Source organism: Anolis carolinensis, chromosome 4, assembly GCF_035594765.1.
Source record: "Anolis carolinensis isolate JA03-04 chromosome 4, rAnoCar3.1.pri, whole genome shotgun sequence".
NCBI lineage: Eukaryota > Metazoa > Chordata > Lepidosauria > Squamata > Dactyloidae > Anolis > Anolis carolinensis.
In genome coordinates, this window is record NC_085844.1 from 17486690 (window position 1) to 17594559 (window position 107870).

The 107870-nt window shown below is 39.6% G+C and overlaps 5 protein-coding genes across 9 annotated transcripts; 3 read left to right on the forward strand and 2 right to left on the reverse strand.

Annotated features, from left to right (window-relative positions):
- Window positions 1-5098: 5098 nt before the first annotated feature.
- ntaq1 (N-terminal glutamine amidase 1) lies at window positions 5099-13355 on the reverse strand. 2 transcript variants are annotated; one of them, XM_008108225.3, is made up of 6 exons: window positions 13108-13351; window positions 10318-10417; window positions 9417-9467; window positions 8590-8738; window positions 7707-7831; window positions 5099-5945 (listed from the first exon to the last, which is right to left on the reverse strand). In XM_008108225.3, exons 1-6 carry the CDS (start codon window positions 13206-13208, stop codon window positions 5824-5826), a joined length of 648 nt encoding a protein of 215 aa, XP_008106432.1. In that variant the 5' UTR covers window positions 13209-13351; the 3' UTR covers window positions 5099-5823. The 2 variants fall into 2 exon arrangements, with proteins under 2 accessions (XP_008106432.1, XP_062836119.1); XM_062980049.1 differs by lacking the exon at window positions 9417-9467 and having other exon boundaries at window positions 13108-13355.
- A 2282-nt stretch (window positions 13356-15637) lies between these two features.
- On the forward strand, window positions 15638-49611 carry atad2 (ATPase family AAA domain containing 2). 2 transcript variants are annotated; one of them, XM_008108228.3, is made up of 28 exons: window positions 15638-15779; window positions 21232-21371; window positions 24587-24636; window positions 24923-25073; window positions 26232-26334; window positions 26536-26626; window positions 27303-27413; window positions 27716-27833; window positions 28137-28247; window positions 28658-28766; window positions 28966-29081; window positions 29584-29758; window positions 29835-29923; window positions 31009-31168; window positions 32894-32984; window positions 34048-34362; window positions 37531-37657; window positions 39493-39679; window positions 41039-41224; window positions 41695-41830; window positions 41921-42117; window positions 43070-43229; window positions 43385-43507; window positions 43728-43880; window positions 45013-45414; window positions 47343-47476; window positions 47767-47895; window positions 48982-49611. In XM_008108228.3, exons 2-28 carry the CDS (start codon window positions 21277-21279, stop codon window positions 49012-49014), a joined length of 3852 nt encoding a protein of 1283 aa, XP_008106435.2. In that variant the 5' UTR covers window positions 15638-15779; window positions 21232-21276; the 3' UTR covers window positions 49015-49611. The 2 variants fall into 2 exon arrangements, with proteins under 2 accessions (XP_008106435.2, XP_008106434.2); XM_008108227.3 differs by lacking the exon at window positions 15638-15779 and adding an exon at window positions 17375-17786.
- Window positions 49612-55480: 5869 nt separating this feature from the next.
- zhx1 (zinc fingers and homeoboxes 1) lies at window positions 55481-74490 on the forward strand. Of its 2 annotated transcripts, XM_003219401.4 has the most exons (3): window positions 55481-55882; window positions 58033-58198; window positions 63408-74490. In XM_003219401.4, the coding sequence occupies exon 3, from the start codon at window positions 63627-63629 to the stop codon at window positions 66213-66215; it is 2589 nt and encodes an 862-aa protein (XP_003219449.1). In that variant the 5' UTR covers window positions 55481-55882; window positions 58033-58198; window positions 63408-63626; the 3' UTR covers window positions 66216-74490. The 2 variants fall into 2 exon arrangements, with proteins under 2 accessions (XP_003219449.1, XP_062836120.1); XM_062980050.1 differs by lacking the exons at window positions 55481-55882; window positions 58033-58198 and adding an exon at window positions 60043-60140.
- Window positions 74491-79243: 4753 nt separating this feature from the next.
- Window positions 79244-90752, forward strand: c4h8orf76 (chromosome 4 C8orf76 homolog). Its single transcript, XM_062980051.1, has 6 exons — window positions 79244-79413; window positions 81096-81191; window positions 83250-83393; window positions 86248-86750; window positions 87472-87604; window positions 89346-90752. The coding sequence occupies exons 1-6, from the start codon at window positions 79255-79257 to the stop codon at window positions 89517-89519; spliced, it is 1209 nt and encodes a 402-aa protein (XP_062836121.1). The 5' UTR covers window positions 79244-79254; the 3' UTR covers window positions 89520-90752.
- A 4606-nt stretch (window positions 90753-95358) lies between these two features.
- Window positions 95359-101773, reverse strand: fam83a (family with sequence similarity 83 member A). 2 transcript variants are annotated; one of them, XM_003228138.4, is made up of 3 exons: window positions 100886-101773; window positions 98048-98215; window positions 95359-95487 (listed from the first exon to the last, which is right to left on the reverse strand). In XM_003228138.4, exons 1-3 carry the CDS (start codon window positions 101354-101356, stop codon window positions 95359-95361), a joined length of 768 nt encoding a protein of 255 aa, XP_003228186.2. In that variant the 5' UTR covers window positions 101357-101773. The 2 variants fall into 2 exon arrangements, 1 of the variants encoding a protein (XP_003228186.2); XR_010005873.1 differs by lacking the exons at window positions 98048-98215; window positions 100886-101773 and adding an exon at window positions 95582-95666 and having other exon boundaries at window positions 95372-95487.
- Between the last annotated feature and the right edge of the window lie 6097 nt (window positions 101774-107870).

Here is a 107870-nt window from a genome sequence, read left to right on the forward strand (position 1 = left end):
GAACCGCTAGTATAGTGGGTATTGGAAGTCCAAAACACCTGGAAGGCCAAAGTTTTCCCTTGCAAACATATTACAAATTATTGCAATATATTACTGTGTTGGTGCCCAACAACCCTGTCTGCTTTTACCATTGCTTATTGTATTCCATGTACAGAAGACTCTCCGTTAATTGGAATTCAAACAACCTAAACTCTCAAGCAACTGGCAAAAAAAAAAATATCAAAGGAATAATACTTTATTGCATATGCATTCACAAACTTGTTTTTGTAATACAGTAAAATTGTGCTGTGTTAAGTTTGACTTTATTTGTCTTAATTTGCTTTTAATTGCTGTATTTTGATATGAATATCAAGTCGATTCAGAATGTAACTTTATGGTATGGTATAATATCCCCGGTGGTGCAGCGAGTTAAATCGCTGAGCTGTTGAACATGCTGACCAAAAGGTTGACGGTTCAAATCCAGGGAGCCAGGTGAGCTCCTGCTGTTAGCTCCAGCTTCTAACAACCTAGTAGTTTGAAAACATGCAAATGTAAGTAGATCAATAGGTACCGCTCCGGCAGGAAGGTAACGGCACTCCATGCAGTCATATGACCTTGGATGTGTCTACGGACAATGCCGGCTCTTCAGCTTAGAAATGGAGATGAGCACCAACCCCCAGAGTCAGACACGACTAGACTTAATGTCAGGAGAAAACATTTACCTTTTAGTATAATATTGGTATAGTATTAGGTCTATTTTTGAAAACAACTCTCAAGCAACCAGAAACTTTATCTGCCATGAGTGCTGGTTAACCGAGAGTACTGTATTGCAGTCATCTTTGTTTGCAACCATTAGAAGAGTAGGAAGCAGAGGCTGGAATGGCATGGTCTGCCAGGAAACCCTCCATAGTTGGAAGTAGCCGAGAGATAACATTAAAGTGGCCTTTGCAGTATTCTTTGCCCCCAGGATCTTCATCTCTTTTGTTATAGGGAAGCTAGGATTAACAGCTGGGGTTACTCTAGAACTATTCTAGAGATGTGAGAAGAACTACTCTAGAGCAGTGGTGCCTAACCTTTGCATCTCCAGATGTGGATGGGCCACCAGAATTGCATACCATCATCCATAATGGCTGGGGCTTCTGGATGCTGAAGTCCAGCGGTATTTAGAGAATCCAGATTTAGGCACCACTGCTCTAAAATATTTGGACTGCATGGCTTTATCCTAAGGATAACACATTTTCACTTCAGGGGCATCATTTACAACATCATCAGGTGCCTACATCAGGCTTGACTATAGCTTTGTCACTGCCTTACAGGAAATAACCACTGTGAATTATGCAGTTGTTCAAGAGCTGTTAGAATGGGGAGGTATATGTTTGGCACAAAGGCCAATGCTGCCCTTTCTCCATCATGTACAGTTACGACAAATATTGTCATATTTTCCTATATCTAATGCCAATGGGCCAGCTCCAGAAGGAAAATTTATTTTCCAAGTCACAAATCTTTCTTTGTCATATTTGTCAACATTCACTATATATATCTGGTTGTATATGTGTATAAAGTGGAAATGTATATGTTTTAAGACAAATGTGGGGTGGCTCGGAGTTGGAAAGTACCCCTTGTTTTGTATTTGAAACATACTTGTGTTTAGTATAATTGTGTGATTGAAAATCCTTCCATATATATTTTGCACATTCTTTTTCTTGCATGTTCAGCCCTTTAAGTTTGACAACTGTTTGGTACAAGCAGTGATGTTAATTTTTTTTAAGAAACCTTTTTGACACTGAACTATAAATAAACTGGTTTGGAAATTTATTTACACTTGTAATAGTATCATGATAATATACTTTATTTATATTCTGCTCTATCTCCCTGAGGGAACTCAGGACAAATTACAGAACACGCATACAGCAAGCATTCAATTCCGTTATACAATGAACAAGGACAGACAGACAATACACAAACAGAGGTAAAGGCATGGGAATTTTTCCCCCTCTTATTTCCGGCATCTTGGAAAGCTGTGCTCTACTCTGGCCACGGTGGGATTCTGTCACTCCATCTTTCATGCCAAGGAGCTTTGTCATCCTTAGACGTCCTCCTGATCAGTGTCCTTAAGTACTCCTTTTATACCTTCCCGCTAGAAGCGGTACCTATTTATCTACTCGCATTTCTGCTTTCGATCTGCTAGGTGAACCAGGAGCTGTAGTTGATGGCGGGTGCTCACCCTGGCCCGGGCTCGAACTGCCGACTTTTCGATCGGCAGGATTTTTCTGCAGCTAGTGGTTTAGTCCACTGTGCTAAGACAGCTGTGCTAAGTTTCAGCACATCCTTGCTTAGATGTGCTGAAACTTTTCATTTGACTTAACAACATCCTAAAGTTGGTTTCAGTTTGTCTCCCCAGTATATGAGGATAACTAATTCTCTTCTCTGTTTCAGACAGTAAGGCTGTTGTTGTTTATTTACATCCCACTTTTTCACTCCACAAAAGCTACTGATGGCTAACTTGTTCCTGAACTATCCAGGTCTCCAACTCCAGAACCAAACTCTTTATGAAGTCCTGTTGTTTATTTATATGCCACTTTTTCACTCTGCAAAGGCTACTGATGGCCAACTTGTTCCTGAACTATCCAGGTCTCTGAGCCCAGAACCAAACCCTCAAGGCTAATTTTGTCTCAATAGCTACACATCCAATATTACTGCAGATCCAAATGGTATCTACCTGAATGGCATGCATATCCACACATCCTCACAAGTTACTACTTAACAAAATAGAATAGTTTTAAGTGCATAGCTATACATTCAGAATCCATAGGTCCCTGACTTAAGCACCATCTGCTTAAAAACCCATCTTTACCACTTCAGTGTAACTACAATTAATGCAGTTCTACACCACTTTAACTGTCATTGCTCAATGCTATGGGGTCATGGGACTTGTAATTATTATAAGGCCTTTAACCCACTCTGGCAAAGAATGCTGATGTGTCACCAAACTACAAATCCCTGGATACCTTAGCATTGAGCCATGCTAATTAACGTGGTGTCTAGCAGCATTAATTCTACAGCTTAGATGTACCCTAAGAGGCACATTTTTGTTACACAGCTCTATAATAAAAAGTCAGGATTTTCTCAGGCCCATTTCCTTGCAAATAAAACATTTCCTTCCCCCACCAAAATAGCTGGCTTGCGTAGTGCTGAATCACAACCCTCAATCTCTGTTTCACCACAAGCCTTGTATTTATAGTCTCTTGTTTTTAACTCCATGAATTCAGGGTTAATACTAGTTTGGAGAGGTGTCTAGACAATTGGGGAGAGGGAGCAGGTTGGATGTAGGGAAGAACATAAAATATTTTGGACTGCAGAACAAGTAGCACTGATGACCTTTTCTTGTGCCTGGGAAAAACAGTTACTTCTGAGCTTTATTTGGAGGTTGTCTTATATATATGTATAATATATATAAAAAGGAAGACCAAAGGAATGTAAGCTAGGACATTTTTACTAAAGCTGATAATGCTGCACCAGGATAAGTTGGTTATTGTGGCAAACTTATCACATGTCTACAGTGCATAGAGCTTTAGACATAAACACTCAACTCACTTTTGTTTTTCCTTTACACCCACGAGTACATTCCCTTATGTTCATCCCAAGGGAAATGTTCTATTTTTAATTTTGTTCTGGTAACTGAGAAGCATTCGACCATATTAAAGGGTATTTTCACATGGCCACAGCGAACCCGAGACAATGCCTCCCAGTGTTGGCTTGTCTCATGAAGATTCCAGCAGAGAAGTGAAGGATGATGATTTTAAAAGATCAGATCATGAGCTGAACATGAGTCAGCAGGGCGATGCAGCTGCAAAAAAAGTGGGCTGCAATTGTTTTCAAGTTGGGAGGCAGGACAGCTTCGCTCTTGTCAGAAGTCATGTGGAGTAAACACTGTGTCCGGTTCTGGATAGCTCCAGGAACAAAATGCTGAACATGGGGCACTCAACTGAACATCTGCAGGGAAAAGCCAGGGCATTAGGAGCACATTTTCAGCAAATGACCTGATCGAAACCATAGAAGACAGTTTGACCCATGAGCAGATTTTTCTTTTAAATAGAATTTAGTTCTCACGAAGAAAACAAAACAGAGAGAAAACAGGGATCATGTGCTTTGGGTTGGATTAAATGAATAGAAAAGTCTAATAATACTAACATGTAAGCAACGTGTGAGCTTAAGATCAAGGATTCCCATTAACCAGAGTGTGCCAGCCATATGGTTTAGATTGAGGAATGCATATGGCCCTTAGGTAAAGGTTTCTCCCTGAGATGAAGTCTAGTCGTGTCCAACTCGGGGGGTTTGTATTCATCTCCATTTCTAAGCTGAAGAGCCAGCGTTGTCCGTAGACACCTCCAAAGTCATGTGGCTGGCATGCCTGCATGGAGCACCATTCCCTTCCCACCAGAGCAGTACCTATTGATCTATTCACATTTGCATGTTTTCGAACTGCTAGGTTGGCAGAAGCTGGGGCTAACAGCGTGAGCTCACCCGCTCCCCAGACATGGACCACCAACCTTTTGTTCAGCAAGTTCAACAGCTCAGCAGTTTAACCCGCTGCACGATTGGGGGCTCCTCTCTACTTCATAAACCGCCTTATATGAATAATTCTAATAACGTCATCATAGGTTAGGAAGACACATGTGTGTTCTCAGTATCTTTTCTGCAGCAAAAACAATTTTTAGGGTAGGAAAAAGGACATGTTCCCTAGCCATATTGGCCAGGGATGATGGAAGTTCTGGTTCAAAATAGCTGGAAGACATTGAGGAAGGTCACCTGATTAATGTGTCATACACATGTCTGTTTCCAAAGGGCTACACTAGGACTGGGGAACTTGAGACACTCCGGAAGTTGTTGGATTGCAACCTCCAGAAACACTTACAATTGCAGCCACCCTAGAAAAGGAAATACCACCAACTCCCTGGAACCCAATTGAAGCAATTTTTTCAGATAAATTTGTACACATAAGTGAAGATTTGTGGGGAAAACTTCTAGAACTTAAATACAAATGTAATACATAATACCATCCCATTATCTTCAAACCAGTTGAACTAGACAGTCCTTCAAATGAAAGACAGAAACGGGATCCCCGCTCTCAATTTTATTTGACTATAGTGAAATGTATTTTTTATGAAGACTAATTATGTCAGTGAACACTTATATAGAAAACTGAACATACAAATATTGTTTCATTTTTGTCCTCTTTTTATGGTAGTGTGCAGCCATCCTGAAAAACTTCGTATAGCCTAGAGGCATTAGCTAGGGAATTTCCCTTGAATTCCAAACAGTTCTGCAAGTGAAGTACAAATCACTCAATAAAACCCCATGAAACAAGAGTTATTTTACTTCACGCAGTGTATGACTTCTGAAATATCAAAGGTGGGAAAAAGGACAAGTTTTGATCTCTTCCTTTTAATACTTTAAAATGTTTTGCTGTTGTTTGCAAACAGACAATTGTAACCTTTTGTGAGACTAGCAAGGGTTCTGGACAGTAACAGCTTAAGACGATGAAACTTGGGGTCATGACTCATGTTACTGAGTTAATCCACCTCTAAAACTCATCTTCTTCACCTATGGTTTTCCACTTCACAGATCATGATTTCTTTTTCCAGCAGGTCAGGATATATCTGAAGTATATAGACTCAGTATAACCATTTTGGCTTGCAATTTTTTTTAAAAAAAGGTTTAATTCATTACATATATTCCTTTTATTTCTCCAAACTAAGAATATTACTTCAGTTACTACTGAATAAACAGAACGGCAGATCTCATAATAAATATCAGTGCCTCCGTCTCAATTATTCCACCATCCTACATGGGATGCTCAAAATCAGTTCTGCCAAAAGACTGCACAAAGTCATGGAGTGAAAAGACGGATCCCCATCCGATATCTGGATTCATACTGATGAAGTTGTCCAGGTTCATCTTGAACTCTTTAAAAAAAGAAAAGAAAGTGAGAGAAAGGCATTAAAGTTAATAGCCCAGGACCTTTTGAGCAATGTAGTTGTCAAAAGATGTGACTCTACCGATAGAACTGCTTCTCTCTGTTGAATTGGAAGGAACAGCTTTTCTTTTTCTTTTGCTGCCAACCTCCACTCCACAATGCAGCCTAAAATCTGTTCTGGAGGACCAGGAAATCCCAAGCAGATTTCTGGGCATCACAGAAGGCTGCAGTAGAGAGTGAGGAGAAGAAAAAAAAAAAGAGCATTATTCCAGAGCCATCTGGAAGTATAATGTTGGATTTGAAGATGGTTTCCTTTCCTGAGGGCCATGGCCTAAAGGCCTGGGAAGCTTTGTTCCACACAAGAGATTTGCCCAGAACAGTTTCAAATAAGTCCAGCCCTTGCTGTGGGCAAAAAGCGCTGATGAAAGGAAATGCAAATCAAATAAGAGATTTAGGCTGAGAAACATGCTTATTGCCTATAGGCACAATGGCTGGCAGCATGTAAACAACTGAGGACCTAGATACTGGAGGGAATGCCTTTCCTGATACATCATTAACTGACCATTAAGGTCTGCTAGGTCACACCCCTGGGGGCCATTTGCCATGGGAAGCAGCAGGAAAAGGCTTTTTACTGTGAAATGCCAGTAATGGAATGTGCCCCATCCTTGGAAGCCCAACTGACCCAAACCCTTGCCCTCATTTTTTTGGCATTAAGTTAAAACCCAGCTGTTCCATCATAGCATCTGAGACCATAGTTTAATTTCTAACAATTTATGAGTTCTTAAATTGTTTTGAAATATCTTAAATGTCTTGAACCATTTCAAGATGTTTTATATTTTTATTTTAAAAGATGTCACATTGAGGAAGGGGCAAGCTTGTTTTCCACTGCTCCGGAGACTAGAACATGGAATAATGGCTTCAAATAGTAGGAAAAGAGATTCATCCTAAACATTAGAAAGAACTTCCCGATGGTAAGAGCTGTTTGGCAGTAGAATACACTACCTCAGAGCTTGATGGAGTCTCTTTCTCTCGAGGCTTTTAAGCAGAGGCTGGATGGCCATCTGCCAGGGGTGCTTTGATTGTGCTTTTCCTGCAAGGCAGGATTATTGGACTGGATGGCCCTTGTGGTCTCTTCCAACTCCGTGATTCTAACTGTATTTTCCAGCAATAATAGATGTATTGAATAAGCAAGAGTTAAGTATTGATTTGCTATACAGCAAATCAGTTTAGTGGGCTTATCCCACGGGGAGATGGTGGCGGGGTATAAATAAAGTTTTATTATTATTATTTTATTATTATTATTTGGATGAGGGGTAGGAACAGCGTTACTGCAAAGACCTTGTTTTAGGCCACTGATTGCACCTCATGTTCAGATTTGCAGATATAAGTCAGCCTACTGATAATTAAACACATAAGATGAATGCATGTAACAGGGTTGCACAGAAAATGAAAGACTTAAATTATTTCTCTTCAGTGAAAGAGACTCTACGTCTTCTGTCTTAACAGATCTTTCAGCATATTGAATGAGATTTCAGTGTCAGACCCACTTGAAGTGTAAATCCACGGAAATGAAGGGAACTCCTTAGGTGTAAAACACACAATTTGAATGAATTTCAATGAGACTATTCTAGTTGGGACTAATAATGGACTAAACTCATTCTCCAATAAACAAAATGTTAAATCTTTGAATCTGTGAACAGAAAGCAAAAGGAGTACTAATTTGGGTGAAATGCTAAATACAGCCACTTACCTGCAGTTTCAATGCACGGGTACAGAGGTGGAGGCTTCAGCCAGTTTCCACTGGCATCCTTCATGTGGGATCGGTCAGAAGCGAACGTCTTCAGAAACACATCAGCTCGAACCAATCTGACTTTTCTAAATAAGTCAAACACTTAAGTGATGGGACTTGCATAGTCCTTGGCAGAAACATCAGGAAGCAGTGGGATGACTCTGCTCCTAGTATTTTCAACTACATCTGAACCAAATATTAAATTGTCATTTAGCATCAGACTCTTCATTGGTCATTCACAATGAATCCACATTAAATATGCGCATTCCATAAATGATATTGCTCCAAATGTCTAAAAGTAGCACAGTAACTAACAACACAGTCCTGTGGATATTTACTTCCTCCCAGATACTTGGCCAAAGGACTATCATCTAACAGGGAATATGTTCAAAGGAACACAACAGGTCTTATTTCTGATATCTGTAGGATTGCATCAAAATTCAGTATTTCTGAAGTAGCTACCCATAACCAAATGGGAAACTGAAGCCTCGTCATAGTCCAACACACAAACCACTACACCATACTGGCCATCATTTAGAACATTCCCCCGCCCCCTGGTGCACTCTTTGTCTTCTAAGAGAATGGCATGTTTCACTTATGCAACTGTGTAAGTACTATTATTGTTATTATTTATCATTTTCAATGTATACAATCAGATCAGTATAAGACTTTTAAAAACTGGAGATGGCAGCTTCCTTGTTGCCAGAGCCTTTGGTGTAATCTGAAATTTCTTTAACTGAAATTTGTGGGTGATTCACAACCCTTGAGCCAGACCCAACACAAAGACAAAACTATGATATAGCAGAAGCTTTGCCATCACAATTTTTGTGATTTCCACCCTCACCTTCGATATCCAGGATTAATAATGCTGTCTGATTTGAACGCCTCTTCAATATAGGTGTCAAAGGGGCAGGGAAAAGGAAGCACAGTGTCAAGGTCATAAATGAAGTTCTGGTCTCCATTAGCCACATGAAGCAAAATCACATGGTAATCCTGTAAAAGGGGAGAGATTGTGCAGTTCTTCAGTATTAGGTCTGTAATGATGTTATAACAATAATCACTGCCTTAGCTATGTACATTTAATTTGTATTCAGATTTTTATATTTGCAAGGGTAGCATGTTGCCCTTGGTTTTAAATGTTGCAATGATTTATGCCCATCCAAATGATTTGAAAATTACTGGGGTGCAACTTTCCTTACATTTGAGTGGATATAATGAAGTGGTGTTTCTAGAAGAACTTTTACACACTCTGGAGGATAAAACTAAATATATATAGTGCAGGCTGAGCAGAGATGAGGAATATTTTACCCTTCAGAAATTTAGGACTGCAGCCCCTATGATCACTTTACTATTGGCTACGCTGGGTAGGGCTTCTGGAGATGAAGCCCAAAACAACCAGAGCACCAAAGACTCTTGTCTTATTATTATAAAGATCACAATGGGAAATTGTAAATGAGTGAAAAATAGATGGAAGGAGGATTGCAGAGTTGCTGGGAGTGCCCAGACCTGCAACACAATTCCCTAAAAATAGTATGTAGCCTGCAGACTGCACAATTCCCAGCCAACTTTAGGCAATAGCTATATTAGCAAAGGATTATCACAAATAAAAGTAACAGGAACAATGAAAGGGATAATATTAAATATAGCAAAGGAAAATGGGGGTTTCCTCACCCAAATCACAGGTTCTTCTCCACACCCTGCCTGCTGCTTCCAAAGTGGCACCTATGTGTTACAAGGAATAAGTGAGCACATTTAAAGATAAGTCTGCACATAAGTGCTTGAATGATTATAAACTAGGTTTACCCATACACTCATACAAAATTATATGCAAAGCTAAACCGTTTCAAAGGAAATTATGTAGCGAGGCTCCAAGGAGCACTGGAATCCCCAACACACAAATGAACTTGTGAGGCACTTTAGAATCTGACCACAGTGTTTAACATGATCTAATTAAGATATCTAAGCAAGCATAATTAATTATGGTTGCAGACTCAAAGGTATGACTTTTGTTTGTTCATTGACACCTTCCTCCAAGGACCTCAAGGCAGCATATATGACTTTACTGACTTTATATCGATAACAATCCCATGAGGCAGGATAGTGAGAAATAATTACTGATCCTTGAGTATCATAACTCAATATGGACTGGAACTCCCATATCCCACTCCATCACTCCAACCACACTATATATATTGTTTCTCCACATGTTGCCAGTTTGTGTATATGTAAAAGCCCTGCTTCTTCATAAAGATCCTGTTATGCAAGACATTTGACCCATAAAATTTCCCCTGGCAGCAAGATAAAGAAATGAGAAAGGTTTCTGGGCATCACAGAGGGAGAGCCTGAGGCTTGCAATCTTACATCCAGTTATCAGGTGATAAGTCACAATGAGACTTACATCTAAGAAATAATGGCCATGATGATGGAAAAATCCTGAGAACTGTAATTCAAAAAAGTAATATTTCCGGGCTTAGGGAAAAAAACTCTATACTACTTTAAAAAACCAGGATCCAGCTTTTGCTTTTGCAAACTTCACATTGTTTTTCAGATTCAGTTCTATACCTCAACTCACCATTCTTCTATCATTAGAAATGAAAACAGCATAAAATTCTTCTAAAGGGTATTGATTCTGCCTCTGGATGTATTCACATAGTTTCCACACATTTTCTTCACTGTAAAACAAAACAGAAACATCACATTCACATTTTAATTCTTCTGGTAATACAAATTTAATAACCAATATGTTCACTTATATCATTTCAAAGAGTTAAAGTCCATTTAAGGATTCTTGCTTATCTCCATTTAAATTTCATTTCCATTTCTAAAAGTTTGGCCCAATCTCTTTTTTAAAAACTCTGTGGGTATATACATGCACTAGCTAGAACCAGGATCGATTTTTCCTAAGACTTATACTTAGTACATACACCATTGATATCAGGTAAGGAAAATATTGTAGGTATGTAGAAGGCCAAGAATCAGCTGTCTCTTCTTACCCCCAACCCTCGTGTTGGCTGAGTTAAATACATGGACACTAGCAGCATGATGTAGTAATTTGAATATTGGGACGAGAACACTGGGAGACCAGGTTTAACCTGGAAACCCATGAAAACCCATTGTCCACTAGCAAGTTGTATTGTCTCAGCCTCACGGGAAGGCAAGGGCAAGTTATCCATGGTACTTAATTAACTGGCATATCCTCTAGTAGTATTTAGATCATGTAATGAATGCTTCCCATGCCACTTCAGAAATGCTCACCATGGAGAAGCACCTAGATAACAGAGGAATGTCAGTCACTTTATTTGAGTAGCCTAAAGCATTACACTGAACATGAGTCAACAGTGTGATGCATCAGTTTAAAAAGCCCATACGATTCTAGGCTGCATCAATAGGAGTATAGTTATCAATAATAATAACAGTAATACTTTATTTTTATACCCCGCCTCCATCTCCCCGAAGGGACTTGGGGCAGCTTACATGGGGCCAAGCCCAGATAAAACAGCAAACCAAAATAAAATGACATACAGACACAAAAATTAAATTAACACTCTAAACATGATGAAATATAAAATGATAATCATAGTAAAAACATGGATTTGGCACCCGAGTAGAGGGGATAAGAACAAACTGGGTAAAGTGCAACAAGTGAATATTGTAAACAAGGTAGTTGATTAAGTGCTACCGTCAATAGGAGACAACTTGGGGTGGGATGGACCGTGTGACTATAATAGAGCATGATAAAGTGCAACAGATGAGGAAATGGTCTTAGATACAAAGTCTATCATGGGGATGGGGAATTCACTCTCCAAAAGCCTGTTGGAAGAGCCAAGTTTTTAGGCTCTTCCTAAATACTGCCAGGGTGGGGGCTTGGCTAATCTCCCTGGGGAGCGAGTTCCAGAGCCGGAGGGGCCAACATGGAGAAGGCCCTCTCCCTTGTCCCCACCAACCATGCTTGTGACAGAGGCCAAAGCAAGAGGAGAGCCTCCCCCGATGAACGAAAGGATCATGCAGGTTCGTAGGAGATACGGTCCTGAAGTTAGGCAGGTCCTGAAGCATTCATGGCTTTGTAAGTGATCACCTGAACCTTGGATTGGACCTGGAAGATGAATAGCAGCCAATGGAGTTTCTTAAACAGGGGGGTTGACCGCTCCCTGTAAAGTTGCTCCAGTGAGTAGTCTGGCTGCTGAATGCTGGACTAGTTGGAGTTTCTGGGCTGTCTTCAAGGGCAGCCTCACGTAGAGTGCATTGCAATAATCCAATCTAGAGGTAACTAGGGCATGACCCACCATGGCCAGATCAGACTTCATGAGGTATGGTTGCAGTTGGCGCACAAGTTTTAGTTGTGCAAAGGCCCTCCCGGCCACCGCTGACACCTGAGCAACAAATGTCAGCGTTGAGTCCAGGAGGACCCCCAAACTGCGGACCTGCGCCTTCAGGAGGAGTGCGATCCCGGCGAGAACAGGTTTATTTTATTTTATTTGCAGTTTTTATATTCCGCCCTTCTCACCTCGAAGGGGACTCAGGGCAGATCACATTATATACATATAGGGCAAAAATTCAATGCCCATAAACACATCGAACCGAGACAGAGACAGACAGACGCAGAGGCAATTTAACCTTCTCCTGAGGGGATGTTCAATTCTGGCCACAGGGGGGAGCAGCTGCTTCATCATCCACTGTGATGGCACTTCCTCATTCCAATGTCATAAATTGGTTAAACTTGCCTCCCCACTTTTATAAGTGGTACCTTATTTCCTACTTGATAGATGCAACTATCTTTCGGGTTGCTAGGTCAGCAACGAGTAGGGGCTATTTTTTATTTTTAATTGACGGGTGCTCACCCTGCCATCTGGAGCCCCCAGATGGCGTAGTGGACTAAGTGACTTGAAGGTTGGGCTGCTGACCTGAAAGCTGCCAGGTTCGAATCCCACCTGGGGAGAGTGTGGATGAGCTCCCTCTATCAGCTCCAGCTCCATGCGGGGACATGAGAGAAGCCTCCCACAAGGATGGTAAAAACATCAAAACATCCGGGCGTCCCCTGGGCAACGTCCTTGCAGACGGCCAATTCTCTCACTCCAGAAGCAACTCCGGTTGCTCCTGACAACAACAAAAAAAAACCCTGCCACGAGCTGGCTTCGAACTCAAGACCTCACGGTCAGAGTGATTTATTGCAGCATGCTGCTCACCAGCCTGCGCCACAGCCCGGCCCCCAATAGGTTGCCACCTAATACCCCAATCGGCCCTACAACTGACCTGGAGGCTGTTTGGAATAGTGGGAGATGAAGTCCAAAACACCTGGAGGGCCCAAATTTGCCCATAACTAGGTTGGAGTAACGAATGGCCCTTCCAAGCCTATGGTTCTTACCAATAGCAGCTGGTGTAGATGCATCCAGGCCGGTCTGGGACTGCAGGCTGGTAGGAGGGCGAGGCTGATGCTGCTCCAAGCCCGAGAGCCTGCTGCTCCATCCGGGAACCCACGGGCCTGGCGAGGGGAGAAGCTTGGGGGGCTCATTTCCCCGGGAAGGAAAGCCGAGGAGGAAGACGGGCCCGAGCCGGCTGCTGCAGCATTCCTGACAGGAACCGGAAGAAGCAGCCTGGCTTGGAAGGCGCTCCCCTCAAGCACAGAAGGAGCGAGCGAGCGCCACAAACAATGCCTTCCCAGGGAAACACGGCCCCGGAGATAGGGTTCCGGGCAACTGTGTTGCTTGAAAGCAAAAACTGACGAAGGATAGATAGGGTTGCTGTGACTTTTCCGGGCTTTATGGCCATGTTCCAGAAGCATTCTTTCCTGACGTTTCGCCTGCACCTATGTCAGGCGTCCTCAAAGGTTGTGAGGTCTGTTGGAAAGTAAGTAGGCAAGTGGTGTTTGAAAAAGAACTTGAAATTTAATGGTGAATAGGGAATTCTTTTTCAAACACCCTATACCTGTGGAAGGTCCAGGGTGGGAGAAAGAACTCTTGTCTTGTCAAAGGCTTTCATGGCCGGGATCACAGGGTTGTTTTATGTTTTCCCGGCTGTATGGCCATCTTTTGACATCTATCGGACAGATAGAAGCTATTTAACCTCACATCTGTTATAGAACTCCAATATGCCGATGACAACATAGTCTGTGTGCACTCAGAAGAAGACCTACAAGCCACTCGCAGAAGCATACGAGAAGCTCGGCCTCTCATTGAACATCGAGAAAACCAAAGTGCTCCTCCAACAGGCACCAGCGAATCCCTCTGCAATGCCAGGAATACAACGTAATGGTGTCACATTAGAAAACGTTGACCATTTCCGCCACCTCTCCACAAAAGTCAACATCGACACTGAAATACAACACCGCCTGAGCTCTGCGAGTGCAGCATTTTTCCGTATGTAGCACAGAGTGTTTGATGACCGGGACATCCGTAGAGATACTAAGATGCTTGTTTATAAAGCCATCGTCCTCCCAACCCTGCTCTACGCCTGCGAAACGTGGACGTCTACAGACGTCACACTCAACTCCTGGAGCGTTTCCATCAGCGTTGCCTCAGAAAAATCCTGCAAATCTCTTGGGAAGACAGGCGGACAAATGTCAGCATGCTTGAGGAAGAAAAGACCACCAGCATTGAAGCGATGCTCCTGCACCATCAACTCCGCTGGACTGGCCACGTTGTCTGAATGCCCGATCACCATCTCCCAAAGCAGCTACTCTACTCCGAACTCAAGAATGGGAAACGTAATGTTGGTGGGCAGGAAAAGAGATTTAAACATGGGCTTAAAGCCAACCTTAAAAACTGTGGCATAGACACAGAGAACTGGGAAGCCTTGGCCCTTGAGTGCTCTAATTGGAGGTCAGCTGTGACCAGCAGTGCTGTGGAGTTCGAAGAGGCACGAACAGAGGGCTTAAGGGAGAAGCGTGCCAAGAGGAAGGCCCGTCAAGCCAACCCTGACCGGGACCGCCTTCCATCTGGAAACCGATGTCCTCACTGCAGTAGAACATGCAGATCAAGAATAGGTCTCTTCAGCCACCTAAGAACCCACCCCCAAGACACCAGAGATGGAGGACAATCCTCCTTGAGCTACGAGGGATCACCTAAGTAAAGTAAGTATGGCCATGTATTCTCTCCTGACGTTTCGCCCACATCTATGGCAGGCATCCTGCTTAGTTTCTCCATACCTCACAACCTCTGAGGATGCCTGCCATAGATATGGGCGAAACGTCAGGAGAGAATACTTTTGGAACATGGCCATACAGCCCGGAAAACATACAATAACCCCAACTCTTGTCTGTTTGAGGCAGGTGTGAATGTTGCAATTGGCCACCATGATTAGCATTGAATAGCCTTTGAACTTTCTTTTTGTGGGACATCCTGCAGCACATTTTGCTCTAATTTTTCAATGAATATCTCAGTGAGTCTCAACCAAGCAAATATAGTTTGTAGCAGCTACAAAAACCTTTAAAATAAGGACGCCACAATTAAACAAGAAGTAATACTTTCAAATGAGGAACACATTTTTTTTCAAATTTTGTTACATAGTGTAAATTTGTTCCTCATCCGCCTCTGCTTGTTAAAATATACATAAATATTGTAAACATTTTATAAATACACATGTTAAAATGTATTTTTTTTATAAAAGGTACATATTAAAATGTATTTTTATATGATACATATTGAAATACACAGAACAGAAATTAAAATAATATGTAATATATATATCTGGGAGTAGCTAGTTTTACTAGCTTTTCTTATTTGCCAAACTACAAATCCAAGTATCCCAAAACACTGAGCCAAGGCAATTAAAGTGGTGTCAAACTGTAATAATTCTATAGTATATGGATGTACCCTGAGAGAGAGAGCATCCTGGGAGTTGTAGTTTGGCAAGGCAGCAGCACTATTTCATCAGACAGGTGAAGCTTTTCTTTGCAAAGATGTTGAGGAAAGTCCCACCTCTTGATGAAGTTGCAAGTATTGCAATGGTCTCCAAAGGGGAAATAACTTCTGGAAGAGAGAGCTGGCTTTCTTTTTGACATTACAGACTGCAACTGCTTTGAAGTACTCCTTGACACAGGTAAATTTATCTGTAAGAATGGCTTTCCATAATAATAATACCTTCAATAATAGCCAGCAACCCAGTAATAACCATCTGGCTTTCCTTTTGGAGACTTTACAAACTCTGCCACTGCTTTGAAGCACGCCTGGACCAAGGTGAAGTTACCTATAACAATGGTTAATAATAATAATAATAATAATAATAATAATAGCCATATTCTTTAAGAAAGGGAATGAGCTCTGCTTAAGGGGTTTTGGGGAAAATGATACCCAATACATTATTTTATTATTTATTTATTTGCTACATTTATATGCCACCCTTCTCACCACGAAGGGGACTCAGAGCGGCTTACAAATTAAATTTACATACAATATTATATTATTAGCATAGTACAATACTGGTAATAAATTACTATATTGTACTGTATCAATATATTGTAATATTATTAGTAATATTACATGTAAAATATAATATATAATTAATATTATTATATCGTATTATTAGTATTATATCGTATTACAATATAATATTATGAATATTATATGTATATACAATATGTTATAATTATTATATATTATTGTGAATATATTTTTATATATTTTTTCAATTTTTTCCTCTGAAATATAGCCCCCAGCACCTAGCAATTGTAGGGGTCTGAAATCTGGGAGGAAGGCAGGGTATAAATCCAATAATTAAATAAAAAACAACAACACACAGAAAACGGGAATTCCGTGCATGAAACAATCAGGGCCAGCTAACACCTTCTAACAAAGGATTCCCACAGGCAGGAAGCAGCCAGGCTTTGAGGCTACAAGGTCATTCAGTGCTAATCAAGTTGGCTATTTGCAACATTCACATTTGCCTCAAACAGACGAGAATTCTTTCTCCCACTCTGGACATCCCACTTGCCTAGTTTCTAACAGACCTCACAACTCCTGAAGATGCCTGCCATAGATACAGGCGAAACATCAGGAGAAAATGCTTCTGGAACATACAGTCCGGAAAACTCACATTAACCCAGTGAGTCCGGCCATGAAAGCCTTCGACAACACAATAAATAAATAGTTTCAAAAATCTGATGCTTTTAGGTTAGCTAGGCCAGGTGTATAGGATTCCTCTAGGAGTGGTAGTCTTTTACCCGTCTTGATGCCTTTTGATATTACTACAACTCATTCGTTGGTTTGGTTTCCTTTTAAAAAAAGCCCTGCTATTCCATCTCGTTTTGAGTTGGGAAATGATGCGCCTGTCGCTTTAAGAGCTTCGTATTTGGACGCCGCTAGGACAAAAATCACCCATGTTTTGTATTGGGAGCAAGGGGAGGGGGAAAAAAGCGCCTGTCGCTTTAAGACTTTTCTATTTGAACGCCGCCTGGACAGAGACAGGGAAACGGCGCGCTGTCTGCGAGCCAATCACAGCGCAGCAAAACATCACTGCCTCTCGAACGCTGCAAGGCGCCAAAAACGAAGAATGGAACTCTCAAACATAATGTCCTTCCGCCAGGGCGGGACTACTTTCCGGACGATAAAAATAGTCCCGCAGTGATTCTACTTTTTAGGCTCATTGATCAAAACGGGGAAGTAGTTTCGTGCCTGGATGGGAAAGGGGACGGTTGAAAGCCGCCTCCTGTGTATATTAGTTATCGCATGAGGGAGAATGAGACGAGGCGCGGAGGGATCTACAGGGAAGACGGTTGGTGATTCGGCCCATCCTGCTCTGTGGCGCCAGAATTCGGAGCTGGCTGACAGAAGGAAGAAGTTGGCGGAGAGTCCGGTTGTGCTTAGTAGCCGCTCCGGCAAAGCCATGGTGATGCTCCGGAGCGGTTCGGGGGGCTCAAGCCGGCCAGAGGCTCACGATGGAGGCGGCGTGGCCACGACCCCGAGAGGCAGGAAGCGCGGCAGGACTCTCTTCGAGGAGATGGAGTCCAGCTCGGAGTTCCTCTCCTTGGAGGTGGCGGAGCGCGGAGAGGGAGACGGAGGGCACTCCGCCGGGAAAGGAGGCCCCGATCACACCCGGGACAGCATGGCGGTGAGTGCGCCTCGAGCCGGGCCTCCAGCACTTTCCCCGTCAGCAATTCGTTCGACCAGGCTTGGGCACACTTGGACCCTCCGGGTGATATGGACTCCAACTCCCACAATCCCCAGCGGATGGGGGGGGGGTGAGGCTGTTGGGGATTGTGGGAGTTGGAGTCCAAAACACTCGGGAGGGTCCAAGTGTGCCCAGGCCTGGATTCTCCAGCCCCTGCAGAAAGACACAGTCCAAACCCTCCTGATAGATAGTCATCTGGTCTCAGCGGAAAGACACAATGGGAACCCTCCTGACAGATGGTCATCTGGTCTCAGCAGAAAGACACAATGCGAACCCTTCTGACAGATAGTCATCTGGTCTTTGCAGAAAGACACCATCCAAACTCTCCTGACAGATGGTCAGCTGTTCTCTGCTGTAAAATACAATCCAAGCCCTCCTGACAGATGTCATCTGGTCTCTGCAGAAAAACACAATCCAAACATTCCTGACATGGCCAGAAAGACACAATCCAAACCCTCCTGACAGATGGTCATTAGATCTCTGCAGAAAGGCAGAATTCAAACCCTCCTGACAGATAGTCATCTGGTCTCAGCAGAAATAAACAGTCCAAGACCTCCTGGCAAGTGGACATCTGGTCTGCAAAAAGACACAGAAAGACATGATCCAAACCCTCCTAACAGATGGTCATTTCATCCCAGCAGAACGACACTTTGAGTCTCCTTTGGGAGAGATAAAGCAGAGTATAAATATAATAAGACGCAATCCAAACCCTCATAACAGATGGTCATCTAGTCTCAGCCAAAAGACACAATCCAGGCCCTCCTGGCAGATGTTTTGATCCATTGCACATCTTCGCATTTGGTGCTTGAGGAGAGTTCTACAAAAAAAGAAAGGGCCTTTAGAGTCTTAACTGTCACCAAAAGCCAAAAGGACTACCTTGAGGCTGTCACAGCTTGGATGTATCCCTGGAAAAGAAGATAATACTCAGAAAAGGCGAAAGCAGTAGGAAAATAGGAAGACCAAACTATAGTGGATTGATTCAGTCAAGGAAGCCATTCTCATGATTGTGCAAGACCTGAACAGGGGAGTTGACGAAAGGGTCTCTCGGAGATCTCTTACTCCCAGGGTAGCCATAAATTGAAGTTGTCTTGATGGCAAATATTTATTAAAACAAATACTCTGCATAAGAGGAATCACACATCCAGCACACTGGAAAAAAGTCACACAAAATGAGTACAAGCAGTCCCCAAGTTACAAACATCTGACTTACAAATGACTCAGTTAAGAACAGGGGTCCAGACCAGGCATAGGCAAACTTGGGTCCTCCAGGTGTTTTGGACGTCAACTCCCACAATATCCGATGTTAGGAATTGGAGCTGAAGTCCAAAACACTCGAAGGGCCCATGTTTGCTCATGCCTTGATCTTCCAGTCTTTGCACAAAGACACAATCCAAATCCTCCAGACATGGCTTGCTTCTGCGGAAAGACACACTCCATATCCCCTCGACAGATGGTCATTTGATCTCAGCAGAAAGATACAGTAGAGTCTCACTTATCCAACATAAACGGACCGGCAGAATGTTGGATAAGCGAATATGTTGGATAATAAGGAGGCATTAAGGAAAAGCCTATTAAACATCAAATTAGGTTATAGTTTTACAAATTAAGCACCAAAACATCATGTTATACAACAAATTTGACAGAAAAAGTAGTTCAATACGCAGTAATGCCATGTAGTAATTACTGTATTTACGAATTTAGCACCAAAATATCATGATGTATTGAAAACATTGACTACCAAAATGCGTTGGATGATCCAGAACGTTGGATAAGTGAATGTTGGATAAGTGAGACTCTACTGTACTTTGAGTTTCCTTCAGGAGATATGAAGTGGGGTGTAAATATGACAATTATAAATAAGACATAATCTAAACCCTCCTGGCAGATGGCCGTCCAGCCTCTGCAGAGACAATCCAAACGTGTTTTTAATGCCCCCCTCCCCCGCTGCTTTAAAAAGCAAGTTAGCAAATCTAGTAACAAACACACCTCCCCCAACCCTGTTACCTGGGAAGACATGGTAACACAATACTCACCTCATGTATCTGGATTTAGCTGTGTTTTCCTGGCTTTTATGTGTGACATTTATGTTTAGAAGCATTTCTGCCACTTTTTTCTGCTAATCCCAGTTTATAAAGTGGAAGTAGAGAAATTGGTTTTTTTCTTTTTTTTTCCACATAGAAAAGTCACATACTTAAAGAAGCTTGTTAGAAATAGGTTACAAACATTGGTAGCTTCCTGTGTGAGCAGTCTTCAAAGGGAGACGCTTATATACAATCTCAAGTGCTCATGAAGTTTGCCTCATCTGCACCTACCATCTCTCCCACAAACCCACTTGTCCAAATTGCTATGTATCAACTTCAGTTTAGTGATCCTATGAAAAAGAGGCCTCCAAGGAATGCATTCATTGTCATATTCAGGACTTGCAAACTCAATGTCATGGCCTTGATTGAATCAATCCACCAATAGTGCAAGTCTTCTTGTTTTCCTATTGCCTTTACAAGTTTTGTAATGAGGCATGCCCTCATGGTACAGCCAAAAGATGAGAGCTTCGTTTTAACCATCTTGGCTTTTATTTCAACAAGACACGGTATCTTTAGATTTATCCTTTAGTATCACATTTCAAATGAGTTGATCTCTTTTGCTGCCAGCTTTTAAAACCCTACATACAAATTAGAAATATGGCATGGGTGATTTTGATTTTATTTATATGTGTGTGTATGTGTATGTATATATAATCATTAATTGTTACTTCAAGGCTTTAGTCTCATTCTGATTGTTTCACTACAGTCCCTATTTTAATTTATAACTGAGCAAAGATACAGAACTTGATGACATCTTCATCTATTTTTCATGTGTGTTAAGTCATCTGTATGCATTATTTTTGTTTTCTTATATTGAACTGTAACCTTGCCTTTCAGTTCTTAACTTCCAACTTTCAACAGTAGTTGTTCCAAGTTTTTGCCATTTCCTGTTAGTATGGGTATCATTGCATATATAAAATTTTAAGGTTTTCACCTCGCAGTTCTTTCTTTGAGTGTAATCTAATTTTCTGTACAATGTTCTCTATATTAACTAAATTGATGGGGCAATAAAATACTCCCTTTTGACCTTGGAGTCTAACAAAATGGACACCATTCTGTTTCCTCCATGTTTTAGCCTGACAATGGCCTCCTGTCTAGAACTTTCCAACCACATGTCCCCATCAAAAATATTTGGATTTCTCCTCATTCCAAAAATAAGAGCTTTCCTTTGCTTGCTTGTTTGCCTCCTCTTTTTGCCCACTCCCTTCACCCATAATACTGGAAAAGATCATAAACAGCAGATCAGTATCATAGCTTCTAAATTGTCAAATACGTGTTTTAATAGTTTTATTTACCTTCTTCAGGAGTTTTCCTCTGACAAAGAATGTGAACATTTTACAAGACACTCTATGAGAAAGAATAGTCAACAGTATTCAGACTCCGGTTTTGACAAAGATGTATCAATGCTAAGTGAGAATGGTATCAATAGGAAACACTTTACAAGGTAATTGTCCCCATTTCTACAATTCATTTGTTAAAACATGGCTTAATGTTCTGCTGTGATAGGACATATTTTCCAACTACAGTAGAGTCTCACTTATCCAACACTCGCTTATCCAACATTCTGGATTATCCAACACATTTTTGTAGTCAATGTTTTCAATACATGGTGATATTTTGGTGCTAAATTCGTAAATACAGTAATTACTATGTAGCATTACTGCGTATTGAACTACTTTTTCTGTCAAATTTGTTGTATAACATGATGTTTTGGTGCTTAATTTGTAAAATCATAACCTATTTTGATGTCTAATAGGCTTCCCCTTAATCTCTCCTTATTAGCCAACATATTCAGTTATCCAACGTTCTGCCGGCCTGTTTATGTTGGATAAGTGAGACTCTACTGTATCAATTATTTCTTTCTACATTTGTATTGTATTTTGCTATATTGTATGGTAAGGTCTTATTAAAATCTCAGAAATGTAACACTAGATGTAGACAGAATTATGGACTTATGTGTCCTCTGGGAAGGAGAAGGTGCAGGTAGCGCTGGCTGCCCCTCATTGGCTTTGAATGCCCTCGTTCTTTGAGATTCTCCAAAGAAGCACTAAAGGGTCCCATTTCCAACACTACCAGATCTTGTGATCTGCTATCTGAACTGTATCTAGCTTCTTATAATCACCTGCAGTTTGAGTGTCAGTGCTTAATGGTTTGGTTAATCCAGACAAAATGGTATAGAACTCCTGTGCAATTAGCTGTATTTCATAACAAAGAAAATCAGCCAATCTTGCAAATGCTGATTTACTACTACTAAATATCTATACCCAAGGTCATGTAAAGGAGTCCTTAATGAAAAAGCTTAAGAAGCTGTAATCTAGATGATGCTTCACAATGAAAATTTATGAAATGTCACAATAACTTACAGGAATGAATTTCCCTTCCTAGGAGTAGATTTCTTTCACTTCCTGTTTTCTGAGCCCTGTTCTTAACTATGAGTCGGATGTTTGTAACTCGGAGACTGCCTGTATTGCTTTTTTAACAAAATGTAGTAGAAGCAGAAATAATATGAAAATAATGAGAATAGCTTCACACATCCCCATAGCATATAGAGAGAAAGGCATTTCAACATATTTCAACATTGTTTTTCTCCAAAACTAACAATAAGCACTTGAGAAATAAAGCAATCATATCAGATTAAGGTTTGCAAAAAATATTTCAGACCTGCTAGAGATAATCCATTTTTTCTCATGGTGTCTTTAATAGTAATCAAATGTATAGACTTTTTTTTGTAAGATGTGGTGATAAATGCTGAGGAAGGCTCATTTACTTTCCTATTTACTGTCAGCTTTGCTCTTCGCACTTACCCAGTACAGAATTCGTGGATTGCAGTAATAGAGGGATATAACCTATTTCAGAGAAATAAATCAAACTGGAAAGTAGTAGTAGTAATTTACACTTGTGAAAAAAAAATCCATTAATTAAATCCTGGAAGCCAAGTTGAGAGCTTTGTATTAAAATTACGGGGAAGAGAAAACAACAGCGATGTCATTGTGGGAGTCTACTACAAATCCCCAAGCCAGACTGGGGGATTTGGATTATGGCTTCCAGGGACAGATGACCATTCATTCAGAAAGTACCAATGGGAGATTTCAACTATTTGGTATATGTTGGAAGTCAAACTCTGCCAATAATGTAAGGTCCAACAAATTTTTTGCTTTGGAGAGTTTCATTATTCAGAAAGTGAAAAAGAGCCAAGAAGGGGTTTAACTATTTTAGATTCGATCCTAACCAGTAGTAATGACCTGGATAATGGATTGGGAGTGGTGGGTTTCTTATTTGGGTGTAACCATGTTCTCTTGGAATGTGTTATACTATGGAAAGGGGCAGACAGGCATAATTCCAGACTTTTAAGAAAGCTTTTGTTTGAGGTGGGGTGGGGGTGGGGGGTGTCCCCATACTACAAGATAGCCAGGATGGAAATTATATTAAATAAATATTCCAGTAAGCTTAGTGAAACAGTGTGATCTTGTGGTCAGGAATACTAGTACTAAAACAGAAGGGTGTTCATAATGAACAGGAAGTTCTTAAATTGAGATATTGAATGCACAATAATGAAGAGGACAAATGGGAGGTATTTAAAGAAACCATGGTGGATATCAAAAGAACTTTCAGCTTGGCTAGGATTTAAAAGATATATGTACAAGAAATAGAAATGAGGAAATCAACAAAGAGAAAATCAAATGAATAGCTGGTGCATGTAATGAGAAAGTCAGAAATGCTAAAGTACAGGCAGTCAACGAGTTTGCTGGAGAGGTCAAAGACAATAAAAAGAATTATGTCTTTGGCAAAAGCAAGAACCAGGGAATGGTAGAGCCACTACCTGAAGAATATGGCAAAATGCTAATAGGAAGCAGAGAAAAAGTAGAATAGCTCAACACTTTCATTTGGGCCTTTTCCAAATAGGAAAACTATGTTCATTAGATGAGGCTGTAGGGAAGACAGCACACAACAGAGAAAGAGATAGTACAACCTCGATATTGTGAATAAATTCAAATCTCCAGGGCCACATGAACTACACCCAAGAATATTAAAAGAACTGACAAAATCAGATTTGCAAACTCTTTCCTCCTGCCTCTCAAACAGTGGATATTTGACTTGGCACACCTGTAGAAGCAGTCTGTTTAGCAGATGGACTGTAAGTATTATGAATTGCGCTGCATCATATTTGGAATAAAGGAATAAAATGAAATATGAGTATTTAAAAAAGCGAAATGGCATGTCACAGTAAAGCAGCTCCCAAAAAATGACAGCTTAAAAGTACCAAAAAGTCAGTATTATAGTTTTAGAAAACAGAAAGGTTTTTATCTGGTCTTGTAGTAATAATAGTATAGGCTCCAGGAAGTTTCCTTTGTGAGAGAATTCACAGGCAGAAAGCTGCCATAAAAAGTCTCGCTCCTTGGCCTTTACTTGCTTTGCTACCAATTACAGTGGCATTAGGAGCCATTCAGACATACATTTTAGTGCACAAGTAGATGGATAATTGGATATGAGTTGCAATGCTCCAACAAAATACTACACGATATAAATTTAGGTATTAAAAACAGCCACTAGCACTTTGAATTGAATCTTTGAGTGATCACAGAAAGCTAATGAAGGTATTTTAAAACAGATGTGACTATAAATCATGTTTGATCTTAAAATGTATTTGCTTCTGTGCAGGCAGTTGGCTAGACTGCAAGCTGATGCAAAGAATGAAGAGTGTGAAGAAAGTAAGTAGTAGATCATCAATATTCTGATTTTCCAAAATGAAATGGATGTAGAAGGATCTAGTGCAGTGGTTCCCAACATTTGGTCCTCCGGGTATTTGGAGTTCAGCTCCCACAGTTCTCAATAGCTGGTAAGATGGCTGGGATTTCTGGAAGTTGAAGTCCAAAATACCTGGAGGACCAAAGATTGGGAACCACTGATCTAGTGGGTCACTACGTTTGTTCACTCTTCTGGTATGGGGGATGGGACCTTAAAAATCAGCATGATTTGATTTTTTTTCAACTCTAGGAAGCGTCACCAGGTCTCTGAAAACTGCAAAGCCCCGCAAGCATGCTGCTGAAGAAAATGGAGATGTTGAAGTCCGTCGTAGTTGTAGAATTAGACAAAGCCGCTATAGTACTATGAATCAATCAGTTTTGTTTGACAAGCTTATTACAAAGTAAGTTTTTTTCTATTTAGAGAAGCATATTGGGAACGAACCACTATAATATGATGTCTGTGTGGTACTTTTGTTAACTTTTGCTTTTCTGTATAGCCCTGGCTGCAGCTTCTGAGTCATTTTGAAGGGCAGTCTCATGAAAAGCACATAGAGTCGTTATAAAAAATGGCCTATAAAATAGTGGTGGTCCAGATTAAAGAAAATGCAGTGTTTCAGATGAGATGATGTAGGATTTGGAGTGTTATTTGTTTAGTTCACCTTTTTCCCTTCATTGTTTTTGACCATTTCTATTAAAATGTGCTGTGCCCTAAGCAGGAAATTTGCAGAAGTTTGGAAGGATCGGTGCTAGAGATGTTTTGTTTTTGCACAATTTGCACCATAATCACGCTCCATTCTTCTGGATCCCGCATTCTTGAAACACTAACACTTCCTGTTATTGTAAGAAAACAAGCAGAAATAACTGGATTATCTGCTTAGTACATTGTGTCAGCATCTCCTAAATACTGGATTTGAAGAACATTGGTCAACCATTCATTGCAATTAGTGCTGCAGCTTACAGAATTAATTCTTCTTCTCCCCATCTTGATAAACTGAGCTTGGGAAAAATTTATTAGTTTTGGTGGAGACACTATGCCTCCTTCCAAATTATTCAGATTTCTGACCCATCCTGATTACCACAGTGAATAATTTGGAAGGAGGCATAGTGTCTCCACCAAAACTAATAAATTTTTGTAGAAATCCCTCTTTCATTGGGGCATATCCCAAATCTACCTGAACTGAATGCGGTTCTGTATTTTTCCATATCTAATTTTCATCCTAGTAGATTGTTCTAGGCACATATTCTGAATATACAAAATAAAGTTCTAGTTGGTGCATGGTTCCTGTTCCATGTACACAAGGCAAAATAGATGTGTATTTACCACTAATGATAAATTACATATAAACAAGGATCTATGTAAAGACCTCTGATCAAAAATGTCTAATATTTCACCATGAGACAATATTTCTGTAAAAGGCTATGCTAATGTGATGCATTCCATACCCTATTACATTTTCACAGACTTAGCACTGTAGCAGGCTGGGTTAACTAATTTTTATTTGATGTTTTTTCTATTTGCTTTAATTGTATTCTATTAAATATTATCTTGCACACTATAGCACTGCTGAAGCTGTGCTTCAAAAAATGGATGACATGAAGAAGATGCGCAGGCGACGAATAATGGGCTTGGAAGACCTTGGGGTGTTCAATGATAGAGAAGAGGTAAGTGATATTATTCTTGCTTGCAAGATTCATCCGGCTTTGAATTATATAGTTATTGGAAGCTTAAATTATGACTACAGTATACGCTTTTGATATTGGGACTAGCCTTAAAGCTTCATTTGTCATGAATTCGTGTTGATGGTCTTACGCCTTTGATGTGTGATGTATAGTTAGTTGAATGACATCTCCTTTCATTTCTAGGAAAGTCTTAATGTATACTCAAGAGGAAAACCAAAAAGAGCAGTCCAAAGGACTGATGAAGAAACCACTGATAACCAGGATGGAAGTGCAGGTTGTTGTAATGGGGTGTTTTAAAAATTATTTTCTATTACAATTGACCCTACACTTTTACAGGAGTTAGCGCTGCAAGACCTGGAGATATCTTAATATACAAACACCCAATGTGCATGCTAGAGGCTCCCTTTCTTGCCAGTAGCCTTGGCTCATACCTCCCTTGTCATCTTAACATCACAATGCTTCCAGCTCGTTCTAAGTCCATACCATGGGGCCTCCATTGCCTTCCTCCATTTACGAATGCTTATGCCTCCTATGATAAGGCAGTTTTTCAGATAGTAGCTTATCCTCCTTGCCTTCCTTGTCTCCATCTCTTCGCTTTTGACAAGATGTTGCTGAAATTTACCAAGGATCGTTCCACCAGTTTTCTGTGTTTGACTTTAAATATATTTAACATGGAAGATATGGGTGGCTGTAAAAAAGGAGCTGAGTACAACCTGTTTGGCATCCATCATTGCTACTTTCTCATTTAATGTAGTGAAACTTCTGAGCATGCCAGTACAGGATTGCAGTGTCATAAAATAATGACAAAAATGTATTACAAGTTTTACTTTAATTAATGTTGTTGCTAGTCTCAAGACTGACAATATTTTAGCATTAAAGTTTGCAGCGTTAGTAAATGTGGTAAGAGATTGTTTTTTTAAAACTAAAGAAAACTGTTCTGTGATCATTAGAATCTTCAGAAGAGGGTGAAGACCAAGAAGATGAGGATGCAGTAGATAATCAAAAGCGCTATGATCTTAGACAACGAAAAACTGTTGTGCACTATCAACCCTCACCGGAAAGTAGGTTCACTCCCCCCCCCCCCCCCAATCATCACCCAGAAGGCATTTCTCCCTGTGAATGTTATACTTGGGACATGTAAATCCTATCATAAATTCTATTTATTTTCCCACTTATACTTTGTCAAGAGATTATGCAAATAATAATCAAAGTAATACATTAACATTATTAAATTTAGAACTAAGTGGATCTGACTAACATTCTGAAATGTTATTTCATGGCAAACAAGATGAATGTTGTCATATGCATTGTCATTTAATGCAATATAAGTGAAGAGGTTCAGTTCGTTTTCTTTTATTAACAGAGCCCAGACTTCAAAGGAAGCCCAAATTATTTTATCCTGAAGCAGCATCTCCAGCAAGACGAAGGTTTTCCTTTAGCCCTACAGGACCAAGGAGCCCTTACTGTAAAAAAATTAACAGGTTTGTGCTCTGTTACTACTCTGGTAGCATCTCTTCTGAGTTACTCAACCAGAAAAAATCACTTATAGCAGAGCTAGGGCTTTAGCCCATGTTTTGGACTATAATCTTCACAATCACATATTTCGCATGCTATTTGGGGTTTCTAGAACTTTCTCAAATGGTGTAGTACTTCTCTTTGATACATTTACCCACCTGCAGTATACCTTCTTTGCTAACATATGGAATGAGTTTTATTTGCTGAAAATTAATTGGGTTTTATTTCTTAGTACAGATGCATATTTATAATATTTATCTCTAAAACAGGCGAAAGCATGCAATACATAATAGTGATTCCACATCGTCATCATCATCCTCTGATGATGAACAGCATTTTGAAAGACGTAAGAAACGAAGTCGGAGCAAAGCATTAAGCAGGTATTCTATCACTGTTGCTCTAAAGTGTCATAATATACATATTTTTATACAAAGACTATAAACTTGAGTGTAATACTCCATTGAATCTAATGTTCACCTCAATTTTCAAAACCCCAAAACGCAAAAAGTAGTTACCATATTACACAAATCTAATGTGCACCCAAATTTTGAGCAATGTAATGTAGTAAAAAAAGGTAAGCATTACATTCAAATAAATATGGTGTTATGTGGCGACTAGATGTTTTCATTTAAGTGATGTTCTGCAATGTTTAAGGTTAAAAGGAGATACTTTTCTAACCTGACGTTGCATCACCTGGTACTGTGCATATTTGTTTGCTAAATTGGAACAAATTGCATTACACAGTTATTAATCATATGTCGCTTTCAACAATTCTCAATTTTTGAATTAGATGCCTTCCACTAAACTTTAGAAAGGATGAGCTTAAAGGAATTCATAAGGATCGAATGAAAATTGGAGCAAGTCTGGCTGATGTTGATCCAATGCAAATAGACTCTTCTGTAAGTGTTTAATATCAGAAGGTATTGAGTATTTTATCACTCCTTAAATTATAAAACTTTCTCCTCAAAACGTTTTGATAATTTGTGTGGAACCAGTGAACTTGTCTGATTCTTGGATACTGCAGCAAACAATTTTGAGTTCACTATCATTTTTTGTTGGTTTTTTTTTTTAATTGCCAACTCTGTTTTCCTATTATAGGTACGATTTGATTGTGTGGGTGGACTCTCTAGCCATATTTCAGCTTTAAAGGAGATGGTGGTTTTTCCACTGCTTTATCCAGAAGTCTTCGAAAGATTCAAAATTCAACCTCCAAGGTAGTATTGAAATAAATGTTTTGTTTCTAGAGTGCCAGTAAACCATAAGTAAATCTGAAACTTGAACCTTTTCAGTATTTTGAGACCTTTTGTACAAGATTACTTTCATGTAGTTAAACATCTGTGTATAAATGCACCTTCTCTTTGAACTGTGCAGTGAGTGAAAGCAGCAGGAAGCCACCGTTGTTTGCAAAATGACCATTTGTGTACTTAGTAGAGCTTGAATCTCCTTCATCCGGAAATCCAAAATGGTCCAAAAGCAAGGTTGAAATTTGTGGGAAGCAAGGCTCGATAGATCTTTGTTCTGTTCCAACAGGACTGTTATGTTATTACTTGTATTATAATTCCTGGGAATTAATTGAACAAGATAGAGAGCAGTGGAAATTGTATTGATGATGATGACGATAGCAATAGTGATCATGATGAAATAGTTGTTGTATGCTGTATTTTAGAGGCTGAAGCAATTTTGTTAAACACAATTTTTCATTCTCAATTCTTTCAGGGGGTGCCTCTTCTATGGGCCACCGGGTACTGGAAAAACTCTTGTTGCCAGAGCACTTGCTAATGAATGCAGTCAGGGTGACAGAAGAATAGCCTTTTTCATGAGAAAAGGTGCTGACTGCCTTAGTAAATGGGTAGGAGAATCTGAACGACAACTCCGTCTGTTATTTGATCAGGTAGTTTGGCTTTCTTTCTTCCTGGGTTATGTTCTGTGTGGTTTTTACCCAGTACTTATTTGAGCTTTCCTTGTAGGCCTATCAGATGCGTCCTTCAATTATATTCTTTGATGAGATTGATGGTCTTGCGCCTGTACGGTCCAGTAGACAAGATCAGATTCATAGGTATGGACTTCATATTTGGCTATATTCTGGCCATTTGATTAATCATAATTTCTGACAGGTAATACAAACATATAAATATTTGAATATATAAAACCCCAAACCCAAGGTGCCCTACAAGATTCAGATAGAGGCAGGAGTGCCTGGCAGTCTTTATTATGGAGTTTTTAATTGATCTTAATATTAACTGGAGTCTATTTTATTAATACCGTAAAAGCTGGTTTTTGCCTCTTGTGTATAACATGTCTTAAATATCATATAGTTTATATTTATTGTGATTTTGTTGTTAAAATTAATATATCTATTACTGTTTTATTTTTGTTTATCATGATTTGCTGATTAGTTGATTGATGAATTTTGTTGTCTTGGTTGGTTGAGTATTATGTATATGGTATTTTTTTTGTTGTAAGCTGAGTCCCTTTGGGGAGAAGGGGCGGGATATAAATAAATTTATTATTATTATTATTATTATTATTATTATTATTATTAATGCAATATTTCTATTATGTCACCCAATTAAGTTTAGCTCATTTTATTAATTTGTGACCAAGTACAGATTTGCAGTTGCTATCCAGTTTAAAACTGGAATGCCTTTGTTACCTTTGTGGTATGGCACTGGAATTCTCCATGACAGCAAGTGTTTTAAATCTGATGATAACACTTTTCAAAAACTGCTATCCTATGGGGAAAGCATTTTTCTGGTATGAAATTCTAATGTGATTCCGTTGATTAGGAATCAGTCCTGAACTACAAATAACCAATTTTCACAGCGGTTTTTGTGTTTACTACTTAAAATATTTTGGTTGTTCAGTTACTGTACAGACTTGGCTTGGAAATTCTGTTACAGTAACTGAAATGCTTTCCGCTATATACTTCATACATTTTATTTATTGATTTATCTCTTCCTCTTTACTGGCCCAGGAAGAAATGAGCCTCAATGTTCTAGAATCAATTTTGGGGGCACTTGATTTATTCATAAAAATATGAATAATGGTCTCTTCTATTTGTGTCCTAGGTTATGCATGAGTTACAGAGTGGGATTCAAATAATAAAATAGATTTTAAAAAAATTATCTTTTTCCCCTTAAGTTCCATTGTATCTACATTGCTTGCACTGATGGATGGCTTAGACAGCAGAGGAGAGATTGTGGTAATTGGAGCTACCAATAGATTGGATTCAATAGATCCTGCCTTGAGAAGGCCTGGACGATTTGACAGAGAATTCCTTTTCACTTTGCCAGATAAAGATGTAAGTAACACAGTTTTGCTTTTGAATTGTTGTTATAACTTATCTAGGATCAATGAGGTATTGTGATTTAACTACTAAAGCATTAAGCGCCCAAGAAAAGGAAATGTTTTTATTTTTATTTTGTGTAATTCCTTTAAAAAATAGACATATAAAAATTAAGAAATGGTAAAACTATATTGAAAATTTTATTGCAGGAGGAATTTTTTTAAGTGTATTAAATAAGCTCTACATATACTAACATTTCAAGAGAAATCATAGCAATACCAAATTTGAAACTATTTTATGATGCAGTTCTTCAACTAGGGAAGTTTGTCCAGAATAACAACTATTGCTTGGATGAAAAAGGTAAAGCGTTAAAAGATGACAAGTATGTTTGTAGATAAAGTTGCTAAAAGAAATGTAAAACTACATAATCCCTTTACTGAGGACTTATAAAATATGGTTCAAATATAAGAAATTACTTTCTCCATCTCCATTACCCCCTTGCCCATTTTTAAAACACTAATTTTTAACACAAATTTATATAATCAATCTAAAGGTTGAGAGGAGAAAGATTTATACAATAAACTACTTATTCTTATTACTATATCCAACTCTTGAAACAATTGAAAAATAAATTAATTGTTCTTGGTGGCAATTGGTACAAATAAACACATCACAGAAAAATATCCAAAACGAAGCCCCCTCCCAAGTGCGCTAACATTATTTGAATTAATTTGCAGTGATAAATCAAAGGACAAGTCTCAAAAATATATCAGTCAATTAAGAAAGTAAAATTTGGATCATTAAATGGATTGAGAATAGTATGGAAATCGGATTTAGAAGTTAAAATAGATGAGAAACAATGGAATTCAATTTGGAAAACCCAAGAATATAAATCAATCAGCACAACTGAGAGAAAATACTCAGAAAATTATGCATAGATGGTACTACTGTCCACTCAGACTACTTAGAATTAATAGAATCTCTAACCTGTTTGAGAAGTTGCAGAAAAATAGGGGATTGGAGCCACATGGGAACATTTTTCCCATGTTAACTCTTTCTGGAGTGAATTTCTCTTTCTAGGGGTAGATTTCTCTCACTTCCTGTTGTCTCACCCCCATTTGTAACTGAGTTTGTAACTGAGTCGAATGTTTGTAACTTAGGGACTACCTGTATATGCAACAAATACAATTAGAATAATGTAGAAGTAATATAATGGGCAGTCTTGTATTTTTATAATGCTTTATAAGTATTGGGGATTGGGAAGTATAGAAATAAAATAATAATAAAAAACCTTGAAAATTAACAAAAAAGAAAAGGAAATGTTTATTTAGTTCAATTTCAGTTTTGCATTCACAATAGCTTGAATGTGCAACATTTGTTTGAACTATAGTATAGATTCAAGATATTTATACATGACAAATTGATGAATAAAATTGGTAACAGTTCACAACCATTCCTTTTCTTTCCAGTTGAAAAACGTTGAAAATGGTTCTGATGTTTTAATACAATGGAAGAAAACTCGTATTAAGAACATGGGGATATACATTTCAGTGTTCTCTTCTTAATATTTCCTGATTCAAAATTTAGTTACTTGTAAATATTGTTAATGTTGAGAGCTATCTGTTGGCCTAACTTTAAAAAGATTGGAATACATTGAATTGAAGATGTATAGATAACAATTTTAAAATCTTGTGGATTTATGTTGTTGTTACTATTAAACTTTAATTCATTTATTTCTAGGCAAGAAAAGAGATCCTTGAGATTCACACACAGGAATGGTCCCCTAAACCATCACAAATGTTTCTTGAAGAGTTAGCTGAAAAATGTGTTGGTAAGGATGGAAAAGTCAAATTAAGAATCTGGAAATGTATCTCTGGTGCAGTATTTTTTATCCATTGGTTGGGAAGCTTAGTCCTGTATACTCTTACTGGAAAAAAATATTGCTGTTTTTCTTTTATAAAGAACAGCTGAATATTATAGTTTGAATTGCTTATAACACAGTAGAAAGTTGGACAGGAAGGAAATCATAGGATTGGGCAAAAGTTCCTATCAGTGCAGAAATAAGTTGTGTGGAAAGAAATATGAATAGCACATACCAGAAAGCAGTCCAGATGGGACTGTGCATGCTCAGTGACCAAGGGACAAAACGGAAAATAATTTTACATTCAAAATGAGCTGAGATACAGAGTACTCCAAGCCATGTTTATTTTTATACTATACTATATGACACAGTACTTCCAAATTTTAGACTTTCGACTGTCCTGTCACTGCCCATTATTTGAAACTCTCTAAATGAGGGATGATAAACCTACAGATTTAATGCAGCCCTGGGGATTTCTTTTTTCATGCTCCAGAGGGTTCCTCCATTGCTGTTTTCTGTGAGCATATATACATTGGGCTGTGTGGAAAATAACTTTCTGGCCCTACAAAGTTGCCCATATTTTCCCTGAATACCTAAGGTGTAGTTCATAGATTTTTCCCAATACTAGGTGCAATATTTTGCTCAATCTTAATGTAAGTACCACAATTCCCAATGTTTCAATCTAGGATTTGTGAGGTCTCTTAGAACGTATTTATTTCTTATAAAATCCCTCTGAAAGGTTTAGTACCAAAGTTTTTAAAGGTTTGGACAAAACTATCTAAATTGCTTGGGAAAGAAGGAACTATCTAAAAGTTTGTTTCAGTGATTTTTCTCACAGTTGAAAAGTGGATGGTATTGTTGAGAGATGAAAAGCATGCTCTGCTGATTGAAATCGTATGAAAAAGTCTGCATATTCAAGTGCATATCTTTGATAGATGCTGTTTCAGATGGGAGGGAACCGTATTGAGTTTTGACATGTTACAGTTGCATGGACTTTAAGTCTTATTCTTATGCCTTTTCTTTTCTCTTTTAGGGTATTGTGGTGCTGACATAAAGTCCATATGTGCTGAAGCAGCTCTGTGTGCCTTGCGTCGGCGTTATCCTCAGATATATACCAGCAGCACCAAGTTGCAGCTGGATATTTCTTCTATTAACATAACAGCTAAGGATTTTGTGATGGCTATGCAGAAGATGATACCTGCTTCTCAGAGAGCGGTGACCTCACCTGGCCAAGCACTTTCCAACATTTCAAAACCATTGCTTGAAAACATACTTCAGAGAATCCTGGCAGGTGTACAGAATGTGTTTCCACATGCAGAACTGGCACAAAACGGAGGGGGCAAATCAGGTATTTGCATATATATTTCTGTCTACTTAAGGAAGATATCTTGAGTTCATCACAAATGTATCTGATCTTAATTTTTTAACATATGTGATACACAATATTGAAGCAACACAGCTGTTTTCTATCCTATTAGACAGTCACTTATTTTTTCTCCCTAATCCTATAAGCCGATAAACCAACATATTATAGAACTTGAGTTGCTTAATCCTAATAAAACAAGCCTAACCAGTTATCTGATGCACAAAATAAGCAACTCTGAAGATTATATATCTGGCTGGAGGATTTTCCCCCTTTCTGATGGGAAATGAGACCAACTATCTATATGTCTGTTACCCAGAAATTATTTTTATTGTGAGTGCCCCAGAACCTGTGTGTTGCTACCCAATATAGCCATTCTGATTAGTTGTAGACTTCTGCTACCAGGCCTGCATGTTAACAAATACACCTATATCAGTGTTCCTATTTACTTGGTTCTGGGAAGGAACAAGTTCAGATATGTTTTGGAAACAATGGTGACTGTGTGGGTCCTATGATGGCTATTACAGAACATTGAGATACAGGAACAGACAGCTGATCTCTTTGGACTGACTCCAGGCACTTAAAACACGCAACCTCTTTCCAGTTTTAGCTTGTTGACTTCCAACTGATTTCCCCCCAAAAGATTACTTTATGATAATTAGAAAAGAGGAGATGGGATAGTAGGCTTTGCTGGGACTCAAAAGTGATTAGCCCAGTCCTGGCTCCTTTTAACTTTTTGTGCCAAATCTTTGCCTCTTTCACAGGTGCTACATAATATTTTTTCATGCTCAAGACAGAATGGAACTAGATATTGGCAGCAGATAGAAGATTAGGAACCTGGGCTGTCGTCAAACAGCTGCAAAAGAATAGTGTAGGCTTGTACTGTAATGAAGAAACAAGATGTGATAGCTATTTTAATTCAAGCTGTTTAACCCATTGCCGTTATCCAAAGCTTTGGATAGCACTCTAGTGGTGTTTGTTTTGGTGTCTGTAACCCTGTTCAGAAGATTTTACCTCATTTTCTGTCCCTGTGATACACTAGAGCAGGGGTCCCCAAACTAAGGCCCGGGGGCCGGATGCGGCCCTCCAAGGTCATTTACCTGGCCCCTGCCCTCAGTTTTATAATATATTTTTATATCAGTTTTAATAATATAATATATTGTATATACATATAATATTGATACTAATATTATGTTACACAATATAATACTAATAATAATACCATATAATAATATTAATTATATGTTATATATTACATATAATATTACAGTATAGTGGTATAGTTCAATATAGTAATATATAATGCTAATATTGTGCTATGCTAATAATATAATATATTTTATGTATATACAGCTGCTCTGAGTCCCCTTCGGAGTGAGAAGGGTGGGATATAAATGCAGTAAATAAATAATTAATTTTAGACTTAGGCTCTGCCAAAGTCTGAAATGACTTGAAGGCACACAACAACAACAATCCTAATTAACTTGACTATCTCATTGGCCAGAAGCAGGCCCACATTTTCCATTGAAATCCTGATAGGTTTATGTTGGTTAAAATTGTTTTCATTTTAAAGTATTGTATTGTTCTTTCATTGTTCGGGCTGTGGCGCAGGCTGGAGAGCAGCTGCAATCAATCACTGCAATGAATCACTCCGACCAGGAGGTCATGAGTTCGAGGCCCATTCGAAGCCTATGTTTGTTTGTCTTTGTTCTATGTTAAAAGGCATTGAATGTTTGCCTATATGTGTAATGTGATCTGCCCTGAGTCCCCTTCGGGGTGAGAAGGGCAGAATATAAATGCTGTAAATAAATTGTTGTTGTTGCTGTTTTGCACTACAACAAATAAGACGTGCAGTGTGCATAGGAATTTGTTCGTTTTTTTTTTTTTCAAATGATAATTCGGCCCCTCAACAGTCTGAAGGATTGTGGACTGACCCTCTGATTCAAAAGTTTGAGGACCCCTGCAGTAGAGTCTCACTTATCCAAAATAAATGGGCCGGCAGAAACTTGGATAAGCGAAAATCTTGGATAATAAGGAGGGATTAAGAAAAAAGCCTATTAAACATAAAATTACATTATGATTTTACAAATTAAGCACCAAAACATCATGTATTATAAGAAATTGACAGAAAAAGCAGTTCAGTACACAGTAATGTTATGTAGCAATTACTGTATTTACTAATTTAGCACCAAAACATTGCAACATTTACTACAAAAACAATGACTACTCAAAGGCCTTGGATAATACAGAACCTTGGATAAGTGAGACTCTACTGTAATTGGGTTTTTTAAAAAATTGGATTGTTGTGGAACAATAATTGCAAAAACAATCTTACATGGTTAAGTGAAAGGTGTTAGAAAAAGAGGAAGACTACATTACAAATGTATTGATTTAATTAAGGGGGTGAGAGAGCCATTTGCTTGCAAGAGTTGATGGGGTATCTTGAAGGTCTCTCATTCACAGGTCTGCCATAAGTATAGTTTGCATTGAAAGTGAATTAACAAGAACAGTAACGTTCCTGACCAGGTGGAAGACAAGCCTTTGCAGAAAGGATGGTCTTGGTCTGGTGTAGGATTCCTTTATATTTCTCATGGCCATTTTCCCCTTTACCCATGGGAATGAAGGAAACAAAACTACTATATAGCATGGCCTTTGATACATTCATTGAAAAAGAAGGGATTGGATCCAATAGTGCTGATTAAATATTCCTGGCCCCTAGCTAATATTACTTTTTTATTTCTTTTACACCTTCATATTCCCTACATAATTTTTGTAAACTAAAGAAAGGTCATTTTAATGTTTAGCTTATGGAATAATTTAACATGTAAAATTAAACATAATTAGTTCCCAAAATTTTGAGGGAAAAGTTTTGATTTGGATTGTCACATGAACTTTTTGTTCTTTCATCAAAAGAATCTTTAATATTTGTATTGACAGTCAATTAGTTTGTGTAGCTCTATACGATGTATGCATACTTTCCTGAACATTTTTAAATTACATCATTTAGTCCACCTCAGAATTGACTGTATTATGGACTAAACTGCATGTCACCAGTTTCCCAACTGGTAAAGAGAATAGAAATGTTCTATTTTTCATGTTTTAGAAGTACATCAATATTGAAATGAAGATAGTGTTTCATTTTATCCTTTAAAGATTTTCCTGGTCATGTCTTGGATGCTGATTTACTATACAGTGATGAAGAAGGACCATCATTATTTGAAACAGGGAATTTGCAGAAAAGTTCTGATAAACAGAAACACACTTTTCTTAATTTTAACAGGTAAGTGATATGTTAAAGATGTAACAAATAAAATAAAGCACCTTCATTTTCATTCATAGAGTGTTTTAGGTTTTAGTCTACAGGCAGTCCCCAAGTTATGAACAAGATAGGTTCTGTAGGTTTGTTCCTAAGTTGAATTTGTATGTAAGTTAGAACAGGTACTTTTTAAAGTGTAACTCCGGTCGTGTGTATGTGTGTGTGTATTTATATATACACACACATACTTTTGATAGTAGAGGGGAGGGTTAACATCCCTATGGTGTTGTTTTTGGTGGGGTTTTTTTTGTTTTGTTTTTTGTTTGTTTGTTTTTCTGTCTGTGCCCCTGTTCAGAAGATTTCACCTCACTTTCTGCTCCTGTGATAATTGGATTTCAAAAAATGTAGTTAATTGTGGAAACAAGGATTAAGCTTCAGTGGGGACATCTTTTCCCCATGATAACTCTCAGGAGTGAGTTTCCCTTCTGAAGGGTAGATTTCTCTCCCTGTTGTCTCACTCCCGTTCTTAACTATAGTTGTTTGTAAGTTGGATGTTTGTAATTTGGGGGCTGCCTGTACTTGTTGATTTTTTTGTATCTCATTTTCCCCTGTGATCAGACTTCAAAATACATCATTTTTTTCTTTGGGAGAATATATGTGCTGTATAGAAATGCATAAACTTAACAGCTCTGTAGTAGAACAGAAGTCTGAAGTGGAAAACCAGTGCATTGGTGGCAAGGTGTCCTCCTAATCTTTGCCCTTCCCGTGCATCAACAACCCTTCCTCTGCCTCTTTCTGTTAGTTGTGGGTGCATGTTTATGAGGGTAAGTTTTTTAGAAGAGAACAAGGAAAAGCTGGAGGGAGACATTTTTTTTTCAGGCAGATTAATTCTTTAAAAGTTAAGAGTTGTAGATGTTTTGCTTAATTTTGTTCAAATATTCTCTTGTCCTAAATTACCATTTGTTCTTTTTGCACAATTTTTCATAGCAGTAGAAACTACTGTATATACTCGAGTATAAGCCTAGTTTTTCAGCCCCTTTTTTAAGACTGAAAAAGCCCCCCTCGGCTTATACTCGGGTGAGGGTCCTGGTTGGCTTATATTTGGGTCAGTTTATACTCGAGAATATATGGTACATTTATTATTTTTCTCTATTATTATTGGTATTATTACATTTATTCTTTTTCTCTATTGTTGCTACTATTACATTTATTTTACTCTATTATTATTACATTTATTATTTCACTCTGATATTATTATTATTATTGCATTTATTATTTTACTCTATTACTTGTATTATTTTCCTGTATTATTTATTTATTATTATTATTATTATTATTACTATAAGTATTATTTTACTCTATTATTAAAAGGATACATAAGAACATTTACACTGAAGAAGATGAGAATGATGATTTAATCAGAGATGGACAGTTTTATCTTAAATTTGAGCTTTATGTAAAGTAAATATTCAAAAACATTTAACCTACTGATGCCTCAATTAATGTAATTTTATTGGTATCTGTTTTTATTTCTGAAATTTACCACTCTTGGCTTATACTGGAGTCAATGTTTCCCCAATTTTTTTGTGGTAAAATTAGATGCCTCGGCTTATATTCGGGTTAGCTTATACTCGAGTATATACAGTATGTTAAAAGTCATGCAAGTGCTTGCTACAATTAACAGTTTATATATCAGATAACATAATACCTATTTATTTCTATTATGATTGTCTTGAGATTCTGCTGAGCATGGGGAGAAGGAGGCTGAAGGTTTGGTACTGACCTTGGAGCAGACACAACAGCAAACTGGGACTAAACTAGGATTATGTTTAACCGGGATGCTAATTTCTTTTTTGTAGAAGTGCCTATGACCAACCAACGTCCTACCGGCCAAGACTCTTAATAGCAGGGGAACCAGGATTTGGACAATCTACTCATTTGGCTCCAGCAGTTATACATACTTTGGAAAAGTTCACTGTGTACACACTAGATCTTTCCATTCTCTTTGGCGTGAGTGCCAAAACACCTGAAGAAACATGTGCACAGGTATTTTAACTTGCTTTGATCTTATTTTGTTAAACGATAATTATATTTCACTTCAGTAGTACACTAAAACACAGGTTGCTATGGCCTTCCATCCAGAGAGATTCACACTTGCTTAGTTTAACAAGGATCTTATGTCATGGTTCTTCAAAAATGTTCTAGTATCATTTTATTTGTACTGCCTACGTGTTGCTGTAAACTATCAATTTGCATTGGATCAAAAGCATGTTTATTTCTGTTGAAGTGGCTGCCAGGAGATAGTGAATGGTTGTTGCTGACATGCCTTCAAGTTATTTCTGATTTATGGCAACCCTATCACAGAGTTTTATTGGCAAGACTTGTTAAGAGGATATTTTCCTTTGTTTTCCTCTGAAGCTGAGGGAGTGTGATCCAGCAGTCTTCCATGGCTGAATGGGGATTCAAACTCTGGTCTCCAGAATTGTAGTCCAGTGCTCAAACTATCTATACTGCACTGGTTCTCAATAAAATATGAGATGACAAATAATATGAATTTAATTCATCTTTATGTTTAAAATGAAACTTTATGGAGACAATAGTTTCATTGTAGTCATGTACTTCTTAAAAATATTGTAGAAGTTATTGTTTGGTGTCTACTGAAATTTTGCCAATAGTGATTTTGTCTTGTTTTGATTGATGAATTGATTGAATGATTGATGGACAGTTTTAGTTCAGTAACTTTTGTTCCTTTGTTCTTGCTTATACAGTAGAGTCTCACTTATCCAACACTCGCTTATCCAACGTTCTGGATTATCCAATGCATATTTGTAATCAATGTTTGCAATATATCATGATATTTTGGTGCTAAATTCGTAAATACAGTAATTACTACGTAGCATTACTGCGTATTGAACTACTTTTTCTGTCAAATTTGTTGTAAAACGTTTTGGTGCTTAATTTGTAAAATCATAACCTAATTTGATGTTTAATAGGCTTTTCCTTAATGCCTCCTTATTATCCAACATATTCGCTTATCCAACGTTTTGCCGGCCCGTTTATGTTGGACAAGTGAGACTCTACTGTATTGTATTTTATCAAGATGCATATTTTCTTAGTTGTTTTAGGGACTTTGTGCAAAAAAGGAAAAATATATCAAGACTAGTAGAACACCTGACTCTAGCGACCGGTGTCCCATCATTTTGTGCAGATAAAAACATCTATATTTGTGCAGCATGTTCCTTGGTAAATCTGAACGGAAAGCCAGGGCTGTTGGCTACTTCTCACAACTGCTAGACAATGTAAAATGCATATTATCATGGAAAGGGGCAGCTTAATGATTGGCAGATGAAGGAAGGTGTCTGCTCCCTGTTTCTGTCATTGTAGATATATTTTTTCTTTTTCTAGTTGATCTGTGAAGCCAAGAGAACAGCACCAAGTATAATATACATCCCAAATGTTCATATTTGGTGGGAGACAATTGGACACATTTTGCAAGCGACATTTACTTCATTGTTACAGAATATTCCATCTTTTGCACCAGTTTTGCTCCTTGCAACATCAGATGTACATCATGCAGCTTTGCCAGCAGAGGTACTTGCTGTTAGTTTTAATAGTATTTTTAAACTCCATAATGCTTTATCCGAAATTGCTGAATTGTTTATCTTGATAATCAAGACTAGCGATGAAGAAGTGTATTTAAAAAACAGTTATAGCTCTTCTCTTCTAAATACACATTCTATTTCTTAAGTATTGGGTAGAAATTATTGCATTGATTTTTTGCAATGTTGCCCTATGTTTCTGTTTATGTTCATTGCTTATCAAAAGAATTACATTGATACATTAACATTTAAAGTACTGTGGCTATAGAATCCATAATGTGATGAAAATTGTCAAATTGAAACTAGCATGATTCATGTTGATCCAGCTTCTTTGTTGAAGCTCTTTTCTATTTGTCAGAGTCATTGTACTGACCATAATCCTGGAGGACCACACTTTTGCTTTTGTTAACACATTTCATTTTGTAGTTATTACTCCTCGGTTACTGTTCATTTTTTTTAAAGGTACAAGACTTATTTGCCAAAGATTATGGAGAAGTTTTTGATGTCTATCCACCTAATGATGAAGAGAGAAGAAAATTCTTTAAGGATTTACTTCTTCACCAGGCTGTTAAACCACCTTCATCAAAAAAGAAAGCAGGTTAGGATGTGCAAGCAAATGTCTGTACAGAGCTTTTGTTTTGTTTTGTTAATTGTAGGGAAGCTGCAAACTCCTAATCTTTGTTTTAAGTTTTGCAGAGTTTAGAAGTTCTGCCAGTAGCACCAGCCCCTGAGCCAAGGCAGTTAACGGAAGAGGAGGTCAAACAACTTGAGGAGCAAGAAGAAGATACATTACGTGAACTCCGGATTTTCTTAAGAAACATTACTCACAGGCTTGCTGTTGACAAACGTTTCAGAGCCTTTACAAAACCAGTCGACTTGCATGAGGTAATAGCCAAAATTTTATTTCACAGAAATAATAAGTTTGCAGTGCATTTAAAACATGTCTTCTGATGCAATAATTGGCTGATTTAGTTGCTTTTCATGTAAACTATATCATTTTGCCTAATGTGGATGCAGTCAACAGGAAAAAGAATGAAATTCAATCTAAAGTGAGTGCTTCATTTCACTGAAATTGAAGTAATTTTTTATGGTAAAATGTGATTGAAATCTGGAAATCAGCATTGCCACTTCTCCTTCTTGCTATTGGATCTGTCATATGGAGCTAACTTGGGATATGTATTTCTTGTCAAAGTTAAACCCTTAAGGCGGCTATGGGTAAATTTTGAGATGCATATCTGCTTTGCAAGAATGTTATTGCTCTCTTCTCTTTATTGCTTTAGCTTTCCTTTTCTCAGGATGGCTGGGAGGACCAATCCACCACAATTGAGTTCAGGCCCCACCTGCCAACCGAACTGGCAGGAGCTCCTGTTCTCTTTCTGTTTGTCTATTAAGCTCCTTCGCCTCTTCCACCAGTTTTTATAACCCTACCTAACCAACCAAGCATGTTTTATTATTTCTCAAACGAGTAAATAAGACAAAGGTAGAATTAGGTTAGGATAACTGATAGTTAAAACAAGATAAGGAAGGAAAATGTACAAATATGTAGAGAGTTGAAATTACAGTTCATCAGAGCACAAAAGAAAGTAAAGAAAAATAATATTCAGATGCCAACCTGCGAGTCACTGATGAGAGAAAAACAAATGACCTTTGAAAAACTTACCTGAGCTCAAGTGATAGTGAGGTAGGTTACAAAAACAAAACTAATAATAGTAAGATGGGAATGGAAAAAGTGCCGAAAAAAAGTTGCTTGCAAAAAAATGTAGCAAAAAAAATAAGGACAGTAACAAGAAAAACTCCATTACGACTGATCTTAAGCTTACTTTTGTTATATTTCTAGGTGCCAGACTATGTTGCAGTTATCAAGCAACCAATGGATCTTTCCACTGTTATTTCAAAAATAGACCTTCACCAATATCTGTCTGCTAAAGAATACCTGAAAGATATTGATCTTATCTGTAGCAATGCATTGGAGTATAATCCAGATAAAGACCCTGGAGGTGAGCATTTACTATACAGTTCTAACACCGAAGTTGGAGAAATAAAAGATAAATTGTTTTGAACAAAACATACTCATTTTTAAATATATGACCACTGCAATAGAGCAGTATAAATATTACTATGAAAATTAGCCTAATTGTTACTGCATGTTTAGATCGCCTTATCAGACACAGAGCGTGTTCTCTCAGAGACACAACCTATGCAATAATTAAAGAAGAAATGGATGAAGAGTTTGAACAACTTTGTGAAGAAATTAAAGAATCTCGTAAAAGGAGAGGTATGTACCATTATAAACCAATTATGTTAATCATTTTTGTAGGGATAGTATTATGCACAAATAAGAATATTTTCATAATATTATCTTATGTGCTTTAAAGTTGACTCTATTTTAACGGCGGCCCTAAAATGATCCCATGATGTGGGTTTCTTATCAAGAGTGCCAGTGTAATCCAGTCATGTTTAGTAAAAGATGCTTATAGCAGTTTTTTGTTTCAAAGGTTGCAGTTCGTCTAAATACGCTCCATCTTACTATTATGTAATGCCAAAGCAGAATAACTCCTTAGAATACAAGAAATTGGATTCTGAGATGAGCGAGAAACTAAGAAACCCCCCAACACCTTTGGATTCTAGTTCTCCTTCTCATCCTAATGGTTAGTGTTGTTTTATTGGTACTGTATTTTATTTCTTGATAAGTTTTTCTGAAGTGGTGTCAAGCTGTATTATTAATCAAAAAGCCAATTAAAATAAGATAGTGGGCTAAGGCAACTGTGCTTTGTATGCAGCCCCCAAGCCTCAGTTTTGCAGTTTCCAAAGTACTTTCCAAATTCTTGAAAAGCCCAGTTTTTCCCTGTAAAAGATAGAATGCTCTTATCCAAAATGGCACCAAATTGCTCACATTAGTTTGCCTTTCCCCTTCATCCAGAACCCTGATGTATTCAATCCCCACAAAGACAGAATTGCAAAAGCAAAAAAAAAAATCCCTGTCCCTCACACATCTGTTTCATAGTTATTGGATTAAATAACAATTCAGGAGTCTGACATTTAAGAATTCTTTATGATCTTTTTGTAGTTCTCTTGACTTCTGCACCTGTGTTGAGCTTTATTTGGAGAGCTTAATAGTTCAGGAAGCTAGAGAGGAATTTGGCAGATGTCCTAAGCCACCCACTGGTCCTGATTGCTCAAGAAGGCAGGGGTTATATTATTTCATTCAACCCGTGACAGATTAGGGAGTGCCCTTGTCTACAGCAGGCAAGCCCAGCTGACTCCCCCCTCCCCTCCCCTCCATTGATTCTGTCTAGTTTTGTGATTTGGCTTTCTCAGTTATTTCTTTTTGCTTAGAGAGCTTGATGCTTGTGACTGGAAAGCATTTTCTGGCTACAAAGTCCTTGTTACCTAGAATACGACTTCTTCCCACAATTGCTCCTCCTAAAATAGAGAATGATCTCCATTTGACATATGATTGCCTTTTGTTTCTTTTGATTGTTGTTTTTATATTTTGCTATATTGTACTTTTCTGGGCATGGCCCCATGTAAGTCGCCCCGAGTCCCCGTTGGGGAGATGGTGGCGGGGTATAAATAAAGTTTTATTATTATTATTATTATAGGCTTTATGCTTTGACCTCAGATTCTTCATACAGTGGGTCCAAGGTTCTTTAAACTGGGGTGCACATACCATGAATTGAATGTTCCCCAGGGATCTGTTGCATTCATCCCAATGTTCTGATATTTCTTGTTTTTAAGTAAAGAAAAACCAAAATAAGTTTGATTTTGCTCTTTATGTAGCATTGTCCAAACGAAAACTGAGAAGAAAGAGACTATGGTGCCAGGGTAACCTAAGTAAAAAAAGGAAGATTTCTCATTTCAATAAAGAGAATAAAGCTCCAAGAGAAGAGCAAGATGAAGCAGAGAGTGATGGGGAAGAATGTCTGGAAAATCACAATTCTAGCATGGAACAAACTGGAGCTGAAGTAATGCAAACTCCAATAGTGGAATCTCAGGTTGTGATTCCAGCGCAGTACAGCAGTGGCTGTGTGGAACCTGGTACAGAAAAAGATAAAGAGCAAGCTGCTGATAGTAGTACTAAGTGTAGATCGGAGAATGGCAATAACAATATTGTATGCTCAGAACAAAGCAAAGGATGTTACAGGAATGCACTGGATCATCCATCAGATAAAGATGCTAATGGTAAGTGGAAAGTCATCTGTTGGCTTATCTGAGTACATGGTTCTCCTTGGTTCTTTCTTTCCTGGACATTCCGGGCATCTTTCTGTAAGTGGTTATAGGATAGATTGCAGCCTTGTAGACAAAATAACTGAAAGGGGACCTTAGAGCAAACCTGATTACCTATCTGTCCTTGCTTTCCAAATCTCTCACATATACTCTACTTTTCTCAATGCAGAAAAACACAAAAAGCTTCCATCAAATTAAGGAAAAGAATTCAGAAAATAAGTACTAGCCAGCAAGAATACCCATTTTTACTCAGATATGGAATTGGGAAAATGCAGGCTGATGATTTACACACCAGTAGGACCTGTGATCAGTAGACCACCCAAAACCGCCTACAAACATTTGGACCAAACCTCAAGGTTTCCTCTTGAGGAGACCTCTTCTCAGGCTCCTGCTTTATCTGCCATTTAATGGCCTAATTCCCTCATTGTCACCTAGTGGCCCAATGTGGCATGGTAGGTAACGGGTAGATTTTAATTATTGTAATTTCAATTAATTTCTCTATTTTTAAAAGAAGAAAATGTCTCTAAGAAGCAAACCCTCAAGGACTTTTTAGTATGCAGGTTAGATTTGAGATGTCTAAATTCCATGTTTTTTGTCATTATGATGCCTCATAACATTTCTTACTGTGGACCAGTAGTTCCCAAATTTTGGTTCTCTCTTTTTTTTAATTTTTATTTTTTTTACTTCAACTTCCAGAAGCCTTAAACAGTTTGACAAACAGCAATTCTGGCAATTCAAGTCCAAATATCTGGAGAAACCAGAATGTGGGACCCACTGCTGTAAATCATTGTATTCCCCGTGTCACCTGGTTTGGGTTTGCGGTCATTCTCGCTTTGGTTTCGTTCCTCTAGATCAGACATGGGCAAACCTTGGCCCTCCAGTTGTTTTGGACTTCAGCCCCCACAATTCGTAACAGCCTACTCAATGTTAGGAACTGTAGGAGTTGAAGTCCAAAATAACTGGAGGGGTAAAGTTTGCCCATGCCTGATATAGATCACATGTGTCAAACTCAAGGCCCGAATCCAGCCCTGCCTGTCATTTTATGTGCCCTCCCCCAGACGCTGGACGAATTCCTTTATTCCTCATCATTAGACATCATGATTAGAGCTGATGGAAGTTGTAATGCAAAAACATCTAAAAGGCAGGCTGTAGCTTGTTCTGTTGAATCAGAATACTGTGGTTTTGATTTAGATACAAGGCTTGCAGATAAGATGCCTGACTTTAAAACACCCTTTAACATTTCCCCAACCTCAGTGCTGTTGGGCTGCAAGTGACGAGAGTTGTCGCTCAATAACATCTGGGGACGCAAACTGGGTAAAAACTAAAAAGCACCGACCACTGAAAAATAGTACTAAAAATAATAGGACCACTGTGTAAAAAAATGATAGTTGACACAGATTCTCCATCCATGGATTCAACAGTGTTGCAGTTTATGCAGATTATAATTCATCAAAGACAAAGTGTCTGCACACCAATGAAAAAAACATAAATTTACTTTTATTTAGCAGAGTCAAAAACTTAAACTTGTGGCATTGCATCAAAAATAAATACTTCACCAAAAACAAAACTCACATAGTCCTTGTATGTATCACATAAACGCAGAGAAGCATGGCTTCTCCAGCTCCTAAGGGAGAGAGCACAGTGTATCCCAAAACACACCCAGTTACACTCCACCAGTTGTGGCCCAAACTTACTGGCCTTAATGAGCACCTGCCTATAATGATCACCAGAATAAGGTGTTTTCCTTAACACATACTCCAATCTTGGTGTTGATGCTTGTAAAACTCACTCAGTTTTCAGTATACCTTTACAAATGGCCCTTTAAAGGCCACTGTAAGGCTGATGTGGCTCTTGATGATCCTGTGTTTGCATCCCTGCTCTAGATGCATGCTTGTTGCGCATGACCCGTGCTCGGCGCTCTCAGGTGGAACAACAGCACCTCATCAGTGTTGAAAGAGCCATGGAGATTCTTACGGAGCAAACGCCTCCCCTCGTTGTGGATCATCAAAAACTTGATGTACGTAGAGTTTCTTTTTTTCTATGCTGGCAAATAAGTAATAAATTCTCCTTTAGACTGAAATAGCATCAGCCTCTGATGGAACTGGTGCCTGTGTTTTAAGCAATCTCTTTTAAATAATATTTTGTGTATGAGTCGATTTCATGCTTTCATTACAACCAGAACAGTGCAGTTCTGTTGCCTGCATTCATTCCCATTTTTGCCTTGTTTTCATTGTTTTCTGTAGTTTATATCTTTTTAGAAAACTTAAAGAAAAACACTGGGTTTTTTAAATTCTTCTTTTCCCCCAGGAATTGCTGGAAATAGTTGTCCAGAAAACCAGAAATTACACTATACTTCAATTGGAAAAACTTTACGCCTTGCTCAGTCAGTGTATTTATCGACATCGCAAAGATTATGACAAAACCGAATTGATACAGGTACAGTATTTTACATAGATGTATTCTAATGAATATTTATACTTGTGTCTTTCACTGTATTATTGCAGACTTAAATTAAAAGTCATTTCAAATGTAAGATGAGATCAAACTGTACAGATCACAAATATATTGGAACATTTGGCTCCACTTTTCATTTTCAGTGGATGCCACAGTAATACATCAAGTCCTGCTTTTCATGTTTCTGGTACTTGGTCTTCATATCAATGTTAGCTTTTGTGTGGCTTCATGTTAATATTAACAAAAAATATCTGAATTATTAAATCTTTATCCATTATAAAGAAGAAATCATAACTTAGAGTCCTGTTACTAAAATCCAGTATTTGCTAGTGAGAGACACTTCTAGAATGTTGTGTCATTTTTACATAGCGGATTGGAGGTTTCTAATTCTATGACAAGTTGATCTTGGCTGGGATTTTCCCCCCTTTGCTAAGCAACAAAATTGAAGGACTCGTGACTGAACCCCCTCATCAATGTCTTTTGGCTTTTCAGCATCATAAAAAATTGGAGAAGGTGCTCCCATTATTTCTAACTATTATAATTGTATATTTATATTACATGTAATATTACTAATAATATTGCAATATAGTGTTATAGTGCAGTATAGTAATATATAATGCTTATATTGTGCTAAGCTAATAATATAATTATTATATGTACATATAACTTGTAAGCCTCCCTGAGTCCCTTTTGGGGAGAGAAAGGCGGGATATAAATGTCGCAAATAAATAAATAAAATAAACCATTGACCTTAGTTGATTATAGTGATAGTCTTTACAATTCTGCCAGTTTTCACATTATATCTGTCTCTCGGCTGACCTTTCCTTAATGTGTATATATACAGTAGTGAGCAACTGTCCAGCAGTTTTAGTTCTCACATTGAATGGAAGCGTAAGGGACCAGTGTGTTCTTCCCACTAGATTACTAAGCCTTTGTCCAACCTGTTTTACTGCAAATTTGCAAATGTCATACCATCAGAAGATAATTGAGTAGGAAGCTATTTAGCAGAAAAGCGTCTTTATTTCCATGCCACTCTTACTTTGTCATGGTGCCTTTTTCTCTTTTCAGGAAATTTCAAGAGAAATTGCAGCCTTTGGTTAGTTCTGCTTATGAAATCTTCTAACTGTTGACGTTCCAGGCAATTAATTTGTAGCCACATGTCTGAATGCAGTAGATTTCAGTAATCAAATGTTCTTTTTTGTATACAACATGGGTGGAAAAGCCATAGCTTTGGAAGCTGGAACTAGAGGTCAGGTGGTCTCACCATTGTGCCTAACTCTCTTAATAGTGTGTGTTTGGATTTTTCCTTCTTTTAAAAATATATCTCTTAGAACTATCTGGTGCTAATGAAAAATAGAATATCCCCAAATGAATTTTAGTTGGGGAATTGACTTCTGAAAATATGTGTACATAGCACCATTTTCCTTTGTAAATTTAATAAAAAATAATAATTTATCCAAAGCAAATCATGTAAATACGTTGAGCCTGTATTTTTTTGAAAATGCATTTGATATCTTAATATTTCAATATTCTCGTTTCCTATATTTTCAGTAGCATTCTGGCTTTTTTATCACTACTCTAATTTTTCTAGTGTTGGTGTAACATATTATCAACTATTCAGTGCTTTCAAATGTTATGTAATATATACTTTGTGTTAAACTGGACAAATGGACAAAATAAAATTTATATACTCTTTAATATTAGTTGAGTAGCAATTATTTTCATTGCTGTTGTTTAGAGCTGCATCAATAGCAGTCTGGTGAACGGAAACACGCTGAAAGTGCATAACAAATGCTAGTGGATCCTACATTTAAGAATGTCAAAAATGCCCATAACTACATTTATATTTTAAGGGATAAACAAAGAGGCTGTAATAAAAGAAGCTGGAAAAGAAAATAAAGAGGACCAGATTTCTAGAGTGTCTGGGTGTCATTCAAACCGCAAGAACAGAGGTTTGGGGTAAGCAGTAGATCAGCAATGGTCCATGATCGCAACAAAGGTTATAAATTATGGGCACAAATGGGTTTTTTTTTATCGTGTCAGAAGCGACTTGAGAACATACTGCAAGTCACTTCTGGTGTGAGAGAATTGGCAGTCTACAGAGACGTTGCCCAGGGGACACCCAGATTTGTTACTGGAGGCTTCTCTCATGTCAAGCTAGAGCTGACAGATGAGCTCACCCCATCTTGCTGATTCGAACCCCCAACCTTCAGGTCAGCAGTTCAGCTGGCACAAGGGTTTAACCCATTGTGCCACCGTGGCAATGATGTTGCTCTGTTGCATATTGGGAGATAAAACCCCTCCCATCACATAGTTTAAGAAGCACAGTTAGAGAATATGCTACACATGAACTGTCTTTAAGTAAAAAAGTTCATTTGGTTAGACAGGAGAGCTAAGGAAATTTCTAAAGGTATGACTGCATTTCGTAGAAAATAGAACTTGCAAATGAAATGAGAATGCCTTCCATGTCATCCAGTGCCCAGGAGGGAGTCTCATTTGATATCAGCCATGGCTTGAGATTCTGGGTTTTAGGCTGCCACTTTTGGACTCTTGCTTGCTGAGAAGTTTCTGTATCTCTGTAGATCTTCAAAAACTTTCTTGATTCAAGGCGTTGGCATGCTGGCTGATATCCAAACTGGATGGGTGGAGATGTCACTGCCTTGGTCTTTTCATTATTGGCTGCTACTTCCCGGCAGATGTCAGGTGGTGCAATACCAGCTAAATAGTATTTCTCCAGTGGGGCATAGACATCCTGTGATAATGCAGCATGTCTCATTGAGAGCCACATCCACTGTTTTAACGTGAGTGTGTTCCACACTCCGATAATCCCATAGCACTGAGCTGTGACAATCGAAGTGTCCAGCACCATTAATTCTATAGGTAAAAGATAAAGGTTTCACCTGATGTTAAGTCCAATCGTGACCGACTGGGGGTTGATGCTCATCTCCATTTCTAAGGTGAAGAACTGGCGTTGTCCATAGACATCTCCAGGTCATGTGGCCAGCATGACTGCATGGAGCGCCGTTACCTTCCCGCCAGAGCAGTACCTATTGATCTACTCGCAATGGCATGTTTTCGAACTGCTAGATTGGCAGAAGCTGGAGCTAACGGCCGCTCCCGCCGCTCCCGGGGTTTGAATCTGGGACCTTTCAGTCTGCAAGTTCAGCAGCTCAGTGCTTTAACACATTTCACCATCAGGGCTCCTATTAATTCTATAATGTACCCTTTATATTTCAGTTCCATTTCTGGAAATGCAGTTGAGGTATCCAAACACCTTAAAGGTACCAGATCCCATCAATCCTTGGAAGCTAAAAAGCAACTTTTATCAAGTTAAAATCGGAAGCAATTTTCCTAAGATGTTTTGAAAGAGGTTGTTGCCCCCTCCCCAAAAAGATAGTAGGCTCGTGCTCAGGGCATGGAAGCCAACCTATACACAGGGTTGGTAAATGGAAATGAAGGCTTTGACCATCTGTGTAGAAAAGGGCGCTTGGCAGTCATTTCTCAAAAAAAGTACACACATCTGCTTACAAGTCTTAAAAGTTTCCTAACCTATAGCATGTTACTTTCTGTCTTGTACAACCCTTAGTGGAATTACAGATACTATTGGACATTGTAAGTGGTACAGGAGGTGGCAGATCGTCTGACCCTGGAAACTAAGCAAGGTAAACTCTACCTTGTATGGAAACCACCAGAGCATACTGGACGGAAAACCACCCAAAGGTTCTATAAGCCATAGGCTGATACCAATTGAGAGACTCCCTCCTGGGCACACAGAAGACTGGGTGACATGGAAGGCACTGAACAACCTGCGCTCTGGCACCACGAGATACAGAGCCAACCTTAAGAAATGGGGCCACAAAGTGAAGTCCATGACATGCGAGTGTGGGGAAGAACAAAGCACAGCCCACTTACTACAATGCAGCCTGAGCCCAGCCACATGGAAAAATTAGTTTTTTGGATTAAATTGCTTGGGCTATACGAAGCAATGTGCCTGCTGGATTCTGGGAGTTGTCGTCCAAAAGGGACTTTTCCAAGCTATATTTAGAAGCTGCCTTACATTACATTTGCCTATTTCTCCATCTCCAGTACTAAAGCAGCCTCCAGAGTCCCATATAGGGGTCTTATATTCAGCAATGGGTGAGTGAACATGGTAGGTCATGGTAGGGATCCAATGTTCTACCCAGGGGTCCTTAAGAGTCCATTTCCATGGGCAAACATTGAAAAACAAAACAAAAAATCCCAAACTAGGGGTGGCCAGAAAAATTGGAAATTTTAAAATATTAAATAGCATTTTTAAAAAGCTCTAAATATCTGAAGGTACCAGAACCTGTCTGATCTTGGAAGCCATGCAAGGTAAGGCTTAGTACAGCAAGCCATCTCTAAGTAAATATGGGAGTTACAAGTATTATCTAGCCATCTGTGCCAAAGAATGCTGGTGCCTCACCAAAGTGCAACTCCCACTATTCCATAGCATTGAGCCCTGGCAAACTGCATTTCAAGAGGTGTCAAACTGCATTTAATCTTGTTTATTTGTTCAGTCACTTCCGACTCTTTGTGACCTCATGGACCAGCCAATGCACATGCTCCCTGTCCGTTGTTGCCACCCCCTAGCTCTTTCAAAGTTAAGCCAGTCATTTAAAAGATACCATCCATCTTGCCCTTGGTCGACCCCTCTTCCTTTTTCCTTCCTTTTTCCTCAGCATAATTATCTTCCTCAAGCTTTCCTGTCTTCTCATTATGTGGCCAAAGTATTTCATCTTTGCCTTTAATATCCTTCCCTCCAGTGAGCAGTCGAGCATTAATTCCTGGAGTATGGACTGGTTGGATCTTCTTGCGGTCCAAGGCACTCAGAATTTTCCTCCAACACCACAGTTCAAAAGTGTTTATCATCCCTCACTCAGCCTTCCTTATGGTCCAGCTCTCACATCCATAGGTTACTACGGTGAATACCATTGCTTTAACTATGCAGATCTTTGTTTTCCAGTGTGATGCCTCTACTCTTCACTATTTTATCAAGATTGGTCATTGCTCTCTTCCCAAGAAGTAAACATCTTCTGATTTCCTGGCTGCAGTCAGAATCTGCAGTAATCTTTGCGCCTAGAAATACAAAATCTATCACTGCCTCTATGTTTTCTCCCTCTATTTGCCAGTTATCAATCAGTCTGGCTACCATAATCTTGGTTTTCTTGATGTTTAAGTACAACCACCTCGGTTATAAGTCTCCTCAGCTCCTCGCTTTCAGCCATCAAAGTGGTATCATCTGCATAGCTAAGTGTGAAGTCTTGGCTCTGCCTTTCATCTCCTTTGCTTCAGTTCCCTCTGTTTAGGTTCCCCAATAGTGTATTAGTTTTTGGGTGGAGCTTTAAAAAAAAAAAACCTAGAAGCCAGCCTTAGTTGGTTTAGTCCATTTACCTGCACAGAGCTTTCTTGCTAGGCCCTCTTTTCTTTCTGCAATAGAGCTATAGAGTTTAGAGGCCTGGATATTGTCTGGAAATCCTAGGCCCTAGCAATCCAAACTGGCATCCTTAGCACTAAACTCTTCATATGCCATCAGTCCCAGTGACAACAGAAGCTTGTGGTCAGCCCTATTTTTACAAAGTAGAAGACCAAGTCCATCGTTTTATATCAGAGGCAAAAGACTTTCAAGGATCCCAGAGAGATGATTGCGAGCAGCAAAATCTCCTTTTGTAATGTATTGTTTTAAGCTATTTTACAGTAGTCCTGGGTGGAGTTAGGCCTTTGTTCTTCCTGTTTTCAGTAAACTCATCTTGGTTAACTTATTTATTTATTTATTTATTTATTTATTTATTTATTTATTATTTACAGTATTTATATTCCACCCTTCTCACCCCGAAGGGGACTCAGGGCGGATCACATTATGTACATATAGGGCAAACATTCAATGCCCATAAACAGATTAAACCAAGACAGAGACAGAGACAACAGACAGACAGACGCAGAGGTAATTTAACCTTCTCCTGAGGGGATGTTCGATTCTGGCCACAGGGGGAAGCAGCTGCTTCATCATCCACTCTGATGGCACTTCCTCACTTCCTCATTCCAATGTTGTAAATTAGTTAAACTTGCCTCCTCACTTTTATAAGTGATACCTTATTCCTACTTGATAAATGCAACTATTTATTTATTTGCAGCATTTATATTCCGCCCTTCTCACCCCGAAGGGGACTAAGGGCGGATCACATTACACATATAGGCAAACATTCAATGCCATTTTAACATAGAACAAAGACAAACAAACATAGGCTCCGAGCCTACTATCTTTCGGGTTGCTAGGTCAGCAACGAAGAGGGGCTATATTTTTAATTGACGGGTGCTCACGCCGCCACGGGCTAGCCTCGAACTCATGACCTCATGGTCTGAGTGATTTATTGCAGCAGCTGTTTACTAGCCTGCGCAACAGCCCGGTCCTAACTTTCATCTAAAGTGCCTTTGTATGTTAAGGGTCTTGATCTTAACAGAAGGTATACAGATAGCCCCCGAGTAAAGCCAGACACTATAGTTTCCCCAAAGGCTCGGGTGCGCCATCACACTAAGGTTGTTAATGTTTCTACCAGCAATTTTAACTCCAGCCTTGGATTACTCTACAGTAAAAAAAATGCGGTCCAAGGCACTCTCAGGATTTTCCTCCAAACCAAAGTTCAAAAGCATCTATCTTCCTTCGCTCAGCCTTCCTTATGGTCCAGCTCTCGCATCCATAGGTTACTATGGGGAATACCATTGCTTTGACTATGCGGACCTTCGTTGCCAGTGTGATATCTCTGCTTTTCAGTATTTTATCGAGGTTGGCCATTGCTATCCTCCCAAGAAGTAGACATCTTTTGGTTTCTTGGCTGCAGTCTGCATCTGCAGTGATCTTCGCACCTAGAATTATAAAGTCTGTCACTGCCATCACTTTACATCAGAGGCAAAAGATTTTCAAGGATCCCAGAGAGATGACTGCGACCAGCAAAATCTCCTTTTGTAATGTATTGTTTTAAGCTATTTTACAATAGTCCTGGGTGGAGTTAGCTCTTTGTTTTTCCTGTTTTCAGTCAATTTGTTTTGGTTAACTTTCATCTTGTCTAAAGTGCCTCTGCATGTTAAGGGTCTTGATCTTAACAGAAGGTATACAGATAGCCCCCAAGTAAAGCCAGACACTGTAGTTTCCCCAAAGGATAAGGTGTGCCATCACACTAAGGTTGTTAATATTTCTTCCAGCAATTTTAACTCCAGCCTTGGATTATTCTACAGTTTAAAAAACCCTAAATCACTGCAATGCTAAACATTTGGAGATGGAAACAAACTTGCATTTGAAGAGGACAGAATTCTGGTTTGGAGGCAGTGAAGTGACCTCAGATTGCTGCCTCCCACTCTCCAGCTTCCTTTCTGGGGAACCTCATAGGAGGAACACCCTCTTTCTCCCCTCCTTCGTTCCTTTTTCTCCCCTTTTTTTGTGTGTGCCTGCAAGGGATCCCATTCCCAATGGCCAGGGTGAAATCTCGCTGGATCCAATCAGGCCCTTGCTTTCTGTTGGCTAAGCAGGGACCTTGAGAGGCAGAGTCTCTCTCCCTTTTGCAGAGAGCTGCTGGGGCTTTGGCTCCTCCCTTCCCTTGTTTCCTTCCTGCTTGTTTCTCTTGTGGGACTGACTGCTGCCTTTGCACACACTCGCACTCTCTCGCTGCTATCTTTCCTCTCCCCCTTTTTTCCTATTTTCATAATAACAACAAAAACAAAGAAGAAATCAGCCTTTGAATGGGGACCTCTCCAGTGCAAGCTGCATTGGGAACGCGGATTGCAGAGCTGGGCTGGTCTTCCAAAAAGTGCCAGTTCAAAGTTCACAAAGCATCACTCCTCCTCCTCCTCCTCTCCCCCAAAAAAGTGCAGTAATTTTTTTTAATGCAAGATGGCGGACTTGTACTGAGCAAGCAGAAGCAGAGGGCTTAAAAGGCAGCCTTTACGCATTGCAAAGGTAGGGGATTTTTAAAAATACATATATTTTTGGCCAAGTGATCTGCAGCGTTAGGAATGGGGCCAGGGATGTGGGAGTCTCTCTCTAGATCTGGAATGTCCATACAGCTTGAAACATGGAGGGGGAAAATAACTGGTGGGAGGGCGAAAAACCCACTAGTATTTTGATTCTTCTTTCCAAGCCATTCATGTTTAGAGCTTCTCCTTTCTGGGAGAGATTGGTGGCACATGGCTGCACCCCAAAAGATTTTTTAAAAGATTGACAAAACTGGGAGAGAAGGGATTTCAGACACCCCAGTTCTGTCTCCCACGAACTCCAGTTTTTGGTTGTTGCTGTTTTGGGGGAAGCAGAGGAAGAGCAACAAAAGGAGGCGACTTGCTTGAAAAGACACATTGAAGCTCTTGCTCCAAATCCAGAGGAAATGCTGGTTGTGATGGGGAGCCAATGTTAAGCATGATTTTTGTGCTTTTTCATCAATGCTTTCTCCAATTCTATTGTTTGTCCTCCTTACAATGATTCAGAAGGAATTGAGAAATGGTGTAATCAAGATGTGACGGTTTAGCCAAAATGTAGGTCCTGTGATGGAAAGAGGACTGAGATGATAAGAGTCTTTACCATCCTCCTCCTTTGGTTCAAACCTGCTCTATAAAGAAACTTACTGCAAAATTATTTTACCTGGCACTAATATAAATACATGGCTGCAAAAAATAAGGAATCCCTTTCCCCCTATTTTTGTTTTTGTATGCACCCAACAAAATGCATGGGAGGGAGTGGCTCACAGGGGGATGGGATTTGTGTGCCTTTTTTCATGGCTGAAGGTAAACTAAGTGACCTGGATTAAATCTGTCACATTCGTGTCCAAAGGCTCTTCCACACAGCCATATAACCAAACATATCAAGGCAGAAAATCCCACAATATCTGCTTTGAACTGGGTTATCTGAGTCCACACTGTCATATATTCAATTTCAAAGCAGAAAATGTGGGGTTTTATTCAGCTTGTGTGGAAGGGGCCAAAGAGAGAGATCCATAGCGGGACTGTAGTTGTGCTGATAGCAATCTTGTAGGGAAAGCATGGGCAAACCTTGGCCCTACAGGTGTTTTGGACATCAACTCCCATATCGGCTGTTAGGAATTGTGGGAGTTGAAGTCCAAAACACCTGGAGGGCCAAAGTTTGCCCATGCCTGTTGTAGAGTTAGGTGAGCCAGAAGGAGACCATTTATGAGCCCAAGCCCATGAAAAGTCATAGCTAAGCCAAGGTTTAAAACCAAGCTTCCCTTTTCCAAATACAACTCTACTACATATTCAAAAGTGCCTTGAAACCATAAAAGAAGTATGGATTCTAGGGACTTCATAAACTTGAACTGTGCCAAGATATTCTCTTTGGGTAGCTGTGTTGTGGTTGCAGAATTGTATATAGACCTGCAAGTGGAATTGGGAGTCCATGGCTTTCAATTTCATTTAGTGAGAGAAGGAGGGATGGCTGCGCAATCCCAAAATTGCGCAACACTGTCCTGCCCACTGCAAACTATCCATTCCCCTTCCCCTATAATGTTTCCATATAAAGGAAACTGCCCATTGTTGGAGAAATAATCTCAACCTCTGATCTTCAGAGTTGTCTTTGACCACAGGTCGATCCAGTGTGGTGTTGTGGTTTGAGCATTGAATGATGATTCTGAAGACCAGGGTTTGAGTCTCTGGTCAACTGTGGAAACAAACTGAGTGATTTTGGGCAAGTCACACTCTCTCAGCCTCAGAGGTAGGTCAAGGCAAACCCCCTCTGAACAAATCTGACCAAGAAAACCCCATGATGGGGTCACCTTATGGTTGCCACAAGTCGGAAATGACTTGAAGACACACAACAAAGTCTACAACGAAGAGCCAGTATATCATAATTCTTTGAATGTTGGGTTTGGAATTTGGAAGTCCAGAGTTTGAATCCCTGCTCAGCCCTAGAAACCCACTTTGTGATCCTGCAGAAATCATACTATTTCATCCTAAGAGGAAGACAAATAACAAACCCTGAACAAATTTTGCCAATATAACCCTGCAGTAGGTTCACCTTATAGTCACCATAAGAAGGACTGATTATATTATATAACAAAGTCAATAATATTTCTAATTAAATGCATATGTACTTTTCTTTTTCAGAATATCCAATGCTTCCATCCTGGTGGGTGTACAGTAGAAGATGAGCCTCCTTCTGTCCGCAGGAAGAGATGGAAATAAAGAACTGGAGTCTCTAAGTAGACATAAAATGAGTGTATAATTGGAGGAGGTCACCGGCCTCTGAAGAAACATCTGGACACTGTGACAGGTAATGTTTGTGCTAGCTACACCTGATGTACTCTCTGATTAGTCTTGCTTTTCCAGGCATTTGCTATATCTCAAACTAACTACAACAATCTCGTCTTTTTTCTCACACAATTCTATCATCATCTCATACTTTCAGAACTTCGTTGACCACATATCTGACCTCTCCTATTATGTCTCTTCCTCAAATTGCTATATAGCTTAAATTTCCTACCGCTTTATCCAATCAGTACAGCCCCTTTCCCTTTAACTAAAGAATTAATATTGTACAGTATGATTTCATATTTCTGAAGCTACGCAGGGTTGGGCTTTGATGGGAAGCTGCCAGGCTCTCAAAGTGGCTTCCCATCAAAAGTTGGATAGGAAAGGCTGTTGCTTGAAATACTGCAGAGCCAGTCAGATTCAATATCACAGGACCAGATGGTCCTCTTGTCTAATTCAGTATAAAGCAGCTACTTGTGTTTTTCTGAGAGTCAAAAGAAGGGTGTAAGACAGTAGACAAAGTGGGACATGGAGGAAGCCCAGTGTGTGGTGGAGGCTCCTTCTTTGGAGGCTTTTAATCAGAGGCTGGATGGCAGTCTGTCCAGGGTGTTTTGAATGCGATTTTCCTGCTTCTTGGCAGGCGGTTGGACTGGATGGCCCATGAGGTCTCTTCCAACTGTATGATTCTATGATTCTATTCTAATGTTTTCACTTAGCGTTAGATTCCTGCAGCAGGTCTGCTGTAAACAATGCAATGAAGCTGTAGCTGGGAAATGATGGAATTCTTCTCTAGTCAGTCTTATTGCAGCTTTTTGACTCCCTGCAATAGTATAAAAGAAGTTGTCTCCAGCATCCCTTACTGAGCATGCATCAGCTGCAAAACAGGGAGAAAAGGGGAAAGCAGAAAATGCGTCCTTCACTAGCCACCCCAGCATGTGAAAAACCACAAAAATGGAAATTATTCAAAAAGGGGACGATGGTGAAAGAGAAAAGTTTGGTGGATCCCATATATAGAAATAGAAGCTGTGTCAAGTGAAATGGTTATCCAATTCAGATCGGTCTACTCTAATAGGCAGGTATCTTTTGGAAGATGTCCAGTGGACATCGTATTTTAGATGAGTTCCTTTTCCTTTCAGAGGTGCTTAGACTCAAAAATTCATTAGCCACAGGCAGTGAAGCAAACCATTGGCTATGATAACAGTTCTGCTTCAATATTAGCTGGAGGATCGTCAATTTGCCTGATTTGAATGTCCCTGTAGATCAGTGGTTCTCAATCTGTGGGTCCCCAGATGTTTTGGCCTGCAACTCCCAGAAATCCTAACAGTTGGTAAACTGGCTGGGATTTCTGGGAAGTGTAGGCCAAAACACTTGGGGACCCACAGGTAGAGAACCACTGCTGTAGATACTAAGGATGGAACCTGGGACCTTTTGCATGGAAACATATGATTTGTCTACATTAATAAATAAATCTGGACTTTCCTCAGATCAGGTGCAGGTTTTGTATACAATGTATGCCAACTTCCGATGAATATCCTGGGTTTTCTGCCATTAACCCAGTTTTCCTCCACTTTAGGCAAAGTTGAGGGATACTCAGAAGTTTCCAGGAAACCTTGGAGTGTCCTGTGGCTTTACTGCCATCTGGACAGCTGGTCTCTGCACCTTTCGTGCTTTGGTGATCATCCCTGTGTCACTACCACTGGAATGACCCTCTGGCTGCAAAGCTTCCCGCAAGTGTTTTGCCATCATGGTTTCATTTGGTGATGTCAGAATGGGGAACCCAGACAACAAGCAAAAAGCCGCAAGATGCTCTGCCCTCTCCTTGCTAGTTATGCAGGTTCCCCATTCTGACATCAGCAGATGCAGTTGGTGATGGCTAAGCTCTCCGTGGCCAGTGGGGAGCAGCAGTGGTGACAAGGGGACAGGCCAGTCTGGAGACATCAGGAAACTGACCCCATATTCAGCAGGTATGAGCTGGATTGAAGGCAGCTGCAGGCCAGACATACCCAGGGTTAACCTTCTCCACATCGATTCAGCCTTAGTCTCTCCATGCCCAGCTTCTGAATATTTTCTAGGTGGATTAGGCAAGTTTTTGTGCACATAGCATACTCCTGAGGTTTAGAAGACAGAGGAGGCTGAGATTTATTGATAACACCCATACTCTTCATGCAGGTGGTCCCATTCCATCTTGCCAATATCCTTCTTGAACTGTGATTCCCAGAACTGGATACAGTCTTCCATGTGAGGTCTGACCAAAGCAAAGTAGAATGGGACTTTGGCCCCTTCTGCACAGCCATATAAAATCCAGATTATTTGCTTTGAACTTGATTATATGGCAGTGTAGACTCATACAATAATGTGGATTATCTGCTTTGATTATCTGGATTATATGGCAGTGTAGAAGGAGACTTTAACTTCCTTCCATCTCAACACTATACTCCTATTGATAAAGCCTAGAATAGGCATGGGCTTTTCTAGCTGCCTCATATTTATTTATTTGTAGGTTTATTTATATCCCACTTTTCCCACATAAAAGGACCTACAGCATCTCCCATCCTACATTAAAACAACATAGATAAAACATTCTGAAATTGAAAAAAGTTAAAAACTATTAGATACAACATACTTTAAAACTTTATAAAATAAAATAATGTAAAATAAACGTTATTTATAGACTTCCCTGTCTCCCCAAGGGGACTTGGCCATTTCCAATATATGGTAAGTATTCAATGCCAACCAGGAAACATACCAGTTAGTGTAATACAATGAATTGTCAGACTTACCCACTGCATTATCAAACCAGTTAAAAACCAAAGTTCTGCTTAAATAGAAAGGTCTTAAAGTTACCTTTAGTAGACAAGGTATACTCAGAGATGGCTTGCAGTCCCTTGATGTCCCCCATCCAAGTCCTGACCAAGCCTTACCTTGTATGGCTTCCAAGATCAGACAGGTTCTGGGACCTTCAGATATTTAGGGTGCCTAAATCTCTCGCAGAGCTTTTTATAATGCTATTTAATATTTTAAATATCTTATTTTTCTGGCCAACTCTGCTTTGGGATTTTTTGTTTTTCAATGTTTGCCCATGGAGATGGGTTCCTAAGGACCCCTGGGTAGAACATGACCTGCCATATTCACTCAACCATTGCTGAATATGAGCATATAAAGTCCCTATATGTAGTACTAGGACTGCATCTCCCACAATTCAGCAGGCACATAGGTTTGTATATCCCAAACAATTTAATCCAAAAAAACTAATTTTTCAAAGTTAGTTCCCCCCCCCCCCCCCCAAAAAAAAAGATTGCCTTGTGGAGGCATGAGCCTTTTAGATTAATATTTAATCTATTAAATTAGTTGTGTGTGTGTGTGTGTAGGTTCTTGACTTGGCCCAAGTACAGACTGGCTCTAGAGTAACAGCCAAAAGTCTTTTGAGCTTGGAGTACTTTTCTTTGGACCACTTCAGATGGAGAGATTGAGTAATAACCACAAAACGCAAACAAGCAAGCAAACTGAAAGGCTTCTTCCTCCCTTTGGCCCAGATCTTAAAACAAAAAGCTGAATTTCATGTGTGCAGCAATACAAAAAGCGTCCTCTGGTGAAACTGACACCACAGCAAACGGTGTCAAGTTGACACAACCTCCTGCAGAATAGAAATCTTTGGCATATTCTGCTAACTAAGGAGAAATTAGGACAACTAGGAGTTTGGCTATGATGCTTGTTTGTTAACCGTTTATTTCATAGAGGACAAATGTCTATGTTTTGTTAGCAATTAATGCTGACCAATAAGTGTGCAGAAGTAAGCCAGAAGTTTTGATTTTCTTGTCCCCTTTTTATTATATGCTTGGCTTGGTTGACCCCAGTGGTTCCAAAACTTGAGTCTCCCAGTATTGTTGCATACCAGCTTCCAGATGGCATATGGAGAAGCCTATGAGTCTATGTAAAATAAGCAATAATACATACTTTTTTGACATGTAAGTTAACGTTTCCATGAGATAAGTTGTTTCTGTGGGAGCCTGTAAGAAATTAGTTAATGTGTGTGTATCAACTGTAAAATAAGGTGCATGAAGCTGATTGGCTGGGCCATGCCCGGGGAGTTGGATGATCCTGGGACTTTTGGATACAGTAGAGTCTCGCTTATCCAACATAAACAGGCCAGCAGAATGTTAGGTAAGCGAAAATGTTGGATAATAAGGAGAGATTAAGGAAAAGCCTATTAAATGTCAAATTACGTTATGATTTTACAAATTAAGCATCAAAACATCATGTTTTATAACAAATCGATAGAAAAAGCAGTTCAATACATGGTAATGTTATGTAGTAATAATTACTGTATTTACAAATCTAGCACCAAAACATCGCAATGTATTTAAAACATTGACTACAAAAACATTGACTACTAAAAGGCAGACTGCGTTGTATAATACAGAACGTTGGACGAGTGAAGGTTGGATAAGTGAGACTCTGCTGTACTTACATTTTCAGGCTTGAGCTATTCAGGTGCTCAGAGCCTTTGCTTCATGAGCTGCTGGAGGGAGATTCTCCACACGGACAGAGAAAGACCCTTTTAAATCTTTCATAAAAGGACATTAAGTGAGTCGATGCCACTGACCACATGATTGCAAATTTGTTGTGAACTACAAAGAGTAAACTACTTGTTCTTTATTGTTCATCTGCGTGGCATATTTTCTTTCTCTGGCAAGGCAATGTGTGGGCTGATTAAATGTGAACTACACATGATTTGCATTTCATTACAGTTTCCAAATACATTTCATTATTACAATTTATGTGGTTGTCCGTATCTCTTTATAAGGGGTTGGCTTAACCTCCGTTTTGCTAGTAGTACTGAATTCCTGTGTTGCGAAATGATGCATGCCCAAAAAGTGTGTCGCCCCCATAAAATGTTTAGAAACCTCTGTACTAGGTCCTCCAACAAGACTGGAGGGAAGTTGACCATACTGGAGGTTCTAGATATTCCCAGATACAACATTTTTAATCAAATCTGCAAAAGTCAAAAACCACAAACGGGCCAGGGGATGGAGGTGCTGCTGTATATTTACTTACCGGTAATAATGAAATAGGTGATGGTGCCACATTACATGAACAGTATACTGAATGTTGAGTGTGGCTCTCACCAGTATGTATGGGGCTGAAATGCTTTTTTCAGTTGAAATGACTGGGAGAAAAATATATTGAAACATCTCTCCCCCCCCCCCCCTTTTCTGTCTTTTAAAATACAGGTGACCGGCGCAGATGTTAAGAAATTATTACTCGTCCTTTCACCCCTTGGACTTCAAGTTACTGTTTTACCTAGTTGCACTATAAAAATGATGCTAACCAGCTAATTGCTGAGAAGTCACCATGCATTGATTTAGCACTCAAAGTCAAGCCCCAGGAAACGCCTGAAAGGGCAGGATCTGCCTCCGTGTTTGCCAGTTTTGTGCTTCCACTGCAGTAGAATGGCAAGTAAGCGGAAATCCACAACGCCTTGCATGGTCCTAGCCAGTGAGCCGGATCCGGACCTAGAAGTGGCGTCTGATGTTGACGAAGGGCCGCCTGTACTCACCCCAGCAGTTAGCATGTCAAGCGACGAGGACTCTCACGAGTGCGTGGACTCGGACAATCAGCAAAACAAAAAAATCGAAGGCGGCTACGAATGCAAATACTGCGCCTTTCAGACTGCAGATCTCAACATGTTTACTTTCCATGTGGATTCTGAGCATCCCAATGTGGTGCTGAGTTCCTCCTACGTCTGTCTCGAATGCAAGTTTGTGACTAAACGGTATGATTCTCTCTCTGAGCATAATGTCAAGTATCACCCCGGAGAGGACAACTTCAAGCTGACTATGGTGAGGCGCAACAACAAGACAATCTTTGAGCAAACGGTGAATGACCTGACGTTTGACGGCAGTTTTGTGCAGGAGGAGAAAGCTGAAGAATTTGAGTGTTTTGAGGGCCCCTTGTCCAGCATCTCAATTAGCAAAACCCCAATCATGAAAATGATGAAAAATAAGAATGAAACCAAACGAATTGCTGTTTTCCACACTGTAGGAGAGGATGGTCCGGTGGAGGAAAAAGATGCTGAAACGGACCCAGAGTGTGAAGAAGTCATTGAAAAACCAGCTACTACGGTCTCAGAGTCCAGTGCAAATACTACTCCGGCTGCAGAAACAATCAGCACAGTTGTAAATCCTACAACTGTTATTCAACCTGCACAAGTGATAACTACTATAGCCTCTCCGCAGAACTCAACCTTAATTTCTAAAGTCCTGATTCCCATAAATAGCATTCCGGCCTACAACACTGCTTTGGATACCAACCCACTGTTGCTTAACACCTACAACAAATTCCCTTACCCGACGGTGTCTGAAATCACGCTTCTAGCAACTCAAGCGAAATATACTGAAGAACAGATCAAGATCTGGTTCTCTGCCCAGCGCCTGAAACATGGGGTGAGCTGGACTCCAGAGGAAGTGGAAGAAGCACGGAGGAAGCAGTTCAATGGCACTGTGCACACTGTCCCTCAGACTATTACGGTTATTCCGGCACACATTTCGGCCGGTGGCAACGGCCTGCCTTCCATTCTGCAGACATGCCAAATTGTTGGCCAGCCAGGCCTAGTGCTTGCGCAAGTTGCAGGCGCTGGGACACTTCCGGTAACCGCCCCAATAGCTTTGACGGTGGCAGGAGTCCCAAACCATGCCCAGTTGCAGAAAGCCCAGGTCCAAGCCACCCAGCCTGTCACTGAAACCAAGCAAGTTGCCGCTGTCCCAGCCCCGCAACTTACCAAATCGGAGGTGGTGGCAGCCAGCGTGGATTCAGTTGGGAGCCGTACAAAGAAGACCAAGGAACAGCTGACAGAGTTGAAGATCAGCTACCTGAAAAGCCACTTTCCTCTTGATTCTGAGATCAATAGGCTCATGAAAATCACAGGCCTGACAAAAGGAGAGATCAAAAAGTGGTTTAGCGATACCAGGTACAACCAGCGGAACTCAAAGCACAACCATTACAATCATCTCAGCAACGATTCTTGTACTATCATCATTGACTCAAGCGATGAAACCAACGAGCCCTCAACAGTGACGCAACCACAGCCCAAACAATTGGGGAATGCCTCTGATTTTAGCCTCCAAAAATTCAAGGAGAAGACAGCCGAACAACTCAAAACACTCCAAGAGAGTTTCCAAAACAACCCTTTCCTGGTTGATGACGAGCTGAACAGGCTACGGTCAGAAACCAAGCTGACTCAGCGGGAGATCGATGCTTGGTTTGCCGAACAGAAGAAATCCAGCGCCTTAGGTGACGAAAGTGAGGAACTGAATGAAGGCAATATGGGGAGCATGAAGGAAGCATCACTTGCAGAGTCATCTGGAGGAGAAGGAGCTGGGTCACAAAGGGCTGGAAAGGGGGTGAAAAAGTCGCCGGAACAGTTACATATGCTCAAAATGTCCTTTATCAAGACTCAGTGGCCATCTGCGGAAGACTATGACAAGCTGGCAGAAGAAACGGGGCTTCCTCGGTCAGAGATTGTTAGTTGGTTTGGAGATACCCGCTACGCCTGGAAAAATGGTGGCTTGAAATGGTACTACTACTACCAAGGGGCCAAGGCAAGTGGTATGAATGGCCAAGGCTATTCCAGGAGGAGAGGGAGAGGAAGACCAAGAGGAAGAGGACGGGGAAGGCCTCGTGGGCGACAGAGGTTTAACAAGCGGATCAAACACTGGGACAGGACGCCCGTCATTAAGTTTAAAACTGGAAAAGCAATCCTTAAGGATTATTATCTGAAACACAAGTTTCTTAACGAACAGGATCTTGATGAGCTGGTTGCCAAATCGCATATGGGATATGAGCAGGTCAGAGAGTGGTTTGGGGAAAAGCAGAGAAGAGCTGAACTAGGTCTGGAGCTTTTTGAGGAAAAGGAGGACGAAGAGGAGGAGGAGGTTCTGGACGAGCAGGAAGATGAAGACGACGACGACGAAGAAACAGACGACAGTGACAATTGGGAACCCCCTCGGCACGTTAGGCGGAAGCTCTCAAAATCAGACTGACATGTAAGTTTTCATAGGTTGTGGGAATGTCATGTTGCTGTGTGGTGCCAAATGACTGGTGCTGACCCTCCAGTTCTAGCGGCCACTTTAGAATTCACTTCGCCCAGAAGGAGGAAACAGATTGCTTGCTTGTGCGGCAAATGCACACTTAAGTTCCTCGGTGAGCAGGGATGGAAAAGCAAGGTCGGGATTTGGAATTACAAACGCCTCCGTTGATTCGGCTCTCCTCCACATTTCTGCTGAAAGGGATGCGTTGCTTAAGAGATGCTGTGTTTAATTGCCTTACGTTTTGATTCCAAAAATCTCTTTTAAGGACGGAGAAGCACAGAGGGGCTTTTTTTTTCCTGGAAATTGTTTTGTTTTCTTCCAAATGCAGAAGGGAAATTTCTGCAAATGAAAAAAAGCACTGGCTATTCTTGTAAAAGTGTGCACCAGCCAAGCATTTAAGAAAAGTTTCAGAGGAAAGCACGATGGGTTGGGATAAAGGATACCAAAGGACAGAATCCATAGAGGGGTGACAATTGCTTGAGTGTGTGAACGAGAGTGCGCGTGTTTAGGAAAATAGAGGTAAGGAATATCTCTGTTAGGCATGGAGCCTGTGTGCTAGGTTTACAGACGTCCTACTGAATGTGTCTCTCTAGCTGTGTCCAAGGGGCTTGGGTCTAAAGTATGTTTTTATATTAAACTTAATGAGTGTATATCAGATGTGAACACTAGACACCATTAATGCAGCCAATACCAAAACTTGTCTTTGATTGTGCAGTTCTCTTGAAATGGTTATGGCAAAAAGGGTTGTTTCCATACGAGAAAGCTTCCCAAATTCCATATAGCCTGTTTCCTTCATTGAAGCAGAAGAGCTGGAAAACACATACACACTCACTGTTTTGAAACAATGCTGGCCAGATCTGTTCACTGCCCTTTCTGGCTGCGGAGGGTCCAAACTCATCAGCTGTAGAACCAGACTCATGTGTCTCTTGTTCTGGGATTGCAGGGCAATGAAATTGAAAGGACCAGAGCTGGTCTTTATGGATCACTGAAAGTAGCAGTGCTACCTGAAGCCAAGTACAGCCCATTAAAAACAGCTTTTTACTTGACCATATCCCAGGGGAATTTTCTATTTCCTAATGGAGAAGTGCCTGAGTGTTAGGAGATGATGCCTTTTGCTTTCTGCCTTGCAAAAGCAAGGATGGAAGCAACTATAAAGTAAAATAAAGGCAAAGGCTGGCTGGGGCTGCCATCCCTTGTGTTGGGATTCTCAACCTGGATTTCAGTAAGGCCTTCAACAAGGTCCCCCATGACCTGGAAAACAAACTAATCAAATGTGGGCTAGACAAAACTACAGTTAGGTGGGTCTGTAATTGGCTAAGCGAATGAACCCAAAGGGTGCTCACCAATACACCTTCTTCATCTTTGAAAGAAGTGACAAGTGGAGTGCCGCAGGGTTCCGTCCTGGGCCCGGTTCTGTTCAACATCTTTATTAATGACTTAGACGAAGGGCTAGATGGCACGATCATCAGGTTTGCAGACGGGACCAAACTGGGAGGGACAGCTAATACTCCAGAAGACAGGAGCAGAATCTAAAACGATCTTAACAGATTATAGAGATGGGCTGAAACTAACAAAATGAAGTTCAACAGGGACAAATGCAAGATACACCACATAGGCAGAAAAGATTGAATGCAAAGATACAAATGCAGTATGTGTGAAAAAGACCTTGGAGTCCTCATGGACAACAAGTTAAACATGAACCAACAATGTGATGCGGCAGCTAAAAAAGCCAATGGGATTTTGGCCTGCATCAGTAGTATAGTGTCTAGATCCAGGGAAGTCATGCTACCTCTCTTTTCTTCCTTGGTCAGACCTTACCTGGAATACTGTGTCCAATTTTGGACATTGCAATTTTAAGGGGAATGTTGACAAGCTAGAATGTGTCCAGAGGAGGGCAACTAAAATGATCAAGGGTCTGGAGAAGCGACTTAAAGAACTAAGCATGTTTAGCCTGCAGAAAAGGCTGAGAGGAAACATGATAGCCATGTATAAAAACACGTTAGGGGAAGTCATAGTGAGGAAGGAGCAAGCTTGTTTTCTGCTGCCCTGCAGACTAGGACGTGGAACAATGGCTTCAAACTACAGGAAAGGAGATTCCACCTGAACATCAGGAAGAACTTACTCACTGTGAGAGCTGTTCAACACTGGAACTCTCTCCCCCAGACTGTGGTGGAGGCTCCTTTGGAAGCTTTTAAGCAGAGGCTGGATGGCCATCTGTCGGGGGTGCTTTGAATGCGATTTCCTGCTTCTTGGCAGTGGGTTGGACTGGGTGGCCCATGAGGTCTATTCCAACTCATTATTCTATGATTCTATGAAATGTCAGCAGAACACTGTGCCAAGGAACCCAAACTTGCCCTATTTTCTGATAGGATGGCCCTCCATATGTTATTGGTTACAGCTCTCCCCATCCTTCCCTATGGGGTAAGGCTGATGGGAGTTGCAGCCCAGTAATATCTGCCACACTTTTCCCACCTTGGTTTAAGTCCAGGCAAGCACATCCGCTAAACCTGACTATGTAACTCTAAAAACAGTGGAAGAGAGTAGGGGCCCTTTCACACAACACAGTTTTAACACTATGATTCCAGTTTGACTGCTATGGTTCCATCCTATGAGAGTCTGGTGTTTGCAACCTGATGGAGTTACTAGAACACTGGTGGAGAAGTCTAAATCCTCCTCCCTGAACGGCAAATCCCAGGATGGAGCAATGGATTTAAAGTGGACTCCTCATGCTAGAATTGTAGTGTACAAAAAGTTATCACATAAGGGTGAATGGGAACAAGAGCACTTCATTAAGTAGCATAAGGCAAAAATGACCACAGTAGGGAAAGCAATGATCTGTCTCATTGGCCAGACTTGTGATTGTGCAGTAGTGCATTGGAGATTTCTTTCTGCTCCCTTCCTTTTCTGGCCACTAGAAAAGTCTATATACAGAAAACTATATTGGCAAACCAATCTCAATCACAAATGCTGATCTCGCAGCATAGGAATTTTGGATTTGATTTATGAACCGAAGAAGGAAGTACGGCAACACATTCATAAAAGTACATTTCCATTTTGGGATGGTAGTGGATGCATTTTTACCAGCGAACCAGTGCTTGAGTTAATAAAAGATCTGAAAAAGTCACCTTTCCTGCTTTTCCAGCTTTGGGTGTTGCAGAGTTATTTTGTGCCATTCAGAGTTGCCTCATTGCCGCCTTTTGCAGTGGTAGCAACTGTCCTTCATGGTGATGGGTTAAGACAATCGATTACTTCTGTAGCATAGTTCAAGCGTTTTTTTCTCTTCCATTCAACTCTTGACCTTACATATCTTTAATTCCATATGCATGCCCAGAAAGAGACACACTTTAATTCATTAAAAAATCAAAAAAGCCAGATTGGTGATTGTATGCTCTGCTCCTTGGTCTGTTAGTAATGTAATATTGGTTCCCTGAAAACCGTGGCCTAAAACCATTTGGCAGAATGAAAACAAAGTTCCTGTTCATTGGGCAGAAGAGGGAATTTCGGCAGGCATTGCTTGTTTCCTGGTTGTGTCTGCTGTAATTCTCTCTTCTACACAACCATTAGAGGCACAAGAACCCTCTCCAGTTTTCAATCTGGCAACCCTATTTGCTAATCACAACTAGCTACACTAATGGTCTTCCAAACTGGTCTAAAGAAGCACGAGTTCTCACAGTAAACTTCCTCGGGTTTTGCTCGTTTTGTTTGTCTTCAGACCCATTTGTTCCATTTATTATGGGGAATGTTTGTAGTGAAATCTTGGCTTTGCAGTAAGGCTCTTTCAGAAGTACACTTCAAACTGGGAGCAAGATTTTCTGAGGTGATCCTTAAGTTTGAAGGACATTTTTTAAAGCAAAAATGCCAATCTATTCCATAAATAGATAAAGAAGTGAAAACTTTTTTTGTTCCAAAATGTCTTTTTTAAAAGTTGAGAGTGGGAATAAAATGTTGCAACTGGTGCTGGAATTGGTCTAAAAATATTCTAGGACACAGAAACACTGCATATACTACATAAATCAATACTGGAACTTTACCAACACACCTGCCTTATATGTATAAGTCATGAATTGAATCAAAGGGGTTTATGTATATGTAAACTACCATTTGACAACTGATCTGGTGGGTGCGATTCACAACTGGATTTAATGTACATACTCGTGTATACGTCTAGATTTTTTATGTCAAAAAAATCACCCTGCAAAAACTGAATTGATTTTTCCATGTGTCAATGTACCATACATACTTGAGTATAAACTGAGTTTTTCAACCCTTTCCAGGGCAGAAAAAGCCCCCCTCTGCTTCTACTCAAGTGAGGGTCCTAGTTGGCTTATACTCAACTATATAGGTAATCAGAGCTGGACAATTTTATCTTAAATTATAGTTTTATGTAAGTATTCAAAAACATTAAACCTACTGATGCCTCAATTAATGTAATTTTATTGCTATCTATTTTTATTTTACAATTTACCAGTAGCTGTTGCATTTCTCACCCTTATCTTATACTCAAGTCAATAAGTTTTCCCAGGTTTTCTGTGGTAAAATTAGGTGCCTCGGCTTGTACTCGAGTACGGTAATACCTGTACTTTAACTCTTATTCCAAAAAAGGAACCATGTGCTGAGAAGGATGACAAAAGGTGAGAACTTATTCCATCCTGGGAGAATCTAAAAGAAACACTGAGCTTTTTCTATGCCTGGATAGGGAAATGGCACTGGTACTTCACTCTTTGAAGAATAACGCTTAGCCCCAAAACTTGCCCCTGGCTTATACATGAGGTTGACTTATATACAAGTATATACAGTAGATCCATGATATGGTTGAATCTAAATCCAGCCTCAGGAATGTCTGCACAATTCAGAGATAGTGTCCTTTTTCTTTTGTTGTAGTAATCATAGTAAATAATTGCATACACAGCAATCGGAGTGAGCTTGGAAAAAATATTGTTCCGGAAACTTAGTCCTATCCATGTTAGTTGGGAATTTCTGGTATTGTAATGCAAAAAATTACATTTTCCAAGCTCTGGCAGCAACCATGGTTCAAACACTGATCAGGCACTATATCTACACTCCATTATGTGTTTCCAGGTTGTGGTTTCTCAGAGGTCTCCTATGTGAAAGTCAGCTAAAGTACAGCTAATATGAATAAAGGTAGGGAGGTATGGGAACATGCAGTTACTAGCTTGGCTATTGGACTCTTATCTATATTCACAAGGGATCTGGTGCTGTATCCGCATTACGTTGTAACAAGCATTCCCATCAGTGGTCAAAATATCATATTGGCCATGGTGATCTGGTGATGAAAGTTATAGATTGACTCAGGCCTCATCTACATTGCCATATAAAATTAAGTTTATCTGCTTTGAACTGGATTATATGGCAGTGTAGACTCATATAATCCACTTCAAAGTGGATAATCTGGATTATTTGGCCTGATAATTTGGATTGTAATGCAGTGTGAATGGGGCCTAGGAAATATTCCCCATTAGCTCATTAAGATCTTAAACAGTAGTTAAGGATTAGAACTGGATAGTTCTGGTTCCTTTGTTTTGCATTTGATGTGAGAAAGCGACAACTACTTTTCCCAATGTCTTTTATGTAGTATTTCATAAGGCCAAGTTCCAGTTTATTAGTGGAAACACCTGATTTCATCATGGGTTTTTTGTTTAATGTCATAAAGCGTTATCTCTGGTTCGTAGCCCATCCATAATGAGCCTTTGCTCATGAAAATGGCACTGTGAAATTCAAAGCAGCAGTAAATACCTAGAACAACATGTAAGATGTAATGCTTCCCTGTTAACAGTGCACCGATACTGCATTCCTGACTTACCAAAAAAAGTATTTTGAAAAACATAACAAATTGGAAAAATGTTTTCCACAGAGGCACCCCAAATTAATATTTTTAAAATATTGAATAAACACTGCTCACAGTGCTTCAAAAACAATGGAGCGTGGTTTATGTTAAAGAAATAGCAAGGAAGCAACTAGCCATAACATAGTGCTTTGGGGAGCAATATTATTTTTTATGTATTACTTCCAAGCTCTGGTGCAATCATAGTGCCATGATGTTTTTGGCAACAAAGGCTGGATCTACACTGCCATATAATCCAATTTCAGAATGGAGATGAACTGCTTCGAACAGGATTATATTTGTCTGTAGTGCCATATTATCCAGTTCAATGCAGTTAATCTGCATGCAGATATGGCAGTTAGATGGGGCCATAAGGTGCAATTGCAATTGTAGAATTAATGCCTTTTGACACCGCTTTCAGTGCCATGGCTCAATTCTAAGGGATGTTTTGCAGTTTGGTGAGCCACCAGCAATCTTTGGCAGAAAAGGCCCTGTAAAACTGTAACTCCCAAGATTCCATATCAGTCAAAGTGGTGTCAGATTGCATTAATTCTACAGTGTAGATGCACTCATTGTAACTAGCATGTAAGAGGAATAGAGGACAACACGTGTCTTGTGGACTGTTTGCATAACACTATGTAACAAAATCTGGAAAGAAAATCTGTTCCTGGTTTGAAAATGTTATTCCTGTTTGATTGTGTGCTACTTACTTTGAAAGTAATTGTTATACTCTAGAAACTTTGTTTTTGTAGTTGCCACAAATTATGTGGAATTGATTGAGACTCAATGAGATATTAATTGAAAAACTATAGCAAAATTTGCTGCAGGGTGTCTTGCAAAACAGTTTTTGCAGTTTAACAAACCTTTTCCATGTTTTTATGATAGAACCAATTAGAAAATGGCATTTATAACCTGGGAACAAAAATCGTGTTGCATAGTATAATAGTTTGAGTTTTGAAAATGTCTATTTTCATTGCGAGTTTCATTTTAAGGAATGCCGCTTTCCTCTTTGTGGTTTTAAAAGAAACACCTGCAAGTATGTCAAATATGTCTATGTGGACCGCTCAAAAAACCCTAAATGGGTTGAAAGGAATCCTTGAAATTCATCTCAGAGTAGAATCAACATGTTTTCTAGCCCATGACTTCCATATTTGTATTCATTTTGACTTGTTAAATATGAACTACAGCACTCATGGCAGTTAAAGTGCTGTCGAACTGCATTAAATTCTACAGTGTGGATGCACCGTTTGATGCCTCTTCAGATGTTTGGTAGGATGCTTCCCTTTCCAGAGATGAAAGCGTTTTGGCTCTTGATTCAACAAAACCTCCTGATAGTAATACTCTTTCTGTTCATTTTTTTTTTTAAAAAGATCCTTGCAAAGCCTTCCTTGGCCTGACAAGACTGTGGGAAATTTGTCTTGGCTTGTATTTGTTTACAGCTCACATAATTGAGTGAAAAAACAATAGCGTTTCAAGCACAAAGTTTTGGGCGTTACGACGAGTCAAGCCACAGGACGTCCAAAGTGGCTTTCGTCCCAAATTCCTGAGAAGACACAACTCCCATCTTCTCCTATTCTCCATGGGAAAAAATTGGGGAGGTAATACAGGGTGAAAGAATTGCACTGAAAAATCACAAAACAAGCTGTATTCCCATTAAACTCCAGCAGCCTTTATTTCCTCCCACAATCCATACAAATAGACACCTTATTTCTCCAAATTTGTATTTGCAATGACTACATTGTACTGTCACGAAACTGATATTATCATGATGCTAGTAAAGATATGAGATAAATATGTAGCAAATTTCTAAACTTGTTTCCTCTGTATATTTATAATTTTGGGTGATGAATCCCATAGTAAGTATAGTTTGTTTGTTTGTTGACAGCGACTGAAATTTATTCTTCCTTTATGGCTTTTCAAAGTGAAATCAAGTTTGGGGAAAACTGGCAAAGGAAAAAGTTCTATAAGCTCTTATTTACTGTGAATAAGGAGGGAAAAGAAGCGAATTGGATATACATAAACCCTCCCAATCCGGACATGCTCTACGAATTGGACTTTGTGCCAAAGTTTTTATTTCTTTTTAAACTACTGCAGTTAGCAGATGCTCTGCACTGTAAATGACACTGGTAAAATGACACTTCAAAAAGTGGGAAGGATACGGATTTTAATACAGAACATTTCTATTCTGCTAGAACTTTGCATTTCTAAAAAATTTATTCAGAATGAGGATCGACGACCGCTAGATTTATTTGCTTGTATCAATACTGTATGTTTTTCAGCCTAAAGATGGGTTTCACAGCCTCCGCTCTTTGATTTGTGAATTAAGCTTAGAGCTTTGAATGACCAACCATTTTACAGAGTAAACGTTCATAGAAAATGAGTAAACACTGGGATATTTCTGTGTCTTTATTTATCAGGAGGCGGAACATGGCACCGGTCTTTGTACAGCTGTGTCAGTGTGCAGAATGTGGTGACATTATTGATTCTGCAAGCATGGAATCATTTTCAGAGCTGATGCAATATTCTTTTAGGACTTTTCTAATTTTTAAGGTTTCTTTTTTGATTACACAGCTATGGGTGCGGATGACGTGATAGTACTAGAAGGAGTGCCATGAATGTAGGAATTGTGGGAGTTGCAGTCCAAAACACCTGGGGAGCTGAAGTTTGCCCATGTTTCCTTTTCCATTCTGAAGGCGAAAACAAACAAATGGGTTCATACGAATGGAAAGCCTTACTTTTTCTCAGTATCCTTTTATGATATGCAGACCTAAAATATGGGGAATCTAGAAATGCCTTTAAGACTGATTGATAATTTAGCATGAATTTTAATGGTTATCACTGTACTTCCTCAGAAGCACCGGTATACAGTGTTCCCTCACTACTTCGCGGTTTGTTTATCGTGGGTTCACTGTTTCGCAATTTTTTGATAAACTCTAAAATAATATTATAAATCATAAAAAATTACAATTTACAGCCTAAGGAAGGGAGGAAGGAGAAGTCGAAGGGAGAGAAAAGGAGCCCAAGTGGCAACGGGAGAAGAAGGAGACGATTTATGAACAAACTCTTGGTTGATAAAGACTTTAAATAGTGTATAACTACTAAAATAATGTATAAATATTAAAATAAATATAGCGTCCCTACTTTGCGAATTTTCACTTATTGCGAGTGGTCCTGGAATGTAACCCCCGCGATAAGTGAGGGAACACTTGTAAAGCTACAGATTTTTATTTATTTATTTATTTTAAAAAAAAACCCAGCAGGGCTGTATTTTTAAAGGCCACCTCTAAATACCCTGAGACCATCAGTTTCCGTCTGATCTTGGGAAATTAAGCAGGGTCAGGCCTGGAAAGTACTTGGAAGGGAATCTGCCAGGTAATGCCAGGTGTTGTAGTCTTTATTCAGAGGTAGGCAATGGCAATCACTTCTTGAATATTCTTGGCTGAAGAAAACCAAGTATGGTATACTGGCTTAAGCACTGGACTAAGATTTTGAAACCAGATAACCACTTCCTTGGCCTCTGCAAAGGCACCCATCTGGGGAAAATCTGGCTCCCATAATAAGCAATGAATTCTAGGCTTAGCTTCAGAGGAAGGAACAGGAAAACCCACCTCTGAGTATTCCTTGCCTGAGAAAACCCTATGAAATGGGGTCGTCATAGGTCGACAGGTGACTTGAAGGCACCCATGCATAGGAGGAATGCCTTTATTGCCAAAGGTAGGTAAATGTTAAAGTTTTCCCCTGACGTTAGGTTGGTGCTCATCTATATTTCTAAGCCGAAGAGCCAGCATTGTCCATAGACACCTCCAAGGTCATGTGGCCAGCATGACTGCATGGAGCACCGTTACCTTCCCGCTGGAGCAGTACCTATTGATCTACTCACATTGGCATGTTTTCGAACTGCTAGGTTGGTAGAAGCTGGGGCTACCAGCGGGAGCTCACCCCTCTCCACGGATTCGAACCGCCAACCTTCTGGCCAGCAAGTTATGTACGCTAAACCCTTATACTAGTGGTTACTTCTGACCAGTTGTACTTGTTGGTTAACTCCTCGACATAGCCACAGAGTTCACCCCAGTTTAAGGTTCTCCCCATGATCTTATAGTACCTTAACTTCCTTCATGTTTACAAGTTTCACTCAGTGCACTTTGCCCAGTCCATTGTATGATTTTATTGCTGTGTTTTATGTGTTTTATAATGATTTTATTTTATGCCTTTTAATTTTGTGTGTTTTTTGTATTTGATACCACTGTATGCTTGTTTTACATCTGTGAGCCACCCCGAGTCCCTCTGGGGAGATGGTGGCGGGGTATAAAAATAAAATTATTATTATTATTATTAAGTTCAGCAGCTCAGCGGTTTAATTCGCTGTGCCACTGGGGGGTCTCAGAGCATCTACACCAGGGGTCCTCAAACCTTTAAAGCAGAGGGCCAGACCACAATCCTTCAGACTGTGGAGGGGCCGAATTATCATTTGGAGGAAAAAAAATGAACAAATTCCTATGCACACTGCACATGTCTTATTTGTAGTGCAAAACAACAACAACAATGAAAGAACAATAAAATATTTAAAAATGAAAACAGTTGTAACCAGCATAAACCTATCAGGATTTCAATGGGAAGTGTGGGCCTGTTACTGGCCAATGAGATAGATAGTCAAGTGAATTAGGATTGTTGTTGTTGTGTGCCTTCAAGTCATTTCAGACTTTGGGCGAGTCTAAGTCTAAAATTATTTATTTATTCATTTACTACATTTATTTCTTACATTTATATCCCGCCCTTCTCACCCCAAAGGGGACTCAGAGCAGCTGTATGTACATACAATATATTATTAGCATAGCACAATATTAGCATTATATATTACTATATTGAACTATACCACTATACTGTAATATTATATGTAATATATAACATATAATTAATATTATTATAGGGTATTATTTTTAATATTATATTGTATAACAATATAAGATTATTATCAATATAATATGTCCATACAATATATTATATTATTAGCATAGCACAATATTAGTATAAGCATTATATATTACTATATTGAACTATACCACTATACTGTAATATTATATGTAATATATAACATATAATTAATATTATTATAGGGTATTATTATTATTAATATTATATTGTAAAACAATATAAGATTATTATCAATATTATATGTCCATACAATATATTATATTATTAGCATAGCACAATATTAGCATAAGCATTATATATTACTATATTGAACTATACCACTATACTGTAATATTATATGTAATATATAACATATAATTAATATTATTATAGGGTATTATTATTATTAATATTATATTTAAAACAATATAAGATTATTATCAATATTATATGTCCATACAATATATTATATTATTAGCATAGCACAATATTAGCATAAGCATTATATATTACTATATTGAACTATACCACTATACTGTAATATTATATGTAATATATAACATATAATTAATATTATTATAGGGTATTATTATTATTAATATTATATTGTAAAACAATATAAGATTATTATCAATATTATATGTCCATACAATATATTATTAAAAATGATTTTAAAATATTATATTATCAAACTGAGGGCGGGGGCCAGGTAAATGACCTTGGAGAGCCGCATCTGGCCCCCGGGCCTTAGTTTGGGGACCCCTGATCTACACTGTACAATTAATGCAGTTTGACGCCACTTTAATTGACTGGGCTCAATATTGTGGGATCATGGGATTTGTAGTTGGGTGGTGCATCAGGACTCTTTGGCACAGAAGGCGCAAGGCCTTGCCAAACTACAACTCCCACGACCCCATAATATTGAACTATTGTAGTCAAAGTGGTAACAAGTTGCATTAATTCTACAGTGATTCAATGCTATGTAAATCCTGGGAGTTATAGTTTCACTATAACGTCTCTGCCTGGTGCCTCCCCAAACTACAACTCCCAGGATTTGATAGCATTGAGCCATGGCACTTCAAGAGGTGTCCAATTGCTTTAGTTGTACAGTGCAGCTGAACCATGTGTCTGTGCATTTCAATAGCAAAAGATGCAACATAGAGTTCGATCAAAATGCAAGCTGCAGACAACCTAAACTTCCGGTTCACATGAAACGCTGCTCTACGTTTGACCGCGATTCTCTATGGGAGCGTTTTCCCTTTTAACATAGAGATACGAATATAAAGTGACAATTCAACGTTACTTTCCGAGTGTATTGTACACTTTATTTGTTTGTTTGTTTGTTTGCTACATTTATATGCCGCCCTTCTCACCCCGAAGGGGACTCAGAGCAGCTTACAAATTAAATTTACATACAATATTATATTATTAGCATAATACAAAACTGGCAATAAATTACTATATTGTACTATATCAATATGTTGTAATATTATTAGTAATATTACATGTAAAATATACTACATAATTAATGTGTTGTCGAAGGCTTTCATGGCCGGGATCACAGGGTTGTTGTATGTCTTTCGGGCTGTGTGGCCATGTTCCAGAAGCATTCTCTCCTGACGTTTCGCCCACATCTATGGCAGGCATCCTAGGATGCCTGCCATAGATGTGGGCGAAACGTCAGGAGAGAATGCTTCTGGAACATGGCCACACAGCCCGAAAGACATACAACAACCCTACATAATTAATATTATTATATTGTACTATTTGTATATCGTATTACAATACAATATTATGAATATTATATGTATATACAATATGTAATAATTATTATATATTAAATAATATTATATATTATAGTGGGCTGGGCTTGGTAACAGAACGTTACGAAAGGGAAAGCTTAGGAAAGTTACTTCGAGGAACTTTCAAAACTACTATTCCCATGATTCTATATATCATTGAACAATGACTGTTTTAAAAAAGTATCAAACTGCATTAATTCTGCAGTCCGATAATAATATAATATAATACAGTTTGATAAACATAATCATTATAATAATATAATATAATATAATATAATATAATATAATATAATATAATATAATATAATATAATATAATATAATATAATATAATATAATATAATATAAAGAAATAGTTTGATAATGATATTAGAGTACATAGAATTAACCCGGAAGTTTGAATCCTTGTGTGAGTCTACAGATTCACAAGAAGTTCTATGTTCATGACTCCAGGAGTGAGTCTTCCAGCCACAATGGAGCTACCTTTGGGCTTCCAATTTGAAGAATCAGTTTTCGAAGGTGGCTGCCGAGAGAAAAAAGCTCTCCTGACTTCTTCCCTTGCCTCCAGCTATTCTGCAAGATGCTGTGAGCCAGAGGTAATTCATTGCAATCTGGGAAAGGGAGAAGGCACTCTGCACATGCTCAGAGGCTGCCTTGCCTTCAGTTAGCCTGCACTGGAAGGGAGGAGGTGAGAAAACCCTCATTGGATGAGCATGGTTCCTTCCCAATCTGTGGGGCTCAGAATGCTTTGGACTTCAGCTCCCATAATTCCTGGCAGTTGCCAAGAAATAGGCTGGGGATTCTGGGAATTGTAGTTTTGCAAGTTTTGTAAAGGCAAGGCTTTGCAAAGTGTGGTTTTCCAGTGTTTGGGACTACAACCCCCAGCATTGTAGGGATGCTGGCTCAAAGTGATGGGAGTTGTGGTCCAACATCTGGATCAGACATGGGCAAACTTTGCTTGGGAGTTGTAATCTAACATCTGGATCAGGCATGGGCAAACTTTGCTTGGGAGTTGTAATCTAACATCTGGATTAGGCATGGGCAAACTGCTTGGGAGTTGTAATCTAACATCTAGATCAGGCATGGGCAAACTTTGCTTGGGAGTTGTAATCTAACATCTGGATTAGGCATGGGCAAACTGCTTGGGAGTTGTAATCTAACATCTGGATCAGGCATGGGCAAACTTTGCTTGGGAGTTGTAATCTAACATCTGGATTAAGCATGGGCAAACTGCTTGGGAGTTGTAATCTAACATCTGGATCAGGCATGGGCAAACTTTGCTTGGGAGTTGTAGTCTAACATCTGGATCAGGCATGGACAAACTTTGCTTGGGAGTTGTAGTCTAACATCTGGATCAGGCATGGACAAACTTTGCTTGGGAGTTGTAGTCTAACATCTGGATCAGGCATGGACAAACTTTGCTTGGGAGTTGTAGTCTAACATCTGGATCAGGCATGGACAAACTTTGCTTGGGAGTTGTAGTCTAACATCTGGATCAGGCATGGACAAACTTTGCTTGGGAGTTGTAGTCTAACATCTGGATCAGGCATGGACAAACTTTGGCCCTCGGGTCATTTTGGACTTCAACTCCTACAATTCCTAGCACACAAAGACACTGCAGACTTAACTCAACAAGAGAAGTCTGCCATAGCAGAGCACATGATGAACCAACTTGGACACAGCATATTATTTGAGAACACAGAAATGCTGGACCGCTCTTACAACCACCATGTCAGACTACACAGAGAAGCCATTGGAATCCACAAGCATGTGGACAATTTCAACAAAAAGGAGGGAGCCATGAAAATGAATAAAATCTGGGAACCAGTATTTAAAAAACTCCAAAATCAGAACCGTAAATAGAGAACAACACTCGGAAAACAGGGGAATTCTAGACAGGAAGCAATCAGGGCCAGCTGACACCTCCCAACAAATGATTCCCCCAGGCAGGAAGCATCCAGGCTTTGAAGGTGCAAGGTTAATCAATGCTAATCAAGCTGGCCAATTACAATATTCACACCTGCCTCAAACAGACAAGAGTCCTTTCTCCCACCCTGGACCTTCCACAGGTATATAAACCCCACTTGCCTAGTTTCCAACAGACCTCACAACCTCTGAGGATGCCTGCCATAGATGTGGGAGAAACATCAGGAGAGAATGCTTCTGGAACATGGCCATATAGCTCAGAAACCTTACAGCAACCTAGATTGTATTATGTGGAAACCTTTGTTTCATTAGAAAGACTAAAATCCCATTTTCCTCTTTCTATCCGCTACAGTGGTTTTGCGAGGAAACGAACAGCGAAGACGATGCTGAAAATGTCAATATAAAAAAATTCAGAGGGGATTTGGCCTATCAGCGACAAGAATTTGAGGTATGGTGCTGCTGGTCCTCCTCGTTGAGGTCTATAGTTTCTTGCAATTTATTATTACTGAAAGAAAAGGGATCTTCCTCCTCTTCCTTCTTCCTTCTTCCCTTTTCTTCTCCTTCTCTTCCTTCACGTCATTTCCGTCTCATAATGACCCTGGGTGCATCTACACTGTAGAACTAATGCAGTTTGACACTGCCATGGCTCCATGTGATGGGATCTTGGGAGCTGTAGTTTTGCAAGTTCTTCAGCCTTGGGCTAGTTCAGTGGTTCCCAACCTGGGGTCCCCATTTGCTTTGGCCTACAACTTCCAGAAATCCCAGCCAGTTTACCAGCTGTTAGGATTTCTGGGAGTTGAAGGCCAAAACATCTGGGGACCCCAGGTGGAGAACTACTTGGCTAGTTAGTGTCTCATTTATAGAGCAACAGATATCTATATATCTCTGTATAAATATTAAGTTGTTCTGTAACTAAATCAGTAATGACACTGATTTATACAATGCATATAATATGTACAGTAAGTTTATTATTAGTATCAATACCATGGCCAAAATACATATCAACATCAATTGTTCAATCAAGAAAAACATCCATAATTAACATTAAACAATAATGTGAATTCTCAACAGTTCCTCGTTATTTCTTCTTAGGAATGTTCTTAAACTAAAGTTCAGACTATGTTTCTTCTGTAAAATATTAAGTCAATAAAGTTCAGTCCCATGTAGATACAAGTTGTTGTAGGAATTATTGACAAGTCTGAGGACAGCAACTGTAGAAAATGTTTTTGTTGATGTTGGTATTTTGCCCATGGTATTAATGCTAATAATAATCTTACTGTACATATTACAGTAGTGACCCACTTATCCAACATTCGCTTATCCAACGTTCTGGATTATCCAACGCAGTCTGCCTTTTAGTAGTCAGTGTTTTTGTAGTCAATCTTTTCAATGCATTGTGATGTTTTGGTGCTAAATTTGTAAATACAGTAATTACTACATAACGTTACCGTGTATTGAACTGCTTTTTTCTGTCAATTTGTTGTAAAATATGATGTTTTGTTGCTTAATTTGTAAAATCATAACATAAATTGATGTTTAATAGGCTTTTCCTTAATCCCTCCTTATTATCCAACATTTTTACCTATCCAACATTCTGCCGGCCGTTTATTTTGGATAAGTGAGACTCTACTGTATATGTGGCATCTAATTCTGCCATTGTGTAAGACTGCTCTGGGTCCCCCTGGGTGAGAAGAGCGGTATATATATATAAATAAAAAATAAATAAATAAAGTGCATTATTTCCATGATGTAGATCTGGGTCCCTCAATCTTTTTTAGCGGTTCACAGTCCCTCGGACTGCTGGGGAGCCGAACTATAGTTTCAAAAAAACATAAATGAATCCATATGCATACTGTACATATCTTACTTGTAGTGCAATGATATATGAAAGAACAATACACAATTTAAAATAAAGAGCAATTTTAACCAACATGAATTTGTTAATATTCCAGTGGGAAGTGTGGGCCTGCTTTTGGCTGATGAGATATATCAATTAAGGTATAAAGGTAAAGGTTTCCCCTGACGTTAAGTCCAATCGTGTCTGACTCTGTGGGTTGGTGCTTCTCTCCATTTCTAAGCTGAAGAGCCGGCATTGTCCATAGACACCTCTAAGGTCATGTGACCGGCATGACTGCATGGAGCGCCGTTACCTTCCCGCTGGAGCGGTACCTATTGATCTACTCACGTTTGCATGTTTTCAAACTGCTAGGTTGGCAAAAGCTGGGGCTAACAGCGGGCGCTCACTCTGCTCCCCAGATTTGAACCTGCGACCTTTTGGTCTGCAAGTTCAGCAGGTCAGTGGTTTAATTAACTGTGCCACCTGGGGGCCCATATATCAATTAGGATTGTTGTTATTGTGTGCCTTCAAGTTGTTTTAGACTAAGGGTGACCCTAAGTCTAAAGCAGGCATGGGCAAACCTTGGCCAAAGTTTGCCCATGCCTGCCCTAACCTGATCATAGTTTGCTAAAGTGTTTCATGTGCATCCTGTTATAAATCTGATTTCAGAAGGCTCTATGTGAATATTCTGGCTGCTTGAAACTACTTCCTTCCAGCAATCTTGCCATGAGAAGAGACGTATTGGAGAGCCAGGCTCGCTGCTTGTCTTGTCTGGGGAGACACAAGGAAGCCTTGGAGGTTGCAGAAACCCTGGTTAGTAGTTTTCCCATGTCTTTCCTATTTATAACATTGGCAGAGAGAGAAATCTTCTGCAAAGGTTATTTTGCCAATTAATTTATTAAAGAGTGTCCATCACACCAACTGATCCAATCATTATCTGCGGAACAAAAATATGTTTTCATTTTCTATGCCCAATACAACAAGAGAGAAGGAAATTACATGAAAGTGGAAGACAATCTCATATAGCTTTTATCCTTTGCAGCTTTTGAAACTGGCCTCGGGGTCTTAGCTGTGTTGTTAACACTGTTAATTTACAGAACTTATTATGATACTTGTAAGTGGTTGTTCTACTTTTAGGTTTCCAGAGGATTTTCTATGTTACTCTGTTGTGGTAAAACAGACAAAGATAAAGTCCAGATTATCTACTGGATAACTGGATTATATGACCATGTAGACTGATATAATCCAGTTCAAAGCACATAATCTGGATTTTATATGGCAGTATAGATGGGGCCTAAGAGCCTTGTTGCATTTTACAGGCCAAAATGTTTTGTGGGTTGTATTGCACAGAGTGGCAAACTGGCACAGTGGCAGATCCATTATCTTTTTGTGAATTGCCTGTTAAAAAACAAGTTAAAAGGAAATAAAGCAGCACAGTGGGAAGATGGAGTTACACTGCGCATCCAGAAAAGTGGCTTCACACAACCAAATTGTTGCAATCACACAAAAACCAGCACCTGCCCACCATCATGGTAAATTGCTATTATCCTATGTCACAGGAATGGGAATGACATGGGATAGCAGCAAATGCACGATAATGTCCAAAGTCATTGTTTTTGTAGACATAGTCCAATTCATGGGATGGCTTATGCCATAATAAATGTGCTTCTCTAGAGGTGGATAACATGTGCCTTCAATGGTATTTTTGTGGCCATCAAAGCCACAAAAATCCTTTACTTCCATAAAAGGAGATTTATACATCCATAAGTCTTCAACAATTAGCATTTTTTTAAAACAAAAATAACACATGGATCCCACCCTGCATCTTGTTTCTGACCTAAGCATCATTGTTGAGGAGATGGTCCTAGATACAGTATTTAAAAACCTCTAAAATCAGGACAGTAAATAAAGAACAACATTCTGAAAACAGGGAAATTCTAGACAGGAAGTACAGTAGAGTCTCACTAATCCAAGCTAAACGGGCCGGCAGAAGCTTGGATAAGCGAATATCTTGGATTATAAGGACTGATCAAGGAAAAGCCTATTAAACATCAAATTAGGTTATGATTTTACAAATTAAGCACCAAAACTTCATGTTATACAACAAATTTGACAGAAAAAGTAGTTCAATACGCAATAATGTTATGTTGTAATTACTGTATTTACGAATTTAGCACCAAAATATCACGATATATTGGAAACATTGACTACAAAAATGGCTTGGATTATCCAGAGGCTTGGACAAGCGAGGCTTGGATTAGTGAGACTCTACTGTAATCAGAGCCAGCTAACACCTCCCAACAAAGGATCTCCCCAGCCAGGAATCAGCCAGGCCTTGAAGATGTGAGGCTTTTCAATGCTAACCAAGGTGATTAATTGTAATATTTACACCTGCCTCCAACAAACAAGAGTTCTTTCTCCCACCCTGGACCTTCCACAAATATATAAACCTCTCTTATATAGTTTTCAGTATTCCTCACAACCTCTGAAGATGCCTGCCATAGATGTGGGTGAAACATCAGGAGAGAATGCTTCTGGAACATGGCCATACAGTCCGGAAAACTCACAGCAACTTGGTCCCAGATCCACATGGTGCTGCAGGAGAAGGGCCTTGTTAGATGGCCTCCATGGGAAGGAGACCAGAATGGCTACACGTGGTGCAAAGAGTAAGGATCTTGTCCATGGGGTGGGCAGAGGCGAGAGACCAAGTAAATACCTGTTCAGCCCTAACTGGCTTTTTAAATGCTTTATCTATGGCAGGGAGCAAAGGGAGAATATTATAATTTAGTGTACACCTTGATACCCCTTTGATCTTGGTTAGGGCTCTGGAAGTGCTTCACTGGGTCCTAGGACCCATGTATAGTCTGGCTTAGATTTCCTCTCACTTTTAAAACCTTGGGACTTGGGTGGAAGTGCCCTGTTTGCTTTCCAGTAGATAGCTAGCCAGGGATGAACCCTGCCATTGGATTGTTTCTGGGATTCAAGTGTTTTGCAAAAGGAAAGACCAACATATTAGCTCATATTTAACCCCAACTCACTGTTCTGGTCTCATTATGACACGATTGGCCATCAATGGAGAGAATGGAGCCCTAAAGGCCGTTTTCCTAGTTTGGACTGGTGCAGCCCAGGAGCTAGGCATGTTAGCTTGGAGAAGAGAAGGTTAAGAGGAATCATGCTAGCCATGTTGAAATATTTGAAAGATGTCATATTGAGGACTGGCTTGTTTTCTACTATTCCAGAGACTAGGACCCCATCTACACTGTCGTATAATGCATTTTGAAACCATAGGACACCTTGGAACAACAGATTCAAACTACAAGAAAAGAGATTACTCCTAAATATGAGTAACAACTTCCTGATGATAAGGACTGTTCAGCAGTTTAACGTGCAGCTTTGGAGTGTGGTGGAATCTCTTGTCTTTTTGAGATTTTTTAAGCAGAAGCTGGGTGGCTGTTGGGAGTGCTTTTATTGTGTATTAATGCATACCAGAATGGGATTGGACTAGATGGCTTTTACTGTCTCTTCAATTTTGTAAAAAAATGACCCCGGATGTTCATTCCTGTATTAGTTTATAAATGTTGTAAGACTTTCTGTCATTATTTTTGCCACGTTCTGTAAAACTTCAATACAGCATTGTTTTAACACTCTTGGTTTCTCTTTTTAATAGAGAAGCAAAGCAACAAATACTGACCAGATAGCCGCCATCCTTTGCCTGCAGCTGGCCATTTACCGCAGTCTAGAGCACACCGAAAGCATAATCGGGTGCCTCCAGCAACTCATTACGTTACACCCTTTCCACCCGAGGCACTGGAAGCTGCTTGCCGAGGCTTACATGAGCCTTTTGCAGTCTCCATCCACGGCAGAAGCTGATTTCTTGCAATCTGACAGCTCAGCTGCAGATAGGAGTTTTCTCCAGGTTTTGCCAAATGAAGCCAACATCCTGCTCTGCAAAAATCACAGCTGGAGAAAGGATGCCTCTCTGCCTTTTACTCCAGAAAGAGATGGCAGATGTGCATCTTGTGAAGAAAGCCAAACTGTACAAGGACCTATGACTGCTCTGGGAAAATCAGAGGCACAGCATGCAATGAAGAAAACTCTGTGTTCTTCCATGGGACAGGAAGGCTCCCAAAACATTGGGATATATTCGTGTGCTGCTTTCATTAGAGCAAGGTAATAAATAATAGTATCAGATTTTTGCTATAAAACAGTCTTCCTTTCTCAACTTTGGACCAAAATAGATGTGGAACTGATTAGTGATCATCCCACCTCCCACTTTTTTGGCTAAACTGTGTTGTTGTTCTGTCCCTCCAAATCATTTCTGGCTTATGGTGATACCAATATCACAGAAATATCACAGGGCTTTTGGGGCTGGAGGTCTGTGATTCATCCAAAGCCACCCAATAGGTTTCCATGGCCAAGCGGGAACTTGAACTCTGGTCTCCAAAGCCCAATGATAAAATAACTGCGCCATGCCGGCTCTCTTTTGGCCCTATTTACTTTCTGCCTTTCCTGTAATGACTTCAAGATAGCATACCTGGCACCCTTCTTCTCCATTTTATCCTCACAACGTTCTTGAGGAGTTGATCCATCTCAGACAAAATTACCTGCTCACGTTCACTCAGTGAATTTTGTGATTCAGTGGGAACTTGAACTTTCACCTCCCAAATCCTAGTCCAATTAGCATTGTATGACACTCTAAATATTAAACTGCAGTTCTTAGCTTTTCTTGCTCCTGGCTTACTTGGCTAGATCTTTGGGGAGGTGCAGTCTAATAACATTAAAGCCAAGCTATCTTTGTTTAAAAAAATGCCTTATGTTGCCTTTGAGAGACAGGGCTTTCCTGAATGTGCTATATATGTGTTGTTTTCCCTTCTCTTTATTGTATCCCCAGGCTCTTGTTTCAGCTCCTACAGTCGAACCAATCTTCCTTTGCTTTAGAGAGAAACCTAAAAGCACAGCAGGAAATTGAAGACAAAGTAGCGTCCTTTGGGTTAAAGGAAGATGTCTTGTCCTTGATAACTGAGGTGAGTGAAGCAGAGATGTTTGATTTCTGGAACAAGTAAAACTTTTAAAAAAGCACTTATCCTTATTTACTTATTTCAAAATGTTTAACATACTATTCCCTTGTTACATTGTCTATTCCAAGGTCTATATTCCACCCACCCCACTACATCATCCACATATGATGTGGATACAACTCTTATTAGTTCTACTGCTTCTACTTATTCCGATTTCATCCATTCCTTTAATTACACTATATGGCATGATTTTTGTTCCTGGGTTATAAATGTCATTTCCTAATTGGTTATATCATAAAAAAACATGAAAAAGGTTTATTAAACTGCAAAAACTTTGTTTTTGCGGTCTGCGCAAAAGATTAAAATGGTATATGAAATGTTAAAAATGGCACATTGAAAGGTTAAAAATGGCAGCCACAAAAAGGAGGTTTCTGGAGTATAACAACTACTTTCAAAGTAAGTACTACAAAATTAAACAAGAAATAACACATTCAAACCAGGAACAGAAATTTTTTTGTTATAGTGTTGCTGTAATATATTTTTAATTGTTCATCAACAAGCTTTCTTACTCATTTGGAGGTTTGAATTTGCCATTACTTTTAAACATGAAGGTAATAAATAGCATAGATGTATTATCAAAAAGATGTTCTTTGATTTCTCCTTTTGCTCATCTTAATTTATAAGTTGACTTTGCCAATAGAGCTATAGCCCGTATCCTGTGAAATCCCCTAGTTTTTTTCAATATCCTGATTATTTTTAGTCTGAACATGGAACTAGTAAAACTTGACATCCATCCAGACGTCCAACTATAGAGTCTAGATAGATACATCTCTGCTCATCCTCTGCTCTCAAACAACATGGTAGTGCCTGTGTTTCAGGGGCTGTATTTCTCAAGAGATGCATTTTGAAGCATGGCACAAAGAAGCATGGAAGTCAAGCCCTATGAGGAGCAGCTTTAAAAATCTAGCTTGGAGATGAAAATGTTGAGAGGATACATGTTACCCATGTTTATATATTGGAAAGGATGTCATATTGAAGAAGGAGCCAGCATGTTTTTTGCTGCTCCAGAGACTAAGACATAGAGCAACCAATTCAAACCACATGAAAAGAGATTACATGAATGTGATAGAAAGACCTTCCTGATGATAAAAGCTGTTGGACGACAGAATACGCTACTTTAGAATGTGGCAACATCCCCTTCTCTGGAGGTTCAAAGCAGAGGCTGGATGGTCATCTGTCAGGAGTGATTTGATTGTGTATTCCCACATGACAGAATGAGTTGGACTGGATGGCCCTTGTGGTCTTTTCCAACTTTATGATTCTATAGAAATGTAGTTACATGCCATACATACTTTATATCTCCCATTGCAGGATTTCAGCCTATATGCTTACCAAAATCTGCTTTCCTGCTATTCTACCCATGAGTTCCAGTCCCATAGAGACTAATTTTGGAATAATATTACTCTGTTCTTTGTGTTCTGTAGCGAGTATTTACTGAGTCTCTTGGGGGAACACAGGAAACCATCTTTTACTAGGTCAGAATGTTTGCCTTTATGAGGCAGTATTGCCTGCTGTGAATAGTGGCAGCTCTTCAAAATCTCAAGCGGAGAAAGTTTTTTTCCCCTTTCACCTACTATCTGATTCTTTGGAGTTGCCTGGGATGAACTTGGATCCTTTAAAATAAAATGTTCTTGATGTGAAACAAAGTTTGGCTTGCTAGTTAACTTTTTATCCCTGTTCCTTCCAGATGATGGGAGAGGATATTGTTCCTGAAAAGCTGAAGGAGGATGCCCAGGGAGAGGTGAAGTGCCTGGGTGCTTCGGCCTTGATGGCCTTCTTGACTCCGTCAACTGTGGAATTTGAAGAAAAGTGGTTCCAAAAACTCAGAGATTCCTTCTCTCACATGGAGCACCACATATGACACCAAATGGCTGTATTGTGATTGTTCTGTTTTTCTTTTTCTCTTGGCTTTCCAATGCTCTCCAGGGAAAGACTTATTTTAAGTTCATCCCATCTGAACCTGAGTTTCCTTTTCCCAGTGTGTGTCTGTTCCGTTCACCCCAGAGTGCCTTGGCCAAGGGAGCAACTGGGGAATTTCTTTGGACACGGAGCTTGGCAAAAGACCAATATTTCCCTCATTAGGACTTGTGTCCATTTGTTTTTGTTGTCCTCGGCACAACAGACCTTTTATGAATGGCAAGATGCCCAGGGTTAAGAGGTGATGAATGTCTGTCCTTGCTGTCTTTCAGCTTTGCTTTTGATCTTTCCAGCCAACCCCATTGTCTCTTGGGAGAGGTGACGAAAAGGGGTTGTTTTTTTTTTGTAATAAAGTAAACACATCCTTTCTATACAACCTCAGGTACTTTCATAACCTTCAAAGCATTCATTCCATAAAATTGACTGTCCTAGTAAAGTCAGACAAAACTAGACTTAATGTCAGGGAAAAACCTTACCTTTACTTAAGAAGGGAATTCAATTTGTAATTATTGTCTGACCATATAGTACTTTTAAAATACCATACATAATATTTAATTTCATGGCAAAAAGTACAATGGTATCATATAATGTATGCAATGCACCTTATGTTCCTAAAGTAACAAAGTTGTTTTCAATTTTTAAAAGATAATGGCTATGATGCTGTATCACAATCTACCTTGCATAAATTTGTGCATATATAGCCAAGAATGGCAAAGATATGTATTACGACAGTGGCAAGCTCTACTAGTGCCAAGTGGCACTTTCTAGTTGGTGCATTGGGAATACAAAATACACAACAATGTTCAATGCACAGTAATTACTTCACTGCAACCCTTTGCAAAACTCAATTCTGATTCCTGCAGTTTGAAGTCCACTTACATAGATATGTCCCATATTGATATTCAGCTACTCACATGACCTTCTTTCAATTTTTCTGAAAATTTCTCTTTGTACCAGAAATTTTATACCTCCTGATTTGAGCATTTCATCTGTGATCTTACCTATTTGTATAGTTTAATAATGAGTTTGAATGCAGTCTCAAGATCAAGTAGGTTGCCTTTTGTTTTCAATTAATGAAATAGAACGGTCTGTTTTGCACTGTACTAGTTTTGCACTAGGTTTTTGTATCATAAATCCCTCTGCATCATGAATAAAATATTCTTCGTTATATAACTTAGCCTGCTTTCCAGAATTCCTTCCCTTTTAATTTCCTTCTCATGTAGTAAAACGTATGTCTAGGATGCTTTCTCAAGCTTTCTTTGGCCACAAGGCCTAGAAACATTTTTTAGAAAAGTCACTGGCTTGTGTTGTCTCCTTCTCCCATACCAAACCATTCATGATCAGGTCAACAAATGATAAATCTAATGAACTGGTTGCAATCATCCTAATAAATTGGCTTTGTGAAGACACCTCCAGACGGGGTTCATCCGTGCCCTGTTGACCTCCTCTTGCCTCATTCTTATCGGCCGGTAAATGTTGATGTTGTTGTACAGAACTGCGGGTGAATCGGCAACATATTGACGTTGGTAGTAGTTGACCTGGATACCGTTGGGGGGCGGGGTGGACATGAACTTGGTGTAGCCATGAAAAGAGTGGCCTCTGCTGAGAGGCGATGGTGATGTGGGCTGGATGTTGTACACTGGAGTCCTCACTGGTTTCCTGCTTGCTGAACCACTGTTGTTAGACAGGCTGCTGAACGGGTCAGAGGGGGTGTGGATGCTCCCGTGGTTGCTGCTGTTGGTGAGGCTCCCTTGGGTGGCTGCGGTGCTCTTGTTGAGGAAGAAGAGGGAGGTATGGGAGGGAAGTCTCAGCCCTGCAACAGGTTTGGACGAGGCGTAGAGATGCCGAAACTCCTCGTCAAAGAGCTCCACCACTTGGCCTGTAAACTTGGAGAGGAAGTTCCGGTGGACCTGGCCGCACAACCACGTGAAGCTGGAAAGGGGTAAAGTACAACACGGTAAAAGATGGGTTACCATATTCACTTGAGTCTAACACTTACCTTTTCTGGCTAATTCGCTAAAATTGAATTGTGCATTAGATTAGATGGCATGTTAAAATCACATACCAAAACCCATCTGTGCTGTTGGGCAAGGGATCCCAGCTGAGGACAGCAGTGGCCATGAAATGGTAGTGGGAAAGCCAGATGGTGGGACATGGCTTCTACCAGTCTTTTCATGGCCACTACCGACTTCCTACGAGGCCTGATGGAGGGGCCTTTTTGCAACCATCACTGCTTTACGTTACATTCAAAAGCAAAATTGAGGGGTGTGCATGACATTCAATGGTGCATTATGTTCAAGTGAATATGGTAGTCTTAGTGAAGGTTTTGAAGTGTTGGGACCAGCATATATGATGGATGGACCTATATTCACATTAACTTATCCACACGACCAAAATCCAACCTTCCCACTATTAAGTCCCATCAGAGACTTGAATGCAGTATGGAAGGAGAAGAAGGATCATTTCAATATAGTGCTCAGTCTATAAAATGTTCACCCTTGGAAAGATCAGTCTGCTTTTCCTCATTAGGTAAATAGTACTTACAACACATGCACACATCCCCCACCCTACCAAAAATCCATAGATTCTGCATCTATGGATTCAACCACCATGGATCAAATACTGTGTGTGTGTGTGTGTGTGTGTATTTAAAGAGAGAGAATGGAATGAAATAGTATGGTAGATGGCATTGTGGGCTGCTAAGACACTAAATAGATGCACATGATGGTACAATATTTGTTCCATGGCATATCTGTTCTGTGCAAATCTTGCTGTAATGGCTCATGAAAACCACACCTAGGCATAAAATATAGTTGGTCCTCAGAATCCAGGGACTCAACCATCCATAGTTTCAAGATCTCCCCTACTCAAAATCCCCGCACCAGTCTTGATTTTTCCATTTCATATAAGACACAACAGTGCACCATGCCATCCTATTATGGTGTAGTAAAATGCTGTGCCTTATATTGCATCTACCAATGTTGGTACCCATGGGGTATCCTGGAACCAAACCCCAGTGGACACAGAAAACCCATTGGCTGTGAATTATAATTGATTTTATACAGCACTACCTGTCATCTTATTCTGGCCTTTTGTAATATTTTCAGTGCATTTGCTTTTTTGGCAATTTTTTTGTCAGAAGAGTTGCATATGTATCTACTAAAATAAAATTGTATGAAGAAATAAATGCTTGTCCAATGTCCCTGGGAATTCAGGTACAATCCAGATACATAAGTCTTTTTGCAGAATGAAGCTCTGTAAGATCATTTCTCAATATTGATGTAATCATGGGGATCTTATGAAAGCTTTACAAATGATAAGAATCGGATGGAGGCAATGGGAAACGGCAAAACAATCTAAACACAGGCAGACATAATCATGTTTTAAAAGATGTTTTAACATAATTTATGAAAACAATTTTAATAACTATTAAGAAGTGCCAAACATCCACCAAATCGAAGCAGGTGCAACTGAGAAGAAAATGACCTTCCATTTTTCATTTATACTTCTGCGAGTAAAGGGACTAGAGACGTTCTTATGGTATTACAGATCTTGACACTCCCAATTGGCTTTTGACATTTTTTTCTATCCCTTTTCTCACAGTAATAGCTTTCCTGGTCCTGTATAACCAGAAAAGGAAGGTCCCCGATCATGATATTTTCTCATTGTCATTATCGCCCCTTTCCCAACATCCCTGAGCGAGAGGAAGGTTTTCAAGTCTCTGCAAAACTAAGACTTCAACAGTTAAACCACTAGAAGCTGCATCCAATTATTGCTTAATTTTATTAGTATTTTCGAGAAGAAACATGTATATAGTATGAGGTTATTTTTTAAAGAATGGGTGTGATGTTCTCTCAAGCCTCTTTCTTAGGGAAAAACCTATCTGGACTGAGTCCAAGATGGTGTTTCAGATAATACATCTTCATAGTATTTTTATTTTCAGTCACGTTCTCCATTCTTCTGACTTGCCAAGTTCCAGTTGCCGCAAGCAATTTGCAAAGAGGTGTTAACTCCTGGGATTAATCCAAATCAAAACTCACTGCACGAGCTAAATGTCTCCTTGACTGGAGTTAGATCCCCCCTGCCTTTATTACCCCAAAAACTATAAATTCTCTTCCCTGTGGATGCTGATTATATTCTTGGCAATGTGTTTATTAAACATACTTTTGCTTCAGAATCTGGAGAAACTATTTTTGGGGATTGCTGGACCTGGTGGCCAGAGGAATATAGGAATTGTAGTCCAAACCTTTCCTAGTTTGACCCTGCTTCAGACTTTTGTGGCTGGTATAAATAAATACAATGGAGAAAAGCAGAGCACCAAAAGAACTGAGCTACCTTAAATTGACAATATGAATTTAAATTCCCTCTGTGTTACTGCTTGAAATGTGCATTTAAAAATTAAATTGGATATATTCTATATCTTTTCATGGTACAACTAAATAATGACAGTCATTTTGATTTTGAGGGAGAGTTCAGACTTGATTTTCCCTTAAACTCATTTATTTGCTTGTTTTGGCAGCCCACCATATCTCCAGAGATTTTCTATATCACATTTCAAATGAGATTATTTCCTTCCTATCAGCTTTCTCCACCCTCTAGTCTTCAAAACCACACATAGAAATGGGAAATGCAAAGGCATAGATAATCCTATGGTATTTAAGGATATAGCTTGACACTTGGAGATCTTGTTTAGTTCCCTCATAGCTACCCTTGCATATCCTAGACTGTCTTCTGATTTCTGGACTGTAATCTCCATTCCAATTAATGCCAGAGTCAAGATGTGGACTACAACATTCACTGTCAATGTTCAATGAACCAGTGTCAAAGGAAAAGTTAACACTTTGTAGCCATTCATAAAAAGGCGACACACTGTGATGAGCAAACCTTGGAGGTAAATAAAGTTATATATCAACCTCGTACATCTCAATATGATGTCCACATATTGTGTGCTGAGCTGGACAAGACTATCTTTTTGATATCAATCTGTCCTTCCCAAACTGTGTACCAAGCAACAGATAAAAGTAGCATTCCTTGACAAGTTACTTTGGATCATAGGGGCCGGGCTGTGGCGCAGCTGGCTAGTAACCAGCTGCTATAAATCACTACTGACCGAGAGGTCATGAGTTTGAAGCCCGGGTCGGGTTAAGCCTCCGACCATTAATAGCCCCGGCTTGCTGTTGACCTATGCAGCCCCGAAAGACAGTTGCACCTGTCAATTAGGGAAATTTAGGGATGCTTTATGCGGGAGGCTAATTTAAAACACCATAAAACTGCCAGCAAAACACAAGGAAAGGAATGAGGAAGTACAACCACTTCTGGACGGTGAAGCAACAGCTCCCTCTGTGGCCGGAATCGTGAAGCTGGAAAAATGTTAAAAATGCCTCTGAGTCTGTCTAATGTATGTTGTTTGTCTGTTGGCATTGAATGTTTGCCATATATGTGTTCATTGTAATCCGCCCTGAGTCCCCTTCGGGGTGAGAAGGGTGAAATATAAATACTGTAAATAAATAAATAAATAAATAAATATCTCACCAAAGAGGGTGGAAAAGTATCATTCATCACATTTGAGTTTAGTTTAGGGAATTCAGGTCTGTGCTTGTGGCAGCTATTCCTCCTAAATTCCCCAAGTGTTGTCTGTTCAAAACCAGCATGAATTGCTATTCTGATTTTATCTTCTTCTCAACAAGAAAATCAAACTCAGATCAGAAACAAGGAGGCAGAACTCCTCTGGAGGTGACTGTGTGAATACAACCAATTTAGAAGACAACACATGACAGGGGATCTTACCTATATGATCCAGACAGAACATATCTCCAGTCCGAGATGATGAATTTCTCTTGGATTTGTCCTGAGAATTTTCGACCCGATTTGGCACAGTAAACTTCACCGGTAACGCTTCGCACAGAAATGTTCTGGTAAGTGATGAAAAAAATTACAACCTGTCAGTCGTTGTCTTCAACTGTTGCTTACCTCACATAGGTATTATTAGTCAGCAATGTGACTCACCTATGAGCCTCATAAAATATAGCTGTGATATGCATTCACAGATTCAGCCATACACCGCTTGAAAAAACCCCACTCCTCCTGAAAAAAAAATTCAAAAGGAAAACCTTAAATTCACCATTTCATAGGTAAAGGTTTTTCTATTAAGTCTAGTCGTGTCCGACTCTGGGGGTTGCTGCTCATCTCAATCTCTAAGCCAAAGAGCCAGCTTTGTCCATAGACACCCCCAAGATCATGTGGCCGGCATGACTGCATGGAGCGCCATTACCTTCCCGCCGGAGTGGTACCTATTGATCTACTCACATTTGCATGTTTTAGGACTGCTAGGTTGGCAGAAGCTGGGGCTAACAGAAGAAGCTCATCACGCTCCCCGGATTCGAACCAGCAACCTTTTGGTCACCAAATACAGCAGCTCAGTGGTTTAATCCACTGCGCCACCGGGGGCACCATTTCATATAAAGTCCCATTGTATGTAATGGGACTATAGATTTTGGTGTCTACAGAGGGGTCTTGGAACCAAACCCCGTGGATATCAAGAGCCCACTGTATCTGTTTTAAAATGAGTTGAGTTTTTCCAGACTTCCCAATACTGTTTTTACATGATACACACAGATAACATGTAGCCATTTCTCAGGTTCCTGAACGAAAACAAATAAATGCATCCACTTTGGCTGAATTGCATGAGTTGTCCTCCATACATCAGACTCTCACTTCTTCAGGGACTTCCCAACTCCATGAACACAATCTTGGTCAATGCCAGCTTACATAACGAAAAGGTAATTAACACCCCTTGATTTATTTTCTAATTTAAGCTATGCAAATATAGACTTATGAACATTTGGCATAGCATTATCACGCAATGTGAAAAATGTTCTGTGCCAATAGGAGGGATTGGAGTTATGTGACCCTCCCAATGTTTTTGAACTGCAACATCCAGTAGTCTTAGCCAGCACAGCCAATGGTGGGTCATGCTAGGAGCTAAAGTTCAATGATAGTTAGTGGGCCACATAATTACAGTCTCTGATATCTAGGAAACAACCTAAGGAATGCTCTCTTTTTGGACTACAACCCGGAGAATCCCATAGCCAGCAGGACTTATGCCGAGAGTAGTAGCATTAAGAAGTATCACAGAATCATAGCATTGGAAGGTGTTCTGTCAGTCATTGAGTCCAACCTCCCATGCAATGCAGGATCTCCAGCTAAAGCATTCTCAGCAGTTAGGTCCTCTTTTTTGAAATTGTTCAGAGGAAAATACTTTGACATTTTAGGCAATTGGTTCCATTGCTTAATGGTCCTTAATGTCAAGAAGTTCCTTCCAATGCTGTGGTATCATTAAGCGGGCCGCAGTGGGTGAGAACCACACCAGGTGACATTGTCAGAGGAGATAACACCAAAATAGCAAGCGAATAGACAGCTGCTTCTTACGAGCGGAGATTGCAGCCTGAGAACATAAGATGGAGGATGCAGTTGCATCACTCATCTCCTCTTGCAGGTAAGATTTCCATAGGCATTATCGCCCAATTAAAATTATGCTTGGAATCATGTGGTTTCTACTGCACTGCTCCATATACACACACACATACACACACACACACACACACACACGAGGGTTATCCAGAAAGTAGATTATGTTTAGGAATTAAAAATGAACAAAGTATAGGAGAAAACATTTACCATATGCAGTTGAAAGCCATACCCAAATGCCACTTCTCAACATAGTCGCCATTCAAATCTAGGCACTTATCATAGCGATGAATGAGCTTGGCAACTCCTTCCCCACAAAACTCTGCCGCTTGCATCCTCAACGCAGCATTTTGGTGACGATGTGCAGCTGCGGAAAGGGGTGATCGGCTGGTTGAGGACGCACAGCAGAGTTTTGTGGGGAAGGAGATGCCAAGCTCATTCATCCCTATGATAAGTGCCCAGATTTGAATGGCAACTATGTTGAGAAGTGGTTGGGTGTGGCTTTCAACTGCATATGGTAAATGTTTTCTCCTATACTTTGTTCATTTTTAATTCCAAAACATAATCTACTTTTTGATAACCCTTGTTTCTATATCTATATCTAATTTAAACAATGGTATTCTAGCTTGAATGTTCTGGCCTGATCAGGTATGGGAGAAGATCTGTGGTGTGACACCGTGGATTACTGCACTGGGTGACGCCACTGTTCTAATGTTAAAGTTAAAACTATTAGATCTGGTCCTCCATTTCTAAGCAATACAATCTTTCTTTTTAAAACAATAGCTGCCACTCATGAGCAGGATCCAAAATGGGCTACTTCACCCTACTCCATGGTAGAACCAGACTTAACTATACTGAAGTTTAAAATGTTTTGTTCTTAAGAAGGTAGACACACTTCTGAACAATCTTCTATTGCAATCCTGGGAAAACTGCACAGGGGAGGCAAAATAAAGTCAACCCCACCGGACAAAAAGCTCCAAGACTTTAACAAGGGTTCCCACACACCTTAAAATATCCCTCTGAGACATGCAGCTTGTCACACATCTCAGTGAAGAGCTTTAGGTTGCTGTGGTCAAGCAGGAGGTAGACAAACACTTGCCGCTTGTTGGCTGCTTCCAAGATATCGCAGAATATCTCAGCATCCGTGAAGACATCCATGAGGATGGCTAATACCTGGGAAGAGGGACATGAAGAGGCAAGGCAGTGAGACCAAGCAGAAAGCAATCACAAGGATTTGACAACATAATCTCTGCTGAATAAATGACCAATGGACCTGGCTATATTGCAGGACCTGCAAAATATTTGGAAAGTTTGCATTTCTTAACTCTGGTTACATATATACTGTTAAACTGATGTAGTTTGACACCACTACTTGCCATGGCTCAATGTCACCAAATACTGGGATTTGTAGTTCAGTGAGGCACTCTTTGACAAAGAACACTTAAGACCTTATAATACTATAATTCCCATGATACCACCATATTGAGGCATGGTAGTTAAAAAAGATGTCAATCTGCATTAATTTGGCCGTGTAGATAGATATACTTACAGTCATTTTTTGCCTGTAAGGTAGGTTAATATAGTTTTTGGTAGCTGAGACAATTGTCGATTGTGATGTTTATAATAATAATAATGGTAATATTTGTTTGTTGCTTTATACAATGTTTACTCCTATGTAATTACTTTAAAGACTATAGTGCCAAAGCACAGCCATCAGCAGGTAATGCTTATTAAAACAGGGTGTGAAGAAACCACGAAATTTATTAAAACGTCAGGTTTAAGTGAAAATTCGGAAGCAATACCCTGAGCTTCATGGTTTTCAGGGAGGGATTGGATGACTGCTGTGCTAAGAAAATGCAAATACTCTACTAGACCAAGGTCAATTTGAGTTAGATTCTAGCTATTGAGTGTTTAGTAGTGAGTGTGAAATTACTGGATGCCTTATTAACTTGTCTTGTGGGTCATGAGCAAACTGTGAAAAACCAACTCATGCCAAGGCAGGTGGCAAAGAACCCATCAGATTGTAACATGCTGTTCATTAGAAAGGTTTTAAAAGACTTGTCAATGATTATGTTGGTGCTTGCTTTTTAATGATTGCCAAGCCTCAGAGAAAGGTAGAGGCAAACAAACAAATAAACAAAAACTCTCTTAATGAATCTTGTCACGCAAACCCCATGATAGGGTTGCATAAATCAGAAATAACTTGAAGGCAAACATCAATAACGCATTTACCAAAAGTTGGTTTTGCATTTACTGTTTTTAACTTGAAGAAGAAGAATAGGAGTGGGCAACTGGGACAGATCGTGATGATTATTTTTTCACCCACTATCCTCTATGGCAGGGGTCCTCAAACTTTTAAAGCAGAGGGCCGGTCCACAATCCTTCAGAATGTGGAGGGGCTGAATTATCATTGGGGGGGGGGGGGGGAACGAGCAAATTCCTATGCATACTGCACATGTCTTATTTGTAGTGCAAAACAACAACAACAATGAAAGTACAATACAATATTTAAAAATGAAAACAATTGTAACCAACATAAACCTATCAGGATTTCAATGGGAAGTGTGGAACTGCTTTTGGCCAATGAGATAGTCAAGTTAATTAGGATTGTTGTTGTGTGCCTTCAAGTCATTTCAGACTTTGGGCGAGCCTAAGTCTAAAATTATTTATTTATTCATTTACTACATTTATTTATTACATTTATATCCCGCCCTTCTCATCCCGAAGGGGACTCAGAGCAGCTGTATGTACATACAATATATTATATTATTAGCATAGCACAATATTAGCATTATATATTACTATATTGAACTATACTGTAATATTATATGTAATATATATTATATAATTAATATTATTATATGGTATTAGTATTATATTGTATAACATATTATTATCAATATTACAGTATATGTATATACAATATATTATATTATTTAAAATGATATAAAAATATTATATTATAAAACTGAGGGCGGGGGCCAGGTAAATGACCTTGGAGGGCCACATCCGGCCCCCGGGCCTTAGTTTGGGGACCCCTGCTCTATGGACTGCACTGAGTGCCAAAAATGCCAAGAAAAACAATTGACAACAAAAACAAACCAGAATGACTAGAACGTCCACTTTTATGTATGTCTTTAAATATTAAACATTATGACGGACAAGAGAGATTGAAACCTATTTAAAATGTGAATTCCAGTTCCTTAAAGGCAGATTCCTGGAAGCCAGTTTCCTTACCCCTTTAATGGCCAGGTGATCGTTCATCTGATCTTGGAAGCTAATACAGGGTTCGTATGGGGATGGGAGGCCACCAACGAATACCAGGTGCTGTAGGCTATCTTTCCAAGAAAAGAACTGGCAAAACCACCTCTGAGAATTTCTTGAGAAGATTGATGGGCTCATCATAAGCCAACAGGCAACATGAAAACATACACACATAGGACAAACATCAAAGCATATACACAAATGAATAGGAATTTGGAGCCACTGAAGACTGAAAAAGTAATCTTCTAGTGCCGCACTTTGCCCACTCAGTTATAAATCTAGAAGCAAAATATCTGAAGCAAATCTACAAGGAAATCTAGGTAACATGAGACAATGACATCATTTACCCCAGTATTTCCCATACTATGGTCATCCAGATGTTTTGCATTTCATCTTCCAGAATTCCTAACTGTTGGCCAAGCTGGGAGCTGAAGTCCAAGACAGCTGGATGACTAAAGTTTCAATGCTTTATTCCATACCCTCTTTCCCACTTTTCCTCCCCAGTGACCAAGCTGTTTTAGGGAGAACCCATTGGCAGCTCTACTTCCTTATTGCTCACCAAATCCACCATCTCCATACCTGGGAGGTCTTGTTGATGCAACGCCGTATCAAGTCCCTAATGTTGCTGTTCTTATCTGTCTGGAAGTAGACAGTAGCACTTGACTTCTCCTTCAGATAGGGCTTTTCAGATGTGCTCCAGGTGTGAAGAAGAGCCGGTTCGCTGTTCTCAGAGACGAGAGGAAAATATGTTCCTGACTGAAGGGACCTGGCATCATTATTCTGCCTGGGCCCAACTTCTCCGTCACTCGAATAGTAGGGCTCCTTTGCGTTCCTCTTGATGTACTGGGCTTCCACTGTGGATAGGAAGTCCACCTCTCCCTCATCCTCCAAGGCCTTGAGGTAGGCTGGGTGACCACCATCTAAGAGAGCATCTGTGGCTAGCCGCACACTTTCGTTGTGACTGAAATCCAGTTTGGCCACTCGGAATGACAAGTTCTTTACCTCCTCCAGTCGCTTCTGGATCTTTCCCATGTGTCTTGACCTGTTCATAGTTCTTCAAGAAGTCCTTGCACAGGAGTAGAAGGAGAGATCTGATGTGACTCTTGTTTAGGAATGAAAGATCCCAGTTTCAAGCTGCTTGGAGACTGAGGCTCACATCAAGCACCTGAAGTCTTTTTTGGTCAAGAATACGGCTAGTGAAGGAAGACACACAGCCCTCCATACCTAACACTAACTGTTGAAATTAGTTTCCTTTAGAACTTGCTGTAAGGGTGTGCAGATGCACTTCACTCACGATTAGATTCCAGATGGTAGTCAAGTCTGAAGCTGATTTGTTTGCTTCACGGAAAGAAAGTTACACCTTTTCCCCAGGGCCCAGGAAAGGGGAGGACAAGATATACAGCTGCATCCAGTACCTTCCAGTTTTGATTTTGTAATGCAATTTCCTTTTCACTTTCTTTTAACCTGGCAGGTAAACAAATGGAATGGAACTCAGGGCAGAAGCAAAAGTATTGTCCGATTACTTGGACAACTGTCAAGGTAGCTCAGTAATATAGTAATATAGTCAGAAACCGACGGAATTCATGGCCTAGCATGTGAAATCCATATAAGTTTTTGTTCACTGATATGATCTATTGGCAGGCAGAGTCAGCCCTGCCATTAGGAAGAGTGAAGAAACTGCCTCGAGTGACAGATGCGTGAAAGGAGCAGTGGAAGACTTTCAGCTGTTCCTCCTGAGACTCAAGGCCATTATTTTTTCTTCGATGACAGAGTTGTGTATGAACCATGATCTAGCTTGCATCCCCTAAGCTACAGTAGTTTGCAGCCTTGAGATGTCATCATATCATCATAAAGTTGGAAGAGATCCCAAGGGCCATCCAGTCCAACCCCTTGCTATTCAGGAACCCACAGCCCAAGGTCTGATGACGAATAACATTCTATTGTCAAGGTTGGAGTAATACTTGACTGCCACATACCAGCAAAAGACCAGATGTGTTGGAAATAGCAACCTCCCAAACCTTTCACAATTTATTTGTTAATGTATATATTTGCTAACCTGTATTCTGTCTGTATGTTGATTTGCCAGTTTGAACTTACCTCTTTAGTGTGGGAGGGGTCATAGACATGTGATTGTACTGAGCATGTTCAGACTCAGGACTCCGTTTTGTATTCACGTTTGCTTTAGACCTCAGTCGAGGTGGATGCATGTATGTTGTTGTTTGGACTTCAATATAGAAGTATGCTTATGAAGTTCAGTGAGTAAAAGTATACTTAAAGACTATGGACTATTGATTAAGGATGATACCCTGTGTACTCAACACAGAGACGCTACATCCTATCTGTAACTGATCTTTAATAAAAAATGTGCCTGTATGGTGAATTAATACAAGATATTTCTGAGAAAACAAGATACGTTATTTTTCAAAGGAGACTTTGTTTTGTTTTTTTAAAAATATCTGTCACGACCCAGGCTGCAGAGCACCAATAACCATACACAGAGGCCAGAATCTATCTAATATCTTTATTAAGGAAATATGTAAAGTCAATAAAAGTAAATGTAGAATATAGTTCAGAAGATGACCTTTCAGGAAAGGTCAAATATAGTCCAGGAAAACAATGTCCAATATGAAATAGTAAGGTCCAAAGTTGTAATCCAGTAACCGAAACACTCACTTTGCCAAGCAAAGTGAGGGGAGATGACAAGGTCCTTTAGTCCATGAAACTTAGGCAAGGCAAGGAAATAGCTTGATTCTTGGTACACAAAGCTTGATTCAAGGCAACAAGGAACATGGAGCAAGGACAGGATCCGTGGTAAAATCGTGGCGAGGTCCAAAAACAAGGCAAGGTCCGTGAAGCAAGGCAAGGTCCTGGGAAGCAATACAGGGCTGGAAACAGGAGCAAGAACTCGACCGCGGGAGTAGCGTAGTCCACACACAACCTACTCCCGTAGCTGACGAATTGACTCCGCAAGACTCCTTCGTGGGCAAAACACCTAAGTAGGGTCTCGGTTTCCCGCCAAGAGCAGATTCTCTGGGGAACCAGAAGCGAAAGCCATTCTCTGGGTCCAGATGCATGACTCCCTAAAGTTTCTCATGGGAAACAGGTTTAATCAACCATTTGTTTGGCCGCGATTCTCAGGCTTCTGCGATTAGCCTGTTGAGCTCCTCTCTGTTGTTGACAATAATCACGGCGAGAAAAAGGGGGAGATTTTGGCTCAGGGCTTGTTTGGCAAACTTCTGGAAGGCAAATCTCCTGCAGGTGCAAGGGTTCCAGTTCTGGCTGAGAAAGTTCCAATTCTGACTGAAACGGAGGAAAACCTAAGTTTTCCTCCTCATCTGTCACAACAGTGTTAGGGACGGAACTACATGGCCCATGAGTCATCACAATATCTGAGTGCATATTTTAAACTAAGAGGTTTCAGGGGAGGGTATATTTTTTGGGCTGTTACAATTACAACTGCAATTTCAACTTCAAAGAAACAACCATCCTCTGCTAAGCAAATATATTTTTGTAGTGGCATGTCTTTGTCCTTGGCAGTTCAAAGACATGGTTCTTCAGTTTAACAGCCGAGTTACTTGTGTGGCATTACATGAATGTTTATGAATATCACTTGTTCAAAGGGCTGACTTCTAACAAGGTCATGCTTTTCTTGACTAGTGATTTTCAAAAGGTGGTGTCCACATGTTCATGGAGATTCACATTTGCCAAACAGATAAGACATCATTTTCCCTTTTCAATAAGGTTATGACTGCCATTTATTTCCAAAGGGATATCTACCCAGAGACTGGGTGCTGTTATTTTCCAATAAGATGGCATCCTTGTTCCATTCCATGTCCAGGAAAAAAGCCAAATATTCAGACAGCAGAATGCCTTGGGCCAGACTAAAGTTTCCAAAGCAAATATACAAAATATAGGGTTTACTGATATTGACAATTTCAGGGACCGAGTCTTGGAATGTATCCACTATGGATGCAGGGGTCATATGGTATATTTACTCTGATGAAAACTATTAAAAAACCCTCTGGAATCCAGGTGAAACTTGGGGCTGCAGGTGTGAGAAGGGAAGAAAATGTGTTACGCGGGAACTCTATTTGGATTGAGGCCAATACATGTTAGATCACCTTCCTTCCTTCCTTCCTTCCTTCCTTCCTTCCTTCCTTCCTTCCTTCCTTCCTTCCTTCCTTCCTTTCTTGTTGTTAATAGCCAGGGTCACATTGTGATTGATGAACCGCAGGACATTTTAAAAAACGATATACATGTTGCTGTTTTGATTGTAACAGCCGCAGTGTAAAGCACTGACCAAAAAGCCCCCAGCACAGAGAGACCCTTTATTACCGTTTTGATTCATGCTTTAGCCTTTAAGATCCATGTGGTTATTTGACATTAACAGACAGCTGTTTTGCACTCAGCGTCAGCCTGCGGCGCCGACAGGATCAGCAAAACAAGCAATTAAGCCAGCAACCTGCTTGGTGCAATTACCCGCAGGAGAGCCATGTGGACTTATTAAAAGGACAGGTGAATAACGGCCTGTCAGCTTGAATCAGACCAAGTAAGATCTAACAATTGCTTTAAGGTGATGTGTATTCTGCCAAAGGAAGTGAGCCAGCATGGTGTAGTAGCATTTGGAGAGTTGGATTGTGCCTCTAGAGAACAGGCTTTGAATCTTCACTCAGTCTCCTTACAGTTACCATAAATCGGAAACAATTTGAAGACACACAACAGCAACAACAAGGACCCGGGCCCAGGCTGTGGCGCAGGCGGGAGAGCAAGCCAGCTGCAATTAACTGCAATGAATCACTCTGACCAGGAGGTCATGAGTTTGAGGCCACTCGGAGCCTATGTTTGTTTGTCTTTGTTCTATGTTAAAAGGCATTGAATGTTTGCCTATATGTGTAATGTGAACCGCCCTGAGTCCCCTTCGGGGTGAAAAAGGCGGAATATAAATGCTGTAAATAAATAAATAAACAATAAGGACTGTATGACCCTCAAGAAATATTCAGGACTACATAATCACCTACCACTGACTACGGTGGCCCAGAGCAATGGGAGTTGTAGACAGAAATATCTAGAGGGTTACAGTTATCTATTCTCCAGGCATGGCTAGATTACATTTCCTATCATTCATTTCCTATATTTTCCTGTCTGGAGCTGGAATCCAACAATATCTGGACAGTAACAAATCCCCCTCCAATTTTAAATCCAAATTTGTGCAACGTAGGTTGTGAAGCAATGTATTGTTGATCAGTTGTTAAATACATATGGATGCCTAAATTTCCCAGATCTTTAACAGGAACGTGGAAAGAAAATGTGAAATAAATGCATTGTATTTCCAATGTCTATGCATAATGGTGAAAGATGGACAGTGAGAGGAAGGAAGTGAAGCCATTTGAATGGTTGGCTGAGGAAGAGTTCTGTGGATACCATTAAAAAGGTTTTTTTAAGGTCCTAGAGCAGACATGGGCAAACTTTGGCCCTCCAGGTGTTTAGGACTTCAACTACCACAATTCCTAACAGCCTGTTAGGAATTGTGGGAATTCGGCTGTTAGGAATTGTGGGAGTTGAAGTCCAAAACACTTGGATGGCCAACGTTTGCCCATGCCAGTTGCAGAGGATTTGGTTTCAGCTGCCACCAAAAATATAGAGGACTTGATGTGCTAGGCAAATGGCCACCCACTGACACCAATATATGGAGGATTCGAACTCCTTACCACTACTAACACTGCCTCCAATGTTATATTCAGGAGCCTCTTCTGTGTTAGGATATTTAGGGAGTTACACAAGACACTTTATGTGAGGAAAACAAGAAGTTGTTGTTTATTTGTATTTGAACAGTAAAGATGCGTAGTGATTTTGATAAAAGATTAGGCCTAACTCTTATAAATAATTGTTTTATAACTTGAATTCTGTTGAAAATATGTTCCTTCACATAGGAAACACAACCAGGACAATTTAAACCTTTAAATCCACTTCTGGGATTTAACACCAGCACTCTAAACTATGGAGTCTCAATATAGTTCTCAGCCTTTCTTTCCTGAAAGCTTTAACTATATTCCTTAAAGAGGTTTCTTTTTAAAAACACAGTTCCACAAAACTTATCTCTATCTTCACACTTCAAAAACCAACTGAAAAAAATTCTGTGCCTGCCAAGCTCCAATTGTCACTTTGGCTCCACCCATCTCCAGTTGCTAAGCAACTCTCCTCATTTGCATCAGCCAATCAGACTGCACTTCCAGTAATGGCTGCCTGATTGCTCCTCCCCCCTGCTCTGCTTAGCTTTTGCAAGCAAGGCCTGAAAATTACCTACCTATACACCAACCTTGTAAGGTAGGCTAATCCGTTACACCTATCCTAGAGCAAAAAAGCTTGAACTGTCTCTAGAATCCAAGATGACTTAACGGAGGCCCCTTCTACACTGCCATATAATCCACATGATCAAACCTTTGAATTGGATTATATGAGTCTACCCTGCCATATAATTCAATTCAAAGTAGATAATCTGGGCACGAATGAAGGAACATGAAAGGCAATGCAGACTAACTCAACCAGAGAAGTCAACCATAGCAGAGCACTTGGTGAACCAACTTGGAGACAATATAATGCATATTATTTGGGAACACAGAAATGCTGGACCACTCTAACAACTATTATGTCAGACTACACAGAGAAGCCATTGAAATCTACAAACATGTGGAGAATTTCAACAGAAAGGAGGAAACCATGAAAATGAACAAAATCTGGCTACCAGTATTAAGAAACTCTAGAATCATGACAGTAAATAAAGAACAACACTAAATAAACTGGGGAATTCCAGACAGGAAACAACCAGGGCCAGCTAACACCTCCCAACAAAGGATTCACCCGAGCAGGGAGCAGCCAGGCTTTGAAGCTGCAAGGCCATTCAATGCTAATCAAGGTGGCCAATTGAAACATTCACACTTGCCTCAAACAGTCAAGAGTTCTTTCCCCCACACTGGACATTCCCCAGATATATAAACCCCATTTGCTGAGTTGCCAACAGATCTACAATCTCTGAGGGTGCCTGCCATAGATGTGGGTGAAATGCCAGGAGAGAATGCTTCTGGAATAGGGCCATACAGCCCGATAACCTCACAGCAACCCTTGGACACTATACTTCACTTGATGCAAATGGGAAATTACCTCGGTTTTTCAACTGCCACATCGTAGCAAATAATTAGGCCTGTCTATTACATTGTGTAGTGAATTTTTTGTTCCTGGGTTAGGAATGTTATTTCCTAATTGGCTGTATCATTTTTTAAAAATGAAAAAAGTATTAAACTGCAAAAAAACTTTGTTTTTGTGGGACACCCTGCAGCACATTTTGCTATAGTTTTCCAATGAATATCTCACTCAGTCTTAACCAATTCAACATACTTTGAAAAAAATTCAAAAAAAAAAGTTTGAAAAACGAAGTTTTGGCACTAGAACAACTACTTTCAAAGTGCGTTCTGCACAATAAAAAAGGAAATAACTAATTTTCAAACCAGGATCAGATTTTTTTTTCACATTTTGTTAACTAGTATTACTTTTGGGAAGGTGGAAGTAG

Excerpts from the sequence above, each read along its gene's own strand:
- ntaq1 (XM_008108225.3), bottom strand. The coding sequence starts at position 13,208 with ATGGAGCAGCAGGCTCTCGGGCTTGGAGCAGCATCAGCCTCGCCCTCC. Across the intron at positions 7,832-8,589 it reads ATTAATCCTGGATATCGAAG|AAAAGTCAGATTGGTTCGAG; the intron begins GTGAGGGTGGAA and ends TGACTTATTTAG. Across the intron at positions 5,946-7,706 it reads CCCGTGCATTGAAACTGCAG|AGTTCAAGATGAACCTGGAC; the intron begins GTAAGTGGCTGT and ends CTTTTTTTAAAG.
- atad2 (XM_008108227.3), top strand. The coding sequence starts at position 17,415 with ATGAGACGAGGCGCGGAGGGATCTACAGGGAAGACGGTTGGTGATTCG. Across the intron at positions 29,759-29,834 it reads TCCGTCTGTTATTTGATCAG|GCCTATCAGATGCGTCCTTC; the intron begins GTAGTTTGGCTT and ends CTTTCCTTGTAG. Across the intron at positions 41,831-41,920 it reads TTCATCAAAAAAGAAAGCAG|TTTTGCAGAGTTTAGAAGTT; the intron begins GTTAGGATGTGC and ends CTTTGTTTTAAG.
- zhx1 (XM_003219401.4), top strand. The coding sequence starts at position 63,627 with ATGGCAAGTAAGCGGAAATCCACAACGCCTTGCATGGTCCTAGCCAGT.
- c4h8orf76 (XM_062980051.1), top strand. The coding sequence starts at position 79,255 with ATGTTCATGACTCCAGGAGTGAGTCTTCCAGCCACAATGGAGCTACCT. Across the intron at positions 79,414-81,095 it reads CAAGATGCTGTGAGCCAGAG|TGGTTTTGCGAGGAAACGAA; the intron begins GTAATTCATTGC and ends TATCCGCTACAG. Across the intron at positions 87,605-89,345 it reads TCTTGTCCTTGATAACTGAG|ATGATGGGAGAGGATATTGT; the intron begins GTGAGTGAAGCA and ends TGTTCCTTCCAG.
- fam83a (XM_003228138.4), bottom strand. The coding sequence starts at position 101,356 with ATGAACAGGTCAAGACACATGGGAAAGATCCAGAAGCGACTGGAGGAG. Across the intron at positions 98,216-100,885 it reads GCATCAACAAGACCTCCCAG|GTATTAGCCATCCTCATGGA; the intron begins GTATGGAGATGG and ends CCCTCTTCCCAG. Across the intron at positions 95,488-98,047 it reads TCTCAGAGGGATATTTTAAG|AACATTTCTGTGCGAAGCGT; the intron begins GTGTGTGGGAAC and ends ATCACTTACCAG.